General features: G+C 37.9%; 3 protein-coding genes across 16 annotated transcripts; 1 reads left to right on the forward strand and 2 right to left on the reverse strand.

The window, feature by feature from the left end:
* Positions 1–12,745: 12,745 nt before the first annotated feature.
* On the reverse strand, positions 12,746–98,835 carry dysf (dysferlin, limb girdle muscular dystrophy 2B (autosomal recessive)). Of its 14 annotated transcripts, none has more exons than XM_067523279.1 (58): positions 98,518–98,835; positions 84,144–84,199; positions 83,665–83,756; positions 81,051–81,156; positions 80,255–80,378; positions 79,838–80,094; positions 79,222–79,350; positions 79,030–79,092; positions 78,779–78,829; positions 78,412–78,442; positions 78,058–78,173; positions 77,031–77,157; positions 76,834–76,937; positions 76,685–76,753; positions 76,544–76,587; positions 76,233–76,315; positions 74,628–74,660; positions 74,225–74,340; positions 72,267–72,380; positions 71,995–72,172; positions 71,464–71,588; positions 71,194–71,300; positions 70,768–70,963; positions 70,495–70,641; positions 70,286–70,417; positions 69,896–70,062; positions 69,392–69,506; positions 68,786–68,891; positions 68,526–68,668; positions 67,895–68,065; positions 67,470–67,554; positions 67,230–67,307; positions 63,824–64,005; positions 63,570–63,710; positions 63,213–63,242; positions 62,479–62,514; positions 62,145–62,186; positions 61,353–61,454; positions 60,492–60,653; positions 54,932–55,106; positions 54,760–54,833; positions 48,438–48,497; positions 42,186–42,197; positions 40,633–40,731; positions 33,610–33,738; positions 32,041–32,196; positions 31,762–31,853; positions 29,469–29,639; positions 28,668–28,810; positions 25,910–26,049; positions 25,686–25,774; positions 25,054–25,149; positions 24,732–24,873; positions 19,168–19,267; positions 17,824–17,996; positions 16,530–16,639; positions 16,275–16,422; positions 12,746–15,841 (listed from the first exon to the last, which is right to left on the reverse strand). In XM_067523279.1, the coding sequence occupies exons 1-58, from the start codon at positions 98,603–98,605 to the stop codon at positions 15,785–15,787; spliced, it is 6,414 nt and encodes a 2,137-aa protein (XP_067379380.1). In that variant the 5' UTR covers positions 98,606–98,835; the 3' UTR covers positions 12,746–15,784. The 14 variants fall into 14 exon arrangements, 13 of the variants coding, with proteins under 13 accessions (XP_067379380.1, XP_067379379.1, XP_067379382.1 ...); XM_067523278.1 differs by having other exon boundaries at positions 67,895–68,068; XM_067523281.1 differs by lacking the exon at positions 98,518–98,835 and adding an exon at positions 91,485–91,975 and having other exon boundaries at positions 67,895–68,068.
* Positions 98,836–101,216: 2,381 nt separating this feature from the next.
* Positions 101,217–103,783, reverse strand: LOC137137667 (ladderlectin-like). The gene is made up of 5 exons (XM_067524219.1): positions 103,628–103,783; positions 102,933–103,042; positions 102,665–102,799; positions 102,466–102,589; positions 101,217–101,599 (listed from the first exon to the last, which is right to left on the reverse strand). The coding sequence occupies exons 1-5, from the start codon at positions 103,686–103,688 to the stop codon at positions 101,517–101,519; spliced, it is 513 nt and encodes a 170-aa protein (XP_067380320.1). The 5' UTR covers positions 103,689–103,783; the 3' UTR covers positions 101,217–101,516.
* Positions 103,784–108,465: 4,682 nt separating this feature from the next.
* Positions 108,466–111,081, forward strand: LOC137137500 (type-2 ice-structuring protein-like). The gene is made up of 6 exons (XM_067523833.1): positions 108,466–108,597; positions 108,809–108,872; positions 109,405–109,514; positions 109,750–109,884; positions 109,972–110,080; positions 110,497–111,081. The coding sequence occupies exons 1-6, from the start codon at positions 108,589–108,591 to the stop codon at positions 110,577–110,579; spliced, it is 510 nt and encodes a 169-aa protein (XP_067379934.1). The 5' UTR covers positions 108,466–108,588; the 3' UTR covers positions 110,580–111,081.
* Positions 111,082–144,179: the final 33,098 nt, after the last annotated feature.

The following is a 144,179-nucleotide window of genomic DNA, read 5'->3' on the forward strand; positions in this document are numbered from 1 at the left end:
TAGGTTATACTTGCCCAAAAAGTTTCCAATTTGTTCCTCAGATTTGTTCTTGTATCTCAGAATGTATATATGAAGTAAACAATATAAATTCTTTATACAACAAAAATATTATAAAGACAATGCTCATTTGTTTTTGCTGTACACTAAATATATATTGAGTTTAAGATGAAAAGATGGATATTCAATTAAAGTTCAGATTTTCAGCTTTTATTTGACCTTATTTATACCTTGACATATTAAACAGCATAGAAGACTTCACTTTTTGCATCATATCACCCATATTTAGTCCAAATGTAGTGGAATGTGACAGACAGGTGTTTCTTGTTACCAAGGTGCTCTAAATAACTTTGGGTTTTACTTGTCACGACTGTATTTTTTTTTAAGCATCAGAAAGCCAGGTTGCAATACACAAAAACATATATAGCTGAGGCAGAAACAAAGTTTTCCCGACTGCTGATAACAAGATAAATCTCTATCAAAATGATGAAAAGTCCAAAGTGTCGAGGAAGAAGAGAACTGCTCATGATTCAAACCATTTAAGCCCATATGTGAAGCACAGTAGAGGCAGAGTCATGGATTGAGCTGCGTGGCTGCTTCTGGAACAGGCCCACTGATTTCTATTTATATAACTCATGATGGTGGCAGCAGAATTAATTCAGAGGTGAACAGAAACATTTTGTCTTCAGACTTACAGAGAAACGCATCAAAACTACCTGGGAGGAGCTTCATCATGCAGCAGGACAATGAACCAAAATACACCTGCAACTTATGAACAAAGCTTTTAAAGTTTTAAACTGATCAAGTTAATTAACAAATCCTAACCCAATTAAACTGCAATTAAACTAGTTGATGTCAATGAGTCATAACTTGCATGAGATTCGCAAGTTTTCACTATTAGTTTCTTTACTTATGGAAGAGATAACAGAGATAACAGAGCATTAACAGATCTGAATTTAAGATTTGAGCGATTATGTTTCTGGCACCAGACCTAGGGGAAATCTGGACAGCCAGCAGGTGATACACAGGCCAGAGTGCACTGCGGGTCAATGAAGAGGAGACAGGAATTAGTGTCTTGCCAACGCCACCGTTTGTTTATTGCTTAGCAGCACATGCGACAGAGCAGTAGCTTAGACCCTCTAATGGATCCACAGAGGTATAGTAACCGTCTACTATAGTCGTCTACTGACATAAATATGCAATAGCACCAAAGTGTGTCTTAAGTTTTAAAACTGTAAGTTCACAATGGTCAAATAAATAAATAAATATATATATATATATATATATATATATATATATATATATATAGACGGGTGTCTTGTTTATATTTAAACTAAAACATGTGGTGATTTCCAACCTACTTCAATTACACCTAATATGTTGAGGTAGAGTTTGAAGTCTAATCTGCACACACACACCAAACTATTATCAGACAGCTAATCCTAGTGCTTCTACACAAGACCTGCTTAAAAAACAAACTAAATAAAACATGCACACACACACACACACATACACCGCCAGGGGGTAATTCTAAATCAACTGCTGGGACACACACACAGACCTTATTTTAAATAAAAGTAATTGTTGGCAATACTGTTCAGTTATGTTAGTGGGTAAATAACTCAAAAGTTAACTGTGCAGTCAGTGAATGCCAGGTATGTATATACACACTTTTAAGTGAAACAATTCCAGCCACACACACACACACACACACACACACACTCTATACAACTATATACACCCATACCTAATAACATCCATGATCCACACACAGACTAGCCTATAAAAACACTGCTCTCTGTACCTGCCTCTCTAATTGGCACCAGCCTGTGATTGGCTGCTGGACACCTGCCAACAACCAGTCAGAGGCCTCGGTCTGCTCGATCAAAACCATAGCTCATAAAACAGCAGGAGAGCAGCATGTGTGTGTGGTCACCATTAATCCAGGGTACAAAAAATAACAATGTTGACCTGTGCACAGCCGCACACACACACAATTATACTGCGCTGGGGATTTTAAGATTACAGAAATGAATCAGGTATGTGAAACATCCTGTGTAGGTGTGTGTGGGTGTGTGTGTTAGCTACATGTGTTAGAGTCATAACCGTCACTGTAGGTGGTTTCAAAGCGACAATGGTCCTTGTAATGTAATTGTACATAAATGTTTAACACACCTTCAGACCAATAACCAATACACACTACAGGAGAGCTACACACTTGTACAGTTAATGTTGACAATAGAATTTTTTCCTGCAGGGCCAATTAAATACATGAAAAATGGCATGTATTGCATTGCATTGTAAGTGTAAATAAATATGACATGTCCCACTGTTGTGGGTTAGCAAACACACCGACTACTTTGTGAAAAACGTGACACTAAGCAATCAATCCATTTACAGTGAAGCCAAACAAACTTTTTTGCAAAAGATTTTATGCTGGACACAATGCGGCTTCTTTTCTCTGGCTTGATTGGTAGATGCATTTCTTGATGAACAGTTGCAGTGTGACCAAGCTTACAGCCGGGTGTCGGTGTTGGGCCGTTGGTAAAACCCCTTTGATTGGCTGTTCAGTTCAACAAGACAACACAAAAAGAGTGCAAGGCTGGCTCTGATGTTGATTAGGTAGGTTTCTGCTCTGAGAGACAAATATTGTGAATTGTTTCATGTGACTATTTCAATAACAATTAGTCACTAAGCAGATGCTTTTAAAGCGACTAACTAACAACTAAGCAGCAGAAACTAGGGACAACTTGGGGTTTAGTGTCTTGCCCAGGGATACTTCAACTTGTAGCCAGGAGGACCTGGAGTCGAACCACTGACCCTTTCGTTCATGGACAACTGCTATACTAACTGAGCTACAGCCACCCCCTGTGTCATATTAAAAGACACCTCACATTTCATCATTAGATGGTGTTAGTGTTGGGTTATCATGACGAATACATTCAAAAAGCTTCCACAGTATGAGAGCTAACAGTAAAATTAGAATATCACGGGATAGAGTAGTTCATCAGCCATGACTGACAAGAGAAGAACACGGACTGAAGACAAAATAATAAAAATGTTTTGAAACTAAAGTATAATAAAAAACTCAAATAAATAGAACTTTTCTTAAAGTGTGGTCTGAGTGTATGTGTCTTTGTGAATAGTGTTCAATGGTTTAACACATAATATTGAAAAGTAAACAAAAGATGAATGGGGGAAAAGAGAGCTCCAGCAGACTGAGGGACTCTCAGACGAAAGGAAGAGATGACTTTAGTGTTGCCCTCATGATGCTCATCAGTCAAAGATAAAAACACAGCAAAGCAACAAACACACAGAGACAAGGACAAACATTTCAGGACACAAAAATAAAATTAAAAGCATGACGGAAACAACCACAACACCAACAATCTTATCTTTGGAACATATGTGTTCATACAGTAGATTTGTGTCACACACGCTCACACCCAGAGGAGGTCAGCAGATTAGAGTAGACTAGGCCTATGCTGAAGTAAAGGGAATGGTTTTAATATTAAGTGGTCTCCAGTCGAAACTGCGGCAAGGTGTGGAACAGAATTAGCATTAATCTAAAGCTCAACTGGAGCAGACATTTTGAACACAGACACACACACACAGTATTACAGGCTTTAGTTCTAAAAAAGACTGCAAAAACAATTTAAAGATAAAATGGATTTATTTTATAAAATTGAATAATTGCAGCAATAAAACCATATTGGAATAAAGTTTCCTCTCTGACGTCTGATGCTCCTTTTTCCTGCTCGCACTTACAGGAGGTGAGTTAAAGGATATGAAATGGTGTATGTGTATGCATCTAGAGTGTGTGTCTGCTACTAACTGAAGGATGCAAAGAAATTGAAGAAAAAAGAAAGAGCCCAACTCATATTGAAGTGAAACACTTTACCCAACAGGATATTACATCATGAAGCTGGCCGACATCCCGGCCGTTTGACTGGCCTTTTCATCATTCTGAGTCCAAACATGTAGTCTAGGCTGATTTGACTGTGTGGTTATAAGGATGGAGGGGATAGAGAAAAGGCTGAACAAATGATTGATTAAATTAGAATATAGAAATAAAAGAGTTGAAGTGAAGTACGTGGGCATGGAATGGTTTCTGGCTGGAAATGGATTTCAAATGGGGTTTTTTTTCCCCTGCAGGTATAATGTTTCAGAACAAGGTAGGAGAAGACACAAACACACGCAGAGAAAGCTCAGCACATATAAGTGGTTCAAAATATTAAGTTGAGAATCCTTGTTGGCACAGACTCCCCTCAGATAGAAACAACTTCAAGTTATAGTGCCCTAAACACAATATCGTGAACATAGTTACTAAGTATTAACTCATATACAATATATATACACATACAGGGTCAGCAACTAACAGAAAACCCCCTGCACAGCCAGACATGGTGGTCCCAGGTTGGTGGCATTAAACAGTAATAATAGTTTGTAGAGCATGGAAAGGTTTCATGCTACCTTAATGATTTGTGTACATATGAATATAAGGATATGTATTCTGTAACTACACTGAATAATGTCACCAGTCAATGTATCTGAACATGAGAGGCACAATGTGAGGCAAAATAAACAGCAATAGTAAAAGCTGAAAGATGCATAGAAGGAGACTAGAGTTTGTGAATGTTTCCATGGTGAATGCTGGGAGGGTTTATCCATGCTTTCACTTCACATACTTAGTATAACAGGATAATTCTAGAATGATGTCAGCATATTAGCCCAACCTCAGTGCCCTAGTTATTCATCCTCCTCTTCACATGACACAATGTTATCCAGGATTCTGATAATATGTTGGATTTAATATCAGTGCAGGGTTTTCTTCTGACTCCTCCACAACTATGAGATTTATTTCATTATCAGCTCCCTTATAGGAAAATTAGGTTTGACATTGGAGGAAATGTGCCATTTTGCTTTCTTCTGCACTACTGTTGTCAGTGACCTGGGCTGGAGTGGACTGAGGTGGTCTGGACTGGAGCTCTGAATCACTTATTTCTAGTCAGCATTTCCTGTCATGTACACAACCTCTGCTTTTACAAAATGCACAACTGAGCTTGTTATGTATTTTAAAGCACCGATGAGGACGTGAGCACAATAAAAGAGTTCAGTGACCAAGAAGTACCGTTCTCGTACAAGACAATGAACAATGAGCTGCTCTCAAAAACGCCCTGTGTGCACTTAGATTTATAGAGCAATCATCACAGTACGAAACTAACTTTACTATCTATTGTTGCTTGCAACAACACAGAGGGATATTGTGCAACTGTGACCACCAGAAAGCACTGGAAACGCACACTGTAAATCAGCACACACAAACACACACACACGCACACACACACTCACACGCTTTAAACATAATTCAAAAAGCTATGCGGGTTAAATGTGTATGCACACTGCACATGCATAAACAAATACAGACATTCAAAAATACTCACAAACAAACAATGCGGGCACCAAAATCTGCAGGCCCACAAATTCGTGGAAAAACACAATTTCACAATGTATGTAAAAAATGGTTTAAAGTGGAGACAGGAAACAAACAAACATGAAAAATTCATTTTGTTGCTTTTAGTTTGTAAGAAAAAAACCTCTCCAGAACATCTCAAACAAATTGCTGTGGCTATAAAAATAACACACACTTCATTTCACTTCATCACTTTTTTTTACTGTCAGCCTCCAAGGTCGTTAAGGTTTAACTTTTATGAACAAACAAAGTAAAAGCTCCCTCGTCTACCTTAACAAGACAAAATTTGTCCCTGCTTTAACAAATCTTATTAGCACCGATGCTAATTTGTAAATATCTTTAAACAATGTTTTTTGTTAAACTTCCCCCTGCATAAGCAAATGTGAAGGCTAAGTGTTATTAAGACACAAACAAAACTAATAAAGCACAACAATGTAAGTAAAGCAAAAACATACTGAACAAGGACAGAAAGTGCTTTAATGGGACATTTGGGAGGCAACTGTGAGATAAGACAAAGTCAAAGCTCCCACTGCAAATACACAGACACACATGCAAAGGTGCTGCCCAGACATGACATGTTCAGAAAAACATAAAAACAGGTCACATTATAGTTTTTGTCTCCTTGACCTGGCTAACTTCCTGTCCCTCACATAATAATAATACACAGAAATGTTTGTCAGATGTCAAGTGCCTCTCCTTGGCGTGTGTGTGTGTGCGTGTAAAACTTCCTACATAAATGACCTTGAAAGTGTATAAGTGTGCGTACAATACTTCACACTTACTGTTCACGACATCGAAGGCGCTTACTTTAAATGTCCCTTTAGAATAATGCTGGACGTCCGTTCTTTTCCTCTCACACTCCTCTTCCTCCTCCAGCTCAGGCCTGCTCACTCGAAACCTTTGGTTTTAACTCTCGTTGAAGGTCAGGACATCTGAACTACTGTACAAGCGTGTGAAGAATATTCAGAAGAAGGTATCTAGGGAGATCATGGGAATTTTTTGTGACAGCTTTAAGACATTAATACACGAGAAATAAAGACCGGAAAAAATATTATGTTGGTCAAATATATTTGTTATCAACCCAGTTCTCAACTCAGCCGCAAAGGCTTTAAATTAGAACACATGAAATGCACAAAAGCACATGAGAATAAAAAGACACTTACATCTGAAACAGAGGTGTTCGCAGACAAAACATCTCTCCCAGTCATTTCCTGGCATGATATGGCTGCAAATATGTCAAATGATGGGAACCTTTAAAGATTCGATTCACCCAATAAGAGGATTTCAAAATTAAGAAAAATTAAAAATGTAAAATATTATTTAGTTTTTACAAAACCAGTGCCCAATAATCAGACATTAGAGATTCAAGTAACAGAAAGAAGCGGCTTTAGAGTAACTTATTTGATGCTTTGCAGGTCAAAACACTTAACACTTAAAATAAATTGCAGGATCATTTTAAGATTAAATTACTACACTGACATTGGAATATAAAGTACAGCAGCTAATAATCATTTCTACCCACCTGCTTGAGAGCACATTTTAAATTTGTGGATATAAAAGTAATTGGTCTTTCAATAGAAGTAAAATATGTAAGTACTTATGAGATGAAAACATAAACTCTGTGTGGGGCAATAAGGTGAATGTTAAAGGATGAGGTAAAGAGCAGACCACCTCCTCCTACCTGGACCACGTCACACCATGCAAGTCCACAGTGACTAAACACCCCAACAATTTGTTGATTAGCATCTTGTTAAATTATATTGCTTTTTCCACTGAGCTGTTCAACTGCATTCCACAATGCTAGTTAACACAAATACTAATGAGAGGAGCATGGTGTGTAAAATGAGTTTACAACCATGTGTTGGTGGTATACGGACAACAGAAAATAAGCAACGGCAAAGACACACTGATGCAAGGTCACACAAAGGCACTCTCTCTGACACACAGACACACGAGGAAACATCACGGGGTTAGGCAATTGAAATACATGGTTAGGTTGAGTTAAAACATCGGGGTTGGTGTTAAAATAAGTCCTTACAAAAATGAATTGTTGACTAACGTTGTGGACTGGCCATGATTGAAACACAATGTTTCACTCTTGAACCTCAGCTCCTTTTTACGGGGATGTTATGTGTCTTGTGGTAATTGTCCACATCCTCTCTGGCTTATCTGCCTTAATATAATATGTCATTGCTTTAGGCATCAAATGTTACCACAAACAGGCTTCTATCCCAAATAGCTATTTCAATTTCTCAAGTGTAAAACAAACGGAGCAACATCACAGACCAAATTCATGGGTTTCTCCTATCTACCAGGAAACCATTGTGCAGGCACTGGTCATGTCTCGCCTCTACTACCACAATAATAGTCTTGTTGAAATGCTACCAGCATGCACAATAAAACCCTCCAGATGATCCAAAATGCAGCAGTACTTTTCATTTTTATTGAGCCAAAAAGGACTCATGTCACACCACTCTTCTGATCCCTGCATAGGCTTCCTGTAGCTGCCTGCATCACGTTCAAAGCTCTGTCTCTTGCCTACAGAGTGGTCAACTCAACAGCACCTGCTTACCTCAGTTCTCTCATTTAGGTTTACAATCCGCCCCACCCACTGGGCTCTGCCAACATCTGGTGTTCCAATCACCACACAAAAGATCCCAAGCAAAACTCTTCCATACAGTTGTCGCATGATAGTTGGAACTAGCCCCCAGTCTCTGCACGCTCAGCAGCCTCACTCCTAATATTCAAAACACTCTTAAACACAGTGCTCTTCCACAACTTCAAACTCAAATAATAATAATAATAATAATCTTCTTTTCCTTTCAGCTGTTCTCTTTCAGGAGTCGCCACAGCAAATCATGTGCCTCCATCTAACCCTGTCCTCTGCATCCTCTTCTTTCACACCAACTAACTTCATTTCCTCCCTCACTACATCCATAAATCTCCTCTTTAGTCTTCCTCTGGACCTCCTGCCTGGCAGCTCCAACCTCAGCATCCTTCTACCGATATATTCACAATAATAATAATAAAATAAATAAACATTTCATATCTGTCCTATCTCATGAAACAAAAACATTTCTTCTCATAGCACTTTGCTGTAATGTTGTCTCCTTGACTTAGAGTTTTGGCTTGCCTTGCTACTCATTTGTAACCCGCTTTGGATAAAAGCATCTGCCAAATGACTAAATGTAAATGTAAACCACATGGAAGAAATCTATTTTACTTTCCCTACAAAGGATCCACTCACTAATATGCTCTTGTGTCTTCATTTAATATCTTAGACAAACCATTTTTGTGTAGCTGGATGTAACTACAGTGGAATAATTTATTTCATCCAAAAAACATCAGTGCTCACTGACAGACGGCCTCATGGAGATATGGATTTGCACTCTGGATGGCCTCTGAGGTGTCAGTGCAAGCTGTTAGTGCAGATCTGAACATATGTGAGTATTTGTGTGTGCGGTGAGTGTTTAGAAGCTGATATCACATGTCTGCATATGTGTCTGTGAGAGTTTTGTAAGCTGATATCACCAGTCTGAACTTTGGCAGTGTGGAGGATAGAGTCACAGGTACAGATGGTGCTACTGCAGTTTTACTAGCTGCAAGTGTTTGATGTTATAGGCCTCCTTGCCGCTACGTGTGAGTGTGTGTTTGAGGTGATAATGAAACAACTAGAATCCTGTTTTCCAGCATCCCCTCTGGTCATTTTCCATCACATCTGGTGAATGAGGTGCACTTTGACCCCTCTATGTTCAAAGCTGCCTTAAAAACACACTCTCTGTCGGGGAATGCACCTCTGTATGTTGGCTGTAAACACAATATTTTTCAAAGAAACCACGTTTATTTCATCAGTGAATTTAATTAACATAGCAGTGAGATGAGACAACAGGATGAGGGGAGAAAGAAGAGAAAAGAATTTAGAAGGAAGGAGGGTGAGACTGATAAAAATTTTTTACATGGAACAAGACATCAATGCTCTTACTTAACTCAAATGTGGGATATGTAGACTAAATATTAGAATTTTCAGTATCATGAACTGATCTTGAACTGATCAGGCAGACGTATCTGCGTAGAGGGAAAAGGTGTATCTAAATAAATAAGTAAAATAAAGGGTTCTAAACTTGAACCTTGTAGATCACCACACCTAACTATCCATTGATTAATCCATCCATTAAAATTCATTAATTATCTAATAATTGTATATTATGCAGTAAGTCAGATTCAGTGTTTTCTAGGTTATCATACGCAAAGAATACACTTTTAAATATTCTGATTGGGAAGCTACTCCATAATTTAACTATATTATGATAAGACTAATTCTTTTCTAACCTTGCATAACACATCTAACATAGACTTACTACAGTTTAGTGACATCTAGCTGCTATAAAGTGAGTATTTATTTGTAATTAAACTCAGAAAAATGTGTAGCTAGGAGGTCGGAGTGGATTGTTGGGCCAAAAATTGTACTTTGACTTTTGACTTTGAAGTGTACAATAGTTCGTATACTGTAATTTGCATATTTGCACCCCAATGAATACACTAGCAAAATGTAACAAAATAATTTGATAATAAACCAAATAGAAAGTTGTGCACATCATTGTATTATGTAAATTGCACATGACATATAGATGTCAAAGCTGTCACTAAGCTTTTCACTGCTACAGATTTTGTTATTGCTACAAGTAATGTTCATGTCTCTGGAAGTTTACTTTGACTTAAATACAACAGAAATGAAGTCTTTTACACAGTAAACCACCCAATCTTGGACAGATTTACTTAGAATCCCAGAGCTAAAAGCAACTTTCACAGCCAAAGCATACAAAATGAGTAATTTGTTCAGCAAAGGAAGTGATAAGGACTGAAAGTGCAAGAGGAGTTAAAATAGAGGGATGGGGGTGAGGTCAGGGTAGGGTGAGGATGAGGAAAATAGGTGGAAGACAGTGAAGGTCAAAGAAAATGAGAAAGAAAGAAGGAAGATTAAAGACAGGCCATCACCACAGCCCACCCACACTGCACACACACACACACACACACACACACAGTGGTCAGAGGTTCACCTGCAGTTCACGTTGACCATAACAACACCCCTGAGGTAAAAAGGCAAAAGGGAGAACATGAGACAGACAAGGAACGCAAAAGAAGGATATAAGTGATGTGGTATCAGGAGGGATGGACAAGTGGAAGAAGGGATTAGGAGAGGAGGGAGGAAAAGAGGGAAGGGTGGGAAAGCAAAGTAATAATTTAGGGTTGTGGGAGTTCAGGAGAGGAATCGGTCAAAATGAACTTTCAGTCTGACTTCTGCCGACTCTGCAGGTTCGCACCAAGGTCAAAGAACTGAAGACACTATGCGTCCTTACAGTCTGTGCATGCCAGCCTTTCTCCTATGTACACACATGTGCACCTCCAATACACACAAGCTATGGAGGTAAATTTATGTTTGTTTCTATGTTTTAATGCAAACTAGAGTCTAGGTGGGCTTTGCTCACTGGAACTTGGCCAAACCAATGTAATTTAATGGAACCTTAACCAAAATTACTAATCATAATGCCAACTCTAATGATACACTACATCCTTGAAGAACAGGATTTACTTTGAAGCTAAATAATTTACTCAGACATGTCCAGTTGTTATTAAGTCTGATTGCTGAGGAGTGCATTATATTTTAAGATAACTGCATAGCGCTGACATGACAACTCAAAGGTTATTGTATAGTCATGGCTTTTCAATTCTTTTAACCACAGTAAATAAAGTAAATTACACACTGCTGACGGGGTCTGAGTAGCTGATCATTATATTAAATGTGTCTCTTTACAGGTCCCAGTTGGTGTTTATATATCGGTGTGAGTGGCTCTAACTAAGTAGGTTAACAATCCCTAGGTTGAGTCTCTAACTTCACTGAACTAAGTTTCTCCACAGGAAAATGTGACTCTCCCTCAGTTATTAAGCTGCACGTATCGCTCACTATTTGCAATCGACTTCACTCACATCTATCAAACTGTTTGGATAAAGTGAGGAAGAAATAACATCAGTAGGCTCCAAAATGCCAGTGGCTGTTCAAATATGAACTACTGAAGGTCAGATCAGCGTTAACGTTCTTAGGCTAATGGTCAAATGAGCTAGAGATTAAAAAAAATAAAAAACTTTTTTTTTAAATTATTTTCCACCTTTTTGTTTACAGACTTTTAAAGTCACAACATGTATTAACAAGATGTGTCATATGTTATTTCCAAAGTGAAAGTTTGGTTTTCATAGTCCCGTAAAGACATGCAGTTATGGAAACTGGTGACTCCAAATTGCCCCAGTGTGTGACTGCTTGACTTTCTCTCTGTGCAGCCCTGTGGTAGACTGGAAACCTGTCCAGGGTGTAACCCACCTCTCATCCAGTGACATCTGGGATCAGCCCCAGCACCGTTATTAACGCTGACAGAAGAAGCGGCAGAGGAGGAATTCCTTTTCATTAAGCAGAAAAACATACAATATATTCTTACTAATACTCAGCCTTTTAGAAAAACAGTATACGCTGATTAAAAATGTTGTTTTATTGATAATACTGACATAATGCAGTGCACACAATATTGCTCTTTGTAGATATCAAGTCAAATGTCTGTGTAGAATACATTCAGTCTGCGTCTCCCAGAAAACATTAAAATATCATTAATTCTGTCAGTCATGATCACCCACCATTTACAATAACAACAAAGACATTTGTCCTGGGGCTGTTCATGTGAAAACATTTGTGAGATTTACAACCACTTTCCAGTTTCACCAAGACACTAATCTAAGAGATCCTATGTGTTATTGTTCAGTGCAGATTTATAGCATTGGGAGTTTATTACAGTCAGCAGCAGAAGGATGCTTGTGTTTAAAACTGAAGCATGGTGCAGTAAACATCCTGATAGTGAAGCATTCGGATTTAGCAGGAAGAATAATAGAAAGCACTATTCAACTTTGAAGAGGTAAAAAATAAAAAACAAAGGTTAACATATATTTTTACACATATAAAACAGCATTTTAGGGATTTTGTTTTCACTTTGAGGCTCTCTGATCGAGGCTCTGTAATGTATACATATATTTCTAAGCAATATTTTTTTGGGGGAAATATGTTATCTATTGTTATTTTTACACATACTCAGCCCTTTTGAAGTCTCTCTTGGTTAATTTATGAGCTGGAGAAAACGGGGCTTATATTGTTCTTTCTATCTCTTTCTAACCTGTCAGCTGCTGGCAGTAGCCAAATATTTAAGAGCGACATCACAGACCAAATTCATGGGTCTCTTCTATCTACTCATCTAACATTCTAAATCACAGTGAGAAATAAAATTTAGAGCAGTGGCTCTTAATCCTGGTCCTCAAGGTCCCCTGCTCTGCTTATTTTCCCTTAGCTGATTACTCACATCAGGTGTTTTCAGTCAATCTGAAAGTGGATGATAGCCTCTCACATGAGGGTGAAGTGGGGGAAGACACTTCTGATTGACTGAAAACACAGCAGATCCAGGTAATAAGCAGTGTGTAGTTGGAAAACAAGAAGAGCAGGATTGAGAACCACGGATTTAGAGGATCCTTCATTTAATTCAGTGTTGAGTTATAATTGACCACCTTTAGGCATTATAGTAAAGCCACCACTGGGTCTCTTAACAGTTTGAATTCATGCTTAGGCACAAGTTACAGTAGCCCTACACATCACAGCAGCAAAGCTAAAAGCTAAAGGCACGTTGCATTTACATACACAAATAACATCAGACAATAACAGTACTGAGTCAACAAGGCTTTGTGGAAAATAAAACTAAAACAATCAAGAGCACTTTGACTGCAAGTGACAGCAGATTGTCTGAATACATTTTTCGGCATTGCATCAGCAAGATGTTTAAAGCTTTCTTAAATACATAAAGCTATTTCAAGAAACTAACATAAAAATAACAGATAATTAACTTTAAAAAGTTCAAGAATGTCTTCAGGTTCAGGCACACCTCCTGACATTAATCAAAACAAATCTATCTTTTCTTTTATTTATTCTGACTGCATTCAGATGCAATAATAACATAACCGAGAACAATTTGATCATTGACTATTATAGTTGGTTAGTGTGAATCCCATTGTCTATTGATTGTTACTCAAGTGCATTGTGCAAATTCCTCAGTCAAGTCATTTTCATGTCAAACTGTCACCAACTTTTCACATTTCCGCTGCCTTGTGTTTAATGAACTTTTTTCAGCAGGACAAAATGGACAAAATATGACATTTCATCTTCTGTGAGATAATTTCTTTAAATATAAACAGCAAGATGAACGTCTGACCTAAATCACAGGATGCTTGTAAAGTAAAAGGCACAAGTTCCTAAACACAGCTAAATACATAAAACAAAAATACAAATAAGAAGCTAAATAAGGCTGTAAATCAGTAGAAAAAATGTATTATAACTTATCCTCTAATTAATTATCCTCTGATTAATGGTGAATAATTGACTGATCTGAATTTGGACCGGATCCGACTCTGGTCATCTGTTTCAAATTACAGGTCAAAGGAAACATGGATGTTCTATGGAGATGAAAAAGGTAGCCATGATCCTCCTGCCCACTCCTTAGAATCTACCATTCACCATGAAAACTAAAACACAACAACAAATCAATTACGCTTCAACTGCAACTCTATAATATAGATGACCTTGATAGGGTCTCTCTTTTATAAAAATGAATGTATGTCATTTTCCACAGATTAGTGTTGGGTCTTCTGGACATAAAAAGACATGTACTGTGATGTTACACTAGCCTGTTCACATTATCCAAAGATAGAGCAACTTTTTGGATAATGTGGCAGGTTTTTGTTTTCCCAGACCTATTTTTTTAACACATTAAATTGTCTATGTTAATCACTAAAATTAATGTGTTTATTTCCCCAGCCCTAAAATAAAATGGAGATTTTTGTAAGCCCTAACAGAAATAACAATAAGACTTCCTACAAACACTTTTTCAAACAGGTTTTAGAGATTTCAAATATAAAGAAAGAAAAAAGAATGTTCACAGAATTTGGCTGAGGAAAGAACTTTTATGGGACATTTACAGTATGGTTCTCAACGTGCACCTGGATCATTTTTCATCGCTTTTAGTATTAAATGCTAACATCCAAATAGGGAAGCCAAATATAGAAACTGAACACTAGTCAACCAACTGTAGGTCCATACAGTAATCCTGCTTTAGCTAAATTTGCAAGACATTTCTGCTTTGTTTGTAGATGTATTATGTATTTTCATTAAGATTTTGTGAGAGGTGAGAACAAGAGCATTTTAACTAATTTGTCAATGACAAGTTTTGTTATTCTCCATGCAAACTGTACAGTAAGTTTTTAGAAACACAAATTTAAGATATATTTGCGAAGGAAACAACCCAATTCTAGAAATTCTGGGCACAAAGAGAGAAACTTTGACATCTGATAACAAGTAAGTTTCCCATGTTTGGAAAGCCCAGCAAAAACTAATTGAATTCTGGACTAAAAGACTATATAAATTCAGATGTTTTTAATGTGCTCATTTTAAAACTCCAGAGAAGGTAAATTTATCGGCAGTTTGAGGGGCTAGAGTCCTATTTATTTTGCCGCTAATCTCGTTTTGACCTGGCAGGACAACGAGTCCATGTGACTTTTATTTACAGGCCCTGGTTGGCTCGTAATTGAACCTAAAACGAACCGTGGGTCTAAGTGGGTCTAAGTCAACTTTTCCATTCTGGCCAGGACCACAGCAGACTAACTAAAAAAACTGACTTTAGATGAAGGAAGCAGTGAAAACAAAAAAAGTTCATCTTAATCACTTTTTACTTTACTTGCTATGTTGGCAGGGGCTATTAAAGGATAAAGAGACCTTGATACGCACTCTAAATGTCTGTACTTCAGAAAATCCCATGGAATCTGGGTGGATTAGTAGCTTTTCTCTAACCTTTCTGTTTGGACTGTGTGTGTGTGTGTGTGTGTGTGTGTGTGTGTGTGTGTGTGTGTGTGTGTGTGTGTGTGTCTTTTTCTTATCTGCCTACAATCATCTATCTGAAACAAGCTCTGTGCTAACAAAGCTCACCAAGAGCAAATCCCAGACTTAACCTGCTTAACCCTGAGAGTGTTATGAGTCTGGGTAGGAAGACAGAAATAATATGTGGCAGAAGGTAAAAAGAAAAAAACAGAAAATAAACAAAGTAGGAAGTAAATTCACTCCTGTTATATTAACTGGTAAGTACTGGTAACTACTCACATATAGAAATTTAGACTCAATTTCACTTTTAGAAACGTGGCTTGGTTCTAATTTTGTTCGTTTGTTCCTGATCTCTTCCAGTATCACTGTGTTGCCTTGGCTGGTCCAAAGGGTCCCACCATCTTCATGGCCACATAGTTCTGAAGGATTAAAGAAATAAAGAAAAGATGCACAAAGTTATTTACTTTCTCAATTTCTTTCTTAATTTCTTTTAAAGGATAACTTCAGTCATTCAGTCACTATACCATTTTTAAGGAGTTTGGTTTTTAGAATGATGAAACATGTCACCCATGAATAATTTGCAATGAATCATTTACAAAATGGCTTATATTGTCCTTCCATCGCCTTCTTTCTCTCGCATTCACCCTCTTTTTATTATATTTTTCTTCTTTCTGGCTTACGTGTTTCACTTTAGGTCTTCATGTTAATGTTTCTTTTTAAGCTTTATCTGTCTGTTCTTGTTTGTTTCTACTTCAAACAAGTAATCAAATAAAATAGGAAACAAAATTTGTCTTGTGCTTCCTTGCTTGGTCTCCTGCGTCACCTGTCACAAACAGACACATTCAAACTTGCCGGGAAGGAGTAGAGGAATATTCCGAGGAAGAGGAAGATAAGGAAAAGGATGATGAACAGGATGATGAACCACTTGAAGCGCCTCCAAAGGATGTACTTGAGGGTCTTATAAGGGGAGGAGAACCACAGGAAGGAGGTCTCTGGACGTCTGGAAGGAGAGTAGCAGGGGTTTTACAATTATAGTTTGCGTGTGTGTGTGTGTGTGTGTGTGTGTTGGGGGGGGGGGGGGGGGGGTTGTGATTGATATAGACTTACTGAGGTTCTTCCAGATGAGGGTTCATGTTGGGTTCATCTCTACCAAGACCAGCTGGTCTCTCCTCCTGCTCCTGCTCGGATACAATCTCAAGAGACATCTCCACCTTCCCCTGAAATACACATGCAGTGTGACATCATTTATCACTCACCATTAAAGCACAAACTACTAATTATACTCAGGGCCACAGCCAGGCAAAATTTTTAACAGGTCCACAAGCACAAATAGAGCGGAGCCCAGACCATAGCAGTTCCTTGATTATGATCGAGTATTCTGACCAAACGAATTGCTAAACCTGACTGTTGACATGGGTGTGAAAAGTAATTTTTTTCTGGCTGTTTTCATAAACATTTTCTGACTCGCTACCAAATTTCAGTAAGAATGCAACAAGAAAATGATAAGTTCCGATGTTTAGAAAGCCAGCTTGTGTACAATGGAGACCTAAATGGTCTGCGCTTATATAGCACTTTACTACCACTTTCCTATGTTACTTCTGTGTACTGTCTAGGATTGCTACCTTCAAAGTGGAAAAATAACGGAAACTTCCTTGAGACCCACCATCTTCCTCATCCAGCATGCATGCCCACGTACACAACTGGACCAAACGTTACGTAGTGTAGCTTTAATTACATGGAATAGAAATGGCTGCACATTAATCCTATACATTTGATTTTGTAATGTTACAGTCTGTACAGTTCAGATACCAATTTTATTTTCTGCAGTTTGTGCAGAAAAACTGTATAGCAAGAATATTTCAGATTACAGTCCACAGCTACGATAGCAACAGTCAACATGGATCAATCTTTATTCACCCATACTTTGTTAAAACGTTCTTATTTTGTAATCTTTGTGTGGTTAGGCTGCTTTAAGTCTATTATCATTTATTTTGCATCCACTTGTAGTCATTTAGGAGACTTCAGCGATGTTTACAGACACGTTATACAGAGGTTTAGGTCAAGGAATCCTATCGAACTGTTTGGCCACTAGCCTCTGTACCTGGAAGGCCTATGAAGTAATTTCTGATGAAACCACAGCAGGAAATAAAACTAAGGGCCAGAACATATCACAATAACAACACTCTTGTTGTTTTCTGCCTAACTGTTATTAAGGGTTTTAGGTCAGAGTAATTGTGAATCATGGTGGGAAATAACATTTCATTCAGAAACATCTCCTTGGACCTTGCAATCACTCAAAATTCAAAGCACCATAGACTCTAAAAAGCTTATGTTCCTTGTGATGTCGGGTGTCAGTGTGTGTTAACTGATAAGGGACGTGTCTCATTGTGTGTTTTCTCACTGCAATTATTTTCTCTCCGTTCTTCTCACAGGTGCAGGGCCACCATCCTTTGACAGTCTTCTGCTCGAACAGAGACACCAGTCGGTCCGCTGGCTGGTCCAGAAGCTGAAGGTTACATTTCTCTGGAGATTTTGCTGGACGCAGCATATGGTTCAGGTCCATCACCAGGTGACCTACAGAAGCATTTACAGTGCATTTACCATCAGGACCAATAACTCATGACAAACCAGGATGTTTGTTGTGAGACAACGACAAATACAACTGAGGACATGTCAACTTTACTGTATTTATGATTAAATATTCTATGACAGGCTTGCTTTTCTTATTATATTTCTTTAATTGTTGTTTGATGTATCTATTTTTTTTATTTTAGTTTTGCAGTTTTTAAATTATTATCTTTATTATATAATAATAAATAATAATTAATTACTTATTATTAAAGCTGGTTGATAAATAATTTTTGGAGAGTATCTGCAGTTTGATGGGGTTACAGTAGGAAAATGGCTCATATATGACGCTCACACAGTGGAGGAAGACTAACAATCAGCGGTCCGAGCTGACGAGCTGAAGACAGGCAGGCATGGAAAAAATGCTTTGAAGTGGCCACACACCCGCAGATTGTACGAGGTGAATAAAGTCAGGCTAGAGAAAACACGGCAGCGCAGCGAGATGGTGATAGACAAACAGATCTGGAATCCTCATCTTTCTCCTCCTCTCACACCTCAGATGGACATTCAGTTTACAGAGCCATCATCCTCCCGTCTTTGGCAGAAAAAGAACAGATGAACTAAAGCAGGGGGAGTTAAGGGTAGAGGCATAATGGTGCGTTATTTCAAGGGACAGGGTTGGTGCAGCAGGGGTGAATGAAAGGCAGAATTTTGACAGCTTGAGTCTTTCAAAGAAAAAATAAAATCAGCCCTTCCTCTCCGTGAAATGTGCCGACACAGTGGAAATGGAAGAGCGTTAATTCTAAAGATAAATGTTATCACAGTAGTTTGTCTGTGTGTACATTCTACATATGGTTCCCTGGATAGATTCTGGATGGAACCATGGATAGAAGCGCTGCCAAAAATTAGTGGAGTGTCAAACCCAAAATGAATGATGTGTATTTCTACAACCAAAAAGTCCTACTGTAGTGTATGTTTAAGCGTTGCTAAAATAGATAGGAGCCTGGAGGGTTGGTTCACTTCCAGTAAAGCTTTAACTATTTTTAAGACATTTAAAAGTTTTAAAATAAGCTTTATGCTTTAAATATCTAGATTAGAAAAGTAAATGCATAGTTTGCTACACACACACAGACACACGCACACACACACACCACTATTTCAAAGCAGTGGGCTTTACCAAGGTAGTCATCAAAGGAGAACTTGTCGTTGTCCCAGACCTGGATGGTCAGTTTAGGAGCAAGTTTTGTCTCGGCTTTATCTATACTCCAGAAATTTTCCTGCAGACACAGAGAAAGACCAGGGAGAAAGAAAAGGTAAAAAAAAAAAAAAAAGCTTCATAATATTATGATCTATATTGCGTCTACAACAGGTATTTTAACACTTCTAGCCACACATTTGTTTTGTGTAATTCAAGAATTATAACTTCGACAAGATATCCCCTCCAAAACATCATAATTGGTCTCAGTTTTTAGTTTTAGTTTTTATGTCGTTTCATGCACCATCCATCCAGGTTTCCTCTGACCTGGCATTTAATCCAGATGACCTAAGTCACTCCAGGTCGAAATTCAGATTGATCATTCAATTAAAATTAATCGTAGTAAAAGTGCCAACAATTTGCCAGTTTTATCTTTTTTTTTACTGATTCACGGCACTAGTAAAACACTACAAGCAGGGAGGAAATACCTGGGAAATATAGGTTAAATATAGGCTTCCTGATGGAGTAAGAAGAGACGAGGTCTGGGTGGAGCAGAGTGGATTGAATTTGAGTTTCATGCTTCTGCAAGCTTGATTCCTGAAGGCTGATTTAAATTTTTATATTTGTCTATCTGTAGTCTAACCAGAGCAGGGAAAGGGCCTTAGATTTGCTAAAAATTAAAAAGTCACTAACATTTCTTCTAAAAAATATCTGTTAATTTATTGCTTTGCTACTTGTCTCCAGTTGTCTCTACTGATACATTTTGTGAGACTGTGCTGAATGGTGGGACAGGAGACCAGGCAGAAGCGTGTTTGGAGCAGCACTTCATCGACACATCTCTCACTACATCACTACTTCCACACTGGAGCTGTATGTGCATCTGTGCAGGGGTGTTTGTGTACTTCGTAACTATTATCACCTCTGGGAAACGCACACTAAACTGCCAGACAGCATCGGAGCCTGTGTCACCTTTGTGCTAATGGCCTTCACTCTACAGCTGGTGCACACTAAATTTCCTCCCTTTGTCTTTCCATTTCCTCAGTCATCTGTTGAGACTCTTTGGCTGTTGTTATGCTGATAAAAAAGAAACAAAAAAATAAAAATAAAAGAAATGCCTTTTTATTTGCAACAAATGTTGTTGTGCAAAATATGCAATATGCAAAATGTCTATATCCTAGAATAAAAGTAGCACTTGTGGAAGCTTTTTGGCCCTTTTGTGGGCCAAATCCGTGCATATATGTTACCGAGCAGTATAAGGTAAATATCAGTATCATTTATTCACTTAAGGTACTATTTCAGGAGACAGTGTATTTTTCAATAGATTTGTGGGTTATTGTCGTTGTGCTCCTAAAAGATACTAAAATGTCACTTATTTTCTGGTTGCACATTTATTTTTTTATCTTGGCATAACTTAATTATGTTAAAATGGCTCCATTAAAAAAACTCAGTGATGCACTGTAATCAAGTCATCACTTTTTTAAAATATTCTCTAGAAGTACAAAAAACAAAAAACACACTGAAATTGTAGAACATGTGCCGAAACAGCTTACTTCATTTCATCTAAAGACACAATGCCCCCTCAAGTGCACAAAGAAGAAGAAGAGAAGAGAGAAGAATCTGGATCATATCAGAAACAAATTGATATCGGACTTTGAATTGATTTGTGAAAATGTTTGAATATGCTTTTTGCAAGGGGCAAATCAGTGTAGGGTTGGTCTTATGTTACACTGATGTGAAATGGGTTTAAAGTAACATTCCTTAATGTTAGTTGACATTATGTTCAATTGAAAGATTGTCGACCTGTAGTACTGTTTTGTGATATTGCTAATATATCTTGACTTCTAAATGTTAATATCTAGACCTTGTTATGAAAACTTTAAGTGGATACTCCTTGGTTATGACTTATATCTTGGCAATATTAAATGTCTGGTTCTCAGAATTATTGGTCATACCTTGGAGTATTCTTCCTTGGATACCATTTCAATAAACAAACTGGTCCTAATCTGAATACTTGATATTGTTAAAATATGACTTGAAGTACGTGTGTAGTTTAAGTATGTGCAGTACAAACATTACTCATATCTCAAAAGATCATTCTTCGTATACTACTTGTGTCACACTTAACAGATATTAACAAATACAAGTAGAGACATGTCAGCAATGTTATGAAATAGTTACAGAACAGAAATGAAATGTATATGGGATACAAATATGACACAAGTCATGTCAAACAAATATCCTAACTAAGGATTTCAATAGTATTAAAATATCAGTAGTATAAACCACTTGTCTTTAGTCATTTCGACAGGCAGTGGCAGCTGGTCTCCATTAAAACTTTAGTGTAGAGCTATTACTCCTTCAAATGAGGCAAGATGACCTTTCAGTCGTCAGTTACAAAACCTAAAGTATAGGTAATGTCACAGGCACGAAGAGAGACTACTGGCCTACTAGGGACACACATCACTCAATCAATGCATACACTTATTTGCAAACAGTGCTATATATTCTGTATGTGTCGGGGAAAATAGAAAAAAGTCTTGCTGCCAAAATCTGGAAATGTATTACAGTTGTTTACATTAATGTTAAAGCTTAATATTGGGTATAAAATGTACAAAGAAGGTACACCCACCTTTACACATGCTTTTTTAAAGCTGCTGTATTACCATTACAGTATGTTTCAAATAAAGTGAAATAACACAATAGTGCTTTTTATTGTGCTTCATATGATTTTTTTCCTCTGGTTATGGAAAGCCCTCTCAAAGCCCTCTCAGGCCAGAAAAAATTACTCGAAACGTGAAATTACGTGAAATTATAAGAGGACAAAAATATAGAACTTGGAACAAAAAAAAAGTGTACAAAGAAAATTGTCTTTGACTGTGTCTGTACATTTTAATGACAAATGGATTCCTCTCTACAGTATGTTTTATGATTTCACACTGACTCTCTAAGTCAGAGTCTAAATCCACATCATGCTCTCACACTTCATAACACACACAAACACTATGCGTTAACACACTAAGGGTATGTGTGTGAATGCAAAAGCATCTAAGTGCAAATGTGTGTGCGTGCGCGTGTGTGAGGGGGGTTCATAACTTTGGCTTACTTTGTCCACAAACTCTCCCCAAGTATAATAATTTATCACTTCACACCACAAGCAGGGGTGGGATGCTGTATACAAGTGTGTCTGTAGCTGCTCACAGCAATATCTAACAGCATCAATCAACTTCTGTTTTGTTGCCAGAGTGCTAAGTACACAGTCTTGTTCAGTCTTCTCCCTCATTTCCTCCATCCATCTTTCTCACACTTTGTGTTTGTAAAAGTTCTACTGGGGTAGATATTAACTTAAAGTATTGCCAAAGCTAAATCACATGTAATATTGACGGCAATGAACATGTACATTTCAAAAAGGGGAAGCAAAAATAAAATCACGTTCTTAGCTAATCTTTTTGTAAATTCTGTATATTATGTAGAAGCAATGTCTGATATGTGTAATATAAATAAAATCTTCTACTTAGTTTGAAGCAATCAGCAAGTGACCTCTCCAAGTAACTTGCATCCGGTGAGACAGGGTCCAGCTGAGAGGAGAAACTAAGGTGGACAAATATCGATGCAAAAAATACTCCGCGAATAAAAGTAGATCTGTAAAACCAGTGAAAAATGTGCAAAATGTATGTATGGCTCTACCAGCTGTACCAGTCTCATCATTGAACCATATCAGAGAGAGAATATAAGGCATTAAGGTCAGTGAGCCCCATTCACACATGGGCTGATCTCCTCGGACTTTAAGTGAAGGTGTTGTATGTGAGAATGCAAATCTCAAAGTTACGTGGCCCAGAAATTAGATGGACTTTATCCTCCTGTAAGTTCCCAAAGTCCAGATCATGTGATTGAGTCTGTGTGTGAATAGAGCATGCTGCTTGGCCCTGCATTTCAAACACTTGAAGTCAGCGAAAGGCCATGTGCGTGGGTTTCTATCAGGCCACGCTGTCACTTTTTTGTGATGCGTGATGTAATGTAGACAAAACACTCTTTTTCACAGTCTAATTTCTCTATTGTGTTGTGTCTCCTGTTTGCTCTCGCCAGGCACCGTCCCTGACTAAAATCAAGAGGAGTTTCTCCTGTGAGAAGGCTTCTGAATGGGACAGTCTGTTGTTGTGCTGTGTGGACCAGATGTTTTCTGGAGTTTATAAGTGAAAGAGGTTAGAGAAATTTCTATATAGATTTTAAGCCTTTTTTGTATGTAGATAAAATTAGAATTTTATACACAGAGAAAGTTGAATATAGATATTGTGGCTTTGCATATGTAGAAATTAATTAGGCTTAGTTCATTTTCATTCAGTCAGAAATGTTTTTCAATTGGCAGCCCTATTAAATATATTTATTTCCATCATGCGGCTGCAGCTCAGTTGGTAAGTCAGTTGTCCACAGACCATGGGGTCAGGTGTTCAATTCCCAATCCCAGCTACTATATGTTAAAGCATCTCTGGGCAAGACACTGAACTTCCGTCCCCAGCTGCACAGCGCCAACGTAAAAACTGTGCCAAATCAACACACGGACAATGATCTGCTGTGAGGAATTTTTCTACATGTATAGAGACTGTGCTGGTTTAATTTCATGACAGAAGATGCTCTCTGTCTTTTCCCTCAGTTTAGGGTGTTAAAGAAGGGGTTTGGTAAGCCTTATTTCACTCCTTACATAATGTATATTCTGTATATGTGTGAATATGCCTTAAAGAATTTGCTTATTAAGTCACCCTTGCAGCGAAACCAGAAGACATAAGAAATACAACAAGTGGGATTTTTTCTTGCCACAAATTAAAGTCTGACCATCATATATCTATAGAGTGTTGATCAGTCCCTGTGACTCAGTGATTATATCACAAACCACTGAGGTCTGTGGCAACATAAAATCAGTTTCTGGCTCTAAATATGTTTTGGAGTAAAAGCTCACCGCCCAGCAGATTTTTTAAAATTATTAGTTTTAACTCCCTCTTGTCTTATCGGCTGCTCACTGATTAAAAGTTCTGCTACAAGGCAGTGAATGCAGTAGTAAAACATGTCGGCCGCATGTGGCTAAAGAGGCTCGTTCTCAAGCCAACAAAAGCATATGACAGCAATGTTATTATTCCACTTTTCAGTATGATGTTATTTTAGCTCTTTGATAGAAGTTTCTTTTGAGTCTCCAACATCCACCAACATCTAACTAGCTCCTCTGTTGTTAGAATGCCATTTTGTAACTGTAGGCCTCTGTAGATTAGCAAGTAGAGCTGTATACAAGAACTCACCTTTAAATATTGTCCTAAACCAAACTTCATAATTATTCTAGGTAATTTCACAGAACTGAACTGCAGATAACTATTTCTTTAGCTTTATTCAAAGTTTACATTTTTAAGTTTTAACTTGATCTAGTGCAACAAACAAAGACATTTGCACCAAATAATCTGTTGACATTATGCAAAGCGATCCATGGATCACTGAATTATTGTATAAACTATGACAAATTTAACTTATCTCGCCATTCTTATTCCACCATCCAAAATTCTTACCTTTCTTTCCACAACACAGAGTTGTTCTGCTGGTAAATAGTGGAAGGGAAAAAGGAATCTGTAGTTGAAGTTTCCTTCTCCACCCAAAGAGCGGTAGTGGATGTCTGTCTTTTGCTTGTTGTGTTCATGACCATCAAGCCAGCTGACAAAGAGAAGAAGCATGGAAGTTGATGCTTGTGTTTGTTTTTGTGTTAATCTAGTCCGTATAGGAGTAGTAGGACAATAGTTAGAGTGAAATTGTTTTGTTTGGTTTTTTTTGTTAAAGTTAACACTTCAGTAAAGAAGAAAAGCAGAACACAGAAATGAACAAACGTCTTCCTACCCTTTAACGTAGATGTCACTCATCTTCTCCCCGCTGATGCTGACATCATCCAGAATGACATCACTGGTGTTCCAGATGATGCAACGCAGAAAAAACCTGAACAAGAACATATGAGATTACCTCATTCATGGATTTATTAACATACTGATTACTGTTTTTCTAATAACAGTGTAACTGAGAAAATAATAATTGATCAACTGACCAGCATATTGACTCATTCAACATTTAATTCACCAACTAATCAACATTTTAGTACAATTGACTTATTGGAGTAAGTCAGCCCTATGAAATGGATAATTCCACCTAAACCTAACAATGTATGCAGTTAGGGACAGGAATAAAGAACACGTTAAAGTTGAGAACTAGTTCCAAATTGTTCAGTCCATCAAAACTGGTTGTCTCTGAGTTTATCAATTTCTTTTATCAGAATAGGCATATTTTTCTGACAGCTGTGTATTGCGAAACAAGGAACTAAGATGAAAAGTGTTTAGAGTTAAAAATAAAGAAACTGCAGCCAAGATGCTGACTTTTTTCCTATACAGAAAATCAAAAAAGCAAAAATTAAGGAACTGATAAAGAGTTGTAACAAAAAGAAGAATCAATTATAGCATTGATGTGAATCTCATTATTACTTTTTAGCCTTGCGAGGCGTGACATTGAATGGAGGTCCAGGTGGTCCCAGGGACTTTGGGAACAGGTCCAACCACATCATCAGACGCCCCTGGAAGACCGCACCAACAGCCATTTAAAAGATGGAAGTGTACATAGAAAAAACTAATCAAAAGGTTAAGAAAATGGTGACAAGTGGAAGTGGTGTAAGATACAGACAAATGTGATCACACAGACTGTATATTACCTGCTCTATGTCAGGTTGCAATGGGCTGTAGAGGGGTCTGGTCTCCACATGTTCAGGTACCAATCCAAGCTTCCTCAAGATGTGGAGGGATATACGCTCCTTAATTGGACCGAGGTGGCGTTTGGACTCATTTTTGTCCTCTGAAAACACAGAAACACACACACAAGCACAGTTTGAGGTATTAGTGTAGGTCATGGCACTCTTTAAATGACTGCTGCAGTAAAGTTGAGAATGGAAACACATGATACTGGGTGGACTGGGAGGAGAGTGGTCCACACAGGAATTATTCATTATTCATACACACAAACACACTCTGACTCTAAAATGCTCTAAGCTGCTCACTGGTCTCTGCATCACCACTGGATGAGGAAAATCTGTGCTGCTTCCAAGGAAAATGAAAAGATCAAGCTCACGTCAAAACTTTATGACTGTAAACTTAGAGTCACCTCAATTGTGAGAAGAGAGGAGGGGAAAGGAGAGGAGAAAATGAGGACGTGAGGAAACAATATGAAGGGAAGGACACAAGGAGAAGGAAACAAAGACCAGAGACTGTGAGCGTAAAACAGAATAAGGAAATGAAAAGTATGATAGGTATAAAAACTGAGTAAAATAAGATAAACCAAAAAGTAGAGAGGAAAGTGAGTGAAGGAAGGACTGAAGATGGGAAAAGCAAAAACTCCATCAAAAAACTGAGAAAGAAGAAATCAAAAGTGAAAAAAGTAAAGAAGTAAGCAAAAGAGATAAAGAAAGTAGGAAGCAAAAATTGAAGGGCGGAGACGAAGAGGAGCTAGGTCTTTCCGCTTATTAGCAACTGCTTTTGACGGACAGCAGGCTGACGCACTGTAACCGAGGTAACTGTGGAAAGAGAACGCAACGGCGCTACTTGCTAACCCGAGAGACAACCGCGATGTTGTCATTGGCTTGTCTACTCACACACACACACACACACACACACACACACACGCACACACACACAGTTGTACCATAAATCACCAAAACGACAACCATGACCTTGCATTGCACCAGCCTTGGAACATACTGTATGTGTGGGTTCAGAGTGTGTGTGTGTGTGTGTGTGTGTGTGTGTGTGTGTGTGTGTGTGTGTGTGTGTGTGTGTGTGTGTGTGTGTGTGTGTGTGTGTGTGTGTGTGTGTGTGTGTGTGTGTGTGTGTGTGTAAGTGAAAATTAGTTTTGAATATTTATCTCATCGCTTCACTCTTCAGGTGGTCCTGTGGCTTTACTTCCCCCTCCATCCTTCTCTTCCCCCCCTTATCCTCTCCTCCTCCCAAGTTCTGCACTTTTAGCAGCAGAGGGAAGGAGGGATGGAAAAAGGTAAGTGGATAAAGGTAAGTGAGAAAAGTAATGCAGTGAACCCAAACAGGAAGAAACAAGTAAAATTATAAGAATGTGAACAGAGGGGAAAAGACTCAAAGAAAGCAAAGAAGGAAGGGATATGGGAAACAGGACGGGGGAGAAAATGAGGGACAGATAGATTCATGAGGAAAAGGGAGGTTGAAGAAAACAGCTAAAACAATAAAGAAGGGCAAAGAAGGTAGGAACAGGAACTGTGTAATAAAATAGAGGCTGGTGAAAGAACAAAAGGGATAAAGTAGAGGCCCCTGGCCGCGGGAGATGGATTGGGGCTGGGTCGGTGTAGGGTCGGGTCAGATGTCAGACACTTACGGAAGGGGCGCTGTGTTAACAGTTGATGTAAGCTGCTGGGTGAAAATATGGGGTTGGATACATTGTAGCAAAGTTGTCCTTGTTTATTCTTTAGACACACTATACACAATGTAAAGTTGATGTCATACTTTGATGTCTTATGAGGACCCCCCCTGCCTTTCTGTTGGTGAGCTGGAGTCTATGTAGCCAAACAAACAAAGAAAAGAGAAGTGTGAAAGAGAAAGCAGAGTAGATGGAAAATAAATCCTTAAAAATTAACAAATGCACTAATGGGACAAGGGAAGGAACAAGGAAGTAAAATGCAAATAAATAAAAGGAGAAGAGAGAGATGGGTGGAGTGGGAGTGCAGGGCAGGATGATTTATTTGCTGTGAATTTAGAACCAGTCGACACTTAAACACTGGATGATATAAATCAGTGCAGTGTATGTTCTCATTAAACTGACTCTTTTTTAATGGTGGAAGGTCTGATGGAGTCTGAGTCAATCAGCAGTGTACAGAAGGGCGTGTGTGTGTCTTTGTGTGTGTTCAGTGGTGCCAAGAACACCCTAATCGAACTACCCTGTACTTCCCAGCCTTTTACTTCAGTATTGAGTTTGGCTTGATACAGAGTATAATATTACATTTCAAAATGTAAGTTACATTTTTTCAGAATTACAGTCTGATAGTCGATTGCTGGCTACTAGACATTATTTATGCTTTGTTCTTGTAGGCCACTAATGGACTATCATGTAATATTCTGCATTGGATTATTGCTGCTGTTCTGTGTGAGAAAGTCTTTCTAAAAACAGTTTCAAACTTTGTTAGTCTTGGATTTAGGGTCGGGTGGAATTGGTCTTTTTCCCTATCAAACACAACAACGGTGCAGCTTTTTTTCTGTGGTGAAATTAACAGGATATCATCCATAAGCTCCTTAGGTGTCCCCACTTATTTGTATGTATACATGTTGTTAAAATGGACCAAGAAATATGTTACAACATTGATTGGACATGATAATATGTGTAGAGCAGTGACATCTTGGTTGCGAATGACACAAACTTGACAAACTAATCTAACCCGCAGTGCATGTATCACTCACCAAGATCAGCTGTGGTGTACTGGACTCCTCTGAAATGGACTACATCATGTTCATAGACTGGCTTTTGCAGGTTTCGTCGTTCACAAAATCTGAGCAACAGCTGCCTAGGAGTCAGCTGGTCTCGCCACTGGTTTACTCCCGATCTATTGGGAGTGAGACAGATATAGGTTGGTCGTGTGCAATAAAAAAGGGAACATTAAGATTTTAACCTTCAGCAAAAGGATTTTAACTTAATGTTTAAGAAGTATAAAATAAAAAGAGAATACAGTGTCAAGCAAATCATTAGAATAATAACAAATCCAGTGAATAAACCATACATGTAAAAACAAGTTCCAGAAACGCAGCAACTTTCTTTGAGCCCAAGCTCATTGAAAGCGGACTGAGAGTGAAAAGGAAAAACTATCCTGTGCCCTCAGGAGTCAAAATTTGTAATTATTTTTGGAAATTATTAATGCAACGTGTTTCGTGCTAAAGACAGGTGGGCTCGGCTGACTTGTTATCAGTGCACAGTTCCAAAGCCATCTTATATAATGGTGAGTAATTTGTACATCTGTGAAGGCCCCATTAATGCTGAACACTATGTACAGGTTTTGGAGCAACATGTGCTGCCACCTAGACAATGGCTTTTTCAGGCAAGACTTTGCTTATTTAAGCAACACAAAGCCAAACCACACTCTGTGTAACCACACACCCTATTTAAAGCACCTAACCATACCCATAGACTCTCAGGATAGTGTATCTTAGGAATGCATGAACAATAATAATAAAATGATGAAACTTCTGGAGGCTCTGTCCACTCACACACAGTAGGACTCTGGCAGGCCACACATGGCTCCATATTTAGACAGAAAGCGATTCTCCAGGTCAATCACTGTCTCTCCGATCTTCTCATCTTTGGTCAGCATGTCGTGGTCATACAACATCACCCGCAGGTCCTTCTCTAGAGGCAGGGAACAGCTGAGCTCGAACATCCTAGAAGAAAAGAGGCAAGTTTAAAGGTTTTAGATGCTTTAAAGTGCTTGTTTTAATTCTCCCAATGACCCCATCTGTTACCTGAACACAGGATTCTATGTAAACTCAATTTATATTTGAAAACTTTTTTATGACATAGCACTTGTTTATGTGGTGTAAATGCTTCCAGGATAATGTGACAGTACATAGACACAATGTGACACAAAGGCACACTTGGTGGGACATCTTGTGATATGGTGCGGTAATGGTTTGCAGGGTGGTGTTGTGGAAACTTTCTATGATGGAGTGTGACAAGACGTGATGAACATTTTTGTGATGCTGTTGACAGAATATTTGGTGACGTGATGTTACGTGACATTGCTTGTGATTGTGATGTGACAAAATGTTTTTGTGGATGTGTTGTGATGTAACATTTCGCAGCTATACGAGACAGGTGTGAAGGTTTTGAGACTGGATTTGATGTGGTGCAACTCTACGGAACATATTGTTTTGTAATGTAAAATCACCACCTTTATTTGTCACAACAAGATGTAATAATGTTAATGGTGTTTCATGTTTCATGATATGAGAGGAAAATTTGCGACTAGACATGACAGCATATGATATAATATTTTGTGACATAATCTGACTTTTGCTAAATGAGCTGAGGACTTTCATCCAAAGGAGCTTTGGAAGTCCAAGCACAATATTACAAATCACAATTGTCCAATACAATCTGTACAAAGGAAATTCTGTGTACAAAGACGCTTGAATCAGATAAAGAAAGCCATACCCAAAAAAGCTTTTACCGTCGAAAACAGAGAATAAAAAAGGGCATGATAACAATCACCACTCCTACTGTACACATTACTTGTTAACCTGACTCACCCTGACATTACTAATGCAAGTAAATGTGATCTTAACAATACTGTATATAATGCAATTAAATCTCCTTAAGATGATGTAGCTACTCTTGTTCTTTACAGTACAGTAAAGTACAGAGACAGAGTCCTCACTCTTCCATCCTGGTAATACTGAATTTGACATCTGAATAGTGAACGTATGTCAAGCGTTTTCACTTAGCTGGCGTCCACTGACTGTTAAAGCTGAAAGTTTACAGTGTGCTGCTGAGCTCTGTTGTGCACTGTGCCTCTGCACTACTCACTCTCCTCATGCTGTGATTGGTGTGAGTGTAGCGACTCCTACTGGTGTTAGAACAATTTAAAAAAGGCTCAGATTAAAGGAACAATGAGGAGACTGAGGAAGTGATAAGTGACCAGATAATGATGTACATATCAAAGATAAATCCACCAGCCTGTTACCTTCAAGCCTGTTGTAAACAGATCTAGATTAGGTTTTTAAGTTTTCATTTTATTCTACAACTAAAACCAATTATATGACACCTGGAAAAGATCCAAGAGTAGCCAGATCCCCAACAGGCTGCTGAGCAACAGGGGTTGTTCCTAATATACAGTATAATGTCCATATTCAGTGTGTCAGTCTGTGGCAATTTGATTTACAAATTTACTTGGAGATATTCATCCATAAAGCAGGACATATACTGCAATAATAACATGCGTAAAGAACAACATACATGTTTTAGCTCAAATTAAATCTAAAATATGCATCCAAACCCAGGTTCTTGGGTCACAGCAACAGAATTTCTGTAGAGAGTTTGTTGCAGGATTATTCCATACATCAGTATTTACCAAGTTAACTTAACAAAAAGTCTGCAAATACACTGGGAAGAATGTTATACGCTGGGAGGCTTTATTAGAGCTACAGTATGTCTGACTGTTTTCATGAATAACTTGAAGGCTGTAATGTATAAGGATGTGGGATATGTTCTTCTTGTCAGTACAGAATAACACCCATTACAAATAGAAAATGAATTTAAGGATATTTTAAAATCTTTTTTGTATGGTTTCAAGTGCTTCATCTGTAAATTGAAGACTACATATGGACTGGACTGTCTGGAAGCCCGAGGACTCAATGAGGTGTGGATTTGGACAAGCCTCGACAAGCGACCACAGACTTCCCGGAAAGATGCCTTAGTCTGCCGATTTGCAAGTATGGAGGAGTACGGACACTTGGACTCAGCCACAGCCGCCAGAGAGAAAGAATTCAAAGGGTCATTACGTACTTTCCAAAGACAGGGTCCAGTGTACAGGGGATGTAGTTTTCATGGTCGCTGATGGTCTTTTTCCCCAAGGTGATCCTCACATAGGGGTCACACTGAAATCACAGCAACTTTCTCTTAACTCTTTTGTTTTCCAAATCCCCAGATTTATTTTTTAACTCCTTAATAATGCACTTTTCTTTTCTAACCATATCTTTTAAGAAGTACCCCTGAGTATATTAAAAGTTGCATCAAATTAGGCGTATAACATCCATGTTTATCAATTTTAACATCTAATCATACCTTCCCATTGGTGTCTTTAGGCTGCAGTCCCTGAGCCTGGATGATGTAGACTCGAACCAAACACTCTTCTATGCCACTGGGTGGAAGCTTTATGAACTGTCTGGGGGGAGCAGAGGCAGATGGGTCGTCTGGGAGGGGGTAGATCTTAAACATACCCTGGGTAAAGAGGAGTAGGAAGTGTGTGGGATCAAAACAAATTTCAATCAAATTTCAAGTGTGTGGGATCAAAACATATTTGTAAAGCCTTCAGATATATTAGGGATAATTGTGGTCATTATCTAAATGAATCATATTTTTAACATTCACCATACAGATTGATACAAAAAAACAACAAGGTCTATAGCATGGACAATAACGCTAATCCAGGATACAGATTGACAATGAATCTCCAACCATTTTCCTCTTGAGAGCTACTTTTACAAAATTTAAATGGCCGTGAGCCACTTACGTGTTGTAACAAATTGTTTGCTGTTTTTCTGAACCTTTTAAATTGTTGGTATCCACAACTCTCATTTTGCATTAAAAACATCACAAAAACTATTTCAGTTTATATTTTTGCATGTAGTATGTCTGTATGCATTTCTTTCTATTGTATTCTCTTACTGGTATGTGTACCAGCGGCAGCTTTGTGTGTGCACACCTCATTTCATTTGCTGTCAGGATGCGGGACACTTATGAATTTGATTGGATATACATGTAAGTTCATTTGCAGAGTGACCAATTAAATTGGACTAGGTTGGTGGTTGCAAGCTACTGGTAGCTCGCTAGTGACCTGTTGCCGACTAAAACCATTGTGTAAAAACATTGTGTTTTGTTGGTTTTAGTGTCTGTGTGAGCATTGTTGCAAATTGCTAATATTAGCTTTTAACCTAAAATGAGTTGCAAGGACCATGATTGGAGTGGAGCACAGGACTGTCACACGACAGGCCTGAGTTTGACTCCATAGTTTAGAAAAGAAAACACTTTGGTTAAGTTTAGAGAAAGACAGTAGTTTTTGTTCTTATTTGATAAAGGTAAAAACCCTATTTGTAAAGTGATTGTAAATTGTTTCTCTACTAAGCCAGACCACAATCTTTGATCAAGTGCTATAAGTTATTGACCATAGAATTTTTGCTAAGTTTTGCAACCTTTTCAAAGTGGATGTTGCAAAATGCAAATAATCAAAACATTTTGTTATTATGTTTTAACTATATAATTTACAGTATTGGCAACTTGTCATTACTATTAATTGTCAACATATTCATTATGTTAACAGAAATGTAATCAGTTTGCAATTAAATGTCTTGCAAAAAGTCAGTACGTTTGGAGTGTAGATGTATAGAAATACAGTATTTAGGAGAAAAACTTTATCCTTTATTGTGACATTTTGTGATTTTGTACAGCATAGAATTATATGATACAACACTGACGAATTGATACTTGGTGATAGAAGGGGACAAGAAAGTGAAAAACAAAGTGAACTGAATGAAACATGATGGTAAAACAGCAGAACAAATCAGAAGCAACGGAAATAGAACTGAAAAAACTATTCATTGTTATACCAATGAGTTAAAAAGAGTAAACTTTTACCTTGAACTCCCCTACAACTGAAGGATCTTCTCCTTCATCTTGAGTCTTTCCTCTGTAAAGTTTGAAGGTTTGACAGAAATCCGAGAAACCACCAAAGCCCTCAACCTTTTCCAACTCCTGCTCATAGACCTGAGGAAGATGAGAGGATTTAGTGCATCCTTATCAACTGTATTTAAATGTTTTCATGCTGTTAATGTAAAACTGAAAAAGAAAAGAATGGAGAAGAACAGAGGAAAGAAAGCAGGAGATAGAGTGGGTGGGGTGAGGGGAACAAAATGAAAAATAGAAAAGACTATGGAGAGGGAGGTAAAAGCTGTGAGAGGAAAACTAAAGGGAAGACGAAAGTATGAAACAAGGGGTGAAGGCTCAAATAAAGAAATGATGGGAGAAAATTAGAGTGAATATATAAGATGACAAAGAGAGGGAGGAAGTAAAAACGTTATTTTCCATCTATGTGTGAACATTTTTCTCTGTTATTAGGAAATTTAATTGCTACAACAACAAGACGATCATGAAAGTCTACTTTTTAAACATACATTTAAACAAAATCATCTTCATTTTTAACAGACTTTATCAAGCTAACAGCATAAAATATACACACACCCACAAACCTTATTCTATATGGCATCATAGCTGAATATTAGCGTAATTCCACTGGAATTAGATTTATTTTCAGTGAAAAGAAAGCAACACCAAATTATGCTTAGACTGTAGTGTGTGTAGATGCTGTATCTGGGCAGGGACGTCTATGTGTCAAAAGCACAAAAAGATTCATTTGTTTTCATTAGTGATGTTTGTTTACATCAGTCTCACACACCCACACACACACACACACACACACACAAAGAGTCCCTCGACTCTTTCCCTATCTTTGAAAAATGACAGATCTGTGTGAAGTCATTGAAAGGGCAAAATCTTAAAAAGTGAGCAGGAAACTGGTTCACTTGAGCAACAGAACAACTGTGTGCAAGTACAGGTAACAGTGCAAGTAATTAACTAATTAGTTTTACTAGAAACATGCTTATATCATAATGTAGAGAGGTGTGAAGCTGTTTGCATTGATGTTTTGTACAAAACTAAGCCAGACCAAAGATTTTTAAACAAGACCATGGTTAACAGTTGCAAAAAAGATACACCGCTCATGGACATCATCAATGTACTATTAAATTAATTAGAGCCTGTTTGCTGGACTTTGCATTAAACATCAGACTCATTGTCAGAGCCAGAAGTCACTCAAATTAGTCATTTAAAAACAATACACATAATACAAGAATTTGCTTGAGAATTAGTATATTTTCAATATCAATCTACTCAAACTTAATCCAGTGTGTGCTGTCTGGCCAACAGGAAGTGTTAATTGAACATAGTTAAAGGCTTAGAAAAATGGGACATATGTTGCAGCCTGCAGGTTAGTTAAATATTTGTGTGTACGTGTGTGTGTTGCATGTTGTCTTTTTCATGGAACAACTCTGCAATGCAAAGCAGATTTTAGCAAAACTAACAATACAGTTGTATCATATCATATTGTGTTGCATTGTAATGAATTCATGACAATAGATCTAAGATGCTATCTTGTAACAAAATCTATGCTAAACACATATTTCATTCCTCCAACATCAGCTTTGCAAGATCATAGCAGCAATCTCATTATTTGATGTCACATCATTGTTAAAGTGAAGAACAAAAAACACACAGCAACCAGTTCATGTATAATGTTCGGTTTGTGGTTTTCATAAGAAATGCATACACAGCATTCCGATCCTTGAAAGAAGTTAATTAAAATAGGTTGAAAGGGGGTGGAGAAAGGTTATGAAAGCAATAACACATTTACCATCAACTGTAACTTTTTTATGATTAAGAAACAAAGGGGCCTGCTAGAAAAGAGCAATGCGGGAGAAGAAAAAGGGAGGAGGAAGATGAGAGGGATGAAGGCTGTATTGTCAGATTTGGGTGGAGAAGGGTAAAGAGTTGGGAAAGCAAGGCGAAGATAGGGGGAGGAACAGGGGAAAAAGAGTGATGATCCCGATGATGTAAACTATAGAAAGGTTTGGAAACAGCGCTTAATTTCAATACTCCAACACCAAACCCAGTAACAAGGGAAAGGGAGCCAAAGTGATTGCAGGGTTGATAGTTGATCCTATCACACACACAGAGAAAATAATTATACTGTAAATGTGTACTAACCGACAAAAAATAGTTCCTTTGGTTATCAACAATATGTATGTCTTACTAGTTTTTAACAAGTTAGACATAACTGCAAGGTCAGTTAATTCACCTTAAAACAATCAATTGACAACAAAACAAGCCATTAGTGTATGTTATTGGTGAGTGGGGAGCAGCAGTGCATTCAATTACGGTGAAAAGATGCAAAGTATGTAAGTATTAGCAGAATTTGGGAGTGTGGTTAGAAACTGTAAGTAAAAAGAACTTGAATAAATCACTTAATGGCTGTTTGAAGCACTTGAGTCACAAAAAAAAGCAAATATGTTGTCTATTTAGTTTAGTTTAGTTTACATTGTGTGTAGCCAGGATAGGCAGACACCTGTAGTAAATATGATGAAATTGCTCTTTTTTGGTGAGGTAGCCAGTATTAATTTTGGTAAATACATTTGTTGTCCTAAGAATTCCGACTATGCTGTAGCTAGTAAGTTTCAATCTGAGAAATAAAATGCTATTTCCTGATGGTTTCACTGCAATTAGCTTCTGTGATCAAATAGACACACAGACTAGATTTATGTTGCTTAAAAGATCACAATCCAGATCACTGATAGAAAATAAAAGGAAATACAAATGAAACAAATAGTGTTTCAATTTCTGTGTTTTTATATTAAATGGTTACAGAGAAAACTAGACAAGTAAAGACTTTTCAAAACGGCTGTTTGTATAAAAGGTAACACTGAGGTTGAGGAGGTTAGAGGTGTGAAAGCTTTAGGAAAAGCTGAGATGATGCCAGTGTGGAAGTGTGAAAACACTAGCTCACTGGAGTACAACTAATCCCTGTCCTCCCACACCAAACCCAGTACCAGGGGAGAAATGGGGGGAGAAGCTGAAATGAAAGAGGAGGGGGACAAGATGAAAAGGGACAGAACAGGCTGAACCAAGTCCTAGCAAGGATGGGAACAGCAGTGTCTTTGTGACATCACCAAAACTAACTAATTCTGCTGTCAACGAAGAAGGGAGGAAGAGAGTGGGTAGATTGAAAAAAAGACAAGTGAGGAGGGGGTAGGAGTGTGGACAGAGGGGGGTGTGACAAGAACAGAGAGCCTGGGACTTAACTGAATATGGTGAGAAGGGAGTGTAATCAACAGTATAAGTTAAAGTTAACGTATCAGTGTTTCAGTTAATGTCATGTTCTGTCTGGCAGCCGTAATAGAGGTCAACAGGTATTCTGACAGTCTTCATTAAAGTGCTACTTCAAATGCAAGCAGGATTTAAAGTTATTTTTTGTTTTTAAAAATAATTTTCCCAAACGTATGTATATTACTGTAGAGAAGTGCAGTGGGTCCCTCCTGTGAAGTCAGATTCACACAACAGCTCTGGCAGAGGTGCAGATTCTAAATTATTGAGTGAGTCAGAGAACGTCCGTAATTACTTTTTTGATTAGTGACCTCTTTAAAATTCTTATTTTTTGTGATTTGACAATGATTAATATCTGTGCTGTATATAGTGTGGCCGAAGTAGCACACAGAAAGAGGTAGAAGAGCATGACGCAGCAGGGAGAGGGAGGGCTGGGCTGAGTGGAGAAGAGCTGATCGATTTCATGTCTACAGCTACCTTATGATTTTATTTTATATAACATAGACAGAATATGTATTTAATTAATGACACATCTAATTTATTTTATGTTTGCTGGTAAAGTAATGCGATGAGTCCAAATAAGTCTCTATTCACTTGTTCACTATTCCCAGTATAACACACAATAAGTAGTTTAATGAAAAGTGAGCTGTAAGTTGAGATTTCCAACACTCATTAATCATCATTAATCATCTCCAAAATTGGGTGTGGGATGGTACATGACATTTGCAGTACTTTTTTCATTGCACTGTAGGTGTTTTCAGAGCACTATACAGTGAACAGATGTACACACTTAACATTTAGGGACCACAAGGCAAAGTATATAGTGCACTATATAGTGAATAGGGGGTGATTTTGGACACAGTAGTGATTTAGCTAGTATATTGTACTGTATATGTAGCAGCGGTTAGCATCACCTGACTCTGAAGCTCTAAAACTAGATTGTTTACATTTTATCTGATGGGAGAAGACAGAGTCAGAATTTTTGAATCCTTACCCTTAAGCTCACGATACAGTTTCTCTGCTGTCTGCCTCTGCTATGTGTCTGACCGAAGGCAGGACATTACAGTCAAATGTAAGAAAGATATTGGGTCTGTGGCTCTGCTATTGCATATATTAATCATGGAATTTTATAATAAGTAGTCAGTTTCTTACTATACCATCTATTTCTTACCATTTCTTACTATACCATCAGTACCATTTGTCCATTCCTATATTGATAAGATGAAAAAAATTGTACAATAGTGTCCAATAAAGTGTCAGTACATAAAACCTGTAATTGACGTGCAATTAATCATGGAACTATAACAGTCATGCATTAACCGCAATTGAAACTTTATGTTGACCCTCACATTTTTGTGTATATTTTTTAGAGGATCAAATTGAACAAAGCAATTTGTTTGGAAACACATCTGAATTTATGGGCATGTAATATTAATTATAGGTAAGTTACTGCCATTGTACAACCAAGTTACTGTGCTGGATAAATTTAAGAATATATTTAGTCATTTTTGTAGCTCGGTTTCTAGTGGTATTGTCAGACTAATTGCTAAATCGATCGTGCAAGGGCAAATATTGTACAGCCGCAGAAAATAATTGAAACAGAAACGGTAAGGTGGCAGAAAATAGGCTACAATAAAATTGACGCTGAGAGGAAGGGGTGAGTCTATGAAGAGAAAAGGACCTCAGGTCAAAGCAAACCTGGAAACTGTCTCAGCTGACAGTGACAAGTCAAAGGTTGTCAAAGGGCAGAAAAAAAAAACAGAAAAGGTAGAAAGGCAATAAGAAAAGAGGTGGCAGCATGGGGTGAGGCGAAAGTAAAGGAGGTTGGAAACAGATCTGAGCAAATGATTTGTCAAAGGAAAGAATGGAACATGAGCGCAGATGAGGGAGGGGATAAATAAAAATGAAATGCTGGCACAGAGTTGGTGGAAGGGGGGACTGAGGCGAGGGTGAAAGTTAGGCAAAGCGACGGTGGAACCTATGGCTCATTGGTCATTTTACCAGTTTCCATCCAACTGTCAAGTGAATTTTGAGCAAAGATTTGAAATGTCGCAAAAACTCAAAGCTAACTTAGATGTGTTTCCATTAGCCAGGGTGCAACCATTTAATAGGCTTCCTGACTGAAAAAATACACCCTCGAGAAAAGTGGAATAGAAACTTTTTATGGGTTAATGACTATTGGGCAAGCTCTTATTGTTCTCTATCGTGCCATTTTGTTTTAGCTAACTGTTAATGCTTTCATCTGAAAAAAGAAAGAAATGTACTTTTATACACCACCACGTGTTGTGACTTTTCTGGAACATTCTTCGTAGGAAATTTTTAAATACCTTTTCATTAGAATGATCTTTAATGTCTTTCAAAATGTATCATATAATTATTTTGCATACACAGTGTAGATAATGTTCTAGCACCAATTAAGAAGGTACATACTTGTTCACCCTTTGTATTACATGAATACACGCAGAAAACCTACAGTTTCAGAATTAATCAAAAGCAGAGTTTCACAGACAACAAATATCTGTGAAATGGCTGTCAAGGGAAAGGTTAGATATGTAACCATACAGAAATAACGAAAAGGCCAAATTCTGACATGATTAGTCATTTGTTTGGGCATCAGACAAGAAGGCTGACGTGTGCTTTGAGTCCCGGTGGAAGAAAAGGTCAATGTTTGGGCCAAGAGAATTGGGATAAGGGTTGAGTAGAGCGTGGGTGATGGCGGAGGACCTCCTGGGAAGACGGATGAATCGTGGCAGACTTTGGAAGAACAAGACTAAAGACAGACAGTCAATGTGATGGCTCATTTTGGACTTGTCAACACTGGAGCGGGGCCTCTTTCCCTAAATTTGTCCCACTGCGGCATTCCTAAGGCAAGTTTACCCTGACTCATCGGTGTCATTCGGAAAACGGACTGAATGTCACGACACAGGGCTGCGGCATGAGAAGAGAGGGGGAGGAGGGGGGAAGGATGGATATACTGATGGAGGAAACTGGCAGAAGACCAAAAATGTGATTTAAATGTTGACGCTTGGGGCAACGAGCAAATCAATTGAATAAATTAGAACAAAGAACTGCATCGTCTCCATCATCTTCATGTTTCCCTCTCCTGGTTTCCTGTTATTTACCATTTTTGCACTCTTTCATTGTCTCTTCTTTCTTTCTTTTTTTTAATCTTTACCAACAGACACACATGCATAATTGTAGCCTGGTTTTGCATCTACACAGACATGCATAGAAAAGAGACAGGAACGAATTGGATTTTAATATAGTGGTGAGAGTTGCTTTTGAGCATTAAATCTGTGATGCCCACTGATAACCTGGTAGTGTGGTATACACCCTTTATACATTACCACTGCAAGTGTAAATAACAGCTGGACACAGAGTAGAACAGTAGAATTTCATTAAAACATATATGTAGGAAATAAAGATTCTAAGTTGCTGCTGTTGTTGCTTATGACATGTCCGAGTTTTTTGGATGTGGAATTGTGGGTCAAATAGATAACCTGCTGGGGCTTAGTAACTTAGTATCACCTGGTAAATCCTGATAATGAACAAAAAAAAAAAAAAAAACATTATCAAAGTATTATTGAATATTTCAGATCAATCATCTAATAAAAACACTGATACAATGTTTTTTTGAAAGAAAAGTGTAATGAAGCTTTTACATTTTACATACACACGCGCGCACACGCACACACAAACAAACACACCATTCTTTTACACTCTTACCTTCAGAGTGTCAAATCCTCTGTCCAGATAAGCCCCACACTTGTTTTTCTCTCCAGTTGAAGCATAGAACTTACTCCACCAGTCCATGAACTCTTCTCCCTGTTGGTCACATATTCAGAGGTCAGAGGTTGTGATGGCTACATACAATCTGTAAAAGCATTAAAACAATAAGGATAAAATGATTTAAACCTATGTAACATTTAGATTTGCTATTGATTAAAATCTTGTTCCTTCAGTGTTTGCAATGATTAAATTTCTATGTCATTATTTCATTCCAAACAGCCCGGCCCAGTCAGACTGAGAAAAATTACTTCAAAGTTCATTTCCTTTGCCAACTAGAAGTACTGTGGCTACTGAAACAAGTCCCACATCATTGATGGGTATAATTGAACTTCTTTAATGACCTTTGACCTTAAAAGCACATTAAAAGCCGTGTAGCAAAAGAATGATCCGACTTCTCATCATTTTTCCAATGATGCATTGCAACTTGCAGTAAGCCAACTCACGTCAACACAAGTACAAATTGCCTCTGGTGGCACTGTGTCATTAAGGTCATGGTACAGTATATGTGCTTTGTGAGGCAATGGAAACGGGCAACACTGGGATGGGAACAGGAATAAAGTGGACAAAACCAGAAGAAACATGTTATGGCAAAAAATAAAACAGAATATACTAAATCTATGTTTATGTATGAATGAAAAGAATCCTTTGAGTGGTTTGCTCTGAGCTTTTTCCATCACTTCTCTGTTACAAATAAATATTCTGTGGGCACAGAAATATTTGTTATGGATGGTTAAAGCTTGGACTGAATTTATTTAGTGTTCAAATTTAGCTATTTTGTCTGTTCATGTTGTCAGATTCTTGCACTTGTTATGTCACTTGGTTGTACAATGTGTGTGGTCAACATCACTGACTGAAAGCAGAACTTTTCTACAGGGACAACAAATTCTTTGAAGTGAACTTTGATTTGTTTGGGGACAGTGGCCTTGACGTTTAACCTCCTTGACCGTTATATGCGATTTAGGAATCGGGGAAGACATGTTACACAACTAAGTACAGCATGCCTGACATTCAAATAGCTTCTGAAACCCTGCCCGTCTACATGTTACCACCATCAGATTAGGGATAAAAGGCTGTGTCCAACCATTGCGGTAGATTTTTATAACAGACCATTCTACATTCACATGCACTTCACTCTGGAGCCAAGGTGGATGCAATTTCAGATGATGCTTGCTGCCATGGGAGCACTGTCTTGTAGAAGATAAATGTACATCATTGTATAAGAATGCTTGCTACTAAAATGCATGCAGACAATGTTATAAGAATAGGCAAAAAATTTATTTAGTATAAAAATACTATTTTGGGATAAAGTAAGAACATACCAATCGTATGTTTAATGCATAAATCCAGACAGAGTAGTAATGTTGGTAAAACCTCAGGGTATAACAAAACTTTACACACCCACATTGCTGCATTATACACTGTGGTCAGTGAGGGGAGACCAGAAATTATCACTTTCTTACATGAAAAAACAAATAGGCTGACCAACTTACCCACTGTACCATCTAGTGTCCGCATTAAAAGTAAGAGACTGGTCAGACAGAAATTAAATTTCATCATATACTGTACACTCAATCAATGCAGACACATAAATGCTGACAAAATGTAACCACACACTAAAATAACAGAATTAAACACAATTCAAATAGCTTTTCAACACATTTCTTAATACTTGTTCTTATAACACATTGTGGGTTTCATTCCAAAATGACACACACACCATTTGAAAAAAAAAAAGAACCATAATAAATCCTTCTATTACAAAATGACTGCTGGCATGAAAGTAAAGACTGTTAAAGTCTTACTATTAGAGCCATGACTCATGGTGTGACTGGCGCTTACAATGTCGTTGTGTTTTGAAGGATAAAATTTCTGTTTTTGAAATGTTGACTGATGTCTTTTTGTGGTTTGGATTCAAGTCATTTTGATTTATATTACATGAATTTTGGGAGATATACAGTATGCCATTTTTGAATGAAACCCTGCTACCCTGTGTTTGTATCAAGAACTTTATTTTCTCAAGTGTGAAGCGGTGCCATCCATCAAAGTTACTATAACTCTGTTCACATTGGCAACATCGAAGAGGGAACTTTTTAAAGGTTTTAAGTATTTTCTCACAGAAGCAAAAACTCTCGTAGTGTGTATTGATGGCAGTCTGCTGGCCGTGGCACAATGAGGAAAGGACTACAAAGATGGGGAATACCGAGGGGACAGATCAAACTACCAGCCTGCCCCCACACACACACACACACACACGCACACACAAAACACACATGTCACACATGTCACATCAACCCGTCCCTGCCTTGCAACCTTCAACCCTCCGAGGAACACTCAAGCTTAAAACACTCTTGTGACGCATGCACCACTTTTTCCTTTATGGGTGATGTAGACACAAATGTAGAACAAAAGTGCTTTTATGGCACTGGGTTGGTGTGGAATCCCCTTTCTCCTACTTCCCACAGACTTAGACACACACACGCACACATACTTATGAACACATACAGCAATGGGGGAACTATGGAATTCCTCATTTTTCCAAAGTGGCAGCATGGCATGGAAAAGGGCAGCACGTGGTGTTTAACTAGGACATGACACACACACTCACACACACACACGCATGGGCTCTGTGTCTGAGGCGTGAAGTGTCTGGTGTGTGTTAATGTGCCCTCTGTGTGCAACTGCATCGATGACAGGGGTGCCAGAATATATATGTGTGTGTGTGTGTTTGTGTGCATGTGTGCACACGTGCATGGCCACCAGTATGTGTCACGGTGCGTTTACTCAAGTCCACAACTCCGAATTCAGACAGATTAGGGCCATCGGTGGAGCTTTCCATACTGCAGCATGTATTAAGCATACGCTCACTAGATTGACCACACACACAAACACACACATACACAGCCTGCAGTGGTCTGTTCAGGGTGTCAGTGTGGTTTGCAGTCTATCATTACGCCCTGCGGGGTAAGCCAGGCTAACCAAACCAGACTGGCATTGCCAAGACCTCTGAAAGACAGGATTTACATAAGAGCTCTGTGCTGTTTCACAAAAGCTTTTTTGTGGGGAAATCCCTTGCAAAGCAGGGTCAGAGGTCAAAGCAGCAATCCTGGAAGCTAGAAGAGGTTGGGCAGCTGTGTAAAAATTACATGGTCTAAACTCAGAATTGATGGGACATTGAGAAGTGTTTTGTTGACTCATTAACTCAATTTATCACCAAAAAATTGCTCCCAAACAAATATGGATGGAAGAAAAATTAAAGACCATGGATCATTACCAGCCTCCATACAAGCTTCAGTGAATAAAGTTGTTGAGTTAACAACCCGCAGACTGTTGGCTCTCTATGGCATCTGATTGGCCAACCTGGATTATTGGACACTGGAAGTTTGCAACGGTTACAAATGATTTGAATTGGGGTTTTAAAAATGCTGACTTTCTTAACCACAACTGGAGGACATCTACTGGTCTTGTCTAGGACAAGCGTCTGTCTAGGTCTAGAAATTTGGATTTCATATGATCCACCACCTGAAAAATGTGGAAAGACTCAGATCAATGTTTCAGCAAAGCCGTTTGGTTCTATCATTCCGTCCACTGTGGTTTCAATGTAGAGCACCAAACCTCAAGTAAAAATCTGTGGCACTTTCACATAAATAAATGTCTTCTTTGCTATCGCTGATTGACATTACACTGTAGTGACTCAATCCTATCCAGTTTCTGAACCCTTTTCCATTCCCACCACACACTACACCCTTTTCTTTTCAAATTCATTGAACATGCAGGAAATGATGTTTAACAGATTTCTGGCTAGTTTGGAAAACACCAAAGAAGCATTAGCAGAGAGAGCCAACATTGCAAGTGAAGAATCACCGCTTCCAAGCCAATCTCAGCAACAGTTACTTGACTTTAATCTGAATAAGACATTTTGCACCAATGAAGCGCACATTCCCATTCCTCCCCAGGGGGATGGGTTAAATGCAGAAAACAAACTTCATTGTAACATGTATCTGCTCAATGATGACAATAAAGTCTCTATTCTACTGTATGATTGCTCCAAAGGCTTCACAACTCTTTTTAAAACAAGAAACGTGATAATAAAGGTTATAAATGCAACCACATTGACATACACGCACTTTTAAAATGGGTATGGAACACAAGCTAGGACACCAAGCAGTTTTGGGGCAACATTAACAATTTGATGAGGAATGTTCCAATCCCACCTTATCCTACTCTAAGTACAAGTACCTACATTTGAGTACTTGACAGTACCAAGTTGTATAGTACTAAAGTGTGGTGCTTTTAGTATGAGTTGCTAGACAGTAAAATCCTCAATCAATTCTCTGCAAAGTTAAGCAAAAGACAGAGACTGCCAGACAGTGGTTGGTCCTAACAGTAGTGGGGTCAAACCTGAAGACTAAGACTTTGTTCATATTTGTTTCTACCAATTGTCAATAATTTCAAGTCTGTAACAGTCTGGAAGGAGCACAGTTGACTACTAGAAGTTCTGGGGTAGACACACTCACAAATCCCATGAAAACAGAATCTTCTGCCAAAACAAACATGGGGGCCACCAGGGTTTTGTAACTAGAGCAACTTTCAATAAAAAGAACAAAACAAAAGCAAACAAAGCACAGATTTAGTGTGAGAGTCTGGATGGTGACTTATGGACCACACAGCCTGTAGATTCTACAGAGGAATATAAAGGGAAAAAATGTACAGTAAAGTTCTACTTACTGTAGGTGTCCCCCTGTTGTCACTAATGACAGCCATAAACATTAAAGTTGTTTAAAATAATCTTCAGAAATATGAAAATTAATGTTAGCAATTTGATCTTGCTGTCTGTTTTAGTTTTGTCAGTGTCACTTATCGTAAAACACCTCCAAACCACTGACATTTGTCAAGTTCCACTTAGCTGCTCAACCTACATGAGATTAACATATTATGTTAATTAACTTATTATGTTAATCTTGTATGCAGTAACAGTGGTTTTCCAAGTACAAGTACACAAGGGCAGTAACAGAGGAGTGTAAGTTTACTATTCGTTGTTCTTAAAGCTGTTCTGGGCTCCAACAATAAGTGGGGGGAAATGGGGAAAATTAAACTTGGAAGTACAGAGGCAGGTCATGTCTTTGTTGGTCCATTACTACTTCCAATACCTCATATTACACACCTTTTTGACCTGTTGTTAATAATAAATTTTTAAGCAGTTTTAATCACATTTAACCTATAGTTAAGGCTGAAATCTAGAAGTCTGGTAAACTGCAAATGACTAAATGATTAGGAGATAGACTAAGAAAAAAAAAGCCGACCACAGACATCTGGCATGCAAAGCTAACTGAACTTATAACTTATAAAACCCCTGTCATGCAGAAGTGCGTGGACATATTTGGATGACATTCTGGGCAGCGCATGTGCAGCTTCCAGACTCTGGAGGTGAACAGCAGCTTACATCAGTCTGCGGCTGAAATTAGCAGAACAAGAAAAACAATAATGATTTAGTAAGCTATTTTCACATCGTGTTTCTGGCCATAGTGTCATTATAGGGCCATAAGTATGTGTTTCATAAACCCCCCAAAATGCCACAAAGTCACCTGGCGTGAAGCCATCTCAGTTAGTTTTTCTGGTTTGAAAGTTGCCTGGAAGGATTTATAGAACTGGAGGCAAAATACAACATTTTTAAAGTGGGATTTTAACCAAACTTGACTGGCTTTTGGCAATAAACTGGAATAGTTTTGATGAGAATTAATGGAAGAAGAGAGGCGAACTAAAACCACAATTATTGAAGGGGCACAAATACATTACAGATAGAAATCATAGACACAAAAATCCTGTTATATGGAAGTGACCTGAACCTATGCAAAGAGTGAAAAGCCATAAAAAGCAGGGGGTTTAGATTGACCTATAAAAAATACTATCATCAAGACTGGATGCTGCAGATAAAACGTGACAGAAAATGTTCATTTTCCACTGGAGCAACACTGGATCTTAAATATCTTAAAGGGGGGTCGGTGCCTCAGTGGTCTGAGGAGCCATGATGCTACTGACAGCCGATGTTCTTAAACTCTTCCAACTCTGAAACTAAATCTGACTGATCAGCCCTGGAAGCCGCCCCACTGAACACACACTCTGCTGCAGTAACCTGGTAATCATCAGACATACGCCCATGACCCGCTTTTTGGTCTCAACCCAGAGATTAACAAGCAAGGATTTACAGCACATGAGAGAGCGAGCTTTCTTTTTCTGGTGCCATGAGATATTAGTCCTCCCCTCTTTTTCCTCATTGTTGTCAAACTTTTTCTGATTTCTTTCCTTCCCTCTGCTTCTTAACTCTCTCTCAGTGATCCATCCCTCCCCCAATCTTTAGCAACTGTCTGCTTACACAGGCTTGTGGTATAGAGGATCTATAGCAGCTCTGTTGACTTTGGCCCTAGCCAGACAGAAAGCCAAGGCTTTAAGTTGACTTGTTTCAATATCAGACCCTTAATAAAACAAATATCTTTGTTTGGAGAGAAAGAAGTCACCCCCAATTACTGTCGAGTGAGGAGGGAGAAATCACTACTTGATGTGTGTATTTGTGTGCACAGTCTGGACCAGGTCAAGCAAAGTCTTCAAATTTAACCTGGCTTAGATAAATAAAATGGAAGAATGTAACAAGGAGCGTGGTCGCCCGCTCAAATCTGGGATCACATTTCCCCTGTAACCACAAGGCTCGGCGTGTGTCGCTCTGTAAAACCCAGATTTCTTGGGTAAAACGTATTTTCCTGATCAGAGACCAAAAGAGCAAAATGTAAAAAGTTTCTTGTTTCATCTCAGTACTAAAGCACCAATTTCTACATCTTCATCGCATTCCTTCCAGCCTCATTTCTCTGCAGACAGCGTTATCCATCAGTGCCTTACTTAAAATAAACTTCATCAATAAAGGGTTTTCATTCTAAAATTAGATCTCTGCTATATAAGCACAGCAGTGTGGGCTTTCTGCAGCTCCTTATCAAAAGGTGAATATTTTCGCTGATCATTTTACAATACATGCAAAAGAAAGATGTTTTGGAAACAAAATACAGTTTCTTTTAGTGCCAAGATTTTTGTTGAGGTTTGTGTCTGCCCCTGAAAAATTAGTTGCTTAGAAACTTTTTTTTTTTCATGGCCGAGTTTCATTGTGGATGAGAAGAAGGAATGTGTTAAATAAGAAAAGCAATGTTCGGTTGCTTCGTGTTTGATAAACTGTCAGTATTACAGCAACTCTAGACTGGGCTTGTTTGGGGCTGTCTAATTTCCCCAAGTATCCCAGCTCTAGCATAAACTAATTCAAACAAGTATCTAGAGTTGAGCATGGATTTTTTTATGTAAACAGATGCATAAAAATCTAGTTTAAAATATGGTGAAGTAAAGAGAGGACAGGCAAAATGTCTAAATATAGTAGCCTTGTGTGCCGGATTGTTTTTTTTTAATGCGTATGAACTGTGATGTTTGTTAAGTACGATTTAAATTATAGACATGTAATTATGTTTAAGAAATTTGCCCTGTTTGTTGCCAATGTGAACAGATCTGCATTATCACACTTATTGTTTCATAATTTGCATGTAAATGATGCTGAATGCGAAAAGAGAAAATAGAAAGTCTGAAAAAGATGATCTATTATCTTTAAGTATTATCTGTAAATATATGTAAAGAATAGCACAGATGAATAAGTTAAAATCAGGAATTTAAATATGAATGAATGAAATTAGTTAAAAGATGTGTTTGTTACCTACATTAAGACTGGAACTAGAAGCAGAAAGGTTAATGATAGCTGAACTGGCTCCGTCTGCAAGCTATACACATGCAAAAATAAAAAAATCAAACACAATTTCAGGTTAGCTTATGAAGAAGTGTAGCATCTTGTGTACAAAAGGACACATTGTTTGTAAGAGTCAGTTAGAAATACATTGAAACACACTGTATTTGTTGACAGTAACATGATTAGACATTATTCATAAACATAACCAAACATATCAGTGACTCAAAAACAGGAAAACAACACAATTACCATTATCAGTTCCCTCAAACTCCGACAAATATTCAGTGTTTTCTGATTTAAGAAATGATGAAATAACTGAGCCTATACTGAAATCAACTGGATGCAACAGAGCACGAGTTAGAAAGACAAAGTGCTTACATTAGGCCACAGAGGTACTGAGACGATTGAGGAAAGGTAAGGATGCATCCACATGTGTTCTATAAACTTTGTTTGGGCTTCTATAAATACTCTTAATATCAACAGTCAGACTAGCCATTTACTTTTGTAATGAAGACCTTGATGTGGGTGTACACTTGACTTAAAATAAGAGAAATTAGCTTTTTGTTCTCTGGAGAGAACTAAAAGTGTTGACACCTACCTCCAATATTACTCCCCACACTTCTAAAGCTCACCAAGTAATATATTAAACATTATTTTATTGATATGTTAAATAACATTGTTATATGGGGTGTTTCCAAGTTCCAGGCTTTATGCTAAATTACTAAAATGTTTAAAGGAGAAATTGTCAAGTGTCAATAAAAAGGACACATCCTTCAAAAGGACAATGTGCATCTTCACTGCCTCACTTCATTCAGTGGAGTGGTATGTACGGCTGATGAGTTTTAATGGTTTGCATATTTTTATTTGGACAACAATGGAGGTCAAATGCACAGATAAATAAACTAATCCAGGTTGCCGACGGACTTTATACCAGTTTTATCCCCATACCAGTGTGTAGTATGGGGATTAGTAAAAATACAATCCATTTAGAAAGTGACCAGAGGTATCTTCTAAAGGAACATCTGTTTAGATTGTCTGCTAGGAAAAACATCAGATGATGAAGAGGGTAAAAAAAAATATAATCCATCCATCCCTCTATTATATGTGTAATGTTCATCCTGTTTAGGGTCACAGCTGGCTTTTGTGCCTAACCTTAACTGTAGTTGTTTCTTAACATAACAGTACCATGAAGTTGTTTTCCTTAAGACTAATGTAGTTATTTTGTGGATATAAAGTTGTTCCTGTCTTGTCAAAAGGTGATGCTCCTGGAGCTTCCAATGCCGATGCCAAAGTGCACCTGCCAAATAGTGGCGCTCCAATAGTAACACCAAAGGGTGCCGAAGGACGTACAAAGCGGCTCAATTTGATGCCTTAGGAAGCGTCAATATCTGACGCTGTAGGATGAGAACGTGTTGGAGGAAACCCAAGCAAGCACAAACAGAAAATGCAAGCTCCACACAGAAAGGCCACTGCCAGCCAGGGAGGGAAACCCACGGCCTTCTAGCTGCCCTAACCACTACACCACCATGCTACCTGTGCAAAATATCACAAACAAAATGTTAGCATTACAATCAATACAGGATAATAAATGTAGGTGTGCACCACTATCAATTACATGTCCTCACCTTCATAAAATAATGGCCTAATTTATATTTTGACAAAAGTGATTTTTTTTTGCCTTAGTCATCTTTTACTCTCTGTTTCATTAAGGTATTTTATGAAAAAGTTGAAAAAGTTTTTTGGAACGTTTTTTTATACAAACCAATCACTTAAACAATGCTGAAGTTGTTAACCAGTATTTGCAGTCGCTACATAAAAGTGATTAACTGTTCAGCCCTGATTCATATTCTGTGAACATCTTAAGTCAACAAGCGTGCAAAACTTCTGGCTGTCACCGCAAATTCATCCTATTGTTACATTCTGTTATTGTTTTGATGTCAAAGCACTTTAATGGGATGGGGGTGTTAACGTCAAGGCCTGTAAAGTAATTTCAACACCCTTCGTCGCAAACATAATGAACTTTAGTTTTGCTCACACTGTGCATTTTTGGACCTCCCATGTCACCATATATTTAGCGCCACTTCTTTCAAACACAATGAGACAACTGTACTGAGAAAACGATCTGTTTGTGTCATAACAACAATATATCTGAGATAGTCACATGATGCCTCTTCCCATGTTAAATAATGTTTTCATACAATATGTGTGTGAGTGTGTGTAAGAAGGCATGACAGTAAAAATGAAAGAACGCATTTGACCTCTTCATCTCTTCTTTGTAAAAATCTGTGTTTTTGGTTTAAAACGCTGCAGTGTGTGTAAATGTACGCGTGTGTGTCTATGGCAGGGGATAGTGTGGCGCCTGTGGGTTACGGGATAACAGGGACACACACAGAAATTAAATAAGAGAAACAGACCAGAGAGGGTTGGAAAGATCACAGAGGGGATGAGTGGTTGATGAACCACAACAATGATGAGAAGACGTTGGAAAAGAGGAGGATAACTTGAGAATACCCTTAAATGAGCCACCACATTAAAACGTCTGTCAGCTTGATGAATAGAAAAAGAAAGAATGAGAAAATTAATTAAAGGGGTAAAGAGAATTACAGAAAGGCACACAAAGAGAACAGGAGAAAAGATAAAAACAATTATAGTAGAGGTGCAGAGGGAGATATAGCAAAATTAAGAAGCGGCACAAATATAAAATACAACATCGCAGGCATAAAAAAGCTCACTTTTTACAGAGGAAGGAAGGAGAGAACAAAGGTGTGCAGGAAAAGAACAGCAACACAAAGGAGGAAGGAAAAACGAAAGTGAAGAAGACAGAAGGCAAGTAAGAAAAGAAAAGGAATTGCTTGAATTTTCAAGGAAGGAAATAGGAAAATGGGAAAAGAAAGAAAGAATGAAAAAGTTGTAATGAGGTAAGAGTGGGGGAAAAGAACAAAAGAAATAGTGTATGAGGGATGAAGAGAGCCAGACAGGAAGAAGTGTAAAAAAGCAAGAAAAAAGTGAGAAAGAGGTTCGGTATAGTAAGTACTTGGAAGTACTTTTGCAAGTAAGTACCTGTGCAAGGATGGAGCAGTAGAAGGAAATGAAAATGAAATGAAGGAAAAGGAAGAAGTAAATGTAAAATAGAAAGAAGCAAAGACAGAAAGCATAAGGAAATTAGCAAAAAAAATAAATAAATAAAATCAAAAAATGAAAGAGAAAGTACGGAGTGAATGGGATTGAGCAGGCTGCGCAAGAGACAAACTGAAAGTTAAAAGAAGGTAACAAGGAAAGTAAGGGAGGAGATAAGAAAATAGGGGTAGATGGTTCCAGAGCAGTCCAGTGGGGATAATGAAACAGAGGACAACTAACAAGGAACAGACTCCCTGTGTTTGTTTATACACACTATAACACACAAACCACAGGGTCTGACTTGTACATCATCGACAGTAGCCGAGAGATGGGGTCAGATTTTCCCCTTCACGGAAAGACAAAGAAGAGAGGGAGGAGGAGGAGAAGAATGGTGGGATGGGAGAGAGAGAGGAAGAACACAGACAGACGTAGGTGAGAGGAAAGGAGGAGGATACAGGGGTTAAAGAACGAAGTGAAAGAATAAGAAAGATGTAAAGTAGCAGAAAACAGGAAAAGAAAAAGAGAATAGGAAATAGAGAGGAATGGTAAAAAAAAAAAAAAACGAGATAAGGACGAGAGAGAAAGACAAAAGACGAGATGCAAATGCACAAAGATATGATGAGAGAAACAAGTGAAGCAGGATAAGGAAAGAGAATGTGCGGGAATGGGGTAGGAAAGGTAACATGGAGATAGAAAAAAGAATGAATAGAGGAAAAGGAGAAAAGAAAATAGCAGACGATAAAAAGCAGGACTCATGATTAAAATGTGCTGATGTAGAAAAAAGGAAGAATTCCATGGAGAGGGGGAAAAAAAGGAGAAAAAGAAAAGAAGAGGCTGCAGGAATCATTTTATCCGTGCAGATGAGGGTGACAGGGCTCACGAGCTTAGAATTCTTTCCCAAAAGTATCAGACGTTGTCCACAAATTCACTGTCTTTAAATGTTACTTCGGTATGCTTCAATGGGCCAATCTGGTGGTTTTCCACGTTGTAACCCATTAACCTCAAATCCTGTAAACTTAAACGTTAGTGCAAAACATTTTCCAAAGCATGCCTTACTGTCTTTACCAATTTCTTAGCAGGCAGCCACTGGTTTGAAATCATTTCAGTTGAAAGTAAACACTATTGGACAATGACTTTTTGAGATTATAGAAACACTGATTGATTTTCACTATTTTTAACATTCATTGTTGCTGATTGGGATGTATAACTTAAATGTTTCTTGTCTTTGGGCCTTTCTTAAAAAACCCTCTAACCCTTGGAAATGGGGAGGTGGGAGGTATTTACATGGTTGAACTTTACCCAGTTTCCTAACATTAAGCAAGTTATTAGTGAACATAGCTGGGAGTTAAGCAGAATTTTTATATATTTACATTCATGTCTGAAATAATCAATTTTGTCCAGCCTTCTGTTGAAAGCAAAACTGACATCCACCACTCTTACCCACTGGCTTTGAACACTTAAAAAGGTCAGGCCAGGTCAATGATCAGTTTCATGAATGGACAGCAGTCACGCAGCAGTGCATTTCTATAAACTTAAGTGGCCAGGTTACAGTTGGCTCTCTAAAGTTAGATCATTTCTTAATTGCTGTTTAAAAGGGAAACATGGATTCTGTAATTAGGATAGGGGATAGGAAAAACACATTTTATGTTGAAAAATGTAGATTTTCAATCAGCTTTTCCAGCGTGCACAGGTTGATGACGTGAATGTGTGTATTTTGAGGATCCCAGTTATTCCGGTGCTGTTTAGGATCAGCTTAAATTCCTCACAAGAAGAGAAATTTAGTTGTGACTTACTCCACATACCACCTCCATATTTCATTCCACATTTTGACAGTAATTTCGCACTCCCTGAACTCTCTTTTCATCTTACTATTTTTAGTCAATTTAACAACAACATCATAAACACAGTAATGAGTGGTTGTGTTTTATTTTTTAATGGACTTCGGGGACCACAGTTTGATGACAGTACATTCCTAAGCCTGCCCAGCTCCTTCCAGTATTTGGTACAAATGCAATTACTTAAGAATAGCGGTGGTCTGTGTGTGTGTGTGTGTGTGTGTGTGTGTGTGTGTGTGTGTGTGTGTGTGTGTGTGTGTGTGTGTGTGTGTGTGTGCGCACGCGTGTGTTTATTATTTATCGGTTTGCAGTATTTATGTTTGCCCCCTCCAACAGAGGACATGTCAGCCTCATGCAGTCTGCCAAACTATAAGACCAAATTATGTTGTCTCCCAAGTCGCAGTCCTCTGTTCACTAGTACACACAAAGAAACCATTTAATAGACCCCAGCAGTGTGTGTCTCAGGGGATAAGAGGCTGTTTTTGTGTGTTTACAGACGTTGCATTTTCTATATCGACTGTAATTAACTGTATGCTCTGCACCCTTTTAAGTCGTTTAGCGGAAATCCTCACTTGACATATTTACAAAACAGGTTTAATAATTAGGCTATGAATGAAATACATGAGGAACTGTAATATCATGAAAAGATCATTGTTCTCAGTGTGGTGTTCCCTACAAGCCATGTTGTTTTGACATTGAAACAACATTTATAATCAGGTCTGGATTCTCATTTCACCCCTATACCAATATTGCTTCACTTATTCCGTTGTTTCTGTCATAATTACTATGCCTGTGAGAGTTTGGGCTGGAGCACTTCACTGTAACCTCTAATCTCTGGATTTTATCGTTTGAAACAGGAATTAGGTTAATTAGTAAATAGTTGCCATGTTTTTCCTTAACCAGCAGAAGAAAGAATAAAAGAAACTAGAAAAAAGAAAGGACAAAAAGGGAGTTAGAATAATTTACAATCACTGATCAGTACAAGTCTCATAGTTGCTGTGGCAACCACTGGCCACAGTGATGGCTGCCATGTCATCATGGCAGCACAAACACACACACACACACAAACACTGAAACATAGATAATAACTTTGCCTTTGTCACACTCACACAAAGATGCACATACAGCATTAACAAAAATATCATAACTCACACATACAAGCATTTGCCAAATTGCTGGATCCCTGGTTAGTAAACCACTTGCAGTAGTTTCAACTATAATTAAAGGCAAATGTCTTGTTCAAATTGTGCAGGAAGACATTCTTCCCCTTTCACATTCAGGTCACTGCATTTATTTACAGAAAAAACTGAGCCCTTTTAACCAAGAAATTGATGAGGGTTTTACCTGGTCAGGCACAAGTGGCTCCTCGTCATCAATATCTATAAAAACCTCTCCAGAAATCAAATGGGGTGACTCACCTGCACAAACAAACACCATACAGAAAAACAACTTTATTAATTGTGAGTGCATCAATTTGCTAAACACGTCCACTTCCACCTGTCATCCCATGTCTTACGTCTCCATCCCTCCTCCTCTTCTTCCACTACTCCTCGTTCCTCCTCTGGGTTGCACCGATACTCCTCCAACGACCGAATGGTGCACTGACCAACCACCGGCTTCCTCCCAAACTGTCGGTTGTCAATGACTTTGATGACAATCGGCGGCATATAGAGCTCCTCACGGGGAAGTCTCTGATGGAATAAATGAAAGAGAAAATGAGAAAGAACCAAAGAATAGAAAAGATTACATGCATGGCAGGACAGATCACCCAGATGCCTTATTCTAAATTGTTATGCCACCTGCTTGCTTGATACCAATTGCCTATCAGGGCACCAATACACCTAGTTGACCCCTCCCCTACAAAAAGAAGGAATGACTGAATTCATATTTGCAGAAATTTGATCTTTGTGAGTAAAATAAGGGCACATGTGTCACTTTAAATCAGGATACGAGTTCAACCAAAATGTTTACATGTAAAGCAACACCATGAAAAAGTTCCGACGACATGGTCATCTGTAAAAATCTGTGACAATGTGATCTTTCGAATCCCATTCTGTTCTTTTCCACTCTGTGCTGGCTTTGGCAAGAATAACATATGAAACCACAGACTGTCATCAACTAATCACAGCAAGTTACACTTATTTATTTTAAGTAGTTTCATTGTGAAAAAAGTTTAGCAGCACAACCAAAGCAAAGGCCCAGTCACACCAGCCTTTAAAACACCCAAACTGTCAGGTAATTTAGAGAAGTTCAATTGCATCCCTGAGACGGGCAGCCAGTCTCAGTTTTACTTTTTGTGCAGACTGCTGTGGACATAAAAACACCAATTTACTCACTGTGACACAATTGAAACAATTACTTGTATTGGTTATTTATGTAAAATGTATTTAGATGAATTATGTGTTGCTAGTAATTCCTTAAGAAAACAATCGAGTACCTAATCTGAAGGACAGTGCCTTGCAAAAGTATTCATAGTCCTTGAAATTTTCCAAATTATGTCACATTACGACCACAAATGTAAATGTATTTTATTGGGATTTTATGTTATAAACAAAGACAAAGTGGTACTTGTAAAGTGAAAGGAAAATGAAAAAATCTTTCCAAATACATATCTGAAAAGTGTGATGTGCATTTGTATTCAGCCCCCTTTATTCTGATAACACTAACTAAATCGTATTCAAAAGTCACTGCGTGTAATTTAATTTCAGTATAAATACACCTGTTCTGTGAAGGACTCAGAGGTTAGTTAGAGAATATTAGTGAACACACAGCATCATGAAGTCTAAGGAACACACGAGATAGGTAAGGGATAAAGTTGTGGAGAAGTTTAAAGCAGGATTAGGTTGTTAAAAATAACCAAAGCTTTGAACATCTCACGGGGGACTGTGCAATCTATCTAAAAAATGGAAAGTGTGGCACAACTACAAACCTTCTAAAATATGGCCGTCCACCTAAACTGACAGGAGAGCATTAATTAGAGAAGCAGCCAAGAGGCTCATGGTAACTGGTGGGAGAATCTGTCCACAGGACAACTATTAGTCATGCACTCCACTGATCTGGCCTTTATGGAAGAGTGTCAAGAAGAAAGCCATTGTTGAAAGAAAGCCATAAGTCGCCACAAGCCATGTGGAGGACACCGCAAACATGTGGAAGAGGGTACAACCAGGTGAGAAGGTGAGACCAAATAGAAACTGCACACCACCCTGAAAACGTTTAGAGACTTGAGACTGGGATGGAGGTTTCCCTTCCAGCAGGACAACGACCCTAAAAATACAGCCAGAGCTACAATGGAATGGTTTAGATCAAAGTATATTCATGTGTTAGAATGACCCAGTCAAAGTTCAGACCTAAATCCAATTGAGAATCTGTGGCAAGACTTGAAAATCACTGTTCACAGATTGAGCAATTGTGCAAAGAAGAATGGGCAAAGATTTAACTCTCTAGATGTGCAAAGCTGTTAGAGACATACCCCAAAGGACTTGCAGCTCTTATTGCAGCAAAAGGTGTTTCTACATAGTATTGGCTCGGGGGGCTGAATACAAATCACACCACACTTTATATATTTAATTGTAAGTATCATTTTCCTTTCATATCACAATTATATACTACTTTGTGTTGGTGTATCACACAAAATCCCAATAAAATAAACTTACATTTGTGGTTGTAACATGAATGGAAATTGTAAACAACTTCAAGGGCTATGAATACTTTTTCAAAGCACTGTACATGACAGACACAAAGTTATTAACAAATGTACCATTTGTTCATAGTTTTCTGACTTATTCTGAGCATTAAAGCTGATATATCAACAGCTGTTTTGTTCTCCCAGTAAATCTGTATTTCTTTGGTTTGCTGCAAAATATGTCATTGTTATGTACATTAACTGTGGTTGGTGGTTGTATGGTTGTATTCTGTACAGTATACTTAAAATTTCAGACTGTGTGTAGCAGTACTTAATTAGGTAAAAGGAGAAGAGACTTCAGAAGACAAACAGACCATCACCTCACCTGCCTGGCTTGTTAAAAACATCTTTGTGCCAGTTGGCAAGCATGCAACTGGTGAGCTGATGCAGCACCTGTACTGTATGTGTATCATGTTTTCAAGAGCCTTTCAAAACTGTCATAACAAAACACTGACATGAGCGTCTTGACTTCACTTGATTAGTCTGGATTTTGAAGGGAGTTGCGGTGAGGTTTATGTTGCTGAAGAATGAATGCCAAGCACAGAGGACATATGATAAGACTTGCTGGAGTTAACTTTAAAGTTGGTTCTTCTGGTGCTCAACCAGCCTTTACAGCAGGTACATGTGAAGACAGTATCCCTATAATACTTTCATTTAGCCAGAGAGATTCAAGGGGAAAAAATGAGGTGGTAACTGAAATCCATTTGACCTCTCTGGGTTTAAAAGGGGCTTAAGTGGGGCTGATAATACTAAGCTTACAAAATAAACTCTGAGAGCTGACATTAGGTCGTTAGACTCTTCAAAGAGTTTCACTTAAGGAAACTATGCACGTGACATTTTCTTGTGCCCCCATGGCATATGAAAACACTTACGCAGTAAACTTAAGACCTTAATATTGTTACAATTAAATGTTTGGACTTGGTGCAGGAGCTACATTTGAGGGAAATATACAGTATATTTCCACTGTCCAGTTGAGGTTGTCACACTCTTGTGGTGGTCAACACAGCAACCTTAATCTTGTTAACATTAAACTGCCAGAGCCAAAGCAAAGATCTGTATTAAAGGGAAAAATATGTGAATATTTCCATACTCCTGTTAAAGTTGTCATAATAAAACACGGAGGTGATCAACTTCAGACCTTAATATTGTTAACATTAAACGTTCTGAGCCCATTTTGGAACTGCTGTTAGGAAAAACATGCATAATATTTCCATATTTGAGTTTAGATTTTCATAAGAAAACACTTAGGTGGAATGCAGTGCCACTGATTTAGAGTCAGTGGAAAAATATTCTCTTGGGACAGTTTTACATTTGAAAAATAAATAATTATGGTTTGGCTGATTAACATGAATGACTGAAACCTTCTACAGGCTGATGGTGAAGTCGAGGTCAGATGTAGACATGCATAGTTATATCACACACTATAATTTTTTTGGTATAGCAAAATTTCATTTGACCAAGTAAAGGCGTGTAAAGTGATAAATTAAAAATTAATGTATCACACAACAAATAGATTTATCCCACTATCTCTGCTGAGCTTTTTTGTGTCTTTCAGCTTATTGTATTGAACAAGTGGTTGGTGATGCTTCCTGGTCAGCTGTCTCTTTTTGAGTAGTGTTGGATTCTGGTTAATATTACATCTCTGTTCCTTTCACACTACATAATTTCAAGACTTAAATATTTATATTTGATATTAAGAATTAAAACAGAGGAGACTATCTGGCAGTCATTAGCATTAACACCATGTCTTTAAATCCCCACACTAGAGAATAATTCAAGCACATAATCTGTTCAGATCAACCTTAAATTGGGGACACTCTTCTTGATAACTTTTCTTGTAGTTCTTGTAAAATAAAAATAAAAATTCCACAGACCCATGTGGGCCATATATGTGCTCTATTATACACTCAAATGTTCATCCCTGAATTTATGCATTTGTGCTTTCTAATCACCTTTGTTTCATTAAATGCTAATAATTAAATGCTAATGAAATACAAATAAAAGGTACCAAGGTAATCTGCTGTTCAGCTATCGACATTCCCTAAAAAGGATAATAGATCCACAATAATATAACATAAAGTTAAAAACCTCTTTCTTTTCTGTATTTTGTATGCCTTCCCAAGTTGATTATGATTATTAATGAAGTTATTAAAGATGCAACACTTAAACATAATATTTAATTACTAATTGGATGAAATTACTAAGATTGTTATTGAGGCAATGAATTGTCAAAAATGTTCCGCAGACACTATCTTCCACATTTTTGTCCTGATGCATAGCTGAGAATAATTATAAAATATTGTTGTTTTACACAAATAATGTGCTTGACCAAATGCAGAGCAGTGCCTGACCCTGGGAGGATCCAATTCCCAGGCTCCAACGGCCACGTAATTAATGCCTCTGGGGAATATTTTAGAGTTTTAGTGTGGAAAGGCAACAAATAAAAACAGCTGTTCTTGCTGTTTATTTTTTTTTTCCTTTCAGCTTATCCTGTGAGTTCAGGGTCGCCACAGCAGATCATTGTCCGCATGTTGATTTGGCACAGTTTTTTTTTTTTTTACACCAGATGCACTTCCTGATGCAACCCTCCCCAATTTCTGCCAGACTTGAAATGGCACTGCACAGCTGGGGAGGGGAAGTGGCTGTTAGGGGTTCAGTTTCTTGCCCAGAGACACTTGAACATATAGCCGCGATCGAACAACTGACCCTGTGGCCCATGGACAACTGCCTTTACCAACTGAGCTACACAAAAACAGCTGTTCTTGCTGTAACATTAATATTTCTTAATTTGCAAGGATACGCTTTGGGCTATTCCCTGTTGGAAGAGTTACCACAGCTTAAAGGTCCTGGGTGCCACACAAACAACACACTTAATTGGAGCTTCCTGTTGTTTACTTTAATCTTTACAAGTAAAAGTAAAGAAGCCAGTTGTTGTGAGTCACACAAATGGGAACGACACAAGAGAGTATGGCCACAGCTTTTAAACTGAGGAAGAAAGCTTCCTGAAATTGGATTACCAATTACTATTACACTCTGTTAACTCAGCTCCTTCTGGTGAGCCACAAGTCTCAAGATCTGTCAGTTACGGCTACTATAATGTCCTCGTGTTAATTGTTTTTTTTGTTTTTTTTCCTGCAAGTTCTGCTTCACAAAATTACATTTCTTGACATGTATACTGTCTGGTCTATAGGTGCTCAGCTAATCCTTCTAATAGAGTGATGGAGTAGGGAGAAACAACTAAATTACACTATTTAGCACAAGGTTCCTTATTTGAAAAGAATTGTGGCTGCACTGATGAAGATAAATGATTGATGCAAACCACATCACAGCAGAGCACTCTTTTGCCATGAAAGCAGTGGGCCTCTGCACTGATTTTGAATGTCTGAGTATTTACCACATCAAGGATGAGGGTATTGACATCAAAGTTGGGCTTCTTCTTCACACTGCGGATAACGCAGCTCTGAACCATGGTCCCTCCACACTCCACCTGAAGGCTCGGGGAGGTAACACTGGCCAACTGGAAACTTTTTAAGTTACGAACTCCCCATGCTAAGATCTGAAGAAGACAGGAAGAAAAATATTATTGTTGATAAGATTTTTTTATTATAAATAAATTATTTACTTTATGATACGTTACAAAAATGGTCATAAATATGTAAAGAATGCAAAACTGCATCTTCAGTTTTGATGGTTTTGATGGCCAAAAAAGGCCCAAGATAATAAAATATCAACCAAAACAAGAAGAAAATTCTCACAAAATTTAGAAGCTGTAATCTGCACTAACATTACAATATTTTTATCAAAAGAACTAAACGAACTAAAATGACTTAAGGGTCATTTTAAAGCTAAAACTATTTAAGGTGTAGATTAAACCTTTACCTGTCTAATTAGGATTTACAGCTTTCCTTTTGTGACATATATAGAACCTAAATAAATAACATTTAACTGGATAGTTGGAAAAAACATGTGAAGATGTCATCTTTAACTTTTTGAAGTTGTGATCTTTTTCAGTACCTTGTGACCTTAAGATAATATAATCCATTGTTCCAGTAGCGAAAAGACAAGCATCAGAAATTGCATCACACATTAAATCTAAATATTGCCCCGCACCCCTCACATTAGATGAAGAGGAGGACGGTGTGTTCGTAGACAGAGAGAGAAGAGTAAAGCCGAGAGTGAAGGACTGACAGTAGGGACTTTAAATGTTGAGGAAAATACAGCTATTAGCAACTGTTGCAATACATCCTATTGATACCTCGATGGCTGTTCTCTGCAGAACAGGCTTGATTCCCTGAGGAACCATGAAGACATTGGGCTCTCTTTGTGGGGGTGGATATGGAAGGTCGGACTCCTCTGGCTGCCAACAGAAACAGAAGACATCAAAAAGCGACTCAAAAAATACATAAATAAATACAAAGAGCAATGCTATTCAATGCCAGACAAATGATGCCCTTGCCAAAGCAATGTAAATAAATAGTTACTGTTTACATGTTAAATTAAGTTTTGAATGTGAAATTAGCAGAGATGTAACATTCAAATTTAAACAAATACAAATACAGTCTTTATCAAAAGATTCTGTAGGAGGCTGAAAAGTACATGCATATAAATATTATGATGTTTTCCTACAATAAAGAAATACCAAATAAATAAAACTGCATTTACAGAAATTAAATTAGATCTTAGTCTAACAAGTCTTATTCTTAATCATCTTCTATAGATGACAAATGTATTATGTTGTTGTTTCAGCTCAACAACAGGCCTACATAAAGTAATAAACACTTTTAACAAATTATATTATATATTATATATTATATCATATATGTTTTATATTATAAAACAAATATGAGAGTTTGGGATATAAAAAGTGTTACTTCAAGATAGTAATGTTTTTTTGTCTTATTTTTATTGATGCAAGATTTTTATTTTTAAAAAAAACAAATCCAGAAAACGTACAAAAAGTTTTGACATTTAGTGAGATTTTGCAAAATCCAAAAATGTAAAGAAGAACTACTGGATAGTAAGTAAATAATATATAGCAGGATTGTACCCATTGCTGCAGATTTTCAGAGATGAATCCTGAAAACATCAACTGAAAATACAAAGACAGAAAAAAATAAAGCAATGACAGACAGAAGTGGATTATCAAGATACTCTAACTCTCAGAGATTTGCAAAAAGAAAAAAAAATCAGAAATACAACTATTTCTTGGTCTTAACATAACATATAACATATTTGAATCAGAATTCAAATGCCTTGTGTTCAATATTAGTATTTAAAAATGTCTTTGTAGTTGTAATGATCAGATTGATATTGTGCAGATGCCCTGTTTTCAGCCAGTGGCAGCATATGAATTGTGTGACTTGTCCTCTGTGTGGGTTTACCTCATCTAGAACATGGGTGGAGGTCATGATGTCTCCCTGCAAATAAGAGAGAAAGTTTAAAAAGAAGCTTTAAAAGCTGAAAATTGTAATAAAAATTATTAATAATATATAGCAAAAAATAAATAAAGGTAAAGTGAGAAAAAGGGAAAAGAATAATATATATACAAATAATAAAATACAATAATCAGAAAAGGTTGGGGATATTTGACTTTTGGTTGAAATTTATGGAAAATGTAAAATGTTCGTGCTACAGTGATATTACACCATGAAAGTAGGGCATATAAGTAGAAGCATGCAATGGTAATTTCTTCATGTCAAACAATTTATTGAAACAAAAGCTAACAACAGTGGTGAGTATATCACAAAAACATGCCAATGTCTCAATAACTGGACAATTGTTAGGTGCCATTTTGGACTCATGATGTCAAAATGTGAACAGCATGTTGAAGAGGAAGGTTTAAATACAAATTGTTATTGAACCAGAACATTTATTGGTCGATACATAAATCACGTTGTGATTTTTGCTGTTATTGGCCTTGTTAGACAACAGCGTGTTATGCAGTAAGTACTGAAACATTGAAGAGTTGGACAGTTTCTCATTAAAAAGTTTAGAGAAGGTCAAATTAAGTTCACCTGTAAAGGTTATAGTGCATTTTAGGGGCATTCTGAAATTTCACCCTAAAGTCAAATATCCTTAACTTCTAGTGAGTAGTGTATTTATAATTTTTACTGACCTCTTGTCCTGGGATATGGTGAACTGCTGGCTGTAGATACAAAAGCAAAAAAGATTATTAGCATTATTGATTGAAATTATACATCAGTATAAAATTTTAAACTTATTGAATATAATCCATAAAGTTCCTGTTTATACTAAATGTATTACACCATCTTAACACACACTCATTTTGAATGTTACTAAATACCAACCTAAAGTTCCAGACCAAAAATTAATTTGGCCAATATTAGAACGCCACAAGAATTTTGGCAAATGAAATGAAGAAAAGGAAAAGGATGGTTAACAAAAATGGGAAAGATGAGCAGAAGATTTAGAAAGAGGAGATGAAGCTAAGAGTGAAAGGATGACATCTGACCTTTTCTCTGCGGATGAGCTCAAAGGCAGCCAGCAGCTCGCCACCGTTTTTGTCTCCTTGTCGAATCGGGAACCAGGCCAAGCGGGGGGGACGAGACAAGGTGGGCTTGCACACACAGCGGCCCAGGAACTCATCTGCACCCTGGACATTTGAAATATATACGCATGTACTGTATACCATCTTTATACATGGAAAGGGACCATTTAGCTTTTGTTTCTTGGCATACAAATTAGAAACTAGTCACAGAAACTCACATATGTATCCTCATCATAAAGCTCCACCACCACATTGGGAGGATTGGCCATCGTGGCCTCAGGGTCGCCAAAAATCTCCAGCTCGTAGAAGATGAGCGTCTGATCCCAGGTGGGATTTAAAGTGTTACGCACTGTTACCGTCCTCTGGGACTGATGCAGGAAGGACACTATAGCGTAGGGGTCTGGTGAGAAGCAACAGGACAAAACCATCATCAATGTCATTAATGTCCTTTCTGTAGGGATTTTGCATCTTCTCCCGGTGCTCGCATGCGTTTTCTCTGGGTACTGTACTTTCCTCCTACACTCCAAAGACATGTATGCAGAAGTTACAGTATCATGCAGACTGGGAGCAGATATGCCAACTCTAATTGCAACGTAATCACTGACACACATGGCAGCAACATCCACCCATGTTTGAGTAAGTAAGATTTCGACAGTGAGGGGTTTTTCTGTCAACATGTAATTGAGGGTGCAAACATTACTCCAAAGACAAGTATCTGAATTCTTTTTTTAATGTAAAGACTGTCTTGAGTGAAAGATTTTGTTACCACAAAATGTTCTGCAAATGGAATCCCCCCAAAGTGCTTGATATTGAAAGAAAATGACAAAAGTCATGTGAATTACTTGAAATTATGTAAAGTCAGACGCTGACAGCCAAGACACAGACACACCAGCCACCGGATGAGAGATGTCAGGTAACACTACAGGAGAAGGCTGCATTATTCTGTAAAGGTTAGTCACTAATGATGAAATGTGAAAAATCAGCCATAATATTTGCCTCTAAATATGTAACAATCCCCAAATAAAGTTTATTTTATTACAAACTGACAGAAATGAGGATTCACCTGAACAAAACTTTAAATCGAAACTGAAAGAAATGGCTCGTTTGATGAGGATATGGTGCCCCTTAAAAAAAACAAAATAATTAAAAACAATCAGCCCCTTTGAGCAATGACATGGTTCTGCCTAAACTGAGACTCTGAGTGATGTCATCTGGAGTCGTTTTTTAGCTACAAGCAGACAAATAGTTTGACATAGCAGAAGTTTTATGCCTTTCATATTCATGTTCTCCGCAAACTAGAACCACAAAATCAGTGAAGTCAACCTGTAACCTTTCAGCAGAAAAAAAGTGAATGTGAGACAAGGAAATTTTGTTCCTAAAAGGTTTAAATTATTTCCCTATAGATATTTGAAAACATAATATGGCAGTAATGTCATTCTAACAAATCACAGCTGTCCTACGAGACACACTAAAGAGCTGAAGTCATGGCTGCAGCCAGGGAATGCGTTTTTAATACGACTCATCACATGTATATCAGTACAAACTTATGTACTGTGTGTGTGTCCACACTATGTTGACGTCCCACGTGGTGACATCAGTAACTTGGGAATTCCGAGTTCAAAACTGAGGGCTGGGAACGCCACTTGTAGAACTTTGTTATTCCATGTTACAATTACACACATGCACACACACACACACAAACATAAAATACACATTTACATACTGTTACACACATGGACATACAAAGTGAGGGTTTCTTATTTGAGGCCGAGTAAAAAGTCTCTATGGAGCCGTTAGTATACGAGTAAACAGAAGCTACGTATAATTTTCCCACCAGCCCTCATTTAACCCTAAAAGTGACACACACACACACACACACACACACACACACACACACACACACACACACGCTCGTACTTACATAACCCCCCTGGGCTGTTTGTATTGCTATCATATGAGCTAATGGTCTGTTGGGAACGCTCGGTAATTGAATGGGTCACCATGGGTGGTGTGTCTATGTAGTATGTGTGTGTATATATATATATATATATGTGCGTGTGTGTGTGTGTTGGAGCCACAGAAGGACACAAACACAATAAAGACTGGGAAGAGAAAGGGAGAGCAAGAAACAGGGGAAGGAAGAGAGATGGAGGAAAGAAAGGGTGAAATAGAAATGGAGGGAAAAGGGGAGGAAAGGGGTGAGAGAAAGATGGGAGGAAAATGGAGATTGCCAAATGTGGGAATTTAGATCATCACTGAAACATTTTAAGGCAGAAAGATGTAAAGAAAGAAAAAAAAAAGACCTCAGTGTTTGATAGTTGACACGGTCTTTAATCATGGTCGCCTCAACGCCATGTAACACCAGATTAACACAAAACTGAAGCCCATCCATCAACTGTACTCAGCCATTACGTCTGTCTGTGTGCGTGTGTGTGTGTTTGTGTGCAAGTGAGAGTCCTAGAGATTTATCATTTCAGTCTGTGTCCAGGATGCTCTCTCGCTTCTTCTCCCAAAGCCATCTCTTTAACCAGCCTCTCTCCATTGATAGCTCTATCATCTATCATTTCTCTCTTCCTGTCTTTTCATCCCTCTGTGTTTTTTGAAATCCTCATCTCTGTTTTTACATCGGTGTCTGCGGTGGATTTGTGATTAACTCTCACATACACAGTAGCCACAGTTTCCATTACCTCTTCAGATAAAAGAAAAAACATTTTGTCTTTTCTTTTTTTGCCGTCGCTCTGATTTAACTCCACTTTCTGGTCTCTCTCCATCTTTCAATTCTTCTTCTCTTTGCAGTGGACTAACATCAAATGTAACCTGAGCTGTTTTAAAATGAAATCATTATTTTTAGTGTTTTTATAATAATTTGCCCAAAGTAAATAGACATTAATCCTGTACCTCCAATGTCTCTGTGGCTTTATAAAACCACAAGTCTTATTTTGAAATATTAGTGGAGTTGCAATGTACCTAAAATTAAAGCAAATATTTTAATGTTACCCTAAGTCTTTGTAGTATTTTACTGTTTTGATGATGGTGTCCATATCAAACTCATGAGCTGAATGTATGTAGAAGAAATCGCACACAAATATAATCTTGTGTCTCCAACTGCTCTGTAATCTCTTGCGAGTTTCACATAGCTTTCCAGTAACTCCCACACACTCAAACCTACATGTTCACATTTTGCTAAATTAAATTACATCAGCCTGTTTTAGCCTTCATAATTTTTGGGGGAGAACAACCGGACTGGCTAGGTTTGGTTGGGTGGGATGTGTAGACAGTAGTGGTTTATTAGGGCTTTTTTTTTTTTTTGCCTAAAACGGATGCCTGCCTCTGACAACAGCAAAGCTACAGGTTGGAAAAACAAAACGAGCTGAACGATGCTCAGATGCTCTGTAGATCTGAGGGAGGCTGCAGAGTCAAGTGATAAGCTTATGTTTAGTGTTTAATCACAGTTCGTGGTCAAGATTTTAAAAAAGCAGCAGTGATCAGAAAGGAAATGTTTTGCACTACTGGGAGTAACGCTCCAGCCATCACATGGTGCAAGTAACCAGCATCCATACTGATACATGACAGATGCATAATGGAAAATATTTCACAGATTTTAAATAATTCACAGTTCATTACCAGAGAAGCTATCTTTGTCCATGGCCAGCAGGTCTCTGGCTTGGTACATGTAGCAGCGCAGATGGTAACGAGTGCCACCTGCAATACACACACACACACACACACACACACACACACACACACACAAAGTCACATAACACTATATAAGGTTAGTGCAGGTGTGGAAAAAAGAGGAAAAGGGAGCAAAAGAAGGAGATTACAAAAATAATTAGTGTGCGTGGGGGGTGGGGGGGTTCTTACGGTCAAAAAAACAGGAAATGGTTGGTCTGTTTACTCCAAAAGTGGTTGTGACTGATTTGTCATCATTCTTGTCCTCTATACTGCCCTGTGGGAGAAAGAGACTGAAAATGAGGTGGTAGAAAACATCAAAAAGAAAGAGATCACATTCAGACAGAAAACTACAGCAAAGTTGACCCAAAGCTTCAATAAAATGCCACATTCATAAGCAGTTTTTCTGCAGAGTCTTCAAAATAAAAGACTTTACGGCTCACAAACACTATGCGGTCAAATGACATGTTGAACTGGTGTTAATGAGAAGGGGGAAAAAAATATTCACATACTTTTGGCTTTGTAATGTAGTTTAAATGCCATTATCAGGCATTTCATTTTATCCCTAAGTAATGATGTGATAAATCCAGGGCAGCTTTTATTTTCTTCCCTCTCACCAGAGAACACTCCAAAGCAAAGATGGCAGCCGGCCCAGTCTTCTCCAGTGGCTCCATACGGCACCTCCACCTGCGCCTCCTGAAACTGTCCGTCTTCCTCGGCTTCAGGTGGAACTTCCAGCCGAACAGTGACGCGTACTCCCAGCCCTCCCTCTCCGTCTCATCTGGACGCTGCTGTGAACACACACTAATACTGATCAACATTTGCAAGTCATATCTCTATATAACATGTAACATCATTTTACATCACTGTAAATACAGAGATGTATACAAATCCATTGAAACACTTCCTAGATCAATTTCAACCTCCTTGTCTTTCAAGAAATTTTTAGAAAGTCTAGTTTGCTCATTTGTGCTTGTACAACGCCATCTAGTTGTTAGTCAAAGCAACTTCAACTGCTCACAAACAAGGATGATACAGAGAAAACTGAAGACTGAAATGAACAGGGCTAAAAAAAAAAAAAAGGGAATATTTGGAAAGGTTAGGCTGCAAATAGCTGCATATCATCAACCTATTTAGCCTCTTGTTCTCAATTCAGTTTAATTAAAGCTACAGTATGCAGTATAAACTAGTGCAGTCATTATTCTGAAATTATAATAAAAAAACATGCTCTAAAATGTGACTCTCTACTTTTCTGAGAGCATCCATCTTCTGTTGGTCTCGTCGTCTCATCCGTATCCATCGTCGTCGTCTATTAGTGTGGTACATCTTTTCTGCCGGCACCCAGGACTTGGGACGGCGGTCTGGAGGGATAGTGATGCCGTACTCCCAGCCTGAACACACACACATACACACACAATGATGGATTTATCTGGTGCTTTGCAGGACTTTAGCTCTCGCTGTTGTAGGAATTGTTTTCTTGTGTGCTTTTTGTGTGTGCGCATGTGCACCCTGATCATCCACGGCCCTGTTGAGATCTTCGCTCCACTCCACATCCTCCCACACCCATCCAGGAGGACACTCCACCTCATCCCTTGGCACAGCTTTCTCCCCGTTCTGACACACACAGGCAAACACTTTTTTAGATGTATAAAAGTTGTTTCGTATCAAATTCAACCCTTTTAGGAACTCTAATGTCATTATGTCAGCTCAGTGGAATTGTAACATTGTTAGCCTACACTGACCAACAAGTCTTTATTAGGTATAGCTCCTGACATATTTTTATGAAGGTCAAATATAAAACCTCACCTGTAAATCATAAAATTACTTAACTTAACTACTACTTAACTGATTACAATAATAAAGGCATAGAGTTAGCAACAGGACACAACTAAAGATGTGACAAAAAGGAGAAGAAAGCATTACCAACAAAAGTACAGAAAAGTGGTGGTAGTAGGATGGTGTGTAAATAGTAATCCTACATAGAACACTATGCTAATCAATGGTAAAAAATGATTTAAGTAACTATTACCTGTATAATACTAGCAGCACTGTTAAATTAAAGCAACGATAGGTCCAGAAACACACACAAACATCCACACACAACACACACGTACCACATCAGTGTACCCCTCTGGCATGCCGATCCACTGTCCACCTGGTAACCTCATCTGGGTTTCAAATACTTCCTCTGTGAAGGTCATGTGACCAGCATCCGTGTCAAACAGCAGGCTGAGGGATTAACAACACAGACAACAACACACACACACACAGAATGTACAGATTCAGCCAGATGCTCACAACAACAAATTTTTAAGAACCTAAAAATTAAATGTTAAATCATATACTATAAACGTTTTGCATTTTCCCATAAACAAATCTTATTAGCTGACAATAGTTTAACTATTTCCTTCCTGACTGACACTTGCATTAATAACCTACAGTAGGGGAAAACTCCAATTGTCTTAATAAAAGTGTTTTAATATCAGTTAGATTTAGAGTTAATTTATTCATTTTAATCATGACAAACATAAAGACGAAAGGATTTATGTTTTATGAGATGGACATAAAACATAAATCCTTTCATCTTTATCCTGATTCAAACTCACACACAGACTTACGTCTTCTCCGGGCTGATATACCAGTCTCCAGCCCAGGTCCAGCCAGGCGAAGGTTTAAAGCTGTCTTTAGGCAGTTTCACTCTTCCGGTAACATCACTGAACTTAGGGTAGGTCAGACCTGTAGTTCCCCAACTGCCGACCAGGGCGAGACGGGTCTGGTTCTCGTACTACAGAAAAAAAACAGGACACTTAAATTCACTGTGTGAAACAATTACTTATCTACGGTCTAGCTGTACGTGTCCTTATATAAAACTAAATGTTTATATTTGTAAAATGAAAACTGCTGTTAATGTAAGTTGTTGTAAGGTCGATGTTCAGTGTAATGATGTGTCCTTGGCAACAGAAGGAGACAGAGTATAGATATGAGCACTTGAGTTGTGTGTATTTTACCGTCTCAGCAAAGACAGAGAGCTTTCCTTCAGCATACTGGTTAAAGTGTTTGACATCAGCAGACAAGCCAAACCACACTTTGACTCTCAGCTGACCAGGAAGTTTGGCTTCTCCACCACTGGCCTGTGGGTACTGTAGGTCACACAGAGAAAGAGCCATTCACACTTTATGTCAGAATGCAAAACTTGTTTACCTGTCTTAATGTGTACCTTGAGGAGGACTGTCTGCAGCTGTCCACAGTGTTTCCCACAGTGCTGCTGGGAGTAGATCACAGTGTGTGCTGGGATGCGGTAGTACGCCACCCTGCGGTCGCCCTGCATCATCCAGATCAAGATGTCTGGAAGACTATTCTGAGGCTGGATGAGATATAAAGTAGTTCCTGTTAACAGTTACCTACAGTACTTGACATGTACCTAACCCCTCTAACTTGTTTACAGCAAAGTTCATTGAAGAGTTGTTTAAAAGAATATTTACACACTCACCTCCTCAGCCATGGTCCTCAGTCTGTTGGCCCAGTCCTCAGCCTGCTCTAGGACATTGGACAGCTCAGTGGCCGGTCCGTGTTTAAGAGCGAGTGCTGCCGCTACAATCTGCTGTAAGTGCAGATTACGAATGTGCCTCAACGAGCGGTCCAGAGGAGTCGCACACTGCCACTGTTCAAGAGATGGCAGCTCCTCCCTTGAGAGAAAAAAAAACAGATAGAGAAAGTGGAGGAGGGGGACACAAAAGACAGAAATAACTGATCAGAGGTGTAGCATAAATGTGTTACTAACAGGCAAGTCGACAGGTCTGAATTTAAAGTACATAAATAAGTTAACCTCATTCACCATTATACTAGAATACTGTACTTGAGTGACTATACTTTACTGCAATTTAAAGTCTGGACAGTGACTTCATACAGTGGTCACCTGCAGTCTGTGATGACCTGATCCAACAGCTCAACCACTCGCAGCTCCACCTCCTCCAGGTCACCTCCTGCGTTCACTTCTAGCTGCACCCGCTGCAGATTGGCCTCCTGGACACAAATGTTCAGGTGATCTATATTTTATTTTATTCATTTTAAGTACAAACCAATTAAGAAACACTAATTTGCACAGATGATCTTAAGTGTAAAACTTTAGGATGTTCTTATAAAGATACATACAGGAGAGGAAACTAAGATAATGTATCACACTCACCAGTCTGTCTATAATTGCCAGCAGCATGTTGAGAGCCTCGATCCTTGGTTTGATATCTTCCCACTCGGAAGATAGAACCACCACCGGCTTAACATTTCCCCAAGGAAGGTAGTAATAGTGGCAACCTTGAACACACAGACACACACACAAAAAACCCACATAGATGATTATACTGTGATTATGATTGCACTAATATGATCATTATGAAAATCATGACCATTATGATATCCTTGTTTTTAAATTTGATTTCTAAAAATATATAAAGTAAACTGGAATGTCTAAAAACATACTAAAATATATTAAGTAACTACATCAACCAGTCAAGCAGCAGTTTATATCTCTGAGCAGACTCATGTTTGAATCATTTTAGTCATGATTCCAATACGTTTTGTGCCAGATGTAATGAAATTCCCTCCAGTCCAAGTGAATGTCTGTGACAGTTTTGAAAAAGATTCCCTCAAGTACTACAAATTTAAATATTTGTTTCACCTGAACTATGTTGGCACCAGTTACAACATGATGTTGACCTACCATCAAACACGGCCCTGCTGAACTGTGTGGTGGAGGCCAAAGGGAGACAGGTGTAGTCATACTTGTTTCCGTAGTTACCAATGCTGACCTCAAACTGGATGGCATCGTCGACGTCCTGGAGGAGTGTGGCTGAGTAAAAAGCTACAAAGAGTGAAAACTTCCTCTTCCGGAGAAATTTCTGTGAGACAGAAAGATTGAGACAGAAGTACAGATGAATAAATGCATATCTATTATATCATCTACATCCACAGCTTAACGTCCTTTCCTCCCACCTCCACAGTGAGAAGTTCATCTGATGGTATGTCTTCAGTTTTTTGTTCGGGCTTGTCCATCAGTTTTGTGGTTAGTTCCAGTAGAACTCGACCTCGGTACGCCACACCCTCCCCCTGACAGAAAGACAGACAGGACAGGATAGGATAGGATAGGAAAAAAGGCTGTCATGGTTTACAGTATGTAATATCATATACAATAAATGTGTTTTAATGAATGTGTTTATTGGAGAGATAGAAGCATTTAAAAACTATTAGACAAGTAATTTCAGTGTGTAACTTCCAGCAACAATCAAAGATTTAAAAGGTACAGTGTGTAAGATTTAGTGACATCCAAGTAAGTACATTTAGTAGGTACAAATTTGCAGTACTTTGCAGGACCGTTTCCATTCTAGGCTACTTTTACTTTTGCTCCACTAAATGAAGAAAAATATCGTAATTTTACATCACTACATTTATTTCATAGCTTTAGTTACTTTTTGCAGACGAAGACTCAAAGCAAAATTTAACTAATATATAAGCTCAGTTATTATCAATTAATCACCTTTCAGTACACAAAGCAGCTAAAATCTATTTAAACCTTACACGCTGTGCTGTTTTTGTTTCACATTAAGCTGTTAGATAACCTTCACTCTTATATTTATTAAGTTATTGTTACAATTCTGAGATGTAATTTTAATAGTGACAGTTTGACGAAAGAAGCTGGACTGGATTGACATTTAGAAACTGAACATCAGAATCAGTACTATTTAAAATACATTGTTTTTGTAGTGGAGGTTTTGCACTCATACACTTTGGGTAAATGCTAGAGCATGTCATTTTGTAATTCAACTTACAGTTGTACAGAATGTGAAGTGTTACTTATATTTGTATAGTATTTAGGCAAAAACTTACTTTTGACTTTGTGTACTCCTACCACCTCTGCAAAACAGAGGTTACACTGGTGTGGGAAAATGTTGTTAATTTGTGCCTAATCAACAATTTCCATATGGGAAAATCCTCTTGTGGTTCAATTGTGTTGGGCTATGGTCTGTTTGAGTTTTGTCTGCTTCTTCATGTTTTCACTTTGCTGACAACATGAATTCATTCTCCAATTACGTTTTGTGGTATAATCTTCCAATGGACAAACTAATAAGGAGGGCTGGTTCTGTTCTGGGGGAGAAGCTTGACCCTCTGCATGTTGCGACTGAGAGGAGAATGTTGTCCAAACTCCTGTCAACCCTGGACAATCCCTCCCACTCACTCCACTGTGTGTTGGCAGCACAGAGAAGCAATTTCAGCTAGAGACTGATGACAGTCAAGTGCTCAACAGAACGCCATAGTGGCCAATAAACTGTTCAACTCTTGTAAAAAGGAGGGAAACTAAATGGTCAAAATGGACAAATAGTATTGATTTAATTTCATTTATATTTTTATTGTATTCATGTTTACTCCTCTGGCTGGGTTTGTACTTTTACTTGTTTATTGTCTTGGTTGTGTGGAACATTTTTCCTTTCCATTCTACTATTTATGTGACGAGCAGCTGTAACAAGTCACAATTTCCTATGGAATCAAAAAAGTTGTTTGAATCTTGAATCATTTCGCTATATTTCGACCTCAAAGTTGTTAAAAAAAACGGACTATTCTTCTTTGTCTTTAAACACATGATAACGTTTGCAAATTCAACCTTTCACTTTAACTGGTACATAAAGTTCCCTCTCTAGTGCCAAAATTCAAAATTCCTAATTTTCAACTGAATTTACGGTAAGTATAAAAGTATATGTCGGAATATTGTATTCTATTTCTGCTTGTAGAGTCCTCTAAATCTTACACACTTAAAGCTGAAATAAAAATGCCACCATAAATCATGTATTTTATGCAGACTTTTCTGTAATTTTCTTTGGTCCTAAAAATGATCAAATAGTTACTTAGCAAAGGGTCCAATTAGGTGGAAAGTTTATAACAAAATATAACTCAATTACTTTTCCAAAATTTAGAGCTTCATGGGGGTCATTAAAAGCGGTGAACTCTCTGGGGCTGCCGTACAAGTTGACAAAACATGGACCAAATGTTGGCAGGAAACCAAGGCTGTCATCAACTGCAATGACAAAAAATGGAAGATTAATATTATTGTCAGACATGCAGGATGTTGGAGAAATTATGAAAATGAAGAAAAGTTCGATAAAATAGAATGAAATGATTAAAGTGACCAAATAGGATCAGACATTTCTAAATTTCAGCAGATTTCCTTCATGATTGAAACAGATACAGGTTGAAAGTGATAGAGAATGTAAAACAACCTCAAAGATTAGGGAAAACAGCTGAATTGAAATTTGAGCAGTTTCACACAAATTAAAAGTGGTTTAGAGAGGATGGTGAACATACTGCCAGTGTGGACGGTCCGTGGAGTCAAGTCATCTGAATGCATAGAGAGGAAGGATGGTTCAGAATCAGACAGAAAGGAAACAGATGTTCTAAAACGCCACTCAAACTCAAACAGAAGCACTCAATGACACACACGAAGCTTAACCCTAAACAATCAACTCAAAATTATTTCCCTACAGAATTATCTCACGTGTTTACTCATCCAACTGTTGATCCCTGTTATTTGAATTTAATTTTCAAAGGTGCAACATGCAACAGCTTTAGCACTCAGCCACTGACAGAGCAAAGCTCTGAGGAAATGCAAGTTCCTCTTTCCTGGTATTTAACATTTCATTATAATCAGTTTTACATTTATAAATTTGACTTCTGACTTCTTTAACCTGGTTCAGTAAGTCATGGCAAACCTACAGTATCATAAGACACCAGAGCATTTATTTTATTACATTGTCAACAATGAGAAATAGTTTATTTAAAAAAAAAAAAACATCTTGACCTGCTCTTTTTTTAAGTTAAAGTGAAACTCAGTCTCTCTGGTGTTATGAACCACATAGAGTGTGGTTGCATTTAGCTGATAAATAATGAAGATTCCCTGTGGTATATGTGGTATGATTTCCATGCAATGAAATAGAAAGAAATTACACTCGTGACACTGACCAAAACTCTTGCATGCTGCCTTTCTCTGTGACGAGACAACACGGGGCATTCCAGAGACCAAAAGTAAAAAAATGCCATTCTTGATGTTCACTAGCAAAACATACATGCTGTTACTTCACAAAGCAAAGATCCAACTGGTTGTTCAAGACTGACTGTTAACTGATGCCCAAATCAGTCTTTTCAATCAAAAATCCTTTCAATCTACTACATAAATCTGCTACATGGATCTGAGCATTTAAAACGAGCTAATCGAATGAAGTGCTGCTTAAATCTAAACAGGACAAAAATCAGCCCACAATTTTACAGACTAAACCAATTACATACAATGCACACAATCCTAATCTAGAGACAGAGTCAAGTCATGTCAATCCTTCCGACTGCTAGTTTTACAGTATGTCTGTGCATAAATCCAGCTTATACAGCCACAAACAAGACCAGCTCAGTTTCAATAAAAGTGGATGTAGGTATAGCCTGAAAATTAGTAGAGGAATACACCAGTTAGTTTTACTGTAGCTCCACATGCTTGTTTGGATGGAGCACCATTCTCTCGTCTGTGTGCTTCACAACACTTAGTTTCATAGTACAGTCTCACTGTTCAGCTCTGCAGACATCCTAGATGTCCTAAATGTGCACAATGATGGAGGATCTACAGTTCAGCTCTGTGGCACTTGTTCAAATGTTTTGAGCTGATTCTCACTGTGCAATGTGGTCACAATCAGTACAACAAGTTAACAAGTCGGTCTCGTGTTGGGAAGTCTTGACGTGCAGTGATGTGTTATTTTGTGGGATGTTTTCAGGCAAACTAAACAAACTGGAGGTGTAAGTGCAACCAAACCAAACCAGACAGGTTAGGTATAATCCACTCCAGTGCAACCAAATCCTGCCTTTTCCAGCCTAAACCATAGTGGCTGGCTCCAGTCCAGACCAGACAAGTTTGGACTAATTACTTACCATCTATTTCTCCACCAGGAGCAGAGATCTTGGACATACACAGGTGGGTAGTGCCAATGATATCATTATGGCTGGCTCTGTCCCTGCAGTGACAAAAATCAAAAAGGACAAAAAGAAAACTGTAACGCATGCTTTTAGGTCACATGGTCACACACAAATCAAATGTTAATACTGTAAACCAGAGGTTTTCAAAAGTTAAAATGTCCTGTTCTAATGTAAGATTTTGCGCTTTAGTTTCATGCAACGTTCTGGAGAGTCTGATAAACAAAATGTTATCAAACTTATATCTGTAGAGTTTAGCTAAGATTCACCAGTCAACAACTCTGATCCTCATCTTCTCACACATGGAGGGAAACTGGGAAAGATAATGAAATAATATGTTATAATAGTTATGAATAAAGTACTTAGCAGAGCAGTGAAATTGCATTACAATCTGTGTTTGTGTATCTCACCCTAATAGGCAAGGTCAAACTCTGGTTCCAGTGTGGATTGGCGTTCTTCTCCAGAGTCTTGGTGTGGATCTGAAAAGAAACATTTTTTAATAACATATTGCTAATTTAAAATGACTTGGATGGAAATGTTATAATTTTATCACAAGCACCGCTTTGCCAGCAAAGTGGATTTCCACCAAAGGATCCACCAGGTTTTTTCTGTTGTTTTCAAACCCAAGAAACTGCTTCATCCCGTCTATGAAGGCATCATCCACTGCAGACAAACGTTAGTTACAATTCTTCAAATACCTTTCTTTTATTTTAAAGCAATCATATAAATCTTAACAGATTAGCACCGGAGACTCACTCTGTGGCAAGTCTTCAGCTCTGAAGATCTTCAAGGTGAATGTGGCTCCTCTCAAAGATAGGCCAGCTGGTCTCAACAGGTTTCCTTCTATATCTTCTTTATCTTCCACACACTCACGCCTATCAGCCTGAAGCCACATATAAATCCACATAAGTCATATATTTATACACAATAAACAGCTATAATGTGTTTAGTGCCAATAGAATTTATAACTTATTTATAGCAAGACACATCAAACATGGATCCTATAGAGTGATGTATCTCAAGGAGACCTTATTAACATTAATTGGCTCACTTGTAATGTTTAGTGGTTTATTTAAATTATTATTTTACTTGTGCAGAAGAGAAGATAAGTTGTAGATTTTTACATAAAGTGCTTTATGATGTTAGACCTACATGTAATTTGTATTCTCACCAGTAGATGTTTGAGTATTTGTTATTGATGATTTGGTTATCCTGTCATTTTAGTTTGAATGCTAATATGAGAATGGTTGCAGGCAAATATTACCATGTTCCATTAACACCAAAAAATACATCATTTGAATATGCTAATCTGTAATATGTGGTGTTTATTGCTGTATATTTAACATGCATATGTGTAACATCACCAAGGCAACATGCTAATAGACTGAAATGACAATTACACCTGCTTAAGGTGTGTTCAGTCAATCAGAAGCTGGAAGATACCACATCACTGTGTGTTCACCCACTTCCCCTTCATCTTCCTTGGTATCTTCCAGCTTCATATTGACTAAACCCTCCTGATGCAAGCAACCAGCAGTCAGTAGGGCATAGTTGTTGGAAAATAATTACTAATGATAATAATAATAATAATAATAATAATAACACTCGAGTTCCCAATTTCTGTACCCCTGTGTTAGCATAGCATTAGTTTCACATTAAGTTACAACTGACTTTTTTTGTTAATCTTTTGCCACTTGATAACTTTGAACATCTCAACACTGTTTATCTAAATGCAGAACCAAAAACAATGTGTTCCTTCAATTATTCCCTCAAACCTACTCACCGGTGGCTCATCTCCAGCCGCCAAGACAAACAGGCTGACCTTCAGATAACCTTTCACGCCAGCAGAGAGGTCATCAGGGTCACACAGCAGAAGCCATTTCCTCAAGAAGCAATGTCCTAAAGAGCAGAGAGTGAACTCAGACGTGTATCTTTAAATCAAAGGATCAAAGATTTTCAGACTAACAAATAACATACTAGAACCTAGAAGGTCCAACTAAAATCTAGACAAATAAAAATCTCAGAACACTGGACTTTGAGCACCAAACTTTATAATTTCACTTTGGCCTGCTAACTGGAGATGTTTTTTCCACACAAGAACACATGCAACACTACGAATCATCAAATCTAAACTCACTGTGCTCATTGTAGACAGTGCCCACATCCAACTGTGAAAACAAAGAACAAAAACTTTTAAATATGTTTACTTTTACAAGCACTTGTTCAGTATCATAAAGGAAGTAAAGAGTGGGCAACTCTGGTCCTCAAGAGCCATAGACCCACTTGTCTTCCAACTACCTATGCACAGCGCTTATTTCCCACCTTCAGACTGAGCCCACCGGAGACAGGTAATAATAAGCAGTGGGTGGTTGGAAAACAGGGGCTGAGGACCGGAGTTGGTCACCTCTCATCTAGTACACTATGTGTACCATTAATAACTATATAAAGTAACAATCGAAACAATCTTTTGCACTGAAGATTAAGCTATGGGGGTGGAAATTTACCTTGAATTCACCTATAACAGCATCTGTTCTGAGTGAACGGGAGTCACAAACCTGTCAGTTGAGAAAAAGAGAGAAAAAGATGTCACATTTTATCCAAAGCTCGAGTGAACATGGAAAAACCTTTAATTGAAAGACTCCATTGAGAATTTTAGATAATACAGTGTATACAACTATGCGTTTTATTTCTATTCATATTTCAGGAATATAAGTCACTCAGAGAGAATGAAAAGGAGACAAAACGATGGACTCACAGTTATGAAGATAGGTTTATCAAACAAATCTGATGGCATGTCAAAGAAGTTCAGGAAGAAAGTCTGTCAAAGGAAAATTAAAATTTTTGATTAGATTATACTGTATGTCATACTGTATATACTGTTATCAGATTCCATATTTTTAATTCATCATAAATCAAATAAGAGTAAAACTGACTCATAAACATCTACCTCATCAAACACTGGGTTGTTGCCTTTTCTGATGCGAGTCCTCTTGGTCTGCCCAGCGACAGTTACCTTGACAACAGGTTTGACGTTGATGCCCGGTAATTGTCGAGCCTCAATGATTCGAACACGAACCTGGGCAGGTACAAAAGCAATGGGCAAATTACAATTTGCCAAGTTTGCCATATCATAACCAGTAGATCTCTTTTTTTCGACGTAAAATAAGGCTGGGGATGAAGGTACATTTTTCAAAATCCTGTTTTTATCTTCCTAACATAACAGTTTCAGATATTGTAGGTTTCATTATAGAAAGTAACTTTAACTCTGTGTTTTTTATCCATGTTTATTTTTTTTTTGTTTATTTTTTATTCAAATTTTGTATGATTTGTTTACTGTGTTACCTATTTGTTTTGTTTTATTTTTTTGTCAAAACCACGTATGGAAACAAGCATTCACAATTTTAATTCCTAACTACCAGTTTACAGTTCATGGCCTAAATACACAATAAAAAACTTTTTTTTTCTTTATGTATCTGAGCATGTTGAAAAAAGTTTCTAAAAAAAAAAATTCTAATAAAGTAACTGTCACTTTTAACATTCCTCGACATATGAACAGTAACTACCTGTATGTCCTGTGGTTTGTTGGGCAGTGGTTTGGGTTGACTGCTGGCCCCTCTTCTTCTCTTCCTCAGCCCTCCCTGGGTGTTGTAAGACGGTGGTGAGCGTTTGGGCATCTGGGCAGTAGGGGACTCCCTACCTGGGGGCCCCTGAGGACCAACAACCACCATGGAGTGTCCATCATCTGCCCCCTGGTCCTCTGTGGGCTCCAGCATGATCATACTCTCTGTATCCTCCTCACCCAACGTGTCCAGAGAAATCACTGTATAGACAGGCAAAATAAGAGAAGTCCCACCAGCAACTGAACAACTCAAACACCACGATCACAATTTAAATATAGTATTTATGTCAGTGTTTTACAGATTGACCTTAGTGAGACTGATACATGGTGGAAGAGACAAATGGAGCTCAGATTATATTACCTGTGACAGTGTCCAGTTCCACGCTGGGGTTGTTATGGTGTAGGGCCTCAGGCTGGGGTGGAGGCTGGAAGACTGGTGCCAAACCCGGAGGAGGGATGTAGGACACCTGGAGGGTCAGTGTTGCCTAGAAACAGATAAAAACCCACAACAAGGTCAAACATGCTTCGTGCAGAGGACGATGCGCAAACATTCAGTTCTCTTTTTAGGTTCTTTAAACTTTTAGGGATTAATATTAATACCTTCTATCTAGCTACTAAAGGAATTTCAATAAAAGTTTAACTATTCTCGGCAAATAATATAAGGCAAAGTCTGTGTAACACCTTATAGTGTACACATACATGTAATTTATGATCATACTTTCAACAAAGGCAGTAAACTGAGTGTAGAATTGATTAGATGGAAATCTAATGCATGCGTGCCTGATACAAATGCTCCATTACTTTAAAGTGATAGTTTAAACACAGGGGCAGCTTAGAGTGCACTGTATCATCAGTTTAATACTTTGATCTGAGCAAGATTTTCTTTGCTCAAGTTACTGAAACAAAAAAAAAAAAAATGCAGTGGAAATGAATACTGAAGTAAAACTTGGCAGTCCAAGTGCAACTAGCTTCATGTTTCAACACATTCAACATGAAAAAAAAAGAGACAGCTAGGTTTATAATCTGTTCTGATATGAAAAATGTTTTCTCTATTTTAAGATCAAGACAGGAAACCAGGAATAATTCGTAATGTAATTAGTTCATGAAACAGTGAGACTGTAGACTGATGTGGCTTTGCTCTTTGTATATGTGCTTACTCCTGTGTTGTTTCTCTTAGTGTCCAGCAAGGAAACGGTGAAGGTGGCTGCCAGGTTGGGAGAGTTCAGCACGTCTCTGAGGCCCAGCCGGCATTCTCCCAGAAACCTAAACAAGACAAAAATCAGTGGCCACAAGTATTAGGATGGGTTTAAAACACACCTAATTGCCAGTACAGTATATCCACTATTTAATTCTAACATGGCTTTGCAGTCCAACAGTGCTGTGAGTGGGATCTTGTACTATAACTCAACTACAGTAATAGTTAAAACTTTTAAGCTTGTGAAAAACTAATTGTGGCCCCATGTCAGAATTCATACATCTACAAGTTGTTAGCAGGTTCCCTAATGAGTCTTTTCCCCTCTAAACACCTCAGAGTTTATTTAAATAACTGTCTAGTTCGCAAAAAGCAAATACTGAGCACTGTAAGAAAAAAATGAAACATGAAAAACATCTTGCTGGTCACAAAAGATGACAAAAGGATCTAACTGTTCACATTCAACAACTTATAATTATACGAATGATCAGGAATGTTAAGAGAAGAAACTGACACATTGAGGCTGTGGTAGAACTATTTATGGTTATGCTGCAACCTTTTGTCACTAAAATACATCCAATTATTAAACAATTGTTGTCAATAAAATGTCTTTGAATGTTAAAATGTGTTTTGGAGTCTTTTACTTTATACTTTTGTAAATATGCGATACCACTGTGCTGGGGGGCCAATCCTCACTCTGCTGCTCAGAGTGAGCTCAGAGTCATCATATCCGCATGGGGTTATTTTTCACCCATGGCCAAACGTAATGCCATGGGCTCAGTCTGCAATAAAGTGGTGCCACATAGCAGCAATCTCTCTTTCACTGTTATAAAAACAAGTGAAATTATCATTATGCATTTTGTTGATGATGATGATGTTACTGCAAATGTTGAGGATGATGATGATGATGATGCTAGTGTTGGTGATAATTATGTTGTGTTATGATGTTTTAATGGTTTAATGCAGTTTCTTGAGCACTATGTTGATGTTTCAAGAAATATAATTAATTTTGTAGTAATTTGTACTTGTCCATTTTTTTATTTTTTTATTTTTTTTGTCCTTTCGGTTTATCCCGTGAGTTCAGGGTCGCCACAGCGGATCATTGTCCGCATATTGATTTGGCGCAGTTTTTACGCCGGACGCCGGACGCCGGACGCAACCCTCCCAGATTTCTACCGGGCTTGGACCGGCACTGCACAGCTGGGGAGGGGAATGGGCTGTTAGGGGTTCAGTGTCTTGCCCAGGGACACTTCAACATATAGCCGGGGCTGGGGATCGAACCACTCACCCTGTGGTCCGTGGACAACTGCCTTTACCATATTTTTATTATGATTTTTAAAATCTTATTTTAAATCTTATCTCATCTTATTTTAATTAAATGTACTTAATAAACTAGTTTCATTTTATCATCATCATTTTATAAGCAATTCTAGTTTTATTATTTATTATTATTTTTTATTATTTATGTTGGTATCGCCCATCCCTAAGCAGAGGGTGTGATTCCAGTTGATTGCGCAGTTTGAAAGCATCCCCAGTAAAACTGCGGCTGTGATAAAAATCTTTCTGTCCACAGCAACAATGATCAAGGAAAAATATTGTTCTGCCAGTGGGGTGGGTCGGCCAGAGTGTAACCGGGGGGGGCAACGACCACCGTGCAGCCTTGAAGATGTGCCAGTGACTACATTATAAAAACACATAGAAATAAGCAAAGATAATAAATTGACCAGAAGTCTTGAAAAAGCAGTGAATTTTTGGTTACAACACGCTTATATAAAGCAATCACTCTCTGGTCTGAATGCACCAGATGAATGAATCAATCAACATATCAGTTGGTAAATGGGTGGAAATATAAGTAAACAAATATGCAACAACCACAATTACAGGATGACCCGATTCTTTCAAGCCCACCCTTTCCTCCCTTAAGGTCCTCCAACATGTTTGACATCTTCATGGCATATTTTTTTTGGAATGATGCAAATATAAACCAAAATTCAAGAAATAAATAACACTGGACCACGGCACACCCCTGTCTATGGCGTGAGGTCCATCCATCACCTCTCACTCTGAGAATGCCACACTTCTTATCTCACTTCCTGTTCCCTGAGTTATGGGAAGAATTTTCCCCCAATCCCTCCTCCTTCTTTGGCTGTCTGGGTCTATGTTCCCATGGATACAGGTCTGCTATTCTAGGATAGGATAAATGACCCTGTGGTTGTTAAACAATAAGATGTTCATGAGGAATAACATGTTTATGTTTGAACCTGTTTTTAAAAAATAATTGTAATTAATGTAGGTCACTTTGAGATTAGATTAGCTAGCTAAAAATAGAGTTGGCTCCAAAACTCAACTGTAGTCACTATAATTCATACAAATCCTAAAAAACTAAAAGTTGAGGCTTCAGACTTGGACAAAAGGTAAGGAAAAATAAGGAATGGTATGAATAACATAATTATTAATATATATACTAAAGACAGCACATTAAAAGAAGACAATAAGACCAGTAAAAATTGCTTTTTTGGAGGTAATTCATGTATTTCTATTGCTATACTTCTACTATAGACTACATTCACACACACTACCTGTTTCTCCCCATTTTCTCATGGTCTTTGACGACACAGTGTAGCTCTGCTCCAGAGTCCAGAGGAACCCCTTTTAGATCCCATTCAAAACCCTGTGGCGGAAACAGGAACCAAGTGTTTTTAATGACACATTAAGCATTTGCACAGTGCCTGACGTTCATGTAAACAGGCAACAGCAACTGAAAGGGTCTTTTCATTTTGTAAGCCAGTTGTAATTTTTCTATTTACTGTAAATGGTTATGACACATTAGCATCCAAAAATTCTGAAATCTAAATTTCTAAAAGGGGTTGAAGCGGGTTTTGTGAGTTTAGCTTTATATCTTTTTGCACTTTACGTTCATCACATCTCTGAAAATCCTTCTAAATTTAGTATAAGATGCCACTGCTTTATGAGAAAAAGAAAATAAAGCTCCAATGTTCCTTGGAAAAAAAACAGCTAATATTTTTTTAATGAATTTGATGTTATTGAAATTACATACCTCATTCCAAACAGGGTTTGGGTTATTCTTGATGATCTTTGTCTTCTTCTTGGATCCTGAAGCGAAATGAGAAAATAGTACAAAATAGAAATGATAATGTTATGAGTCAAAAAGGTAAGTTGCTTTAAAATTGGTATGTGTACTGTCTTTACTCTAATAAATCATTTGATAGCTAATTAGCCAGCAAGTTAGTTTCTGTGACAGTGGCAAGTTCTCAGGCAAAACCTGTTCATGTTCATGTCAACATTTTAGGTTAATACATGGAACAGGGTGTTTTATTTTATATTTAATAATACATAATACCATATCATGTTTTGACCTAAATATAAGTCAATAATGAAACTTAGCATTTTGTCTTAGCATTTCCCACTTGTAGCCTGTATTAACACTACCAAATAACAAAACTAAAAAAAATATTTAGCATGATTAATTATCAATTAGCAGCAGAAAAGGGGCTGAAAATGAGAGATATAAAAATGCCCACACATCCCTCAGTCTGGATGACTGTAAGGTTAATCAATCAATAAGGACCAATCAGAACAGAGTAAGAGAGTAAGCAAAGCCACTATAGGAAGTACAAAAAAAAAGGGAAAGTTTTTTTAAAAATTTTAACTAATAGACAACAAATTAAGATCTATGTTAGCCTGAAGTATTCTTTATTATAACCTTGTTAGGAGTTAACATGGTGTTAACTGTATCTGTGTTGAACCCCGTGGTTTAGTTGTCACTGGATCACCAGTTTCCTGACCAAGAGGATGGTTGGTTCAGTGTTCCCGTACGGGTTATTGATTAACCAGCAATCTTTTTTTTCCAATAACATAAACACTGTTCTGATGATAAGATGTCAAGGAATATCTGCAAACCATGGGGAAAAAAAACTTTGTTCTCACAACTTAGAAAATGTTAAAATCAAGGTTATTAAAAGAACCTTTTAGAATTCTCAAAATAATAAGCATTTTTCCTTATCCTTACCATTGCCTGGATCAGGTGTGTAGAGTCAATCAGAAACTGGAATGCACCATCTTAGATGAGGGTTGAGTAGGGGAAGATAAAACAAAATGGTATCTTCCAACTTCTTATTGACTGAACACACCTGATACAGGTCAGCAGTAGATAGGGCACTAGTTGTCTAGGGATGGTTGGAAAACAAGCAATGCAAGAATCTTTTAAGACCAGGCCAAGAACCAATGACTTAGACAACCTCATTGACTGCATTCAATGTACATGAACTTAATTAGAAGAGACATTTGTTGTAAATCATTGTGTACATGCAGCAGCAGAGTAATCTGATTGCTCTACAATATTCTAGAAGCATCGCTCAGAGGTTTTAACAGTATACCAACAGAAGAAGCTGATTTATGACTTTTTTCTTCATTCAGTGTAGTTGCAAGAAAAGTGCTGACATTCAGAAGATAGAGAATGATGTTGAAGGGGAGATACAGGAAAGTCATAGGGAAAAGAAAAGGAACTTTAAAGCCTAGTGGTATTACCACAGTAAACAACCTGAAGCTGAACATACTCCAGGATGCAAAAGACTTGAGTCGGGAGATAAACATCAATTCTATCTACTTCCTGCAGCAGCTCAGGAATTTCAACCTACCACATGAGCTGCTAATCCAGGTCTGCGCTGCTGTCATGTGCTCCTCTATTAAAGAGGTTTAGAGCAGCCACCGCACAGACAAGAGCAGACTGCAGCAGACTGTGGGAACTACAGGAAAACCCATGGGCACTCCCCAGCACATTCATTAATGGCTAACCTCATACTTACTGCAAAACTGCTTCTACCCAGGCTGTACCGTACACACTGGAGATCTCATACTCACCTGGGTGACATAAATATTGTCCAAACTGATGTGACTTGCTTTAACTCCACCAGGGATCATGTGCATGGGCAGCTGACTGACCACAGTAGAAGGAATGTGGTGCATGGGGTAAAGCATGTAGGGCAACATTTGCTAAAATATGTAAACCTCATATTTTACAATATAGAAATATGTCATGCAGTGGAGCCGTGTGCCTGGCTGCTGTGTTTTTAGAAAAAAAGTGAAGGTCTATGACACAGATGAACAAGCTAATCCATGCTGCAAGTGACAAAACATGTATTTTTTGCAGCCTCAAACTGTTCCCCATACACACACATGCTGGTTTTGTTTTAGTGTTCTCAAAAACTAAGTGTGGTTGTGTATGCACATGTGTGTGTTCTCTTCCTGTGACTTTCTACAACATGAAGTTCTGAGCTCTGATTTGCTGGCTCTTGGGCAATCTGACAGGAAGGCTTAAGACGGACTGATAAACTGCCAAGATTTGTCATTATCCACTGAAGAGCTCTTATCACACAGCACACACGCAAACACAGAAGAATGAAAATTATCGCTCGGGGAACAACTATCATGGTTTCCACGTAGTTTTAGTTAAAAAAAGGAGTTGGTGCTCACAAGGATTGATACGTTCTTTCCAGATGGAAAGAAAACAGACAATGACTATTGTCTGATTTTAGAAGCTATATATAAATTTCCGTGAAATTACCTCTGGACCTGGAATAGATACTAAGAGTCTATAACTTTGTTTGGCTGTACTTGTACACAGAAGGTCTTTGAGTGTAATTATTAACATGATCCTGTAGTTGGTTTAGTGTGTAATGGCTATTTGCCTCTAAACACAAAGTAGGCTACAGCCGAGGCTGATGGGAGTGTCATTAGTTGGCAGGTGTTTATGAATGATAGACAAAAAACCTAAATCCACAACCTCTGACTGACACTCCACTCATTATAGATGTGTGGATTTTTTCGTCTGAAAACCAGAAATTTTTGGTTACACAATTGAGGCCTTTGAAGTTTACACTGCACGTATTCTCAATGTGCAAACACACACACCCACCCACCCAGAGAAAGGTTGTTTGCTTTCCTGTTTTCCCCAGTCATCACAGATTGTGGGAACACAAATTTAATCATACTCACAATTCACCTACACACACACACACAAATATATTGTAACCTCTCGACCCTCTCAGTGGAAGGGTGGAGGTGTTTTTTAAGACATTGTCCAAGAACGGAGGTACATTTACGTAGGTATTTGTGTTTGTGTGATCATGTAGCTGTTTTGTGTGTTAGCTCCATAAATCTCTCGAGGGCTGAAATCTGAGTTAGGATCTCAGTAAGAGGAAATGGTTGGTTCTTCCTGGTTGGTCCAGCTTGGCACAGACTGTGTCATGAGCCAAAAATAGAACAGTGAAATACATATGGGAAACCTAAGTTTAGAAGAAGCTGTTTGTATGTGTCTGTCAGGAACTAATAGGAGCACTTTGGCTGGTTGTAAGTAATACGTAGACTGAGCCAGTTCCTGAACTATATCTAAATAATTTGCAACCAACTGGAAAATAGGGTGTGTTGTTGCTCTGCTGTGGTAACCATTTCCTTCTTTGGAAACATCTCTACCGATGGGAGCTTTTGTAAGTGGGACTTAAGTTAATGGCTATATAGGAAAAATAAACACATTAAAACTAAATGTAAGTTTGCTCATGTGCTTAGCAATACTGTATATTAAAGACTAACTTTTCTCTATTTTTTCAGTTTTTGCTTGTTGTTTTTCAGTAAATTTTCCATGATTTAGCCTATTGTCATTTTTATTTCCAACCTACATAGAAACCCGATATTGTTGTGCCTGATTCTAAGCAAACTGCTGTTTTTGCACAGTTTAATCCAAAAAACTACAGTGAAATTGGTCACTATTTTGGTACCATTGTAAGTGCTGCTATCTGCCATTTTGTTGCGTGGTGCCAAAAGGTGAGCATATTTCACAGACACCTGCCTCAATACGTGGTGGCCGTATGCGAGTGTAGGAACAAACAACCTATACAGATGTTAAGACTGGAGATCAGGTTGATTGTAGGCACAACCTCCAGTTATTGCTTTCACCAGCTTGGAACCAGCCTCTAATCCCCTTTTGGTCTATATAATATGTGAAAGTCCAATCTGTTTGACCTCAGGTTAGAATTTTAAGAGATTTAAGGAAAAAAAAACATCCATGGCACTTACTGAAAGAGGAAAACTTCCAGGATTTCTGGACTAACACTAGACTGTTGTAATCTCTTTACATCTGAAATCAAAATCGGTCTCCTTTAGGTAATATGCCGTTATAAGAACCCAATGCCTTTTCTCTGGAGTCCTTTAAAGCACCACAAAGTCAGCTTTCTCCAAACACTAGATGTTCTGACGCAAAAGCAACACATTTCTTGGACTAAGTTCTTGTTTTCTTCTTGTCAGCAAACCTTTGTGCATTATCACATGTTTAACAAATCAAAGTCAAGGAAGGTCCCACTGTTAAATTAGGTGAGTGTGTGTATCCAGGGTATAAGTAGCACATGGGAAGTAGAGTTGCCAGTTTTTATTTCTTGTTTTGACAAAGAACAACAGTTAAAGGGCCTATAACAACATTTTGGACGGAAATCCTGCTTTCAGCACACAAACACAAGCGCGTGTTGTCTCGTTTGATCACATATAAACAAGCTTCATTACCTCAGCTTGCAGACACACACTCTCATGCATGATGAAGAATACATTTAAAACAGGGGAAACTCCCTAGCAATCATAACATCTTTCTCTGTATGGATCTATTTTTCCACATGAACCATTAATTCAGTTTGAAAATATCATTTGCAAATGTTGTTGCCATGTCACTGTGACAAAAATATTCGAAGCCACTGTCAGGAACCAAAATCACATGGAGCCTTATAATCAAACATATATATGTATATGTGTGTGTGTGTGTGTGTGTGTGTGTGGTTGTGTGTGTATGCAAATGTCTCAGTGATGTTTTCCACCCACAAAAATGTGAGAATTTTCCACTAAAAAGATGATATACAAATGCTCTTAAAGTGCACTGAAATTAATCATGATTGGTTAAAAATGCATCTACTAATTAATGTACAGAAATAATGTATCCAACCCCCACTATTTAATATTTTTAGAAATGTTTATATACTTGGACCTTTTAGAGGGCAACACACACACACTTTTCTCCCCTACAGCTGCCTTTCTCCATCAACAGTTCCTATAAATGGACATGGTTTCTGTTTGTGTAAAGAGGAGCTAACTCTCTTTCTCTGCTCTAAATTCCTGAAGTTGTTGCAGAACACAGAAACACTTGAATCAGAGCCACAACTTTCGAGCAGCATTGTGACAAATGCTGCAAACGTGTGTCTATCCTCTGCTTTGTTGTTTCAAATTAAAAAAAGGTTCCCTTAGATTTTCCTCAATGACATAATAATTGAAGTTAGCTCAGCGAGATCTATGGGTAAAAAGCAGTCTAAGAGGGATCGGGGCCTTACTGATGATTCTAGCACTGTTGTCCGTGAAGATCTATGTGTAATATTTGGGGGGAGGATCTGGTGAATTCTTTCTCTAATAGCTACAATTTTATTCATAAAGAAAGTCATTAGGTCATTGCTGCTTAGAGTTAAGGGAATAGTAGGCTCAACAGAACTATGGCTCTTAGTCAGCCTGGCTACAGTGCTGAACAGAAACCGGGGGAACATAAATAATGTTTTACACAAGGGATAATGTGTTAATTCTAATAATGTTTGTTATGAATCATGTACAAGTTTGACTGTGCTAAAGCACTTTTGACCCTAAAAGTCCAGATGATCTTATTACTGTGATCACGTAATGACGTTAGTGTGCTCGGACCCATAACAATATAAGCGTAATGTGAGCACACGGTATATGGCATAAGGCAAACATACCTAGTGTGAATATAATTTAAAATAATTAAAACTGGATTCTGAGAAGATCTCCCTATAGAAGACCAGGGGCACATAGTTGTACTGTGTTTAAGCTGTTCTAGTTCCCAACAAAATTCTAATTATTATAACTATGAATGTGTGAATATATGCAGTGACACTGCGGTTTTGTGACCACTGGGTACTTGTGTTCAAGGAATAAATATATGATTTAAATTGAGGTTAGGTTAAGCACATTCTTACAAGTATTACAAGCTTAAGTGGGATGGCACCAGGAAACCGTGTTCACACAAAGGCAGGAAGTAAAAAAAAAAAGTTCAACTCATTACTACTTGTGGAAAGTACAACAACAAATTGAAAAAACGAAAAGCAGCTGCTGAGGCCAGGTAGCCAAGTCACTTTCAACTTGTGCCATTTGGCATCCCACCAGGCAAACTAAACAAGATGTGTGTTTGTACATTCAGACAGCTATAGTCTTTGGAACATATTTGAGATTTTAATCTTGGACTCGGTCAGAAAAAAAACACTATACTTGGCACAGTAATATCACCGTCTCCATTAGTATTCAAAAGAGCATAATAAAATCCCATTATAATTGCTAATACACTAAATTCAGCTAGTTTTAGAGGTACTGTACACAGTATCTGCTTTCACTTGCTAACTGCTACATAATGCAACAAAAGTTGGTCTTGGCAGCACCAGTCCTGAGATGTCATTCAGCTGGTGCAATGCTGCTTCCATAAATGAAGCTAAGCAAAAGTTCAGGAAGATGCTCTTCTCTCCTTCACCCCATCTGTCTCTCTCTCTTCACTTCCAGACTCAATCAGCTAACTGAGGGTATTTCACTTCTATTAAGCATAATGCTCTTCAACACCGCCATCATTGTCTGCATTGAGCGGATCCCTGTTTTGCATAAAATAAACCTCAGAGGAATCTAAAAGCCGAACTCTCTCTTTATTGTGCACTTTATTGTGATAATAAGAAAATAAGCCCCTGGCACAGACAGAGAAAGGCCCCCAGATCCTTTCTTTTTGGACATTGATGTCTGTTTTGCTCATTTGTGCACCACATCTTCGTAGTTTCAGTTCATTCACACACTCACACCCACATCAATAACAGCAGCTGCCATGTAAGGTGCTCACCTGACTCACCAGGAGCAACTTGGGGTTCGGTCATGCCAATGACACTTTGACATTAGCGCTGCAGGAGCTAGAAGTTTAACTGCTTCTTTCACATTTGGTGGACAATCACTCTATATGAACATTAATTTGCATGGCTCTGGCCTATGTGTCCCCTGACCTCCTGGGCCAGTGCCCAGTATCCCTGTTTATTAATCCATCCATGCAACTTTATCCAGTATTTTTCATAATAATATTGCATTGGATAACCATGTAAAAAAATGCCTCAGGAAAAATACAACTAAACAACCGATAACTATACAATACATGTTTTTGAGCATATTTCTGCTAATGATATTGAGGGAAAGTGGCACATTGTAGCTTTAATGTAGCATTTTATTTTCTACAGTAATACTTGAGGTACTGGACTGTATTACTTTGTATAATTTTACTACAGATCCAATGAATCTCCCAAAAACTTCTTACCTCTGAATGTGACACTAGCCAGGGGGTCAGAGTGTCTTAGGTTGTTGGCACGCTGAAGAATGCAACGCAACATGGCTGAAAATACTATGCCTGAATCATATGGGGGTTCAGGTTATTCAGTTCACCAAGTAAGATCCAGGGCCCAAGGAATGATTGAATATGTAACAAGAGAAGCTTTAGTAATAAACAAAAAGCAAAAAAGGTGTAAAGTAAAAGTATGAAAAAGAAAAGATTTTCTTTGAAAAGATATCAGCTGCTTGAAAAATGTAAATCCAGAACATTCACAAAATTAAATCAGAGTCTATGCCTGTTCTGATTGACAGAATGAAAATGTACCGGCATCACAAAAACTGAATGATCCATGGATTGTTTTAGGTTTGTCTTAAAGTATCTGTCTCTATCCACACTGCAGCATAAAAAGTCCCTTTCTCAAGTGGAGAAGTGTCCTGACAAAGCCGGCTTCTTTCTTTTTCTGACTCTCAGCACACTCGTAGAGAAAAAAGGCAGCGTGTAAGCATGTCAGGAACTCACATACACCTCACATCCAGAGGAAATCTCAACATTTCCTGTGCCCTTTTCCTCCCTTGTCTCCTTGCTGTTGACCTCTCTATCTGCCAAAGCATTCTCCCTCCCACACAATTTTTTTCTCCATATTAAGTAGTCAAATTCTATATATTTTACAGATTGATTTAAATTTGATGTTTTAATAGAGAAAATGTCTCTTTGCACCTATAAATTGGATCCCAAACTTTAAATGCCAACCTTTTTTTTTTTTCATTTTCATTTGAAATTAAAAATTTTTGGCAACACACCCACACAAACAACAATGTATAATGTGCAAAGTGAGACAGCGCCACCTATTGCATCTACCTTTCTCCAAGGGAGATTCTCAACAATAAAACAAAAATACAGTAAGACTTTGGCTCTGTGTAATTTAACTGAACCAGTGAGATTTTAATCTACAAACATCTGGTCAAAATCCTCTCTTCTGTAATAAATTGAACCCACAGTTTCTTAAATCCCCTCTAATATTAATGTAGCGTACGAATTTCATGGCTTATTTCTCAGTCCATCTTATTCTTCAAACATATACTAAAACTGTATACACTTAAACACTGTAAATAAGTTAAAAAAATACTGTCTCCTTTACTGTCACCATACATCACATGGTGTATGGTGCATGGTGTTTGTCAGGCACTAAACCACTTTCACACACACCAGTCTGGTGTATCTATATCATGAGCTCCTTAACCCAGCCAGCTGCACACAATAACCAGTCGGTTTCCAGTCAGATATCATGAACGACTGCATTGTCCACATACTGTAAAATGCAAGACTTGGTTAATTTGATCCCAGACAAAAAAATGCTAAAGTCCAGACTTTTCTACAATTAGCTGCTATTTCCAGTTGCCGTGAGCAAATGTTTTTGCTGCAGCATCTCACGAATATGTTTTGTTTATATTAAATAAAGCCTTTATTTCAGGGTGAGGTCAACACTTCTGTGTGCAGTATGTATATCTAATTATGTATTGACACAAAAACAGATATGTCTTTTCCTATTCTCCAAACAGATTTTGGTTTTGCTGATTTAGTGATATGATTTATTGCTTAGTACAGATAAAGTCATTCGAGTGGGTGACTTTAACAACTGCCTGAGCATTGTGTTTAATTCATTATTAGATTTAATTGTTTTTTCCCAAAATGTAAATAAACCCACTCACTGTTTTAGTCACACGTTAGACCTTGTCCTTACGTGTGGAATTGAAACAGATAATTTAATACTTCCACACAACATTCTTCTGTCTGACCATTTTCTAATAACATTTGATTTTACAATAACGGACTATACAGCAGTTAGGGAAAAATTCCACTATAGCAGATGCTTAAGTGAAAAAGCTGTTAACAAATTTAAAGACATGATTCTTTCATGATTTGCTTCACCATATGCCAATACAATGGAAAGTAGCCACCTTAATGTTACTCCTGCACAAGTTTATTGTCTTGTTGACAATTCTGCAGCCTCACTACGTACAATACTCGATAGTGTTGCCCCTCTGAAAAAGAAGTCAGTAAACCAGAAGAGGCGATCTCCATGGTGTAGTTCGCAAACACGCAACTTAAAACAAGCAACACGAAAGTTAGAAAGGAAGCGGCTTCCAGAAATTTAGAAGAATCTCATTTAGCCTGGAAAAATAGTTTAAAAATGTACAAAAAAACCCTCGGTGATGCTAGAACAGCATATTATTCATCATTAATAGAAGAAAACAAGAACAACCCCCAGTTTCCGTTCAGCACTTTAGCCAGGCTGACTAAGAGCCATAGTTTTTTTGAGCTTAGATTTCCTCTGAGTTTAACTCTGAGCAGCAATGACTTCATGACTTTCTTTATGAATAAAATCGTAGCTATTAGAGAATGAATTCACCAGATCCTTCCCCCAAATATTACAGATAGATCTTTACGTACAACAGTGCTAGAATCATCACCAAGGCCCCAATCCCTCTTAGACAGCTTTTTACCCATAAATCTCTCTGAGCTAACTTCAATTATTATCTCATCTAAACCAACAACCTGTCTGCTAGACCCTATTCCAACGTTCATATTAGATATCATCATCTATCTTTAGAAACAGGCTATGTACCACAGGCCTATAAGGTAGCTGTAATCAAACCATTACTTAAAAAACCCTGTCTTTACCCAGGTGTTTTAGCCAATTACAGACCAATATCTAATCTCCCCTTTATTTCTAAAATAACGTAAAAAGTAGTTGCAAAACAACTATGTGATCACCTTTACAGGAATAATTTGTGTGAAGATTTTCAATCAGGATTTAAAGTTCATCATAGTACAGAAACAGCACTGGTAAAAGTCACCAATGATCTTCTCTTGGCATTAGATCATGGGCTCATCTTTATACTTGTTCAGTTAGATCTTAGTGCTGCATTTGATACCATTGATCACAACATTGTATTACAGAGACTAGAACATGAAATTGGGATTAAAGGAACTGCACTAGGTTGGTTTAAATCTTATGTATCTGATAGATTTCAATTTGTTCATGTTAATGATGAATCCTCCATGCACACAAAGGTTAGCTATGGAGTTCCACAACATTATTAGAAAACACTCCATAAATTTCCATTGGTATGCTGATGATACCCAGCTATATTTATCTATGGAACAAGATGAAAATAATCAGTTAATCAAGCTTCAAGCATGCCTACAAGACTTAACACACAATTTTTACTTCTAAAGTCAAACAAAAGTGAGGTCATAGTATTTGGCCCCAACAATCTCAGAAATATGATGTCCAACCATATTGTTACTCTAGATGGCATAAGTCTGGCCTCCAGTAATACTGCAAGGAACCTTGGAGTTATTTTTGACCAGGATTTGTCATTTACCTCACATATAAAAATAATCTCTAGAACAGCCTTCTTCCACCTACGGAACATTGCCAAAATTAGGAGCATCCTGTCTCAAAGTGATGCCGAAAAACTGGTCAATGCATAAGTTACTTCTAAGTTGGACTACTGTAATTCCCTACTTTCAGGATGCCCAGGTAACTCCCTAAAGAGCCTGCAATTAATCCAAAATGCTGAAGCTAGAGTGCTGACTGGAACTAGTAAAAGAGATCAAATTTCACCTTCACTAGCTTCTCTCCATTGGCTTCCCATAAATTCTAGAATAAAATATTAAACCCTGCTTCTTACAAATAAAGCTCTGAACAGTCAAGCTCCATCATATATAAATGACCTCATAGTTTCATATCATCCCAGTACACAACTTCGATCTCAGAATGCAGGCCTACTCGTGGTTTCCAGACTAGAATAGGAGGCAGAGCCTTTAGCTATCAAGCTCCTCTCCTGTGGAACCAGCTCCCAGTTCTGATTCAGGAAGCAGAGAACCTATCTACTATTAAGTCTAGGCTTAAAATCTTCCTCTCTAATAAAGCATATAGTTAGTTATAGTTATGCTGCTGTAGGCTTAGACTGCTGGGGGACTCCCCTCCTCTTGTTCCTCTCTCCTCTTCTCTCACCCCACAATTGTCACTACTGTATGACATTAACTCTGTGTGTTTTCTCCCGTAGTTGTCTTTGTCCTGCTCTGGTGTCCCCGGCTTTGAAGCTGTGTGTCTTCCAGCGTGCAACTACTGGTCCTACCAACCTGCCCGATTGCTTTTGTTGCTCTTTTTCTTTTCTCTCTTCACTTTCCACTCACTACACCTGGTTCTGCTGGAGGTTTCTTCCGTTAAAGGGAGTTTTTCTACTGTTGCCTAGGGGTTTGCTCAAGGGGGAATTGTTGGGTTCTCTCTATATACTTTATAGTATTCACTTTATTCTGTAAAATGCCTTGAGATGAATTTGTTGTGAAATGGTGCTATATAAATAAAGTTGAATTGAATTGAATTTAAATTTATGTGCGACTTCTGTTATTAGCTGACTCCTTTCAAGCAGCTCACAAAAAATATTGCAGAGACTTAAAGAGAAGTTACTGAATCTTATGAATAGTTACATATTTGAAATGGAGAACAGGGATTTTAGAGTCCCTCAATTTAAATGGAACAGGCTAAAAATTAGGTAATAAAACAATCCATCATAATAAAGCGGATCCGTCAGGATTGGTATGTTAACAATATATAAGCATTCTGGTGTCTCAGAAAAGCTCATTGTTTTTGTTTTAATAGTGGGAAATTTACTGATTTGGTTTATTCATGGCACAGAAGAAGCAAGAAGGTGTTTTCTTTGAGATACATCTGCTAAAGCCATAGTATATTAGCTCAGCACCAGATTAGCAACAAGCTGAGGAACTTTATAATTAATTATATTTGAGACACCTTTATTCAAAGAGAAAAGTAAGCAGCACACAACAGGGGCAACTTGGTGTTTAGTGTCTGTCCAAGGAGGCTTTGACATTTGGCCAAGAGCAACCAGGAGTCAAACCACTGACCCTGTGGTTCATGGATGACTGCTCTACAGAATGAGCTACAGTCGCCCCAGGCTACATAATGGAACAAAAGAACACACTGGAGCGTGTATCTGCAGGACTTCCCTCATGAGTTTAAATATTCAGCCTGATTTCATCACATGATCAAAAACAAAAGGATTTTATTATTGCTCCTTGTCTATATGGTTGTCTAGATAAACTTTTGGCTACAAGACATTTTCAGCTTCCTAAGTTGCTTGTTGTAATATCTAGACAATTTCTTTCCATTTTTATGTGTGCAATTTTTAAAATATATCTATGAAGCAGGTTTCTGGGTCAGCAGTGGCTCATGGGGCAGCAGAGGCTCAGTTGGTACAGTCCCGCCTACTGACCACAGGGTCAGAGGTTTGCACCCCACTCTTCCTGGCCACATGTTGAAGTGTCCCTGGGCAAGACACTGAACCCCCAACAGCACATCCCCATCCCCTACCGTGCAGTGCCAGTCCCAAGCTCGGTAGAAATTGGGGAGGGTTGCGTGGGAGTGGGAAGGGCATCCGGCGTAAAAACTGTGCCAAAAAAACATGCGGACAAATGATCCGCTTTGGCAAACCTGAATTCACAGGATAAGCCAAAAGGAAAAACAAAAACAAATTAAAACTTTTGAAGCAGGCTTCTTACAGGCTTCTAAATAGAACTGCAGGTTAAAAAGGATACAGTGGGACTGGGAAAAAGGAATGGTCCAAGGGGCCTGATGGCAGCCAAAGCATGATGAGGCAATTTCAGGATTGATATTGACAATGTCAGATCAAAGACAGCAAACAAACTTTAGTCTAAATCATTTTAATAATCTAATGATCTGATGTTTGGACTTAAAGCAACAAGGTCAATCTACATCTACCAGCCTTTCTTCCTTACCACCCTTTTAATACACTGAGCTCTGAAATGATGCAGCAGCTTTTAAGAGCAGACACAGCAGAGACACCGTTCAGCTTTCAGGAGAAGGCGGGGAGGGGTTAAAACAGATTAAAATATCAGATGTCAGCCAGTGAGGGGAAGCTTAAACACTCTGCAGCAAAGATTCAGCTGTTCAGTCATGTTTTTGACCTGCAGGTCACAATTACAGTGTGTGTGTGTGCGTGTGTGTGTGTGTGTGTGTGTGTGTGCGTGTGTGAGATACAGGGCAGACACTGCTATGTATCATACTGGAAAATTGTGCTATATAGAGCAAGGGTCACGAGTTGGTCCTGACATATTTACTGATATCTCCCCTGTTGGATTGTACCTCAAACAGAACTCTACCGTAGTCTGTTGGGCTCTACTACGCCGTAGTTTTTCATTGTCTACTGCAGTCTGATGCAGTCTGCTGCATTTTGCTGGATCATACTGGATCATAATTATCCAGTATACAATTAATTTCTTTAGTGGATATTAATCTAACAAAGTCTAATGTAGTCTGTAGGCTCATTTGTGGCGTGCTGTAGTCTGTGGTACTTCATAGTATTCTACTGAAATCTATTGTTGTAGTAATTTGATGGTAATATTCTGTAGTCTGCTGTGCTCTATGCTATTTTGTTGTGGTCTTAATAAAACACAGTGAAAGGAAAGCCGCAGAGCAGAGAGGGACATAAAGAAATTCCAAAGATTGATTAATGTGTGTTCTTCTGTGTGTGTGTGTGTGTGTGTGTGTGTGTGTGTGCGTGTGCGAAGATGTGTACGTGTGTGTGTTAGGAAGACATAGAGAAAAAAGGAAAATGGAGACTAAAGAGTAACTAAAAACATATCTATGCTTTACTAGACAGGTACCTGTTTTTTTCACCTATAGGGTTTTTCACTGTTTTAACATGAGACTAGCTTTTAGGGGGTAAGAATCGATTACTGTATATGACTATTTGAACATGTTTGAACAAGTACCCTTGCCCCACCCCAATCAGAACTATAAAAGCCGACTGGCAGAGGCTGTTCATTAATCATGCCTGAGCTGTTATAGAGCGAAAGAGGTCTCTGGATCAACATTGTGGCATTTTGAACAAATGCACAATTTGCTCTTTGTACATGGATTTTATCCTTTAATCTTTTTTCTAACTTTTCCCCCCACACACATCAATCTTACCTTCATAGGTTACAGTGCAGTAGGCATCGCTGATGTCATCATCTGGTGTTTGCAGACGCTCTGCACACAGAATAAACACACGCAGCATGGCTCACACATGCACACACACACACTCACAGCGGAGCACTATAAAATACTCCTAACAAACACTCTGTAGTCCATATATGGGCATCAGTGTATCCAAAAAATGTTCCATAATGCAGAGAGAGAGAAAAATAGACACCAGGCACGGAGAGCTAATAGAGACTGAGAGAGGGACTCAGAGACCTGCAGTTCTCAGCTGTCTCACTTGCCCTCCTATCATCCCTCCCTCTCACAGACACTCAGACCAAGTGTGGTGCATTAGCTGACTCATGTATATACCCACACAAACACACACACAAACACACACACACAGACAATCTCTTCAATCACAACTGACTTAAAGAGCCAACAACACACACACAGAGTGGCCTTTATTTTCAGTTCACACATGCCTCCAGACAATCAACAATCCATACTCTGTCAAGTAAACCAACACACACACACACACACACACACAGTGACAAAGGGTCAAAGTGTGTTGGGGAAAAATGTTGTTGATGCAGATTTGTACAGTGAGAAAGTAGAATATAAGGTGAATAGGGTGAAAAGGTGAAAAGAATATAAGGTGTGCAAAATATAATATATTGCACAATAAAAGAGGAATTAAGGGGAAATTTAAATTTGAAAATTATGAGTTTAGAAAAACAACACATTTTTTTAAGGTTTCAATCAGCAAGTAGCAAGATTTACAGGTCAACTGATGGTCCAAACCATGTCCAAATATGTATGCACCTACAATTTGCAGAGTTTTGGGGTTGTTGTTGTGGCTTAACATGGCTGCGTTTCCAGCCTAATTTTTTTTTTTTTAAATTGCAACGCACAATACGTTTGTGGAATGAAAAACACATGGTTGCAAACAAACAAACACAGTTCCATTACTTTGTGGCTTACACTACACTACTTTTTGCAAACATCCTCCTCAAATATTTCTTCTTTTCTTGTTGGAAGTGGACCCATTGTTTACCATTGTGCAGAGGTTTTACAGTACAAAGCAAACACCACATAGGCTTAGCAAGCTCCCATCAGTGGCTTCGGTGCACTGAACATGTGAGGTGTTCAGTGCAGTGACTTTTCAGTTCAAGAAAAGTCAAAAGTACGTTAAATTTGTGGAAAAGTTGAATGGCACATAATTGACTGTTTAAATGTGCATCAACTGTTTTGTTTGCAACATTGAAAATTGGGACTGGGTTGCTGTCCCATTGACAGGACAGATACACTGATCAAGTAATGCCTTATGTGTCCCTCACTGGTTGAGTGTTACTGAAATTGTTTTGCCTCCATCTTTATTTGGTGTGAAACTGGAGCCGATTTCTGAACTTAAGGTTCATATGTTACCAAAAAGCAAAGGAAAGTAACTTGTGTCACATGAGACTCTGCTCACTCTCTCAAACTCTTTCATTCTCATATCCCTTCAACTGCAAAACCTCAAACCCTGAGCTTTACAGAGTGAGTGTCTTACACTGACCAAAAAAAATGAAACGATGAAACCAAAGTGAAGCGCTAAAAAAGCTAATGCAGATGAGAAAATGGCCCATGTTCAAAAGGGTGGCAGGATGTGGGGGGCTTCTCCTACATGTCACTACTTTAAAAATAAACAGTAGGGCCAGGGACAGTGTTGTTGGCCCTGGCATATAGGGCATAAAAGAAGTAGTATAAGGACAAAGTTACATAACCAATGCCCTTGTCACTTTCATTCAGGTATTTATTTGCACTTATTTCCTCATAAACTATTACACACCAAATCTTCTGTGATTGTCCTCTAAGAAATTGCTACAACTGCACAAAACTGTCTGTTTACAAATTAATTTATGTCCATTTAATCTAATTACCTTCAGTCACAATCTGGACATGTTCCAGAATTATTCAGGGAGGATTCTCAGGTTTAACACAAGACATGTTCTTCTTGTTTTACTCCTATTTAAGTTTTGGATTATTCATGCAAACTGTGTGACACAGGTTAACTGCTGCTTCAGGACAACATCTCAGATTGTTTATTCAGAAGTGACAGGCAGCTGATGTACACTGGTCCAGCAGCTTGTAGACTACTGATATACTACATAACTTGTTACTTTAAGTCCCAGGAAAAATTATTCTTCTCTGCACATGTAAAAAACAGACATTTCTGTCTTTAATCAACAACAAACTGGTAATTCAAGAAATGTCAGTTCTTATTGTTATGGATTAAATATTATAATATCTAGTATATTTCTTATATATTTAAACTATACGCGTGTCATCAGCGCATAAAATCAGCAGAAATCTGAAGAAATACAACAGAGTTGTTGCTGAATGAATGGGAAAACAACTGGAATACAATTGCAACGAGCAGCTCAGAGTGACACTATCACAGTATATTAAGTTAAACACACGGAAATGTCATATTGTTGATGCATGTTCATAACTTGATATATGGCCCAATGTTATCTTTCACACCACACTGGCCCTTGACAATGTTTTTCCTCAAATAGAAAAGATTTCTCAAAGTAAAAACTAAACTGAAAGTACTGATGAAGCTAACAAAAACTAAATGGAGAATTAAATCAAATCTAAAAATACTATCAAAATACATTTGATCTCGGACACCCCCCTGGGGGAAGTCCAGACCCCAGGTTAAGAACTGGCAATGTAAGTCTTGCAGTTCATAAAATATGTACGCTATAATGCTTTTACAGACACAGAGAAAGTCATATTAACCTGCAATAATATTTGATTAGGATAAATAAACAGACTGAAGTCATCACCAATGCATTTCTTTATAGAGACAGCAAGAAGAAACAAGTATGGATACCATGAAGGTGAAGTAAAGACAAAGTTTGAGGAAAGTCTGCAAAAACACAGTTACATATTTATGGTTCTCCTGTGGTAATGATGAGTAAGGCATACGTCTTTCATCATTAATACATTTTTCATCATTCTTATCCAATGGTACCAGTTTGTTTCTTGGAACAGACAGATGGCCTCTGATTACCGCAGTACTGATCATCCAATTTGTGCTCACCTGTGAAAAAACAGAAAAACAAATATGTAAACAAACAAACAATATATAAATATATATATGTATATTCTTTCAGTGTACAAACTCAGGAAGGAAGTAACTACAAACTGATTTATGCAGTGCACGTATTTTAAAACCACTCGCCACAGAATTTGCTTCTGTGTGTCAACCTATTTTTCAATGTTCATTTGATACACGTTATTCCATCAGCTCACATTAAACTTTTTCAATAAAAAAAACCAAAATAAACCAAACAAACAGCTTCCTTATAACTATGATCAACAGTAGCACCCACATCTGTAACTATGAAATCATTGGCGAAAATAATGTTTTAGCAAAGTAGTGTAACCATGATGTTTATCAGCTGGCCTTTAAAAAAGATCACAGCACAGTGGATGCAGTGTTGACAGTTTCCCATTTCTAAACTTATTGGCAATTAAAAGCATTTGTTAGAGGCCCATTTTTGGACTTTTCATCTGAATTTATATCAATTGTGACAGATTTATCTTTGTCTAAAATGATTTACAATTTCTAACGTCCACAACATACTGTTCAATCAACATCAGGATGTGGGTATATGAGACATGAGATATCTGTAAATGTGTTCTCCTACAGGTTTGTTTTGTGTTAATTTTGTTAAATAATATTTGTGTTTTTGATAGAGAGACCCAGAGATGCATTACAAATTTCACTGAAAACTATTCATAAAGTCAGTTAAGTAATTAAAATCATATTGTATCATATTGTCATTTGAAATAAATGTGACCTGAATTGGCCTGTTTTATCACTGCTAGTGTCGTCTGCAGAGACAAATCTTTACTTTATGCCTACTCAGAGCACAGGATAAAAAACTACATGTTTCACAATACCTCCAAAGTTCATTGCCAAACAGTCTCCATTCAAGTGATTATCAGGCATTCCTGAAGACCAATAGATAGGTGAGCCAATAGGTAAGTCGAAGGGTGTACCATCACTCCAGAACCAAATGCCCTCCTAGAAAATCAAAGTATGACTCACTATGGTTTAAACAAGTGTGATTATTTTCATGTAGTCAATTATATACTGTACCTGTTGTGCATCAAAGCCTCCGACCCATGTGAGCCGATAAGACTTAGTGAGCCTCAGTAAAAGACTCTGAATCACATGATATTCACAAAAGCTGTGCAGCGATGCAAGGTTTCCACCTTCGGATTGACAGTTCTTCTAGAGAAATGAGAAAGACAGAGAGAATAAACCCGTGTAGGACACAAAGTGCATGAAAATGACACCTTTTTAAATATTGTGCCTCTTTGTTATAGAGTGTTATAAGTGTTCCAATAACAGCACATAAAAGTACCTCAGCATTAGCCCAAGTCATGAGTTTTGGAACATAAAGGAAACAGCGGCCAATGTCAGCAATCCAACCACTGGGACAATGTGTTGAATTTGTGTTCAAGTCCGTCTCTCCTGAAAGCAAATGAGTAACAAAACTCAACAGTGAAGGTACCCTAACATCCTGTAAACACTTACACTGCTCAGGGCCACAGGGGTGCAGACCATTGCAGCTGTGTTTGGGGTAGGTCGCTAGTCTATATATTGGCCAAATACCCCAACAGAGCTGAAGAAGGCTCAACATTTGGTGACCTTAATAGTCTTTGCCAAATGCCTTATGCCTGGCTTAAATTTCAATCATACATTTGCTGGCCTCTAAGGGGCAGCAGAACCAAGAAGTTCACATCAAAGTCTGGCTGCTTTTCTTTCTCTGAGACAAGCTAAGAACAAGCTATAACACTACTTATAAAATGTATTTCTGAGATTTTGGCACCAACTTAATTTATACATAGACCTTAAATTATTATATTTATTATTTCTTCATTAAAATATTTAACCATTAATTTTGCATTTAATTATTGAATAATATATTGCTAAGAATCATAGTCATGTACTGTGGAAAAAAATGTAACTAAAAAGTTTTACTACACTAAGTTATAATAATAATAATAGTAATAATATAATATAGTAATAATAGTAGTTGAACACATTACTACTCACCTGCAGCTCTGGTCAGAGCTATTATGGCGCAGATGAGAGAAGACACAGTCAGCATGTTCATGGTGGAGATGATGCAAATTTTAAAGATGATGATGATCAGTCTTCAGTCTTCCTGAGTGGATGTGTCCAACTTCAGATGGACCAGCTTTTATAGACAGGGAATTGTCTTTCTTTCTGTTTGAGACAAACATATTAAACTACTCCTCCCAATGTATGAGTTACAACATATGCATGCACAGAAAGACATGTAATGGTTTTCTAAACTGAGTCAGCACTTGCAAAAGTGTGATTTATTTTAACACTGAGGAAGGTTTGAGAAATGGGAGTATAAACCTCTTCAAGAAAAATAAATCATGAAGAAAAAAGGGAACGGATGGATAGAAAAGGTTGAAATCTAGATATTGAATGATCAAATCAACTCATTAAGTGAAACATGTTGTGTTTATTTGAATGTCCTTATTTTGAAATGGCAAAAAGAGTAAAAAAGTGAATTTGTTTTATCAATGTAATATATAATGCACATTCAATATATACTGAAGTTCCTTTATCAGAAGGGATTGTGATGGCTGCAGCCTGGGTTTACACTAAAGGTTTGTTTGGTAATGATTTCACTCATCCTCACTTTTACATTACTTTGTTTTCACAAGGTTGCTATTTATTTGTAGATTGTTTTGTCACAGCAAAGTTTGTCCCCTTGTATCTGTTATCATCAAAAAAAAGTTACATTGCAAAAGTAGTTTGTATCCCCCTTGATTTGTTAATTACAAACCCACACCAAAGGGCTGATGTTGTTTTTTTTGCTGATGTTTAACCTGCTGAACACGATAAAACACTAGGAACTAAAACTTTCTGTATGTTGAAATAACACAAGAATTGAGTAAAAACTTTTCTTTGGAAATTGAGTGAACTGATTGTTAGCCCCAAAGCCTGAACGGAACTGCAAACTGCTGCAAAAAAAAAAGATTAACACTCCTACATCTGGAAATTATGAAAATCTAGTACACTGCTAAAAAATCAACTATATTCTTTTTCTCAGTATTGTGTCATATTTCCACACCAGTGACATTCATTGATAACCTCTTTTTCTTTCCTTTTTATTTGTATATTCTGTTATTTCTGTTTCTTTATTGTTAGTGATGAATGTTAAGGTTTTGTATTTGTACTGGTTTGATTCTTTTCCTTGATTTGAATCCTTCCCTCATCCTTTCTGAAGGAGCAGCTGTAACAATGCAATAAATAAAGTTTAGAAAAAGAGCTTCCACAGAACTTTGAAATGACAAGGTCAGTATTAAATACCACAGTGGAGACAACTGTATTAGAATGTGATACAGGTTTGATTCATCTCAATTCATTCCAGCATCACTTATTCATTTATTTATTTGCTTTTATCATTCTACATTTACCGCACTACACTGTTTACCTGCTGTTTTTTGCACATTGTAATGCAATTGCACAGTTTACATGCTATACTGTTTAAATGCTGCTCTTTTTACACCTTTAGCACACTTGACTGTACTGTACAGTAGAATAGTATACAGTAGGTTTACTGGTCGGCACTTTCTTAGGTTCTGTGTCCTGTCCTGTGTTACTTTTTGTTGTCTGTCTACACTGTCTATCTGTACTGTTTTTCGTCTGCACTGTTTGCACTAGGTTGCAGTCGACGCACTTTACATAGCTTGTGTTGTTTTGTAGCACCTTGGTTTTTGGAGGAACGTTATCTCGTTTCTACTGTGTACTGTGTACCACTGTGTATAGTAGAAATGACAATAAAAGGCACTTGATTTGACTTGACTTGTAAGGCTTTCTGCAACACCCCTAAGTGGAGATTTGTCTTCAGCAGTTTGTGGCATTATTATAACACATGACATCACAGTTTCACCAAATGATGCCAATATAGGCAAAATACAACTATGTAGTGTGCAAATAGGAACATGCAGTTTGATGCAGTTTTGCTGAATTTTTTGTCTGAGAGTCGAATGATCGACATTGGCAAGAAAATCTTTGGAAACACCTAGACACATATATTTCTTTTGTACACATTTTATCTTTTTTTGTTTTTCTTCAATCAAAAGGTTTTAAATGGATCGAAAAACTGGCATGCTTCCTGAGTATGGAGTGGTATCATTGCTGCTTGAAGCTGCCTTGCACAAAATGCAGATCACCCACTCCTTCATTGCCAAAGCATTCCCAGATCATCACATTTCTGCCTCCATTCTTATGAGCTCTGCATCTGACACATGGTGTTCGCTTAGATTCAAACACCTCAAACTTTGATTCATCAGTTTACAAGACATTGTTTCAGTCATCTAATGTCAACTTCAACCTTCTTCTGATTTGCTAGTTTTTCTTGGCAACTCTGTCCATGAGTGCGGCTGACCTGTGACTCCTATGCCCAGTGTCAAAGAAGACACTAGTAAATACATGTCATCTTGGGCAGATGTGCACTTTATAAAGAAATCTTTATAAGTAAGTCTACATTTGGCTTTTTTTGTTCTAATTTACACTACAAATGACAGGTCACTCTCCTCATAAAAGAAGAGCCAAATATACACTCATATTATTGGTTAACTGGACATGAACTTATTTTAGGATGTTTTAACACCCAGGAGGGACATGCCTGATCAGCGGAATAGTTTCTCCTTTTTGTATATTATCTGATCCTTTTACAACCAATTGACTGAATACAAAAACTAAAAAAGATAGAAATAATGTGTGGAGGTGTTTCCAAGCCTTTTTCTGCAAGTGTAATTTAAAAATATGTGCTCCTTTTTTTGGATGTTGGTGCATGTTGGTGCACAGCTAGAAAGTCACCGGTTTAAATCTGCCTGCTGGCCCCAGGGTGTACCCCACCGCTCACCCAATGACAGCTGGGATAGGCTCAAGCCCACCACAACCACAAATAGGATTAACAGTTATTGGTTATGGATGTTGGGGTACCTTACATTTTTAATTTTTTTGTTCTCAGGAGAAAATAATCTGAACTCAAACTCAACACTTTGTACCATTGGTTTTGACTGTTTAAAGTGGCCACTGTTTCCTTTATGTTCCTGCACCCCTGAATTATGGGACACAACTTGAAGTCAGTTTTTTGTAGTTCTGTGTTTGTCTTTTGTGTTTTGAACACGTTTTAATGTGATAACAAAGAGACACAATATTTAACAAGGTATTATTTGTAGTCACTTTGTTTCTTGCACTGCTCCATTCTCTCTGTGCTTTTTTTTATTTCTGTAGAAAAACTGTCAGTCCAAATGTGGAAACATTGCATCAGTGCACAGCTTTGGTGAACATCATGTGATTCAGTGTCTTTTGCTGAGGCTCACTATTTCCTATCCATTCACATGTTTTTTTTTCAATAAAAACAGCATTAACTTTTTATCAAGTAGAGCTAAATCATCAGAATACACAGGACAGCCTTGGCTCCCCACATGCATCATGAGTCTAGGCTGCCCATGAGCCTGTCACCGGTTACCAGTTTCTTTTTACTATATTTTGTTGGTCCTGTTCCCTGCAGACCAAAAACATCCATTAAAAGCTGCAGTTTTGGTGTTGGTCTGAGGTCATCTATCCATCACAGGCCCTTGTGAGAGTTGCTCAAATCCTTTTATGTTTGCCCATGTTTTCTGCTTTCAACAACTTCAAGGAGTAAACTCTCACTTCTTGCCTAATATATCCCACCCACTTCCAGGTCCTATTGTAACAAGAGAATCAGTGTCATTTACTTCACCTGTCTGTGGTATCAAAATCACCTTTGCGGGCTAAATGTGGACTGTGTTAAAATGTGCTTACAAATGCAAGTGGCATATTAGTTAGAAAGATTATATTGTGGTATGTTATTAGATTACACTGGAACTGCTCAGGACTAACTGCACTGTGGGACCAAAGACACTAATAGATTTAGAATAAGGCTAATGTTTTCCGCTTCATCCTTTTTTTATTTGAAAAATAGGAAAGAAACAAATGCTCCCTAGGAGATCAATTAAGCAATTTGGAAAACCAAAAATGCTCACTACAAAGATGGGAGGTAGGTGAACACACTGGACAATATAGAAAACAGGTCATTATACAAGTAGAAAATATACTAAGTAGGTCTTCTATGAACCATCATCCAGCCATGCCATGGACCATGAAATCATTCTTGTTTGGACAAAATATAATACAAATTATTATTTTTAACCAAAATTTTCAAAATTGGCATAAAAATACAGATTCTACAGATAATACAGATAATTTTTTAACGTGTAGGATTAAGTCACTCGTTCATCTAAGGGTTATGCTGTAATTGTAGCGACAACCTGACTTTATCACTACCTCGTTAGAATTAAATATCTAAATATTTCTCCTAGTTACTGGGAACTCTTCTTACCACTAGATTTTTTGGTCTTTAACTGACCAGTGATGGTTAGTGCATGTTATACACTATGTTGTTTGACACCAAAAAATAACATTGAAATTGTCATTCCAATCCCTGAGTAATTCTTTTCATTATGTAAAGGAACAATACCAACACAAATCTTTAACATTCATGAATAGGAAAAACATGATAAAAAAATATTAAAATATGAAATAAAAACAGGAGTGAAATAAACAGTGCTGTATTTTCTTTACAGCTTCCAGGATAAAGACAGTTATTCATCATTTACCCAAAGTGGCAAAACCCTGTTTCCCTTTAAGTCATGCAAAATAGCAAAAACATGTCTTTCCAGACAAAATGAGAAATCGCAGTCTGGGAAGTGGTTACTCAATCTGAAAAACGCTGACAGAACAATTTGCATATATATGTTGTAACTCCTCATACAATGGGAGGAGTTGTTCAAAGTATTTGTCTCAAACAGAGGGAGAGAGAATTCACTGTAAATAAAAGCCGGTCCTTCTGTTGTTGAATGCCTCGCCTCAGAAAGATTGAAGCAAGACGCAGATAGAAAAGAAACAATAGAGCAATATAATTATATAATATAATAATAATGCAACAGGTTCGCTGTAAATCTCCTTCTCCCTCTTTAATCTCTTAGAATCTCTGCTTTCTCTGATGGCCTCAGCCAATATTCATGTTCTAATTATCGCTCTAAAACAAATTTAATGTGAAGCTTTTTCACCTATTTAGCATCTAGAAATTATTTAAATGAGCATGAGATAGTTAAATACCACCTGTATTTCTAACATGTCTGTTTCTCTTCCCTGTAGCTCATGAAGATGCTGACTGTGGGTCTTCTAGTCTGTGCCATGATGTCTCTGAGCAGGGTTGTTGGTGAGTGGTAATGTGGGCTGATGGTAAAAACATCATATTTCTGTTGACACTCTCTAAAATAGCAAACAAATTGTAAAATCTACAGGAATTAATCCTTTCTATGAGCTATATGACTGGAAAAGAGTGAAAGTCAAATTTGAATTGATGGAATAAAAAGCTAAACTGCTCATGAATTGGAGAAAAGAGTTTATTTGCTGTTGTTCAAGACAAACTGAGTCTTGTGTCAAACCTCCAGCTGTTCCAGGAGCAGCAAAGCATAATGAAATGATAGGTCTGTCAATCCACGAAGGTTTAAGTATTATGACCAGTCCTGCAGTGTGTTTTGTTTTTGGATTTTACAGCTGCACCTCCACTTTTTTGATCACCATTCACATTAAGTCCATATCCAGTTACCGGAGGCAGCTGTTTTTAGCACTTGGTTTTATTGAAGTAATATTCCAGTACAGAGTACAGAGCATCTGAATTCAAGTTTTATTTTAAGAAACTAAACAACCGACAGCATCAATTAATTCTTTTCAGATTTTGCTTTCAGGAGATTCTCACTTGGTCAAGGAACCAGCAACCTGTCCCAGTGGTTGGACTGATTTCAATGGTCGCTGTTTCCTCTACGTTCCAACAGAGATGACTTGGGCTTATGCTGAGGTAATGAGAAGTTAGACTTATAAAAATCTTTTTAAAAATGACTATAAAGATAATTGAAATTAGTTTAGTTTAGTTTCTTTTTTACCATTTCTAATTTGTGGTTGTCATTGTGGATGTGTTGCTTCTATTTGTGTCTCTCTGTGGTTACTTTGTTCCTCTTTAGGTCAGTGTATAAAATATAATTCATGTGACTCAACATACGGCTCTGTTCTCTCTGTCCTTATCATTTCTGTAGAAAAACTGTCTGTCCCATGGTGGGAACCTTGCCTCGGTGCACAGCACTGATGAGTATCAAGTGATTCAGATTATGATAAGCAATTTCAATGATTCATATCCGTTAACATGGCTCGGAGGCACTGATGCACAACAGGTACGTTACTGGTTACAAATAATCTTGAAGCTACTTAAGGAACAGCATTAAACTCCAGTTGCATCGTTCTGTATTTTTATCTTGAAGGAAGGAACTTGGTTCTGGAGTGATGGTTCATCTTTTAAGTTTAAGTACTGGTCTCAAAGTCAGCCTGATAATCGAGGGTCAGCACACTGTATGCTGATGAACTTTGGAGGTAAATTTATAGTTTGAAAAACATTTTCCATTTTTCCTGAAATCTGGGTAGAATTCCTAATCATTTAGTGGAGTTTTTACAAGGTTACACAATACAACCAGCAAAAAGACACATGTCCCACATGTGCCTTACAACAATATGAACAATAAACAGAATACAGCATGAAGGCTTAGGAGCAGAGGTGTAATGAGTTGATGTAGCTCCAATGTCTTTTTCTATCCTAATAGACTAAACTAATGTTGTTGTGTATCGTACAGACATTAATGATTAATATTAATTATATTATCTGTTTGTGTAAAAATGTTAAAAATAATGTATTTAGGTACACTGTAAGTATACTGTAAACACATATTTGAGATGTTTAGATTTAGGTTCTCAGAGGTTGTCACCAATTAACAATATCTGTCTTTTTACAGATGAGAGGAAATTTGATGATCAGCCCTGCTCCAAAATGAAGCCATCTGTCTGCTCCAAAATCTCTGACAACAAACAAACTTGAAGTGCTTCTAACAATCACAAGACTTACATTGATGTGCACTTGGTTGTGTATTGACATACTTCCCTATCTCTGTTTTCAAATCTAAAGGTTCTTGCATGTAGTAATGGACACTTCTTGCCTGCTGGTGTAACACTACACAGTGAATTTGGCCCTTTAGACCTTAAAATTCTTCTTTTCTTTTGCACAATAAAAATTCTCAAGCAATTGAAATAAATGAATTACTTTTTGATTTGAATAAATTCCTGCTGCTGCTTTAGAGGTGCACTGCTTCCCTCTCTGCATCTTCTATCATCTTAAGAGTCATTTTTGCAATAATTCAATTGCGTCTGCTTCTCCAAAGAAGAACATTGTTCCTGCTGAGTTGCATTTTTCATTCAATTGTAACAATAATAGTTACAACGGAAGATGCTATATGTATAAAATACAGCTGAAAGCAACAGTTTGCATCCTTGTTAATAAAAACATTAAAATTTTTAATTAGATTGTAATAAAGGGACATCTATAATAGCTTAATGTGCAATAAATATGTTGATAAAACAATTTTTTTTATCATTTAGAAAAAAAGGACATGCAAATCTGCACAAATAAAACACAGCCACAAATTCCATCCATCTATACATGCATCCATCTCTGAACAGCCAAGTTCACGTGGGTCACTGGGCAACAGGCCACCAACCTATCAGAGGACCACACAGTGAGAACAAGCAAACTCCACACAGAAAAGCCTCAGCCTTCTTGCTGTGAGTCGGTCAAAAAAACTAAACTAAAAGAGGGAAAAAAACAAGCTATAATTTCATTAACCTTAACCACTTTGTTCTGTAAGATCCTTGGGGGGGTGGAGCCTATCCCAACAATCATAGGGTTATAGGGCGGGTACACCGTAGATAGACCTGCCTATCTATCTCAAGGCTAACACAGAGAGACATACACAGACAGACAACAATTCACACTAACATTCACACCTACAGGCAATTTCAGATTTAGAAATCCGTCAACCTGTGTGTCTATGGACTGTGGAAGGGAAGAAACCGGACGAAACCCACGCAAGCACTGGGAGAACATGCAAAGTCCACGGAGAAAGTCAGTTGGGGAGGCAAACTCCTGACCTTCAAGGTGTGGGACTATGATGACGTATGACAACTTTATAACTGTGAGGAAATGGGGGTTCCTACTTTACTGGCATTAGGTTCTTCAGATTAATTTCTGAAAGTGGATCATAACCATTTCTGTGTAAATTATCTTTTTTTTTAGGGGAGGTTTAGCCAGCAGCCTGTCAGTTGATCTTAGCATGCAGTCTCTAGCCAGGTTTGTCACTGTTATTACAAGCTGTTGAAATGACAAATGTACACAGATAAAACCTCACACAGACAGCAATACTGCACTTTCTTGGTAGATGTAGTTTTTTCTGGTATTAAAATGTTTAGATTTCTAAGTGTTTCAGTGGAGAAGGTCTGGGCTGAATTTCATCTGGTGTCTATTAAAATATCTAGGCATTAATGTTACTCTGTGTCTGTTGGACATGTAGTTATGTTTGACCTAGAAGTTTCATTACAGGCAGTATAATGGATCCAAGTTGTTTACAGGTTTTGTCATGACCAGTGTCACTGTGTCCAGATGGGGTCACTGTAAGTGAAAATAGCCCTTTTCAAACAGGAAAATCTCTTGGACGTTTAGATGCAGTAGCTATGCACTCAACTTGTGCATTATGAGCTTCATTCTCCATTTGAAAAGTTGTAAAATGGTTATTATAGTCACTCTGAAATGTCAATTATGGGGGAGATCACTACTTACTGCTCAAGACAGGAAGACGCAAAACAGGAATGGATAATTGATTTAAATTTTAAAAAAGTCTAAAAGAACCACCAAGAAGGAAGACCAGTTGACAAGATTCAAGATCTATATTCAATCTGATATTTTAGTGTTCTCTTGCCTACCTTTGGTATTTATTGCACAATGAACTGAAGTCAACACAGACACATTATAGTCTTTGTATACATTTTGTTACAATTTATTTTTTTAACTGGTTCTTGACTTATTCATTTTTTTTAGCATAAAACCTACTAAGGGTTACATTAGGCACTTTGAAAAAGACAAACAAAACTGCTAATGCCAGACAACATAAAAGATACAAATTTTGAGAACTAAGTGGAAAAGGTAAATATTTAAAAATGTTTATTAACTTTTTTTACATGAAAATACTAAGATCATGGAAAAAACTAACCAAACTCGTAATACAATTTCTGATCCTCAGGAGGAAACTGTGGACCTCAGACAGACCTCCTTGAGCATTGCGACCATATAAGGATATTTTCTTGTCAAGTCATTTCTGCACACCACTTGTGTAAGTGTTCTTTGATATTATCCTCCCACAGTATTTGGTATTTGTTTTCTTTTTAATGTAATACATCCCCCATGTAAAATGTTACATTTATTTGATTACATTGTAAAAAAAACAAACATTCTTTTAGCAGTTTTGTCATGTCGGGTTGTCTAAAAAAGTCATCTACTGTGAATGCTGGGGTATTCACATAATTTTTATTATGACTGACGTCTTCTACATTTTTTGTATATGGCTTGCTAGCCTACCTCCAAACAGTGCAGAAAAAAGTTACTTCTAATAATTAAGCTATTGATCCCTAGCTAGAATTGCGCTGGCAGCCAAAGTTAACGTTTGTAATTGGTTACTAGATAACTGCTAATGTACCATTCATGCTAGCAAACTCCCTCTTTTATATTTCTAAAGATTTGTATATGTTTATACTTATAATACTGCTTTGATGACATAACAACAACAACGTAACATATTGCCTTTGATGTTTTAACCTCTGACCTTTAAGGCTATTGGCTTTGAAGTTTGCCTAACACCAGTATATAAGAAAGCTTTTTTCAACTAAAGCAAAAAGCTAAACTTTCAGCTATTTCAGCAAAAACAGTTCAACTTTTTTCAGCTTTGCTTGGAAAATCCTTTCGGCGCCAAAGTATTTACTTTTCGGAAATGCCTTTTCTATTTTATTTTTTTTTAACGTTTATTTTTTTACCATTCTTACAGCTTTTTGACAAAGAGGGCAAAGGCTGGCTAAGTGCACATGAGCTGTCACACCTCATGGGGGCAATGTTGGATGTCCCTCAACACGACAGCGTCACACTGAAACCTCCAGTCAAGGGTGAGTCTCTTGAGTAATGAGGTCAGAAGTTTAAATGCTGGAGTTTAGCTGGTGGAATAATTGGCATCTTAAATGTCCTTTGTTTGCTTATTTTGTTTATTTTATCACAAGGTGTGGGAGTGTACACTATGAGAGCTGTCAGGTTAGAGAATCAGTTTTACACCAGTCCCATCAGACTGCTTTGACTTGACATTATCTCTTTACATTAGGAATTTTATAACATTTCATTGTAAGTAAATGATGTGTTCTCTTAATTAATGGTGGTGAAAACAAGGATTATTCTAAAAAAATAGCTTTTCATAACAACCTGAAGTTTTTTGTTCAATAAACTGATATGTACACAGTCATCCTGACTGTGCTAGGTAGGTGACTGACTGAAAAGTTAACATAAATTGCACACATTTAAAAGCATAATCAATAAATGTTGACATATGTTATATGATGATATATGTCTGATGTGAGAAACTTTGTATAGTTCAGGGTTTTTTTTTTTTCCCCCTCCACCCATATCCGGGCTATTGTTATTTTTCCTTGCTGTGAGAGGTTTATACAAACTAAAAAATATAGTTTATACATTAGTGAGGTATAGACATGAAGTTGTATACAGATCACATCAGGTGAAATTTAAGACAATCTTGTTTCCACTGAAAATCTGTTCAGACAACCCACCCAACCCATCAGAGACTTGTGAATGAATACTTGTAGGCCAACGAGGTATATATAAAATATTTAAAGGGTCAATGATGTCTGCAAATGGAAAACATGGCTATTCAGTTTGTTTTATGTTAACTATTCTCAAATTTTTATACTACTGTGAATTTGTTTTTTTCCCACCATCACTTTTCTCCAAAACCTTGCTTCTGTAGCTTGACTCCTCTGGCTATTGTAGCATTTTCTTTAGAGATGTCCCATCAGAATTTTTTTTTTTCCTTGCCTTACCTTTCAACTGTCTCTGCCCCCTCATCGTAGGTTTGTACATGATGAAATCTTTATACTTTGTGCTTAACTCACAATGCAAATGTGGGGCTCGAAGACTCATTCTGGTTTTCATCAAACAACTTTGATCTGAAGAATTAGTTTCACCTTCAGAAGTTCCAAGTCCAGATGTATTTGCGATAAGGTTGTCCTCTTCTTTTATTCTACTCATTGTGATTGGTGTGCACATAACAAACGGGCTGTCATTGTTGTCTTTGGCTTTGTCAATCTGAAATGGCTTCTGTTCAGTTGCTTTAGTCTTTACCTCTGCTTTGTTCTTGAACCTTGCTCCTTTTATTGAACTTAAATATGGTATTTCAATTTTTAATCCCATCCTGTCTGTTTCATTTATCGTTGTTTCAATCTTTTCATGATTCCTAAATTCCTGATGATGTTTTTTTGTTGAATTTAATATAGGGCTGAAATGTTCTTTTATTCCTGTGTGTACGCCTTTCACATTCGCCATCTGGTCCAGACTTGTTCTGATTACAGCTGAGTAATGTGGTGCCATAGATTCCCTGTTCATCCAAGTGCTATTAAGTGCCTTTTTAGATAGACCAGGTTTATTAGTAAGGGAGCTCAAGCTGTAAAGGCCCCATTTTTCTGCATCATGTCTAGCTGCCTTATCTTTAGTTTCTCGCATTATTTTGCTTTGTTTCTTGCTCATCAGAGCTGACTCTTGACACTGGGAGGGGGGGGATAATTTTAAGTTTTTCTTATAGTATTTTATAGGACTTATTGGACTTTCTAGCGCGTTATCCCCCACACACTGTTGGCTTTTCTCTACCTGGAAGTTTTGCATCTCCCTTGTGAACCTTTGAGGCTTCTTCTTTCCCATTTCTGGAAATTCATTAGCTGTATTCGTTATTTTTGTTCTTTGGCTCTTAACTCTTTCTCCCAGGGGATGTTTCTTCTGCCTTTCATAGATTACGGTGTCATTTCCTGGGTTAAAATTTAGTGTTTTATTAACACAATTTTGTTTTGAATTCCCATCCTTTGCTTGGTCTTTAAAAATTTTACCAAAGGATGCAAATTCTTGAGACACATTGAACCAATTCACTGTTTCTAATATCTGTCTGACAGGCACCAAGTCTGAATTTCCATGAACTTGGGGATCACAGGGGTCTAAATGGCAATCTGACACACAAGATGTACTAGCCAGCTCAGGAATTGTGATGCAATGGTTGTCTTTGAGTAAATGGGATATATCTTCAAGGCAAGAGCACTTTAGGTTTATGATTTGGGAGCTGCAGTGCTTTTCGATTTTCCTTATTAGGGTTGATGTTTGAGGCAGTACATTAGGTCTTTTCTGAGGCAGGACACTAAGATCTGAATGGTCAACTGATCGGCTGTCAGCCAATAAAACAGCTCTAAAACTGTTTGCAACATCTTTTTTGGTGACAACAGGAGGGTCCCTGTGTGGTCCCCAAACCCTGGTGGTTGAGAGGGACTCTAAGGAAGGTAGACCACCAAGAAGCTGTACACTCTGGATATTCTGGGATGACTGAGCTGACTGTATGTTTTTTATATTTGAGAGAAATGAAGTTTCTTCTGACATGTCTCGACCACTGACACTTGCAAGTGATTTGGTTGCCCACGCATCATAGCCTCTTGCCTCCAAATCTGAATTACGACTAATATTTGGGGAGAGAAGATATGACTTGAAACTACCGTCCATGAAAAGGGAGCCACTGGGGCAAACCTCAGATAGGGCACTAAAGGGTTTGTAGTATTCTGGTGTAGACTCAGTTGGCAATGATTCTTCAAGGTAGTGTGAAGGCATGAGGGGGGAGCAGCTCCCACCTTTATTATATGCTGCATTTCTTGTACTCTGAACTACATTTTGTCCATCCTGCTTTAGATTTGGGTCAAGCTGGATGGCTGCAGGATCTAAAAAGGATGACTGAGCTCTCCCCCCAACTTCTGATGTTGCCATAGATGTTTCATTAGTTACAGGATGGCTGTTGGATTCAAAAGGTGGACGTGATTGCTCCTGTGGCACCAGCTTCAGCACCTGTAGAAGTCCAGCATAAACTATTTAATTTTTCCTGTTTACACTCTTATCCAGAAGTGAATACTGAACGCGTCCTGTGTCAAACATACTATATACGCATATATAGTCTGTATACGTATGTACATACATACATACGTATACAGACTATATATACATACGTATATGCACGCACGAATCTGTACAGAATCTGTATATAATCAAGCATTGAAATGTATATATGTACACGTATACATATGTGTATAGTATACATGTATACACATGTATATAAATACACACACACACACACACATATATATATTCTGTATATAAACAAGCATTGAAATTGAATTTATGGACAAGAATACTGAAAAATTGGATTTTATATTAATCAAATAATTAAAAGCAAAGTGTTAACTGTGTTTTGGAACTAATAAAAAATTTCTATTGCAAAAAATTGTCAGTTTTCCAGTCAACCTCAAACATTTAAACCCTTTTCCATAACTTTACTTCATCTGTAGAGCTCTTTTCTCTGCCCTTTTTGTCAGCAGTGTTTCCCACTAAATAGCACACAGTTGCACTACCACAACATGGGCCTAATGTTAAAGGTTGCAGTAAAACAGAAGAATCCCCTTGAATGTCTGTGCACCAAGAGGAAAATAAAAAATTGGCCTAAATATAATATTAAGTAATTCTGCAGCTATGAGGATGAATTTCATTTTAATCTAAAATGGTTATAAAGCACAAAATTAGAAGAAAAAGGGGGAAATATAGCAATGATACTGAGAAGAGAGGTTGCTAAGCTGTTGAAAGGCACTTCTTAGTTAAAAGGTTCAGTAAGAATTTTCCAGGGAGACAGAAAAACAAACATAGGTGATCCCACTGCAGCAGAGTGCAGATGTAGACCAAAGTTGTAGGTTAAATTTAATCTAAAAGTGTTGTAAAGTTTCTGTTTCAACTATGATAAGTAGGGAAAGCTTTATCGATGTGGTTTACCATTGGGATGTCACTTTTTTGCTTTGGAAGGTTATCAACCTGTTTTAACAAGCCAAAAGCAGAAGAAAACAAGTTATCCCTGCGTCTCCTGTGGTTGGCTGTGGTTGAAGCAGAGACCCCTGTAAACTTAAGAGTTGATAAGTGCATGGCTGTGGGATGTAAAGATAATAATAAAAAGATAAAATGTAAAGAGAACTGCCAAATAATCAAACCTTGCAACATGGCAGAGGAAACTGTTAGGAGAACATTAGACACACTTAAAAGAGAACGGACTACAGCAAAGAGCTGCTTTACAAGACAGGCCAACTATCTTATCCAGAGGGCAAGAGATATGACCAAGTCAGAGCTTAAAGAGGAGTTCACAAAGCTTTCTGTTGTAACAAGGAGGGTCATTGAAGCCAATGATGAATACAGATCTGGTTTGCTGGTAGACAGGGAGTCCAAATCAGATGGCAGTACAGCCAGATGATCAAATCAAGTTTGAGTTTGAGAAGGTGACCATCGGATGTAATATAAGATTTGATCAGGTGTAAAAATCTGTTCAAGCCCACCTCTGGGTAACTATGGGCTAGCAGAAATGATGGCTGCTTTTGAGAAAGCTGAAAGAGCCTGTGAATACTGTGAACACCTGTAGTAGACAGTTGAGTAGTAGAACTTATGGAGTTAAAAGCAGCTAAAAACAAGCTCAACACAAGAAAGGGAGAATTTGCAAGAGCAAGGAGAATTGCAAAAGATGCAAAAGTCACAGAGCACACAAGTAACAAAGTAGATCCAGCTGTGCACATCACACCAGTTGTGAAGATCAAACCAATGCAACTACATACATTCAGTGGCAATAAAAGAGACTTCCACTACTGGAGGAAAGACTGGGAATGTTTGCAGAGGCAAGGAGAACCAACTGGATCAGTAGAGGTAAAAAATATTCAACTCTTTGACAGTGTGGATGAAAGGATCATCAGGGAATTGAGACTGTTAAACTAGTACAGCTTGGTAATAGGTTCAGTGTACTGGAGAACAGGTAACACAATTGCTATGGAAATAGAAGAACTGGAAAGGTTTCCTCCTGTAAGGGAAAATCAACCCAGGAAGGTAAGGGATCTAACCAGACTGTGGAGAAGGCTCTGACAGACCTCACAGATCTTGAAAACATTGGTGCCATCAAAAATCCACTGGTAATCAATTCAATTTTGCAAGATCGAAGACTTTTTTCCAGTGTTTTCACTCTGGTTCTCCTTCCTCTTCTCTCACTCTCTCGTCTACCTTCTGCAGACTTATCCTCCACCCAAACGTAAGCATGCATTCCCGCAATATTCTGTATTTATGTAAAGAGACCTTACTCACCACCTCCTGCCTTTCCCTGCTAGATCTCCACATTGTTGTCCGTTAATCTCCTGGCTTCCCTCTGCAGTCTTCACCTCCCTGCCACACCATCCACTTCTCCTTGCAAATATTACGTTAATAAATTACATTTACTGCCTCCCACAGCCTTGTCTGTCCTGCCTTATTTTCTGGGTCTAAGAGGGCGCCCTTTTACTACACAAAAATCATCTAGCAAAGATTCAAGCTGATCTCAATTCCATTTCCCAGCTACTTCGACAGGTGTTATCACTCCTCTCTTGGCTCTCGCAGCTCCCACCCCCTTCATTCAAGGAATCCTGTGTATCCCCTCCTGAATTACTCTGGGGACCTCAAGGCTTGTAGAGCCTTTTTAGATAAATGTAGGCTACAATTGGAGATGAGACCCTTTGCTTTCTCCACCACGCTCACATGTGGTGTTTGGAGATTCTCTACTCTCGGGTTGGACTGGTTTGTGGGGAACGGCCGAGTGGGAGAGGAGTTCTGGGACACCTTCTCATTTCTAATTATTTGCTGTACTACTTGGGGGTCTTAGGTCCCATTAAATCTGAGAGAGACACCTCTTGTCTCCTTTCCAAACTCTCTCAGGGGAGCAGGTCAGTATCTGACTACGCAGTGGAGTTTAGAACTCTGGCTATAGACTGCTCCTGGAATGAACCAGCATTAGTAGAGATTTACCAGTGAGTAGCTAAGTCTTTAAAAGATGCACTTGCATTCAGAGAACTCCCTGACTCCTTAAATGCACTTATTAAAGTTTGTACTCAGGTTGATCATAGAATTTAGCTGGGCATCCCATTGATTCACCATTCCAGACCAATTACCATCTGAGGTCTAAACGGCCACTTTTTGAATCTTAGCGCCCTGCAAACTGCTCCCGTCATCTTAACTATTGAAAATCACAGTGAGAAATTGTCATTTCAAATAATGCATTATCCACTACTACCTTTATTCTCGGTTCTACATGGTTAGCACGCCACAGCCCTCACATAGACTGGCTGAAGGCTCTCTTGTTCCAGTCTCTGCCTGAGACCTGTTACCACTCCATTTAACCCCTCTGTGACCACTTACGATAGTATTGACCTGACCAATGTTCTCCAGATCTACCACAACATTAAACAAGTATTTTCCAAAAAGAAAGCCACGTCTCATCGACCTCACCGTCCATATGACTGTTCTATTGACCTTCTACCCAGTACTATGCCACTGAGAGGCAGGATCTATTTGCTTTCTGGTCCCGAACGCAAAGCTATGGAAAGTTACATTAGTGACTGGCTTCTTCCCTACAATGGTCTTAAACAAATGACCGTGTGCAACCATTATCCACTTACACAAGTATCCGTGTTTGAGCTTCTGCAGGGTGCTACAGTGTTCATCAACCTGAACGTTCAGAATGCTTGTCCACATCCGGGAGGGGGATGAGCTTAAGACTGCATTCAACACCCCAGCTAGAAATTAGTATTTGGTCATGCTTGACCAATGCTCCGGCCCTTTTTTCTAAATCTGGTCAATGTGTTTGGAGACATGTTGAACAAATTTGTTTTTGTGTATCTTGATGACATCCTGATTTTCTCCCCCTCTGAGACCGAACATGTCATGCATGTTAGAAGGGTGTTGAGCCACCTTTCTCAGAACAACCTGTTTGTTAAGCCCAAAAAGTGCGTTTTTCACTCGCCCTGTCTCCTTCTTGGGGTTCATAATCTCCTCAGGGAGTCTGGAGATGATCCCCGAGAAGGTGAGCTTGGTTACAGTGTGGTCCATTCCTGAGTTGTGGAAGCAGCTCCAGTGCTTCCTGGGCTTCGCCAATTTTATAGACTGTTTATTAGGACCTATAGCACTATAGCACTGCGGCACCACTGCACCATCTTACCTCCAAGTAAGAAGCCGTTCATCTGGTCACCCGATGCGGGTCATATGCCTTCTCCCACCTCAAAGAAGTTCTCCACAGCTCTGGTCCTTACTCTGCCTGACCCAAGTAGACAATCATTGTGGAGGTAGGTGCCTTGGATGTGGGGTGGGGGCTGTCCTCTCTCAAAGGTCCGGGGGTGATTCCAAATTACACCCGTGCGCCTTTTTCTCTCGTTGCCTTTCAGAAGCAGAACGCAATTATGACATTGGCAATCGTGAGTTACTAGCAGTTAAGCTGGTGTTAGAGAAATGTAGGCAGTGGTTAGAGGGGGACAAACATCCTATTATGGTTCTCACTGAAAGTTTGTAATACCATAAGATGGCCAAAAGACTTGATTCTCGCCAATCGTGCTGAGATTTTAAACCGTTTTCAGTTCACACTAGCTTATCATCCCGGCCATAAGAATATTAAAGCTGACACCCTGTCCCTCATGTTGATCCTTACCCAGTCAATGGGAAAACTGATTTCATTCTGCCCGCCTCAGTCTGACTAGCTCTCACTCAGCTAGAGGTTGAAGACGAGGTTTCCTAAGAATCAGCTAATGTCCCGGTTCCCCCCAATTATCCAGATGGACTTGTTTTTCCCCGATCAGCTCAGGTCTAAGATGCTAGATTGCTGTCTGTTCTGTCATCTTGGAATCGCAATCCTGGATGATCACACCCTGATCATCTTGCATCAACGGTTATGGTGGCCCTCCATATCCAATGATACCCGTGAGTTTGTTTTAGCCTATCCTGTTTGTGCCCAATCTAAGTCCAGTTGCCACCCCCCTGCCGGTCACCTGCATCCTCTCTAGATTGTCCCATATTTCTCTAGACCTTTTCACTGGTCTCCCATTGTCCCTGGGTAACTCAGTCATCCTTACCAATTTTCGAAAATGGTCCATTTAATAACCCTCCCCGCAATACCATCTGCCAAGGAGACTGCTGAGGCAATGGTCACCCATGTATTCAGAATTCATGGTCTCTCCGTGACGTCGTCTCCGAGTGGGGTCTCTAGTTTATATCTAAGTTTTGGAGGGAGTTTTTAGGCTGCTCTGTGTCTCAGTCAGTATTTACTCAGGTTTCCACCCTTGGTTCAATGGTAAGACTGAGAGGTTAAGTCAGGATCTTGAGATTGGGCTCCGGATTGTCTGCTCCTGGGAACTGTCCTTTTCGTCCAGGGATCTGATCTTTGTCAAGTTTGCACACAACTCCATGCCATAGGCTTCCACAGGGTTGACTCCCTTTCAGGTAGTTTTCAACCTGAAAGGGTTTTACCTCCATTGTTTGTATTCTGTTAGCGGGACTCATGTTCCATCTGCACAGGCTCCGTGTAGCGCTGTCAGCTGGCCTGGAGGAGGTCGCACGCTACTCTTCTCAGGACCTCAGACTCGTATAAGAGATTCACTGACAGACCCACAGCCGTGCTTCTCAGTATAGGGTTTGATTGAGATCAAGATTCTCAACCCTGTGGTGTTAAGTTTCCAACTCTCCAGATCCCTCAAGATTCATCCCACTTCTCGTATTAAACCTGCTGTCATTAGTAACCTAGGACAGGACCCCACCACCCACTTTTTTGCAAGACCGAAGATTGTGGTTTCCCAGTATTTTATTTTCTTTACTTCAGTTGCTACTTTCTATTGTTTATTAGTTCTTACTTTGTTTCCTTAAGTAGTGTTTTCAATTCTCCGGTTCTCCTGTCTCCCCTCTCACTCTGGCTCTCTCGTCTACCTTCTGCAGACTTATCCTTCGCTCTAACGTAAGCACGCTTTCCTGCAATATTCTGTATTTATGTCAAGACACCTTACTCACCTTCTGCCTTCCCTCCTAGATCTCCGCATCGCAGTCCACTACCTCCTGGCATACAACTGCAGTCTTCACCTCTTCTCCCTGCCACACCATTCACTTCTCCTTGCCAATATTAAGTAAATAAATTACATTTACTGCCTTCCAAGGCCTTGTCTGTCCTGCCTTATTGTCTGGGTCCCACTAACCATGACATGAGAGCCCAATCAAGACACCAGAGATGCACCAGAAGAAAATCAGTTAAGAAAAGCAAAGCGTTGATACAAACCAAATGAAAGATGAAGACAGCAAGGCTTTAGGTTTTGGGTATCTGGTTAAGGAAGATAGGCTCTATAGGATGACCTCAATCAACTCTTCAAAGAGGAAAGGTAAGATGCCGACAGGCCAAAACCTACAACGAGAAGAGGTGAAACCAAAGAAACCAAACCCACTGCCGAGTAGCAGGGCTCTATGGGCCAACATGTCTAGCCACACCTGTCAAGCAGAACGGAGCTATTCTTGTCAGGAAAGCCTTTCAGGAAGGTGTCATATCTTATCTATATGACTATCTATATCTTATCTTAGAAAGATACTTAGTTTTTACTTGATCTGGAGCTTTCTTTTAAAGCACACATTGACAAATTGGTTTGCAAAATTGACATCTCCCTCAGAGCATTTAAATGTCTTGTATCCGCAACCTTTTTACTTTTGTTTGATTATGGAGATGTGCTATACATGAGTGCTCCAAACAAAAGTCTTCTGTCTCTGAATACAGTCTATCACAATGATTTGAGGTTTATTACGGGTTGCAGTCACCTAACACATCACTGTGAACTGTATACCAAAACTGAGTGTCCTTCTTTGAGCAAACGAAGATATACTCACTGGATGATGCTGATTTATAAGGCTCTTCTTGGCTTGGTTCTGTTATATTTATGCTCTCTTCTACAAAGAACCAAAAGCTATTATGCTTTATGTTCATGTGACATTTATAAACTCACTGTTCCTCGTGTTTGGAGTGAAAAAGGGAAGTAAGCATTCAGTTTTGCCACCCCCTCTACTTGGAATAATCTTCAAACAGTTAAAGATATCAGAACTCATTTCACCTGAAGCCTTCCGTGCTTTCCTAATCAACAAACAAGGAGAATCCATTGGACAGTCCATGTGTTTTTAAATTGTTACCTTGTCCTCAACTTCTGCAATATGTAACGACAAACTGTATGCAATACCTAAATTATTGTTTATTTTTACTTATTCTTTGTAATAAGTATATAAAACTATATTAATTTTACTATGACGTTTGCTGCTGACCTTTGCTAAGTCACCATTGTAAATGAGATCTCGATCTCAATAGGTTTTATCTGGTTAAATAAAGGTCAAATAAAAAATTACAAACAATTAGGTGGGAAACACATGGAGGCACAGATGTGAGATTAGTTGAGTCCAAGGCAAAGCTAACACCGCTAGACAAGAAAAGTCATGAAGTCAAGGCCGAGCATTGTTAGGTCAGGAAATACTTTGAGAAGCATAGCCGCATGGGGGTTGAGCAGTGGTTTCACTTAGTATAAAGCCGCACAGTGCTGGGAGCAATTCAGCAAGATAGCAATGACTACCAGAATTTTTTTGCCAACAGAGTTGGAGAGATCCAATAGGCTGGACCAGTCTGGTGGTGGATTCCAGGTCATCTCAACATTATTTATATCGTAACAAGAGGAGCAACACCTAAAGAAATCAAGGAGACTGCATGGCAAAGAGGACCAGAGTTGAGGCAATAAAGTCTGCTAGTTAGGTTGTAACTGATCCCAGAGATCCTGATGAGAAGGGCATTGTGTGAGAGACGTGAATGTACCGACATTCCCAAGCTCCCGGTCTTAATATTGAAACCAACACATAAGGATCCCGCAAGGAAAGACATCAAGACTGCCAAGGACATTTACCAAGATTCCTGCTACAATTCTTCATAAAGATGTCAGGCAACTGGATGTTTTAATTCCTGTAGAAGAGCAATAAAAGGATGTGATCTCCTTGGGTTAAATACCCAGGAGCTCAAGTGGGAGGTGCGATTTTGAATTTGGAAGGATGTGATGTTAACCTAAAATGGGATAAATTAAACACAAAATCAGAAGAAAAAGGGGGAAATATATCAATGATAGTAACCGAGATGAAGAGGAGTGGTTGCTAAGCAACGTTAGTTGAAAGGCACGGTCAGTTAATACAAGTACAGTAAGTAGTTTCTGAGATGAAAAAACAAACATAAGTGCAGTATAGGTGATCTGACTGCAGCAGAGTGCAGATAGACAAAAGTGGTAGGTTAAATTTTATCTGAGTGATGAAAAGATTTTGTTTCAGCTAATAAGTAGGGGATGCTTCATCTGTGTGGTTAACCATAGGGATGTCACTGTATTGCTTTGCAAGGTTATCAACCAAATTTAACAGTTTCAACTGCTTTGACACTGTACTGTGCTTTGATCCTGTTTCAATTTTGAGCCAGAGACCCCAGAAAACTTGACAGTAGCTGAGACACAATCTTACAAGAAAATGTTAAAAATCCATAAGTTTAATGTTTTGGATAATTTGAAAGATTAGAACAGGCAATTAAACTAGATAAGGCAATTTCCAAGGAAATTACGTGGAAGAGCTGTTAAGTTGCCCGGTAGTCGCACGTGTTTCCTGTCTGTGTGTGTGTGTGTGTGTGTGTCCACTGTAGGGAGACTTCACCACAAAGTCATTGTAGCAAATCAATGCTAAATAATTGGAGAAATTATGATGAAAGGCTTTTATTTTAAATGTGTTTCTTGTCTGTGTGTGTGTGTAGGGAGAATTCACTACAAAGTCATTTTAGCATTTCAATTCTAAAAAGTAGATAAGTATTATGAAAAGCTTTTATTTTGAAAGTCTATTTCCTGTCTTGTGTGTGTGTGTGTGTGTGTGTGTGTGTGTGTGTGTGTGTGTGTGTGTGTGTGTGTGCTGAGGGAGAAAAACAGGTAAAGTGTGTGGACACAGCTCTGAGGCTGATCACATGATCTCATGCAGCTGTGTCCGTTACCATGACAATGACTGCTGCCAAATGCAAAGGCAGGCTGGGAAAGTACTGAGACCATGCCTCGGCAAATGTTCAAAATATGCAAAAGTATTAGTCCTATCGAAACAATTCAAAAACTGTGAGCGGCAAAAGGCTTCAGCGAACACGGTGATGTACTTTATTTGAAGATACTCCCTAAAATGAAGGCATGGTGGCGATTTTAAAACAGCCCCCCGTTTGTGATTTGAAGAGAATTTCAGAACCTTTTATAATGGGCTCCAATAGGAGATTGAGACAGGACTCTCTGCTTCTGGACAGTTAGAGAAAGAACCGTACGTCCTGTCACTATGAGAGTTACATTTCCTGAAAGAAGACAAAAATACTTACGCTTTGATGTATATTTTGTTTATGTAAGATTAAAGTAGACTGAAGGAAAGAAGGAAAAGAAGGAAAAAACTGAAATACAATATAAAATATAAAAGTTATTCATGAGAAAAGTAATAGCCTAGATCTCATAAGAGACCTACGTGTAGGAAGTGGAACGAAGTTTCTACGACAAAGCGTCTAGGACTAGATAGTGAGCGAAAAACAGCAAAATAATAATAATAAAGAAAAGGAGCTCATACAGTTCTCCTTGCGCCTTTACCTTTCTCAAACTATCGGAAACATAAAAAAAAAGAGCTTTCTCCCCCCTCATAGAATGCTTTTTTTCTCATAATGATTGTCAAAAACTCCTCGTGATGGTTTTAATGTACCACACGGCCCTGTCATGTTACCTCCTGCTTTATTTCTTTTGTTTGAGTGAGACTGATTGGCTTTGGGTGTGATGATTTACTATTACACATAAAAATAAATAAAACTTAAGCAACAAAGGTCATGCACTTCAGTCTTTTGACTCCAGTATAAGCTAGGTCCAAAAAAACCTTTGACCTTACATTTCCCATAAAGCCCTTTAATAGCTTTGTTTCTTCTTTCCTGCCTGATAAATAACCTCACCTTTTAAACTTCACTGCTTCAGAAATGTTTTCAATTTGAAGCTCAGTGGGTTAATAAATGCCACCAGAAAAATGTACCAAAAATTTATAAGTTAGTTACACTGATGATATATTCTCTTAGAAAAAAATCTTAGTGTCTTCATTTAGCAACAAGTAATTGAAACCAAGCTGAAATTTGTTTTAAAATGTTCATGTTGTGCAAAATAGCCAAGGTTAATACTGACATAACTACTTGGATACACCAGAGATTTTGCATCAGGATTGTTGCAGGAGTCTGCAGACAATTGATTTGGTTTCTCTTGCAGCGTTACCTGCATAGTATAACATTAAAAACTACATTAACCTGATGCTCACAAGACAGAATAACAAGCAACATTTACAGTACTTGTTATCATGTTACCTGTTGGTCTTGTTTTTCCAGTGCAAGAAGGTCGAGTGGCTCTGGGTCTGAAGAGAGGAGGGATTCCAGGTAGTCTATATTCAGTGTGGTCGCCACCTGAGAGACAGAGAGAGCACAGGCATTGAAATAGGGATATGGAAAGACAAAAAATGACATACAGTATAGTGTAAACCATGATGTGATCAGAGTTTAACTAAAATATTTACTCCATACTCCATTACAAGTAAACTACTTCATTGAGCAACAAGTAAGTAAAACCTAGCTGAGTATTTGTTTTAAAATCTTCACATTGTGCAAAATAGCCAAAGTAATATTGACATAACTACTTGGAAACACACAAGAGATTGTTGCAGGAGTCTCCAGACAACTGATGTGTTTGCTTTTGCAGCCTTATCTGCATAGTTTAACATTAAAAACAGAAATTACCTAATTCTTTTTCATACCCATTTAAAATCTTTAATTAACATAAGCTGCTCTCATGTTTGTATTTTTACAAATGTGACTCCCTAACCCTCATTTGTTTGCGCACAGCAGCACAGTACTTTGGATGTTAAAGGTTAAAAAAAACTACATCAACCTGATGCTCACAAGACAGAATAAGAAGCAACATTTACAGTACTTGTTATTATGTAACCTGCTGATCTTGTTTTTCCAATTCAAGAAGGTCGAGTGACTCTGGGTCTGAAGAAAGGAGGGATTCCAGGTAGTCTATATTCAGTGTTGTCGCCACCTGAAAGAGACAGAGAGAGCACAGGCATTAAAATAGAGACATGGAAATACATAAAAAATGATATACAGTATACAGTAAACTATGATGTGAACAGAGAGTTTAGGTAAAATATTTATTCCATTACAACAAATTTTTTTTAGCAACAAATAATTAAAACCAAGCTGAATACTTGTTTTAAAACCTTCACATTGTGCAAAATAGACAATGTAATACTGACATAACTACTTGGATACACACCAGAGATGTTGCATCAGGATTGTTGCTGGAGTCTGCAGACAACTGATGTGATTGTTCTTGCAGCGTTACCTGCACAATATAACATTAAAAACAGAAATTTCCTAATACAATTCTTTTTCTTACCCATTTTACATTTTTAATCAAAAAAAGTAGAGTATAACATTAAAAACTACATTAACCTGATGCTCACAAGACAGAATAACAAGCAACATTTACAGTACTTAGGTATGTTACCTGCTGGTCTTGTTTTTCCAGGGCAAGAAGGTCTAGTGGCTCTGGGTCTGAAGAGAGGAGGGATTCCAGGAAGTCTATATTCAGTGTCGTTCCCACCTGAGAGACAAGAGAGAGCACAGGCATAGTGACATGAAAAAGGAGATACATTATACAATAAACCATGATGTGATCAGAGAGTTTAAGTAAAATATTTACTCCATTACAAGTAAACTAATTATTTTAGCAACGAATAAAACCAAGCTGAATATTTATTTTAAAACTTTCATGTTGTGCAAAGAAAGGTTAGCCAAAGGTTAATACTGACAACTACTTGGAAACACACCAGAGATGTTGCAGCAGGATTGTTGCTGGAGTCTGCAGACAATTGATGTGGTTTCTCTTGCAGCGTTATCTGCATAGTTTAACATTAAAAACTACATCAACCTGATGCTCACAAGACAGAATAAGAAGCAACATTTACAGTACTTGTTATTATATTACCTGCTGGTCTCGTTTTTCTAGTGCAAGAAGGTCGAGTGACTCTGGGTCTGGAGAGAGGAGCGAATCAAGGTAGTCTATATTCAGTGTCGTCCCCACCTGAGAGAGACAGAGAGAGCACAGACATTAAAATAGGGAGATGGAAGGACAAGAAAAATGACATACAGTACACAGTAAACCATGATCAGAGAGTTTAAGTAAAATATTTACTCCATACTCCATTACAAGTAAACTACTTTATTTAGCAATAAGTAATTAAAACCAAGCTGAATATTTGTTTTAAAACCTTCACATTGTGCAAAATAGACATGGTAATACTGACATAACTACTTGGATACACACCAGAGATGTTGCAACAAGATTGTTGTTGGAGTCTGTAGATAATTGATGTGGTTTCTCTTGCACCGTTATCTGCATAGTTTAACATTAAAAACAGAAATTACCTAATACAATTCTTTTTCATACCCATTTAAAATTTTTAATCAACATAAGCTGGTCTCATATTTGCATTTTTACAAATTTGACTTCCTAACCCTCATTTGTTTTGCACACTGCAGCACAGTACTGTTGATGTTAAAGGTTAAGAAAAAAATAGATAAACCTGATGCTCACAAGACAGAATAAGAAGCAACATTATTATGTTACCTGCTGGTCTCGTTTTTCTAGTGCAAGAAGGTCGAGTGGCTCTGGGTCTGGAGAGAGGAGGGAATCCAGGTAGTCTATATTCAGTGTCGTCCCCACCTGAGAGAAACAGAGAGAGCACAGGCATTAAAATAGAGACATGGAAGGACATGAAAGACATACAATATACAGTAAACCATGATGTGATCAGAGAGTTTAAGTAAAATATTTACGCCATTCTAAATCTATCAAACAGTAGTACCAGCAAAAATTATGTTGATTATTCAAAGTAGAATAATCCGTTCTGCAGTGAAATGTCCCCTGTAACTTATGTATAACTTCTGATATAAGAGACGTGTTAATGCATCAATGCATAATTAGCATTTTACTTTAGTAGCTGGTCAAGGTAGCTTTAACTACTTTAGATCAAATGTCAAAAGGTTGTATTAAGGGGAAAAAAAAACATTTTGAAGTTTGAACCATGTATCTAGATGAAAGTATGGCGAAGTAGTTAGAAGTAATCAAAAAATAATATTAATATTAATAATACTATTAATAATAAAGATTAGGATATGATTAGATTAATGTAAATGCTCTTTAATATTACCATTCTGACAAAGTTCTCATCACAGCAGAGTTTGTCCAGATATTCCAGAAACGAGCCATTTTCTCTCACCACTTTCTTGTTCTCTCCACCTTCCTCTTTTTCATTTTCAGTCTCGTTGAGTTGTCTCTGTTTATTCTGAGCAGAATTAGTTTAACAGAACAAACACTAAGTATCTGTCTCTTTGTTCACTGGAAAGTTTAAATATAGGTCTGTAGATCTATATATAGATATAGATATAAAGTAGGGGACCTTTGGACAGAGGGAGTCCGTGATCATCATCCATCCATTCATTATCTGTCACCGCTTATCCCATTTGGGTTGCAGGGGGGCCACCCATGATCATCTATTGCACGTCCTGCCAGAGTTTCTTCAATGAGATGTAGGACACAATGCAATAGAGTGTCAGTTCTCTCTGGTAAGAATTCTTTTTATTTTTTTTAACACTAAACCAAGTGTTAACCCCAGTGAGGAAACTAACACTACCAGTGTCATTTATTTTTCACACTGTACGAGATCAGTGTAATTCCAACGGTATTTACTCTAAATGAGTGTTATAGTTTCCCCAATACAATTTTTTTTAAATTACTACAAAGTTTGGAATTTCTGCTTTCTCCATTCAATAAAGTCAAAACAACAATAAAAACAAACAAACAACAACAATGTATTTCTGTCTTAATAAAAATATAGAAATTCAAACATTATCCCTTAATGTTTTGTTTAAAACAAAGATTTTACACTGTACTTATATAGTAAAATTAGTTGACTTGACTTTTAAAAGTCATATGTACTGTGTCAGTGATATTTGTCTTTTTTTCATGTCTATCCTCTACTTTAATGCATCTCTTTGTCAGTCTACGGAAAAAGCATGGCTGTCCACTAGTTTAAGATTACATTAAAACTTATAAAGCATAATTCGTATACGTTTTATATTAGGTACTTTGTATTATAATATATTTTATTGATCCCCTTATAAGTCAATTATATTTTAATTTTGTTACTCATTGTGTGTTAGATGCTACTTTGGAAATCCCTTTTTTATTGCACTAACCAAATGTAAAGAGAATATTTGTGCTATTAAGAAAAAAAAACTTGTTTTCTCCACTTTAGTAATATAACAGCTAATAATTAAACTAATAATAATTAAAGTCTTGCAATTTGCTAGAGTTGCGCTGGAAGCCAAGGTTAATGTTAATATATGTAATTTGTCCCTAGGTAACTGCTAATGTACTTGTCCTGACACAGTCTTTTCTATTTCATCTCAAACACAACACAATCACACAGCACTCACCATGACAATGTTACCTCTTGTAGACATCATCTAGATTACAGTTATTAAATTGTGTTAATGTTAGCATAAATTAGAGAAGGCAATTCCAAAAAGATAATGCACTATGAAATGATTTTCCAAGCAAAGCTGTTGATTTTTGCTGAAATAACTGAATGTTTTGCTGTTGCTCTAAGAGCTGATATGAAATTGCTTGCTTGGTTGCTTCCTTATATACTGTTTATGCAAACTTCAAAGCCAGTTCGACTTAAAAACTTCAAAGACAAAAACTAGGAAGCAAGTATTTGACGTCATTGATGATTCATTAATGATGTCATTGATTATGTCATCAAGATGATAATTAAACAAAAAAGTATAAATTATACAAATCTTAAAAAGTATACAAGATATTAAAAAGCCGTATAAGCTGAACATTTTGAACTGTTTCTAGCTGAAAGGATGCTGAAGTAGTTAGGCGCCCAAAAACAATTACATTTTTAATACTGATCCAACCCCATGCACCCCATGAACTTTTTGGAGCTGGAGTTTCCACTGCAGTTAGGTATTTAGTCCAGAGGTTCCCAATCAAGGGGTCGCTAGATAACTCTTAGGAGTCCTGGGTAAAGGGAAAAAAGTCTACTGTTAATAAATCTGGAGTAAAATGTACATTTTAGTTTGAAATGTAATAGGCCTACTGTAGTGGCATATAATTAATGTTACAAAGCAAATAAATTAAATGCTTACTTTATCCTACAAGTTGCATTATATGTGTTATACTCTTTAGTATTTGTTTTCAAGTATTTATTTTTTACTTTATCTGTACACCTGCATTGTTAAATCCAGGTTAGCATATACACAATAGTTAACTGGTCTTCAGGGACTACATTTCCCAGGCAGTATTGGAAACATTTTCGTCATTACGCAAGGTTGGAGCCGCTGGAACTACAGCAAGTGACATAGGACTTGACAGGTGGTATCAGGTTTGAATTTTTTGTGTGGGTCAGTTCTACAATTGCCGCTGAGAAAAACTGGGAGGAAGAGTCACATATATATTTGAAAACAGCCATATGGTGAAAGCGTTTTTAAAAGGAAGCTTGAACCAGGTATGCCCTTTATGGAACTTAAGTGTGGGGTTTGAGGTTTTTAGCGGGTACTGGTCGCAAATGAGCAACCACAAAAACTCAACACACATATTCCTGGGAGCTGCTGTTTCTGCTACATCTTTTTTGCACTTTTGCTCATCTCCACCAAATCCGCCCTGCAGCCAATCAACTTATCTCACTTATTTACACACCTAATGTCTTGGTTATCTAGTTTCTAAAAAATTCAAGGAAGTTCTAATGTAAAAGACAATTGTTCTTTTAAAAACCTGCAATGTGTTCTGAAGTCATATGTATGCAAAATCAACAAAACTACCAGGATCATCATCTTGGACTTTGTTTTGTTGTTGTTCTGCGCTCATCCTCTGCCTTCATTCCAGTATGATCAGGCTCATACAAGTAGATAGCCTCAGCATGTCTCTTACACATACACACACACCTGTCTCCACTCTATAAGTTGGTCTCTCACAGGCTCTATATACACGCAGTTGTAATCAGTTTCTAAATCATAAGCTGACCTCTTCACTCAGTCTTTGTCACACCCTAGTTTTTCCAGTTCTTGATCTCCTGTTTGATCAGTCTCCAGGTTTTGGAGATTGGTTTGAGTCCTGACTAAGCTGAAACTACCACAAACAACAGAAGAGCAAAACTTTCTACCTACAGTTCTTAACACTATTAAAACAGACTAAATCTGAGACTCAAGAGAAATAACAGAAATTTAGCTACGTCTGAAACCAACAAACAAACTTCAAACAGCACTTACTTCCTCAGTATATCTCATCTCCTACTTTGGTGCTTCTCCTAGCTTGCATTATTTTAAAATAAACCAAATCAATAAGTTTCAAATTTGTGTAAAATGGGTTTGTATGACCATAATTACCAGCCTTATTTATGAGACGAATAGCTCATTTTTGTAACACAATTATTGAATCAATAGCTGTTTAAAAAGCTGATCCCCACAATACAATATATAGGGAAGAATAAGTTGAAAAATTACAAATTTTAATAGATCTGTAACCTTATAAATATAAAAGTTTTGGACCAATCACTCAGCCTTGCAGTATCCTTTTTTTTTTTAAGCAAAAATAAGCAATGCCCCTTATTCCATAACTGTCTGACTTTCTGAGTAATGTCCTGTGATCATTTGTTTCAAAAGCCTTCTGTACATCAATGAAAATATCAATTGAAAATGTATAATTTTCAACTGCCTCTAATACATCCTCAACCATTTCCATTTCTGCATAAGCTGTAGTTCTATTTTTCTAAAACCATACTGATAACTCAATTTTTTTTTTTTTTTTTTTTTTTAGATACGTTCAATTGTTTAACAAACAATTGAATCTCCACTTTTAAATATTGGTATTACCTTTGCTGTTTTTATACCATTTGGGCAAGCAACAACATTCAAATTATTGTTTTTTATATTCAAAGTTCTAACTGGAATAAATAATTTTTATATCAAGAGTATATATCAGATATTGTTTAACTTTTAGCATTTCCATTGCATCAATTTTATTATCACAAATGAACATAGAATTATTAAAATTAATTATTGATCAACTTTTTTTTTACAGTTTATCCCATTTATATTTTTCTTCACTTTCACTAGTTCTCAGTTGTAAGTATTTCTAATAAAGTGAATTTTTCTGTTGGCATGTTTTTTTGCAAACATGACTTTTCATTATGTTTATTCTCAGTGACCAAGTACTTCCTCACTGGACTGTGTTGTTTGTATACTTCTAGAATTTCATACAAAAACACATCATATGCCTGATTTGGTTAATTACCATATACCTCATCCCAGTTGTAATTTGCAAGATCCAACTTAATGTCTTAATCCTTACTGATTTTGATAGTTCAGATAGCTCTTTTAGGCTATTAATATTTTGAGTATCTAAATTGATAACCATTTTTAAACAAGTTTTTTCACTGGGTTTCTGATAACTGAAGTAGGGAATATTTGATTGGGGCCCTTTTTTTGATGGCTAAAGAACCATAGGGGGTTGCATTGCTGGTGATTGAGCTGACTTATCTCCTGTGGTTGGTGGGCAATAACATGACTTGGTACTGGGTTTAAAACTGGCTATATACAGTATACTGTGATTCATAGAGTAATATGATAAGTGTTTGCAGAAGTGCTCAAAGGTCAGCTATTGCCTGACAGCAGACAAGTCCCCCACTGTAGTGACTCGGAGTTGCACCAGAGTCGTGTTTCTCAAGTGATTCCAACCATAGAATGGGAGCCAGAGCCTTTGGAAAACCAGACAGCCTGTCTACTTTTATGACTTGGCTTAAAGTGTTCTCTAGATAAAGCTCAATAAATCTGACAAAGCGCAACCAAGCCATTCAAAGACCGCGCAGTGAACATCCCTATGTAATGGAAGTTGCTTCTCATCTAGTAGACGGTTTGAACATTGGTGCATCGACAGTGTGATCAGACACAGACCAGCTTGTTTCAATGTCGGAGCCTTTAATTGTGTAGTATTCAGTACAACATGCAAGAGTATGATCAAGACAAAGTTGTTGAAGTAAGCCATCGGTCATATCCATGCACTGCGCATCTGTGCTTCAGAGAGTCCATGGCTTCGGCTTGCGCTTCTCACATACAAAGGGCAATTTGTTAGAGCAGGGCAGAGCACCAAATTTCTTAGCTGCGAAGACAAGACATTTAGAGATCACTCCTCTGCCTTATTAGTCAACCAAGAAATCTTGAGGTCTCAATATGCACTATATATTAATTACACAGACAGGACACAGTCATCGTCTACTTGAGGGTGTGTGGAATTATGGCTTGTTCCTGCCTTGTTTTACCTCCAAAGTTCATCACCAAACAGCACTCGGTAGCAGGACAAATAAGCTGTGCTAGAGACGCCGGTTGAAAAGTCAAAGTTACATCAACCAAGAGCCATTTGCCTGCCTGGAAAACAAAAACACAAGGTTAGATGATCATATGGTTTACAGAATCCTTTGCTTTTAGGTACAGTAATCAGCAACACACCTGCGCTGTAATGGAGCCTCCAAGCCATACAGGTTGAGATCGTTCAGTGGCCATTCTTACCAGTTGTTGAATTAGGTAATACTCTTCAACATTGTCCAACAATGCAAGGTGTCCATTTTGAGACTCACAGCATCTCTACAGAAGGACACAGACCAGAAATGTCATGGTATGTTCACACAGCGAGTCCAGAGATGAGAAAAAGGACAAGACCAAAAGTGACCACACAAAATCATACATTTGATAAGACACCAAAACAAATAGATGCCAAAATTTTTGCAATTACATATTGTGGACTGAATCCAAATTCCCCTGATTACCTCAGCATCAGCCCAAGAGGTTTGTGTCGAATTGCAGTAATAACAGCGGTCATTATAGGGAGTCCAGTTGGTGGGACACCTTCGCTTCTTGGCATCACGGGTTTCAGAAATCAACACTGTCCAACAAAATTGAACATGTGTACACTGATGCCATACAACAACATGAACTCTTTACTGTGCGTATTCAAGTACACATGAGACAGTGGTACACAAGGTCAATCACCTACATTTTATCCCACCTTAAACTTGCACTTGATTAAAGTTGGCAGGGAGTAGTTTTTTTTTTTTTTTTTTTTTTAAATGTCAAATATCACATGTAATTACCAATAATGCCCAACGGGTTTTAAAACCTATGACTTGGTAACTTGCTATTTCCAGCTTGACATTTACAAATCAATACTCACTAGCAGCTGTGGCCAGAGTCAATGTACCACAGATGAGAAGAGACATCATCTTCATGGACATGATGTAAATGTTAAAGAGGTTTACCTTCACTGAAGAGAAAAAGACACGTCACTACAAACTAAGACTTTCTCCAAATGCTTCATTTCAGAGGCAGAAGTCAGTAAGTGTTCAGAACAGACATAATTTCAACACATAGCCAAACAGGGACTCGTTACCAGAGACGAGATGAACAGGGCACAAAAAATACTGAGGTAGATTCAGGTCCAACACAGGCTTCAAAGGGAGCAAACAAAAGCTGGCTGAAGGCTTTTATCCAAACTGTGATGGGCTGATGAGCTGCAGGTGAGAGTGGGTGGAGCAAGATAAGCCAGACAAGGCAGCAGTAATGTACCTGATTTGCATCAGTGCCTCCAAGCCGTGTGAAGTGCTGGATGAAGTACTTAAAGATTGTACCTAATTAAAAGTACAAATACTAAAAACTAAAATATACTTTCTTTTGTCTTTCTGTCTTTTTCTGGCGATCACTTATGATTGTGTTTTTTTGGGGGGGGCGTCAAGAAAACCTGAAAATGGGGTCAGGTCACAGAATCATAGAGCCCCAGATAGCCCTTAACAAGGAGACAATGCGAGTGTAAAGGTATGTGGTTGTCTTGCAGCATTATTCTGTTATTTGCTGTTATTTAATACACTGGATGGACATGCATAACCCCACTGTGCACTAGTGCGTGTGGCTACGTTTCCCTCTTTTTACGCACATGACACATTAGGAGAGGAAGGAAACGGCAAGTTCACATTAAGGAAACGATTGGTGCGCCGATCGTTACATTGTTTGATCGACTTTGACATAGGAGAGTGTATTTGACGCTGCATTAAATGATTTGACCACCATTTGACAGCCCAATTTACAATTATTTCAGTGAGCCTTTCGTCAAAAAAAGACTATTAGTCCGGTGGTTTTCGCTTTTACTGTGTGCGCTCCCGCGCAGTGAATGCAGATCTTGGTAGACAGGCCAAATTTGCCACAAAAAATGCTTCAATGACTGCATACCGGCTGATTTTAGGCGCTGCTAATATGACGAATAATTCTTTTAAAACAGACAATGGAAGGAGGAACTGACTCTATGCCTGCACCTGGTTTAGTGTAGCAATTCCTGTCTCGCTAGTGATTTGTTTTGCTGGAAACAGCTGCCTGCTGTAACTGGAAATGGACTTGGAAAGTGAATGGTGATCCAAACAGTGGAGGTTCAGCTGTAAAATCCCAAAACACAACACTTTTCAGAACTGATTCTAAGACTAAAATTAAACTATGTGTATGAGCATCTTCACGAGTTTCAGGGAAGACAAAGAGACATGTTAGTATTTTACTAGTAGTTTACTAAATTAATATTTCATACTTGTTTTATGAAATGGTAGAATGTAATAAGGAGTTGTATACTGGCATATGTTGAATTTATGATAAAACACAGCAACCCTGTCTTTTAATTCAATTCAACTTTATTTATAGAGGGCCAATTCACAACAAAGTCATCTCAGGGCACTTTACAGAATAAAGTCAATTATAAAGATGTATAGAGAGAACCCAACAATTCCCCCTGGAGCAAGCCATAGGCAACAGTGGAGAGGAAAAACTCCCTTTAACGGAAGAAACCTCCAGCAGAACCAGGCTCAGGGTGGACGGCCATCTGCCTTGACCGGTTGGGGTGAGTGGAAGGTGAAGAGAGAAAAGAAAAGAGAAACAAAAAGCAATAACAAAACATCGGCAGGTTGGTAGGACCAGTAGCTGCACACTGGAAGACACACAGCTTCAAAGCCTTGGACACCTGTAGAAAGGGACAGAGAGAGGGAGACAGAGGAGGACAAAGACAACTACGGGAGAAAACACACAGAGTTAATGACATAAAGTGGTGACAATTGCGGGGCGAGAGGAAAGGAGAGAGGGTCAAGAGGAGGAAAGGAGCTCAGTGCATCGGGGGGGGGGGGTCCCCCAGCAGTCTAAGCCTACACTGAAATAAATTATACTGTGGATCAACCTAAAAAAAATGACTTCAATTTGTAGCAGCTAATTTTATTGCTTTTTATTAAAGTTATTACTTTGATTAAATACTCTTCAGTAATTTCACTTTTCTCCAAAGCAAAAACCTGGATCCACACTTTGAAACAACCTAATATTTCACTTTAGAAAAACCTAAAATTTACCATTACACTCAAGTGAACTTTTACGTTGGAAGAAACTAATAAAATATCTCTTAAATTTGTTACAGCTAATTTTTTTTTAATTTTCTCAAGTTAAAAGTATTACTCATAATACATTAAAATTATTATATTACCTAAATCAATATCTTGTCCTTAATCAAATCAAAAATATACTTACACCTAAGTCATCAGATTCATTTTTATAGATCAAAACAGTTAAATATTCTGCTTTGTGACAACTTCCATTTTAACATTGAAGATTTTCTATTACAGTGAAGCTGTTTTCTTTCTTTCTTGAGATGAAAATATAATACTTATTACAGATAAATGTATTTTACTGCAAAACAAAAATCACACTGAAAAGACTTTCTCCTCCAAAGACTTGCACATTTAGTAGTCAGCATGTTTTTAAATACACAACACCTTTTATGTGTTCAACAAAATTTTAATAGGAAAAATAATAAATATACTAACATAAACAAAAAAGTGTGCTAATGTGAAATTTATACAAAGAAACAAAAGTGTAATATACAACATGAACACAAACGTTTGTTCTTTTAAAAAGTAATTTACAAAAATTTATTAAAAATTGTCTCAGTTGTTAAAAAACCTGACATACTTCCATCTGCATAGAACTGTATAAATATTTGCTAAAAATGTTCAAGTGTGGTAATTCTTTGAGAAATGTTTGGTGACCAGAATATATGAATGTAATGTTATTTTAAAATATTCCAAAATCAAAGTTAAGAGCAATTAAGTTTGCTTAATTTTTTTCTTTTTTATTTTCTTCCTTAGATAAAAAGAACTAAAGGCCTGTGTCTACTTTGTTCATGAAATTAAGATCAACAAGAATGCTACAAACTGTCACAAATCATTGAAATTCTGACTGGTTAGATGGGGGAGGCTCACTCAACAACTTCTACAAGGGAATATCTCTGCACTTCTGCCAGTTCTGCTCAGTGACAATAAGAAAAAACAAAACCTATGGACCATATTTCTATTAAAAGATATATATATCTATATATGTAGTGATTTAAAAGTGTATCTAAAGTCAGTCAGATAGCTTGAATTTAGTGCATAGATGAGGTCAAATAACATAGCGCATGCATGTGAAACTGACAGGAACTCAATGACTTCCACACCTTCAATCACAATCCAGATTTCCTGATTTTGGTGGCTGGAGAAGATCCTCTTCCTCCCTGAGATCAAACACTGCCATTGTTCTGATTCAGCTTAATCCTTTTGTACAACCTAATAAAATAAAAAAGACATTAGGAAAGTTATTATATGTTAGTTAGTTATAATATTAGTTAGTTATAATATGTAGCCTGTTTAGAAATAAAAATATTACGTCACACAATACAATCAATAGTCCTGCACAGCTTGGTACTGGACCTGACCCATTACCTGCATTTAACTCTAAACAAAATCTTTACCCGGCACGCTACCCATAGCCTTATTTAACACGTACATCAATCATCTACAGCATTAACATCACCTGATGGTATTGTTGTGGTGGATAAGGGTCAGAATACATACTTTCACTTACTTTACTTGTCAACTTGGGCAAGAGCACTTTGGGACTATAGGCATGTAATGTTCCATAAAATGAAGTCCTATATAGCAACTTAACCTGAAAATGCACAACTAAGCGTAAGGACAGAGTTTTAGGTGGCTCCTCAAGCAACTCTTATAAAAGTAGCCATATTATACGAGTGACAGGTACAGTACAGTCTGTGTGTGAGACAGTGGGAGAAGATAGGTCAATCAACTGTCAATCAGCTGCACTGTCAATTGTAGAATGGTAATTGTACCTTAAAAATTTAGCTTGTTAAAAAAACAAAACAAAAACAAACTATGCCTTTAGTCTGACTTCTGCCCGCTACCCAGCTGCATTTAATAATATTTTTACCCATACCTAGGTACCCGTGGGTACCCAAACTGTAAACAGTGTTCTTTTTGTTATATTGCCACTAAACACATAGTACACTGGCAATCACCAAGACCTCAAAAAGATGAGAAGTCTTGTGAAGAGTGATAATAAACACTGGAAAACTTAGATGTGTGAATAAAAAAACTGCACTATAATCTGTACTGTGCTGGACATATGTAGACTTCCAACATTCCCCATAGAACTTTTATAATAGTTATATGCATCCATAGATAATATATTTGTGAAACATATTTTTCACTGTACTGAGCAAGTACAAACCTGATCAAGAACTTTAGGGATGTCCCTGGTCTTCTCTCTCACAGACCCTCCTCTTTTTCTAATTATCTCTATAAGCTTGCTGTGGTGCTTTTCCAGTGAAGCCAGGAATCTTGCTTGAAGTGGTACTGTTGTAATTCTCAGAAATTCAGCAATAATCCTAAAAAAAAATTTTTAAAAATAAAAATAAATAAATAAAAATAAAAATAAGTTTGTCGTATGTTATTGTTACTGTAGAAATCCAAAGCAACATTCTTTGTACAGGTACCCACTAAAATATTCCTATGATGAATGTGGTGCAAAGTTATCCTTACTGATGCCTTCTTTAAATAGTTAATTCAACATGTTTACTGGGTAAAACTTCATTAAGTCTAGGTGCACTTAAACTCTTTTGCCAAATGACATTTGTCCTTTTGTCTTTGACCATTTCATCTTACCTCATCCACACTAAACAATGCAGGCCATCTCACCTTTAACTCCACCTTTTCATTCTCCATAATTTCTTGCCTTTGAATTGAAAAGGTCTTGGCAATTTTCTCTTTTATCACCATGCAATTGTTTTTCTTCTTCACTTTATTTAAAAGGGCCAGTCTCTCATCCTCCAATTTTCCAAGGGTCTCTCCGACCGGAATATTAGGAATGTGGTTACACTGGGAACAAGAAAATATGTTCTAGCTTCAATAACAGCAAGGCAACTTTAAGCTCAATAGCGCATGGCAAGTCATTTGAATTCAGAACATCAAAGCTAAAATCCACCACATCTGTAATTAAATGATCATCTAATGGCTCACACTCAATCTGGATACTGTCAGAAGAATGACTGTCAGTGGAGAGAGTGGAGAGCTTGAACCCCATCTCTCAAGTATTCCAGACTTTAAGTCTTTGTTTTCTACTTCTGATTCTGAAATGAACCGTAAATGTTTGTATGAATACCCTTTAAACACACAATCAACGGTCGTTTTTTTTTTTTTAGATGCTGTGCTATGTGTTCAATATATTGAACATTCAAGTAAAACAAATTAACACTATTTCCATATTTAACCTTAGTTAGTATATGCTCATGATCAGATTCAGTCCTCTAAATTAATGTATTTTAATTTTGGTTATATCATTTCTTAATAAAAATTGCGTATATATGATGTTCATTTATTTCAAGACTTACCAAATTGTGCAGTATGGCTTAAACAGTATAGTCTCTGAAGGAAAAGCCTTCCAAACTGTAAATAATTTGTTTTTTAAAAATATAAGGTGTCATGTTAAGTTTAAGCAGCATTTATTAGTTGAGTGTAAATTTTCTACCTTTTGCAGCCTCTATCTTAATTGTATTTTCTTCCTGTGTGCCTGATTGTATTTTGAGGCGTCAGTCATATTTTATATTTATCGCTTTCAACCGAGTAAGAGCTGTGTTAAGTTACTGCTTACACAAACCAGATACCAGCTGTAGCTGCTTCACAATAAAAGCTTCACCCTAGCGAAACAACGGGGTGCTTTTTATTGTGAAGACGTCATAGGAAATGCAATGTGCTCATCACATCGATACTTCTTATGTCGTTCTCAGTCAACCAGGTTTTATCACGTTTACCTTGGACTGTCAGGTATTCAGGCGGACTGCTTTTCCGAGCATTGCACCAAGCCGGCTGCGTTCGACCGAGCGAGGTTCACAGCACTGCTCGGCGCAAACACAGCCAGGCTGCAAAATACGTTTAACCTCTGCCATTTTATGACTGTAACGTCGCCTCACCGTGGGTAAAGAGGTGAAATGTAAGTTGTAATAAATTGATATTGTCAGCTTACTTATCTAGTCACCAGAGACAGAGCACTTGAAATAATGTCAACGTCAAAAAAAAAACAAAAAAAAAAAACACATACATTGACGCTCTCCTCCTCTTCTTTGTGGCTCCACCTGAGTGCGTGTGTGCCTGACGGAGGAACCCCCGCCCTCTGGCAAACAGAGGTTGAGACGGAGTAGTATAAGCACTGGCCTTAAACAGAACCACGGGTAACCCCCGAAAAAAAGTTACTGTATGAAATAACAATATAATACACGTAGCGCAAGTACACGGCCTGACAGCAATGGTCTTAAGGTTACACCGAAGATGAGCCCCGCATGTTACAAGTATTGATATTGTATTGTCACCACATAACTATTCATTTTGATATATTTAGCCTGCATTACTTAAATGTTGCTAATATAAAGTTTGATTTAGCAGTTTTGCCAACTTTTCTTATGGGTTTGGTAAAAGATAAACGTGAGCTTAGCTAGTTAATACTGGCTAACAAGCACACCGTCAGTACAGCATATGAAGTTGGTCTGTAGTCCATGACACTTATCATAAATTTGACAATGCAAAAGTTATTAAATGTAAGGTCTGAAAATAAGACTGGACATCTTACCTTGTTGAACAGGAGTTTTCTTGTGCAGCACACAATATTGTCTTTAGATGCGAGGGAAAAAATAATGGCGGTCAAAAGATTCTTTCGAAGCGAGCTGGCGCTCCGTCGCGAGGTCATGTGACTTGTCAACCCTCTGATCTGAAGTAGAAATGTCCTTTGAGTAAACGGAATCAGTGTAAGTTTTACCAGGAGTGGTGCTGGTTACTTTGCAAATAAAAAAAAACAGGTTAATATGGAAAGTCAAAACATTTGGATCAATTCAGTGTAGAAACATACTTTAAAAGAATGACAAAGCTGTTTCACTTTTTTCAGTGTATAGCAGCATAACTATAACTAACTATAAGCTGTATCAAAGAGGAAGATTTTAAGCCTAGACTTAAAAGTAGAGAGGGTGTCTGCTTCCCAAATCTGAACTGGTAGCTAGTTCCACAGGAGAGGAGCTTGATAGCTAAAGGCTCTGCCTCCCATTCTACCTTTGGAAATTCTGGGAACCACAAGTAGGCCTGCATTCGGAGATCGAAGTGGTCTACTGGGATGATATGGTGCTATGAGGTCTTCTACATATGATGGAGCTTGAACATTCACAGCTTTATATGTAAGAGGCAGGGTTTTCAATTCCAATTTAATAGCTGCCAAGGCTGTTGTCTTGGCAGCTCTTTCTATTCTATACTCTAATATCTCCTCTTCGTGTTCGAGTGTGTACTGTGGGGCACTAAAGAGCCCGGCTCGCCAGGCTTGCATAACTCACATCGCGGTCCTCCAATCGCACGGGATGCTGCTTTGGCCTAATCGTACATTCTTCTTGGGACTGCATGATGAATCAATGGTCAGTTTTCTCAGCTTGCTCAAAAGACCAAAGGGCAGGAAGCTATTTATGACAAAAGATAAGAAAAACTTAATACTACACTTTAGGTCCACTTTATTGGAGGTTGATGATGAAGAGAACAGATTAAGTGGGAGGATGTGGGGTGTTTGTATATGTGTAATTAGAAAGTCTAGAACCCACACGACCATTTAGAATCTTCTCTGATTAATACACATTGATGCCTACGAACACTATAAAATCCCTTCAAAAAAAAATTTTTTTTTAATACTCAATTATTAGAGCTGGCTCGGTTACAGTCCCACAGTTGTGCTTCTCCCTCGCTCTCTACATTTCTGCAGCTATTCTGTTAAATGCTAATCTCACATTTTATAGGCTCTTCCAAACAATGTCTTCAATGCCCAGGGGAGGTTCAGCACCT

The sequence above is a fragment of the Channa argus genome, chromosome 12, assembly GCF_033026475.1.
Source record: "Channa argus isolate prfri chromosome 12, Channa argus male v1.0, whole genome shotgun sequence".
In the NCBI taxonomy this organism is placed as follows: Eukaryota; Metazoa; Chordata; class Actinopteri; order Anabantiformes; family Channidae; genus Channa; species Channa argus.

What these genes read in the sequence shown, in the direction of transcription:
- dysf (XM_067523278.1), bottom strand. Translation starts at nt 98,605, where the DNA reads ATGCTGCGTGTGTTTATTCTGTGTGCAGAGCGTCTGCAAACACCAGAT. An exon ending in TGCAGACAGTCCTCCTCAAG is followed by an intron (nt 70,418 to 70,494) that starts GTACACATTAAG and finishes TGTGACCTACAG; the next exon opens with TACCCACAGGCCAGTGGTGG. An exon ending in TTTATGATGAGGATACATAT is followed by an intron (nt 63,711 to 63,823) that starts GTGAGTTTCTGT and finishes TCAAATGTCCAG; the next exon opens with GGTGCAGATGAGTTCCTGGG.
- LOC137137667 (XM_067524219.1), bottom strand. Translation starts at nt 103,688, where the DNA reads ATGAACATGCTGACTGTGTCTTCTCTCATCTGCGCCATAATAGCTCTG. An exon ending in TGACTTGGGCTAATGCTGAG is followed by an intron (nt 102,800 to 102,932) that starts GTACTTTTATGT and finishes TCATTTCTCTAG; the next exon opens with AAGAACTGTCAATCCGAAGG. An exon ending in GAGGCTTTGATGCACAACAG is followed by an intron (nt 102,590 to 102,664) that starts GTACAGTATATA and finishes TTGATTTTCTAG; the next exon opens with GAGGGCATTTGGTTCTGGAG.
- LOC137137500 (XM_067523833.1), top strand. An exon ending in GTCTCTGAGCAGGGTTGTTG is followed by an intron (nt 108,873 to 109,404) that starts GTGAGTGGTAAT and finishes TTTTGCTTTCAG; the next exon opens with GAGATTCTCACTTGGTCAAG. An exon ending in TATGCTGATGAACTTTGGAG is followed by an intron (nt 110,081 to 110,496) that starts GTAAATTTATAG and finishes GTCTTTTTACAG; the next exon opens with ATGAGAGGAAATTTGATGAT.